A 126477-nucleotide genomic window follows, 5' to 3' on the forward strand; every position below is an offset into this window, starting at 1 on the left:
CCTGGTGCAAGTCCACAGCTGAGAAGCAAGCTCACCTCCTTCACATTTCTCTGCAAGGGAATCAGCTCTCCAGTCTCCTCCAGCTTCCCTCCCTGCTCAGCTTCCTCTCCACTCTGTGAGGCAGGGGACCGCCCCCTTTATGGAGATTCCTCTCTGTGATAGTACCTCTGGGTGCCACTAGCACTGTGGTATTTCTAACATCCCAGATGTGACACCTCTTCCGTCGCATAATCACTCTGCTGTCTTCACTCCGTGTAGGAGTTGTTTCCAGCCCAGACGACAGCAGATTTGCAGAAAACTCCGCACAATGGCTTGTGCGCCTCTTATCTACTTACCTCCCTTTTCATTTTCCTCTGCTGTTCTGGCATCAATTTCTTCTCTTCCTTTACAGATCCCAGCACTTTCAGTATCTTAAACTAGACCAGCAGCTCCCCAATGGCAAGGACCACATACTTTAGCAATAATAATGCCTCACTTTCACAGAGGGCTGGGGCTGGTCCTACGCAACACCTGTCTCACTCCGTCTTCCTAATTTCTGGTCACACTCTTCCACCCCAGGGTCCCTGCTGGTGTGGGTCCTCCAGAGAGGGTGCTCAGGAGATACTTCCTACCTGGTAGGGGTGGAAGTTCAGAGCACTTTCTCCACTACCCCCCAACTCCCAGGCACCAAGCTTAGCCCGTTCCCAGCAGACCAGGCCTCTCACTGTTAGTGAAACCTGTCAGATGAGCATTCCAGAGCCTCCCCACCCTCGAGGACTAAATGGCTCTCACTTATCAGGAAATGAGTCTTCTTCTCCCCACCCCTCTCTTTTCAACTCTTAATTTCATTTTCTAGTTCTATGATTAAGTCTTCAATTTCTTTTTCATTAGTAATCCCTTGTTTAACTTCAATAGGGGACTCCGCACCTGGAAGTCTAACAGAGACTATTTTAATGAACATGATTAATAGAGTTGAAATGTTGTCATGAATCACACAGCCTTTCCCCGCCACACTGCTGAAGTAGTGTGGGGTCATCTGGAGTCTTCTCTGTGTGTGTGTGTGTGTGTGTGTTGGTGGAGGTGACAGGGTCAATACACCAAGTCTGGGTGGCTCTTAAAACACTCAGAAAATTCACTTATGGGAACCTTTTAACATTTCCATTCTTAACTTTAAATAATAAGATGATTTGGTGATCTCAGCAGTGTCTGGGAAGAAAGTGAGGACCCTCCTGGTGTTTTCTGGGGTGGTGCCTAGAGCCAGACAAAATGACTGGCCACTGTGACCAGAGTCAGAGGGACTGTGATCTGGGGAAGGAAAGCACGCAGGGTGTGGGGCAGAGCCGCTGAGAGTGAGTCTTCCTGCCCCAGGCCAGCAGGTAGACTAACCCATGTGAGAACAATGGATTGGGGCAAAGCCATACCTGGACGGGTTAGTCACTCTGACAAATAAATAGCTTTCTGAATAAAAGCATCATCAGAGTCCAAAGTCCTGAATGGACAGATTGTGCTGTCGGCTGCAGGTGCTGTTTCTTTAGTTAGAAATGTATTTTATCCTTTGGTAGTCAGGGGCCAGCGGCTGTGGAGGTGATGAACATGAGGGGTGGAGGTGATGACCACCTGGACTTATTAACTGACCCTCATTTTCCGCTACAAAAACGCCCGACTTTCACGACAGAGTCACCGGACCCCCCCAACAGGCTGCCCACTTTTGCCCTATTCCACATGCGCTGCCTGGCCTGTCTCATTTATTTTTTCCATTTCTATTACTAACCACTGTTCTTTCCATGATTATAACATGTACTATTAATTTAATAACACCTGGGGCAGGGAGGGCAGGGAGAAGAATCTGTCAAATACACAACATTCACTGTAAGTGCGGCCTACCTCACGACTAAAGACCTGCCGATCCTCCAAGATTCTTTCCGCAGTCACCCCCTCTGGCTTTTTTCTGATAACCTCACCCAAGCCTGAGCACTCCCTGTGTCCACACTGCACCTTGTCCCTGGCCCTACCCTGCTCAGCCATGACGCCCAGGTTGGAAGTGCCTCAAAGGCAGGACCTGCCTCACCTATCACTGGACTTGCCGGGTCTGGCCCCACTTCCTGGCCTTCATTCATTCTGTGAATGTTTATTGAAGACCTACTGTGTGCCAGACACACCTTTGGACTTGTACTTACTTGTTAAAGGACTTTTAGGAAACATGGACTTGCAGTGACTGGAGAACACAAAATGAGAAGGGGACAGAATCTCTGGGCCTTTTATTACTCGAGATGGAGCGACACGTCCGCTGTGCTATCTCAGTTGGCTCTGCGATGAACACCGTAGATTAACCATTTATTTCAGAGAGTTTGGAGGCGGGGAAAATCCAGGACCAAGGTGCTGGCCTTCTCAGTCCCTGCCCACCCCTGGCGGGAGTTCTCTTTCAGGTTTGTAGACAGCTGCTTTCTTGTTGGATCCTCATTGGGCAGAGAGAGCTACCTGCTGTCTCTTCTTACAAGGACACTGTAGGGTAAGGAAAATGTCAGGCTTTTCTGCCCTTCCGCCATCAGGATAGATGATGGATCCTTGTCCTGAATGCATGCCTGATGGCGGGCACCTGGAATAGGGTGTGGGCATAGGTAGATGGGATTCAGCTGAGCTAAGACTGTGCTTTTTAAGGGCGGCGTCATGGGGGGACGCCAGCAGCAGCAGCAGCAGAAGCAGCAGTAGAAGCCGAAGCAGAGGCCGAAAGAGAGGCCGAGAAGCAGCAGAACGAATGCTAGAGAGCCCAGATAGAGTGAAGACTTGCTGGGGGCTGGGAGGCTGGTAGGCCCCCCAGCCAGCCCCCCAGCCAGCACCCCTGCCTGCCATATGCCTGGTGAACCCCAAATAAAAAACCTGCAAACTACTGAGGACTCTGACTCCTCCTTTACCCGGTCTGCATGGGATCAGAAAACCTGCACTGTGCCCGTTCCTGCCCTTACAGATACTAATTCCATTCGGGGAGGGTCCCATCCTCAGGATCTAATTATCACTCCCCAAAGTCCCACCTCCAGGTACCATTGGGAGGTAAGGTTTCAACATGTGAATTGGAGGTGATGGGACACAAACAGTCAGTCCAGTGCCAAAATGTATGGGTCAGGCGTTAGGTGCTGAGGGTAAAGAAAGAGAAAAATCTGGATGTGCTGCAATCTGAGGTGCAATCGGGAGAAATCAGATCTTACTCTTCTCTAGTCCCAGCATCTTCCAAGGCCTAACATCCAACTTGCATTCAAGGTTAATGGAATTAAATAGAAAAAATTCCCGGAGAAATTCTAGGGAAGAGGTGGAATGAGAAGCAGAAACGAATTCCAGGGTAGATGAACAGCACGGAGAAATGCTTGGTGGCGACGTTGAATTAAAAAATAGTTTCCCATAATCTTACACTATCATCACACCATTCTGATGTGTACAATTCCGTGGCATTAACTACATTCACGTGATTGCACCACCACTGACAAGTTTTTAAGTCTCTTCCAGAAAGATTCCAACCTGGCTGCTCCCACTTTTGTTAGTGGAAATAACAAAAGATGCAACAGAACTAAGGCCGTGTTCCTGCACACCCGCTCCCCGACTTGTGCAGTCTCCCCATTAACACCCGTGATTTATTTTGCACATATCAATGACAGGCCCTAGTGATGGGGTGGGGGGAGCCTCCAGCCGGTGCCTGTACGTTTGAATCATCCTTGTGAAGTTTTATACAATGAACACAGCCCCCGCCCCCATAAGGGTCTTTTGTATTCCACTCAAAAACACAAAAAACCAACTGTGGGGAAAGGGAGTCTTTATTAGCAACCAGTTGTGTCCACTTAAAGCAAGAAATATAAGTCTTAAGAGCACATTCCATAGGAAGGGCTGTAGCTATAAATACCCTCTCCCCACGGGCGCTCGAATCGGTGCCACCGCCAGCCCTGGGAGGGTCGGAGCCGGCCAGGGAAGGCCGGGCCGGCCCAGGGTGAGCAGAACCTGGACACCAGGTTCGGATCCTGCCACCTCGCCACGCATTCTCGAGCAAGTCACCTAAACACTCCAGGCCTCTGCTCCACCCGGAGCTTGGACTCCGGCCTTTAAAGCCCCTTCCTTTCCTCCAGCCCTGTCCGCCTGGTGTCCAGCAAGGCCCGGCGGCGGGCAGGCGGGGTCCCCAGGTGGGCACGAGTGGATGGACCAGGGCCCAGCGGACACACGTGGGCGAAGCCGCGCGGGGGCCGGCGGGGTGTCCGGGGACGCGGCTGCACCCGGGGGGGCTCTCCAGACCCGCCTTGCCAAGCCCAACTTTTAAAGGTCGGCGGAAAGTTTGCCACGGGGTGGGGGCCCGCGGGGGCGCAGGGGGGGCTCGGCCGCCGCCTCCCCTTTAAGCGGGTGGCCCCGGCGCGTCCTCCGTTACCTGGAGCGGGGAGGGGCTTGGGAAAGTTTGTGTTTGTTGCTGGCAGAGCGCCGGATGGGAGGCGCGGGCGGGCGGGCGGGCGCTGCGGCTCTTCCCTTTTGCTTTCGGGAGGCGGCCGGGCTGCGCGCTCGGCTCGGCGGGGCGGCTCCGCGCCCGGCTCCCGGGGCCTGGCTGGCGGCGGCGGGGCGCGCGGGGGCGGCGGCGGGCGCCGGCTGGCGAGGGGCGCACGCACGCCCGGGCGCGGGGACCTCTCGGCTCGCGCGGAGAGCGGGGCGGGCGCGCGGCCCAGGCGGGGGAGCGCCGACTCTGGAGCAGCCGGAGCTGGAGGAGGAGGAGCGGGAGGCGCTCCCGCCCGGCGAGCATGGGGCGCCTGGCGCCGAGGCCGCTGCTGCTGGCGCTGCTATCGCTGGGTGAGTGCGCGCGGGGCCGGCCGGGCGCGGGGGGCCGGCGCCCCCGGGAGATCGCGGGGCGCGGCTGCGGCGCGCGGCCTGGGGCGCCGAGGGTGCCGCGGGGACACCCGGCCCGGGCGGCTGGGCACGGCGGGGCACGGCTGGGCACGGCCGCGGGGTCGCCCGGCGGCGGGCGCGGACCCGGCCCGGGCGCGCGCGGGGTCCGGGGGCCGCTCCTCCTCCAGGCCGAGCCTCGCCCCCCACATGTGCGGGGGGAGTGGCCCCGGGCGGCTCGCCCCAGCCCGCCCTACCTGTTGGCCGTCGCGAACCCGGCTCACCTTGAACTCGCGGCCCGGAAGGTGCCCGCGGTCCCGGCCGGCGGCCCCAGCCGGGGGCGGAACGCGCGCCTGGATGCGCCCCGCCATGGCAGCCGCGGGCCGGGGCGCTCCAAGCCGGGCCCACGCCGAGTTGCCTTTCCAGGGAGGCGAGGAAACCCACCAACTTCCTTCCACGAAGGTCACCTGGCGGCCCGGAGCGCAGCGGTCAGGACCCGTGTGCCAGCCCTTCTCCGTGGCGATCGTGGCCACGGCATCTGCCCCTTTCTCCTTGCTGGAGACCGTCTGCAAGCGCCCGCCCTGCGTGTTTATACACAAAGACCTGGAGCCTTGGCTGCTTCAACTTTTCCTACCTGTTACTTTCCTCCCTGCCTGGCCCCTGCCCTTTGCCCTGCTGAAACCCTTGGCGCCTGTTGACAGTTTGGCCCCAGGGCCCTCCTCCACCCCAAGGAGTCGTTGGATCCTGGGTGGTTTATTTCCTCTCCATTTTCCATGCACCCCAGGCACGCAGACACCATCTTCGGGGTTATCTTAACGTGGTTACCAGCCATGGAGATACCTCTGTTTATTAAGTGCCCACCGAGGCCCCCCGGGGCAAACCTTTAAATCTTTCATCTTCTTGGATTTCTTTGGTTAGTGTCAACCAGGACAGAATAAATCCTGCAGCCTGACTGTGGGTTCCCGTCCAAGCCCCTAGGGAAAGGCCTTCTGAGCTCTCGCAGTGCGGGTGGATGTGGTGTCTGTCCCAGACAGGCCGCAGCTGCACACGGGGTAAATGACTGCCCTGCACTTACAGGCAGAGGGTCCCAGAGGGAGCCTGTCACCACCTCCGTGACCTGCTGGCACCAGGGCTCAACTGTCCCGGCCCCCTGGACGGCTGCTGCTCATCCCCCAGCCCTCCGGCTGCCTCTGTGTTTTCTTCCTTCACCTCTGAGGGGCTTTCTGGAACTCACTTCCTAAGAGAGCTTCCCCTACTCACATGGCTTTTAGCTGAAACCATGTGCAGGAGGCTTCCTGCCTTTCTCTGAGCATCTCTCCTAGGCCTCTGATCTGCTGCTTTTGTTCTTTCCCTCCACCCAGGGACCCTTGCCACGGCTCTGTCCTTGCACACTGCCCGTGGGAGTTCCCACCGGTGAACTGGCTAACGTGTCTGGGTCAGTTAGGGCCAGGGCCTCTGGCTGCACAGACTGTGCGCTGTGTAACTCTAGGAGCTGCTGTTCACTTTGTAGTCAGTGTCAACGGCTCCCCCTAGAGTTGTGCACTTCACAACCCTGCTTGCTTGTAAGGGGGTGGGGGAGTGAGGCAGAAGTTTGAAAAGAATTACCTTGAGTAATTATGGTTAGGAAGAAATGGAGGGGGCAAAGAGAGACCTGCAAAAGCAAAATAGAAGCCGGTAAAGCTTGGGCCTCTTGATACACTCTATCAGCGTGTCCTACCTGGGCTGGGCAGCTCATGTCCACTCCACTGGAATTTCTCTTGTGTCAATAGCCAAGACCTTTTCCCCTAACAGTTCCATGAACTTGGTGTTGACCTGGTTGCTCGCGCCCGCAGAATCTGGAGTGGCTTCCCTCTACTGTACTGATTCCTGAAACTTAAGATGCTGATCGGCAAGGTGATCTTTCCTCTTGTGTTGCAGTCTGGCATCATCTCGCTGCCACTGCTGTCTTGACCTCCACATTTGCACTGACCCTCCATTTGGTGGCTCCCCGCCCCACCCAACACACACACACTCGACCTTCTTCCTGCCCTTCCTGGTTGTATGACTTCTACCTTGGATCATTCCCCATGCAAGTAACCTCTGACATCTTCCTGGCTGGCCTTTTCTCCCAGCCTTGCTTCTTAGTTCATCCTTTTCCTAAAGGATCATTCTTGGGAGTTCCACCTTTGTTGGTTCTTTGTGATTTTCTTCCAGAAATAGTCTGGCCCTTAAGTGCTCTCTACTCTGGATGTCTCTGATTCAGACACTCCATTCCCAGGACCTTGTTTCTGTCCTTTACTTAGAAACTATATCAACCTTTGACTTCCCATTTTCCATCGCCTTGGGATGCCCCTCCTGTTTCTCTCCCCTTGCCTGTGTATTTCCTTTCCCCCCAAAACTCACTTTGTCCATGAAGCTTTCCTAGCTATGTCAACCTGTCACCATCGCGTCAGAACCCACTCAGCTTCATACTCAGTGTTCACTTCTGCCTACGTCTGACCAGTCTTGTCCGCTCAAAACATTATTCCTTAAATTCCCATGAGAGTCCACGAAGTCTCCCAGATCGGTGCTTCACTGAGTGGTTGGTGGGGGTGGATGGACAGATGATAAAACAACTAACCACGCGACAGAATGAAATACCTGACATAGAAACCAAGTGTTGTTAGGAAGCAAAAAGAGAATGATTCATTTTGACTTGGGATTGGGGTTGATTTTGCTGAAGATGTGACATTTGAGCTGAGCCTTGAGGATAATTATAATATTGAGAGAAAGAATGGAAAGCGTTTCAGGCTCTGGGGAAGGCAGCAAGTGTGGATGAGTTGAAAGGACATGGCTCATTCAGAAATGGCGTGTGAGTGCCGTGTGACTGGAGGTGGGAGGAGGAGGATCTAACCGGAGAGCAAGCTAGAAAGGTAGGCCTGGGGTGGTCCTGAAGGTTTTTCCCATTGTGCTGAGGGGTCTGGACTGTAGGTTTGTTGGTCTGTGGGTTGCCACTAGGCAGCCTGTGCTTCTCCATCACCACCAGTATTTATCTCATTGTATCTTTTTTTTTTTTTTTAAATCTCATTGTATCTTACTGTCTGTTCCTGGTCTAAATCCTACCCCTGATTATGGGACCGTGTTGGCCTTACCTGCAAACATGTTCCTATTACTAAGAGAGTGCCTGGCAAGAGTAGGTATGTGATAAATATTGAGGAAATATATGTTTATACCTTTTATCTCTGGATAGCGGGTAGTCATCAGAAATTCAGAGGGAGGATTAACACAGCACAGCCGTGTGCTTGAGAAGGTGAGCCCCATGGGTGTGAATCATGCATTAGAGACTGGAAGGTAGAGGACCATGGTGATGGTGATATTCTCTTAATTTCAGTCTTTTTAGAAAAAAAATAGGAAGAGTTCTAAAGCAACAAAAGCATTTCAATCTGTATCTTACAATGTATTAATCGGAAGGAAAGGTGAAACGACACTACAAATAGCCCGAAGCAAAGCAGTTTGAACAGTGGAAGTGTCTTTCCTAATAGTCCCGAGAGGATGAAAAGTTTGGGTGGGGTCTCTCCACACAGCTGCTCTGGCCCCCAGGCTGCCGTCTCCTCGCTGTCCTCAACACACAGTTTCTCAGATCACTTTGTTGGCATCTTCATCTTTCTGGTCCTATAAGAGGAGAGAGAGGGTGGAGGATGCAAGGTTGCTTCTCAGCCGAGCTTGGAAGCAGCTCGAGGCATCTCTGCACAAGCACCATTGGCTGGAAAGTCATCTGCTAGCTGCAAGGGATGCTGGGAGTGGAGGGTGTCCTGGCAGCCATGTGCCCACTTCATGGGGGCAAGGAAGACCGAGCTGGCAGTCTCTGTGCCAGTCAGAGACTACAAGGTAAAAAGAAGCACGTGCCCTCGACACCCCCCACCACTGCCGGAGCACAGCCACTCGTGTAATGTACGCGTATCCGTGTGCGGAATATTTTCTTCTTTTATAGCCACTCGCAGCCCCTTGCACCTAAACAGGCACAGAGTGATAGTAGCTATTCATAGTGTGCACACCAGGCATTGGGTGCTTCTGTGTGTTCTCTTACTTAATACTCACAAGGGCACTTTGAGAGAGGCACCGTTGTTCCATACTACAATTGGGGAGACTGTGCCCCACATCACAGGGGCATGGGGCGCAGGCTCATCCTGGCACTGCTGAGAAGTGGGCCACAGAAGCCAGCCTCGCCGGGCCCTGCTTGAGAGCATGTTCTGAAAAGGATGATCCCAGTTTGAAAGCTCCAACGTGGTTAAAAGTAGGAGGGCCTGGTGCAGCTCAGGCCCAAGTCCTGGCAGGTCACCTGGGCTGCTCTGGGGAAGCGACCTGGGAAACTGGCTTCTTCCAGAAAACAGGGCGGGCGGGGGCGGGCTGCAGGAGGAAGCCTGCGAATCCATCCAGCTTAACGGGCTTTGAAGTGCCCTGGCCTTCAGAGATTCCTTGGCACTCATTTTAGCCTTGTTAACAGAATTCCTGTATCTGCCAAGCTGATTAATGCCTGCCCTGGCTATAATTATTCTTATTAGCCTGCTGAATAGGAACTGGAGTTGTCAGTGATCGTCCTTACAAGGCAGCCGGGCTAGTCGGCATTTATATGGCTGTTTTGTTTCTGTGTGGAGCTGCGGAGCTCGATTTTGACCCCTTAGATTGAATGTGCATTTTCCTCTGGGAGCTGGGCCTGGCAGGTAAATCAGGTGTGTGCTTGTCAGGTGTGTGCTTATCTGCAGTGCCGGGCCGGGTCTCACCTGATCACATGAAGTTGGGGGAAGCTGTCCTGGGGGTCCATCCCGTTGGATTCATTCATTGTCCTGGTGTCTTAAAGGCCATGCGACTCTCTGCTTTGTGGAAAATAACTTGGACTGGCAAAAAATTCTAAGTAATTTATCTTGTGGAAAAGGCGAAGTGCTGCAGTTGGCACGGTCGGTGGCTTTTGAGATCCTGGAATATTTTTCCCCGCGCCAACTGTATTCTTTGCGAAGCATCAGAATTAGACCCGCGAGTTACCCCGTGGCGATCCGGCGGTGTGATTTCCAGGAGAGGAGCGATAATGGCCCCGTGTACACGTTTGTGTTCTTCGAATGCTGATTTCTCCACAATATGCCCGAAGTGTTTGTGCTAGATTACGGAGTCGCTAAGCAGCATGATTCAAGTTTAAGTATGATGTTCGGGGACCTTAATTGCATCCTGCTTCGCACCTTTATAAGCAGCTGGAACCTGAAAGCATTTACATCACTCAGGATATTTCAGGGGGATGGAGAAACGCTGCTTGGCTGTGTTGCTCTGTCTAGGATGAATTTGGTTGAGACTCCTGAGCTACAGAATCGTGCTCACAGGTTCGGAGAGGGTCCACCTTGAATTCCTAATGAAATAGAGCAGTCTGCACACAGATGGGTCACTTCCAAGACCTTAAAAATGACACAATGTCCTGCTCATGGCTCCTCCTGGTTCTTATTTAGAGCTGGACTGGACCAGAACTTCCCAGCTCATGGCCCTGGCAAGGGACTCACCTGGGTTTCAGGTGTGTCGCATTGATGCCCTCAGTCCCCAGAGCTTGCAGTGGGAGCCCCCTGCAATCTAGGATCCCCTGTGAGCCACATAAATGTTCAAACTGCATGTGCTGTGATTTGACCTGGGGAAACCCAGCTCTTTAGGAAATGCATGCAGCGAGGAGGCAGCAGCAGGAGGGAGAGCTCTAGCAGTATCAAGGGCATGACACAAGAATGGGGGTAGGATGGGGGGACTTGTTGGAAACCAAGCAGAGATGCAGGTGAATAGACTTGTTAAAATGGGACTGGCCGGATGCTCCCCGAAAGTCGGAGAGGTGAATACAAAGAGAAGCCTTAGGTTTGGAAACTGAGGTTGCATCCATGAGTAGGGAAAGAGGAGGGGGAATTGCAGGCATTAAGGAGGGAGGCAGAGACTATAACCCACCTGTTTAAGTGGTCCAGAGTGGAAGAGCAGGTGAAGGGAGGAGGTGGGGCCCAGCTGACTCAACTTGGCCAGGGGACTCCAACTTGGCCATCTGGGAGACTCCCGGAAAGAAGTAGGCAGGGTTGATCGCTGGCCAGCGACCCCAGACAAGGTGGGACAGTGGGGCGGATAGCGCTCTGGCCCTGGAGATGGGTGTGAAGCCTTCTCCTGGAAGGAGGGAGAGAAGGTAGCTGGGGGCAGGGGAACGTGGAGGGGCAGTGTGGTGTGGGGAGCAGGGTATCTGCAGCACTGTCAGCCGTCCCGGACACGCCAGTGAGAGGTTATCATGTTCCCTCTCTCTGTCTGCACACATTTCCCATGTCCTCTGGAAGCACCTGCTGTTGGTTGGTGGGATCAGCCTCCATCTCTGAGAGCTGCTGTCACATAGACTCTCCAGCACGGGGACCTTACAGCCACAGTATAACCCTGCTTCCCCCATCTTCATCAGCGCAGAAGATTTCAGTAATTTGCATTCTACATAAACTCTTCCAGGTGTGTTTCCACTAGTGGAGGCGACTGGCCTGATCTCATGATTTTATCCAGTTCAGCAGCCTGGGAGGAAGGGAGGACATGGTGTGGCGCTCCGTGGATGAGGGTGGAGGGGTGAAGGACTCTTCCGGGAGCTGTGTTCGCATCACAGAGAAGATGCCAACAGTGCAGGCCAGACAGGTGGGTGAGCGAGGCTGGAAGGCTGGTGAATTGCAGAAGGTTTGAGGGACAGAGGCTGTGATGAGAGTGGAGAAGCAGATTCAGAGACACAGGGAGTGGGTGAGCCAGGCAGGCAGGAGGTGAGGATCAAGAGCACTAACTTTTGAGTCCAGGGTCTGGTAAGTGGAAATCCGGAGGGGATTAGGCAGGGCAAGCAGTAATTAATAAACACTTGTCCAGAGTTTTCGCCTCTCATGTCATTTCATCCACTTCCTGCCTAGTTTCTGACTGGGTTGAACCTGAATGAAATAGGGGATGATGATGTGACTGTAGAAGCATTAGCCCCAGATGGTGTAGGGGACAGGTGGTACCTGTGACTGGGATGGGTTAGGGTTTAGGGAGCAGCGGTGCTGGAGAGAAGCCAATGTGAGAATTATATCCTCCCAAAGAAATCCCTCCTGCTCTTTTTTTAAAAAACAAAGATTTATTTATGTATGCATACAAGAACTGGGGTACAGGCTGGAGGTGTGGGGGTGAGAAGATTCACCAGAATAGAGTGGGGAACAGAACAGGCAGATCTACTGAAATACACTGCTGAGGGGGGCAGCGGGGAGACAGGAGAGGTCTGCTGAGCCATGAGGATCAGCTCCCTGGCTGGGGCTCGAACTTGTGCTGCAGTGGCTGCAGATACCTTCACAGTGTTTTGACTTAACCCCTTGAGCCACCAGGGAGGCCCTTCTGTTTTTTTAATAGCACTTACTGTGCTGGGCACTGCCCTGCCCATGCAGTAACTCACTTGATAGACTCATGACCTGATGAGGCAGCTGCTGCCATTACCCTCCTGCCATAGATGAAGAAACTGAGTCACAGAGGGGTGTAATGACTTGCTCAAGGTCACACAGTAAATGCAGAGCTAGCTGCAGGGTTTGGGCTCTGCCTCCTTCAGTCCAGATGTTCAGAGGCAAACATGTTTGAAAAACATAGAAAGGAATAAGTACAATTAACCAAATATGGTAACATTTGTTTCCTTGTCTTTGAATGTGGGTGGCTTTGATTCTGGCCCTTGATCCTAGCTTTGCGACCTTGGACAAGTTGCTGAATAGCACTTAGCGAGTCTGTGAGTAGGGGAAGGCACAAGCTGATCCCGAAGGCCCCCCTTTATCTCCAGGATTCTTTGAGTCCACGCTGACCCCTGCTGTTGGCCATATGGCACTTGGTTGGCCCGGCTGCCCTGGCTCCATGCCCATCTTCCCTGCACACCTCCCATCTGCAGCCTGAGATCTTATCTCCCACCTGCCTGGCCCCTCTCCAGGATGGCCAATGGTGCCTTGGAGAGCTCAGAAAATTGTTTGCTGTTCTCGCACTGTTTCAACAACTACTTCTTCCTTCTAGCCCCTGTCCTGTGCTGTGGCACTGGGTGTCTTTTCCTGAGGTCCACTAGGTAACAGCAGTGTCCTGTCTCCAGGCTGTGTTTTTAGGTGGACTTTGGAAAACAGTCACAAAACAGTAAAACCAAGAAGGTGTTTCTAGGTGGCTGCCTCTTTGTTATGACTGATTTTGTTTTCACAAATTTTGTTAAGGAATCAGCCAGGAGTGAGTTGGGACTAAGTGACCAAGTCCTGGCCCCAGGACTGGTGTTTTCTTCTGCCTTCAGTGGTCCAGGGAAGAGCTGGGTAGTCGGTGCTGATGCCCAGACTTTCCTTCTGCTACTACCCCGCAGGCCGCAGTGAGGAGGACACAGACATCTTTACCCGTTTCCAAGGTGTAGGCACTAAGGCTCTCCCACCATCCTAAGGGGTAGGAGGGTTGAAATTCAGACATCTCTGACTATGAGCCTTGGCGGAGACATGGGATCTAGTTTGGGGTGGCTCTTTGTTTTCATCTTCCTAGTCTAAAAGAGGGAAAAGTTCACAGTGATGATCAATGTGGTGCCCACTGAAAGGACACAACCTGCAAAACCTCCACATTGTTGGGGGGCCGGGGCCTCTCCGACCAACATCCTTGCTGCCTGCTGGCTGCTGCTGACCTCACAGTTTTCTCTGCTTGTCTTGGAGACAAAAGTGTTTGAGGCTTATGAAGAACCCTCTAGCAGGGAAGTCTCGTCTGTATTCGAATGGCTTGCTGTCCTGTGCTGTTCTGGAGGTGAAGGGCTGGGGAGCGCTTTGTAAATGCTCTGCCCTCTCGGGGGGCCTGAGAACAGAGGATTAGCTGCTGTGGGGTCTGTCCAGTTTGCTGCTGCTTTGCTTTCATATTGCAGAGAGGACTTAACACAACCAAACCAAACCACTTTTGGCACGGCTATTCATTTCTCCATTTTCTGAACGCTGGCACATCCAAATGTTTTCTCATTTATTAGAAGACATTATAGTCCATCATTTTGATGGAGAAATCCATACAGTAAACTTCAAGTTCAGACCCCAATGCTTAGCTCTGAGCCTGGCTCCTGGTCTCGTTGTTCAGGCTGTACCTGGTTGCGAGGACACCTCTTGTGTCCAAGTCTTACTCTCCTCTGCACTACAAGACACCCCTCCCTTTCCTTGTTGTTTAGCACTTCAGCAGCAATTAGGGAAAATTTACCAGGTTTCTGACACTGTGGAATAGTACAAAGGAATTGCGAAGTGGCTTCTGAAATGGAAACTGAGCCAGTTGTAATTGAACAGCAGAAGGGATCTTAGGTGCTTTTAAAACACCTGAGTGGATGTGTTACTAGGAAGCTGTATGTGTGGGGGGCGGGGGGGTGCTGTGGAGTTATGGGGTTAAAACTGAAACCAGGAGCTGTGAGTGTGAGCAGACTCTGCATGGCAGGTGGAACTGGAAAGTGGTCTGAGCCAGGAGCAGGAAAAGCATTTCAGGTATGAAAATGATCTGAGTGCTTTTACAAAGGTGGGCGGACATCAGTGTGCAGGTGAATGTCTCCTGCGGGGATTAGCTGACACCCTGGAACAGTCAGCGAGACCTTTGGGGATGTGGCTTGCGAACTGTGGGGAGGGGAGGCTGGCAGAGTGGAGGAATGTGAGCAAAGTCACCCTGGAAGGTGTTGGCAGCATCTTCAGTGCCCACAGAGCAGCTAAGAGCCCACATGCTGGAGGCTGGTGAGGTCTGCTGGGGCTTGCAGGAAGCCGGCCTGCTAAATTAAGGTGATATGTCAGGCCATAATCCTATTTTGAGTTGCTTCTTACAAGGAAAATGGCTCACAAAACAATTACTGATGTTCCCCTTAGGTAGTTTATCAGAACATTTCTTCAAAGGACTATCACCTGATAAGGGACTCAGATATGTCTTAGAGGAAGGATGGTGCATTTTAGGTGGTTTTCTATGGAAACGAGGTTTGTGCAATCACAAGGCCTATTCATCAGAGTTCCATTTTAATAGCAATTTATCCCACAAACAAGTTTCATCGGAAACTTCAGTATGAGTCCCAGAAACCTTAGTGTCGTGCCTGACTTGGGCATAACTAGGGAAGCTACCTCTGTTACCCCAGGACTGTGGGGTCCCCTCTGGGATCACCTGTAGGCCTGTTGGGAGTTCTCATCCAGCTGGGTGTGAGTTTGAGCCTCAGAAAAAAGCTACAATAATGGAAGCTCTGTGTTCTGTTTGGTCCAGTGAGTTCATTGAAGGTATTTGGGCCTCAAAACAAAGAAGTAGGAAAACAGCACATGCCAAAGTTTTGTGTTTTTTTTTAAAGATTTATTTATTTATGCATGCAAGAGCTGGGGTGCAGGCCAGAGGTGTGGAAGGATGAGAGGATTCACCAGAGACAGAGTGGGGAGCAGAACGGGGGGATCTACTGAAAGACACTGCTGAGGGGAGCAGCAGGGAGACAGGAGAGGTCCGCTGTGCCATGTGGGTAGCTCCCTGGCTGGGGATTGAACTAGTGTTGCAGTGGCTGCAGATAGCTTCACAGTGCTGTGCTTAAGCCCTTGCACGGCCAGGGAGGCCCATGCTGAAGTTTTGATGGCTCCTTGAAGATTGCCCCTCCCTCCACGCTTCAAGAAACATCTATATGGCCTGGTACCATGCCCCGCATGTGTGTGCTTACTGTTCTGGAGTTTTTGCCTTGGTTTGATGCCTTGGAGCGCAAGTCAAGTCTCCCTTCCCTGGAGAGAGGAGGACATGTTCTGACCCGGCCAGGCGGACTGCGGCAGAGCCTGTGTCCTGGGCTCTCGTCCAGCTGTGTTACTCTGGAGTCAGCCATCGATTTATAATCATCTGTATTAGGGCGAGAGTCTCTCTGCCCCAGTCCGGACTAGAAGCTCCATGAAGGCGGGGCCAGGCCTGTTTTTGTTTAAATCAGTGTGTAAAGAGTCAGGTCTTTGAATCATTATCTTATGCATTTAGAAGACACCTCATGTAGATCTCATAAATACATACATATGTAATACACAGCACGTATGATGTGTGCAGTGTGTATGTAAAATACCCTTATAAATCTGTGCTGTGGATCTGAAGTCATCAAGGGGGCCAGATTGGCCTCTGTGTCCCTACCACCTTTTGAATTTTTATGTATTTATTTTTTAAAGATTTATTTATTTATGCATACAAGAGCTGGGGTACAGGCCAGAGGCACGGGTGGTGGGGGGGTGAGATGATTCATCAGAGATAGAGCAGGGAGCAGAACAGGCAGACTGACTGAAATGCACTGCTGAGGGGAGCAGCGGGCGGCAGGAGAGGTCTGCTGTGCCATGTGGGTTTCCCCCGGCCGGCTGGGGATGGAACTCATGCTGCAGAGGCTGCGGCTTGCTTCATAGTGCGGTGCTTAACCTCTCGCATCACCAGGGAGGCCCCTTACCACCTTTTGTAGGTGGCCCTCCTGTGTGTTTTGGCCACTACCACAGTTTCTGAAAGAACTGCACGGTGGGTTTTATTTCTAAAAGAGGAGCATGTGGGGCTAGGGGGTAGAAGAAAGTGGAGCCTGCACATGCAAGAGAAGGGGCAGAACGTCTCCTTTCTTCTTCCTCTTGTGATTTTCTCTGTCTTTCTTCTGGCAGCGGGTGTGGACGGCCATTGAATCATGGGTTCTCACTATTGTGTCCCCGCTCCCTCCACCCCTTCCTCCCTTTGTGAGGTTGACACACCCGCTCCCATCCCAAGCTGGCATCCGCGCCTTCCTGCTCTTCGTCTTGGTGGCCCACAGCGTGGAGACGCGGACGTCCTCAGCTCCAGTGCGTGCTCCGAGCGCCCGAGGCTTTGTGAGTCCAAACCACAGAGTGTCTCCTTGGCGTCGCCGTCCTAGCAAGGGCCCCGCTCTGGCCTCGCCCGAGAACACGTGCCCCGTCTCCCTGCCTGCCCGCTTCGCAACCACCAGTTAGCTCTGCCTCATGCCAGGCGTTCCTCTAGTTCTGGGCACACAAGGACGTAGGCGCAGCTTGATGCTCACAGCTGCCAGTCTGCACGTGGAGGTGTGACCACGCACAGGAAGAGGGTGGCCCGGGATTCAGAGACAAAGAAATGCAGAAAGTCTAGAGGAAAGGGGAAAGCATTCTGGGCAAAAATGCTCTTGCGGGGAAGGGAAGACTCCAGACACAATCCTCTGTCCCTGCCTGGACCCCTGGCTGTGCCTCGTCTCCCCACACGTGCATGTTTTAGGTTTAGGGTGGAGAGACCACGTGGGGACCCTGGGGCTTTTGTAAGGATTCAAACCTTCCACGGAATGGGTTTGTCCTGCCCCAAAGAAGAATGATGACTGAACTGATGTGGCAAAAGTCAGGCTTTGGAATAGGCCGTGTCACTTCCTGGGTGCTGAGAACGGCCCCCTCCACTGCGGCTGTGCATGAAGGGGTCTCCAGGCACGTGCGTAGCATGCTCCATGATGGCTTAGTAAAGCACGCAGATGAGAATTCACTGGTGAGCAACCACTTCTGAGATCCAGGAGATGAAGTAACACCTCGGTGATGACCTGAAGATCAATTCCAGCTGTAGAGTCCCAGCCTGCAGACACCCTTGGAGGGGGGTGCGGGGAGGAGATGGGGTCATTACTCACCAGGTGTGTTGCTAGGCTGGGTGGGGGGAGCTGGGAGCTGCCCATCAAGGGCTCACAGCCCAGTGACGGCAGCAGACAGCCAAATAAACTTGGGGTACATACGGTGGTCAAGCCAGTTGGCCCCTCAGCAGAGACATCCTAAACTGCCTAGGAGGGGCTGGACTGATCGGGGGGAGGATCAGAAAAGACCTCGCCCAGGTAGGCTTGTCTGAGCTCATTGAATCCTGATGACCAGTTGGTTTTTGTCTGGCAGAGAAGGGGTGGGTTGCTTCCAGCAGAAGGATAAGTATGGGTAAAAAGTGTACCTGTTTATAAGTGTGCACTGGCCTTAATGAAGAAAGGTTTGCGCGTGTGTGGCTGCTGGAGAGGGACGCTAAGGTGAAGGGTCTTTGGAGGGCAGGGGTTGGGGCTGGAGGCAAAGGCATAATTGGGAAGAGCCATGAATGTCACCTGGAGGGGTTAGTGAGCCTGATGCTATAGATGAATTTGTCTGTTTTTCTGGTTCTGCCTTCCCTAGAATGTTCCACGTCCCTGGTGTCCTGTGTTTACTTGACATCTTGAAAGATGCTCATAATGGGGAGAGCTCATCTCTTAGCATTTCTACGAAGGTCACAGTGTCTCAGCCTCCTGCACTCTGACTCAGGCAAGGTATTGGCTCCTCAGCTTGGCTGATGACGTGTTTTGCACACAGTAGGTGTGCAGTGACGATCTCCCAGTGGAGCAATGAAGCATCACACTGATGGAGCATAAAGCATTTTTCTTAAAGGGCCCATGAATCTAGAATCTGTCAATTCCTTGCAGGCCAAACTACCACACTGTACTCAGCGTGGCAGCTCTGGAGGCTGGGCCTGGGTCTTCGGTGTTGAGGGCTTGCTTGCATAAGCCCTATTTGGGCAGGGAGTGAACAAGGCAAGGGAAGAACAGAAAATGGGCATGAGAAAAAGGACAACAGAGAGAGACAGGAGAGAGCCGCCCCGGGGTGAGGAGTCGGCAATTATCTCAGGTGCCACTGTGCCCACAGAGTTTAAACCGAATATAAATCCCCATCTCGTTACACTGGAGGCTAAAAGGAGGGCCAGGTGTTCATGCAGAACTTGGCAGGCTACGTCGGCCAGTTTGAACATGGAGAGGGTTGAAGATGGCTGAGCAGCGAGAGATACTGGGCACCGCTTGGTGCTCGAGCAGCTGTTAAATTTATAGAGCGCTCTAAAATAATCCTTGTGCATAGATTTTTGCTTCAACCGTTTCTATCTCTGGCCCTTGGACAGAGAATTGTTTGCCTCATTTCTGGTTTACTGAGTTATTTTGGTTACTGATCAGTGCACACCGCCTTGGAGCGGGGGTTGCATTTTGTTATTTTCGTCGGGTTCGCCTCACTTCTTGGAACCCCAGTTTCCTTAGTGAATCCTCTCAAGGTCACGTGAGCGGGGTTTGCAAACCATGCAGCGGTGCTATAAATGTGAGGCACTTTCGGTCAATTACTGGGTCCTTGTGGGCAAAGCCATCGCTCGGGGTTTGGTGACGTGTCTCAGAGAGGCTTCCACAGGAAGCAGCGCCACTATAAATATTATGGAGCCGGACATTTATTAGAAGAATTAGACTTTACACAGTTGTGGGAGGAGCTGGCAAGTGAAGGCCTGAGAAGGGCACTTGGAGCGTTGGGAGAACCACCCGCCAGGGGTGATGATTTGGACTCTGGGTGCCAGACTGCGTGGTACTGGAGGGGGGCGGCAGACGTGGTGCCTGTGGAGATTCATGTCTTTTCTTAGCTGCCACCTCTGAGTTTGCAGCCAAGTGTCTAGTGGTCTCTGGCCAGGAAGGCCTGCAGCCCGGAAGAAACCGGGGGCAGAAGAGTGAGTGTGAACTGGGTCCGCTGACACCTGTGCTTCTGCGCTCACTGTCGTCATGACCCCCAGGCTTAGTGACCGCTGCTTCCCTTCACCACCCAAATCCCCGCCACTCCTACTTCTCTAATCCCTGGAACAGCCCAGGGAAGAGGATTCTGTACTATCATCAGGTGGACACAGTACAAATCCCCACAACTTAATAATGTAGAATTAAAGTTTGGGCCTGGCCCTGGCCCCCAGAGTCCCAAAGCCTGCAGAACTGGCAGCAGTGGTGTGGCTGTGTCTCCCCGTACCTCACGGTGGGCGCTTCTGCTGGGCATTGGTCCGGGTCTGGTGGTGCCTTGCAGTGTGTCCCCGGCTGCTGGTGGGCTGCACGGCCCCCGCCTTCCTTGCACTCCTGTCTGTAGTGCCGGAGGTGATGATTATCTCCGCAGCAAAAGCTAAGTCAAGTCGCACTGTCCCCAAAGGGCCTGTCATTTCCTGTGGAGTACAGTCTCCTTTCTGTCACCATGTTCGTGTTTGATCAGGGAGCATCGATTCTTATTCCTCCTCACTCCTCCGGGAAGGCTTCCAGAAGGTTTCCAGAAATGCATGAGTACAGACTGGAGTGAGAAACTGTCATGTTTGTGTTGAGAATGAGCTTAGATGCTGCACCTCTCCTGTTCACACCCTGCTCTGTAGACACACCCCACTTTCCTGGAGTTTCTGCCACCAGCCGGGCCTGCAGGACTTGGGGAGTACTGTCGATGGTCATCTGAACCCCTGGAAAATAACAGCTTTATGAGATTTAAGGGCCATACCTGGGCCTGGTCATCACTCAGAACTGGTTTTTTTTTTGTTTTTTTTTAAAGATTTATTTATTTATATACAACAATTGGGGTATAGGCCAGAGATGTGGGGGGTGAGAGGATTCACCAGAGACAGAGTAGGGAGCAGAACAGGCAGACTGACTGAAATACACTGCTGAGGGGAGCAGTGGGCGAGACAGGAGAGGTCTGCTGTGCCCTGTGGGTTTCTCCCTGGCTGGCCGGGAATCGAACTCGTGCTGCAGAGGCTGCGGATTACTTCATAGGTTGCGTCTTAACCCCTGCGCCACCAGGAGACCCTCTGTCACTGTTTTGAGGTCAATTCAGGTATTTCCCTCTGTGACCACGACCTCTCCCCTTTACGCCCTTCTGATTTCCTCGTGCCTGCTGCTCATCCTCACTGTGGTGGGTCCCCATCCTGAGACTTTTATTTTCCAGCCCACCAAGCCATGAGGTGAGGACCTCATGGGCTCCCACCAGGTCGGGTTTTCCCAGTGAGCATGTTCCGTCCTAGGACCTTCTGTCCTGTGTCTTTGCCAGGCCTCAGCTTGTATTTCAGTCATCTCCACCAAGCCCTCCCTGTCTCAGGGCCGGAGGCTCCCAGCTTGCTGGGGAGAATCTCCAGCAGCCCCCCAGCCCCCAGTGCTTAACCTCTGAAAAAAGGGCTCTTTGCCTCTGTTGAGATTCTTTGCCCCTGTCCGCGCGCTCCCTTCCCCACGTGCCCCGGGCCTGAGTGTCTGTGCTGATGACTCGCCAGTGAGACTCTCGGCTTGGGCCTCCTCTAGGCTCCAGCCTTGACTCTCCGGTGCTGGCTGCCTGCACCCCACCCGCACGCCTGGCAGCGTCTTACCTTACAGGGAGTAGAGGAGAAAGCTCGCTCAGCTAGACACGCGTTTGGGCCCCTCAGGTTCCCCCTCATCTCCGGAAATGTCTCTACCCTGCGCCCGGATGGCCACGTCACAGCCCGATCCCTCCCTCCTCCCTCGCTCTCCATTTCATTCCATGTTCAAGACCTGCCCCCCATCCGCCTGCTCCCGAGGCAGCCCCACGTCCCCCAGGGGGGTGTCCATCCCCTTTCACTTGATCTGCTGCAACTACCTCTTCATTCTGAGGTCCTGGCTTCCAAATTGGCCACAATCCATGTTTCACACAAAAAGCCTGGCTCAACCTCCCCCCCCCCCCCCCGCCCAGTTTATGGGCTCCCATTTCACCCAGAACCGACGCCCCCGCCCCCTCATCCATCACAGTCCGGGCGCGCTGATCTCTTTTCCATCCTTTGCACAGAGGAGCCTGCTCCACCTCGGCGTTCTCGCGTTTGCTGCTCTCTGCCCCAGCAGCTGGTCCCAGAGCTTCTGCGCCGCCGCCTCCTGCCTCTGGGCTGACCTCAGACGCACCCTTCTCAGAGGGCCCTCGCCTGACCCTGGGCTGAGAGCAGCTCGGCCGCCCGGGGCCATCACATCGGACACCTCCTCTCCATGCACCCACCCTCAGTCTCTCCTGCCGGGAACACGAGCTCCCCGCCAGCAGGGACCCCCGGCCATGTGGCCTCCGCGCCTAGAGGTGCCGAGAGGGCGGCTGCTGCTCCAGAGCGAGCTGCTGCGTGTCCTGTGTCTCCCCTTGCTGCTTCGGCCTCTCTCTGCTTGCACCTTTGATCATCCGCTCCTCCTGTCTGCCCCCCTGCAAGCCCCACAGCAGCGCCCCTCTGTCTCCCTGGGAGGCTGGGGTCGTGGGTTCAGCCCACCTGGACTTTTCTGAGGGTTTGAAGTTGTGCTTTTCCACCCTAAACCGAAACCAACATCAGGAGTCTGCTCTAGCTATTCCACAGGCTGCAGATGTGGGTCCCACCCAGGAGCTTGCTGCCTGCCAGGCACAAGCAGAGGAGTCTGTCCCTAGGAAAGGCTGTACCCCAACCCTTCCGTCTTTGCATTCTTGCATTTCAAGCATTTGGGCTGCTGGGATAGGACTCTTTTCTGGACTTTTTCCTGACCCCTCTCTCTCTCCCCGCTTCTCCCTCTTACATCTGCTGGTGTCTTAAATAAAAGAGTTTGTTATGACTTTGCTTTCCCCTCCCCTGCTTCTCCTACCCCTAGGCTGCCCTGTGGACTCCCACATCTCACCCTGGGTGGGCCTCTCTTCACCCCCCTACCCCACCCTCTGCATGTGGCACCACATTCATTTTGGGCTCAGGAATCTTGTGGGAGTTTCCTTTCCCACCACCTGCTGAACCTTTGAACTTGTCTAAAGCTCACGGTCTCGGCTGTGATGCCTCTCACCCCACAGGCCTATCCGTGGATCCTTCTAGCAGGAGTCTCAGAGTGCCTCTCTTTCTGGTCCAGCATTGCTCTTAGTGTTTCTCCCCTGTCATCTTTGCTCTTATTTTAATTCTTAGTGTTTCTCCCCCGTTTCTCCCCGGTCACCTTGTAGAAGGCGCTGGACTGGCTCCCAGGTGTCTGCTCAGCCTGCTCTTCGTACACTGCTCTACCTGCTCTTCAGCACACCTGGGCTGTGCCTAGCCCCTCCCTTGAACTGCGCTCACCTTGCTTCTCAGTGCCCCCGGTCTGCCCCACCCCCACCATTGTTCAGAGGCCCAGCTCAGATGTTGACACTGCAGAAAGCTTTTCACTAATCCCTTGGGTAGGCACACCCTCACTTTTGAACCCCTGGGCATTTGTTAATACCTCTCTTTGGTTACTTATGTCCTTTCTTATGTTACAATTTTCATACACACCTCATGCCTCTTAACGTGCCACGCGTCCCTTCGAGATCCAGGGACTGATTTCCTTTCTCTTTTGAATATCATCTAGCACAGGGGCTTCTTGCTCAGGTGTTGCTTGTTGAACGAGTAATAGTATCTTTTGTCTAGTGCATCTCAGGGAGGTCTTAGCTGAACCCCTTCTTTTCTTAATGATTATAAGGCCTGCTCTAGTAGAACCTTGTTTGTGTCTGGCTGGGATCTTGAAGTGCTGCCATATGTGACTTCATTATACAGTCTCCGATGGCTGTAACTTGTTTAATGTGTGCATTGCTGCATTTTCATCACTTAGGGACTGTCTGCACTAAAGCTGGCACCATCCCTTCCTGCCAGATCACTCAGCGGCAGACATGAAGAGACAAAGGTTTTTCATGTGTGAGTCAAGTGCTCCAATAAAGGCACAATGAGAATTTACAGATTCGACCTTCTGCATGTTCATTTGCAGCTCACATGTGAACCGGGAAGGTCGTGGGGAGAGGCAGAGACCCCCAGTCTCTAAAGGTCTTGTAAGGATATGGGAGGAAGGGTGAGGTGCCCTTTTGCAAACTGAAATAGCATCAGCGCTTTAGTTTCTGTGGGTCAGCTCTACCTGTATTGCTGGAATCAATAACTGCCAATACTTATCTTACAAATGGCTCAGGTTGGCAAGCAGATTGCTTCTAGGCAGCTCGGGGAGATGATAACATTTGAGCAATAATAGACACAATTGCAAAAGTCCTATGCAGATATACCGTACTCTGCAGGTCTTGATTTAGAATAATGTTGCTGATAAACCGGTGAAATAAAATCTATTTCCCATGGATATCTCAAGGGGGAGGAAAAGGGTAGGTAAATACAGTTTAGTCTTCATTAGCTTGACTCTTTCAGTGATTCCTGGTGGTTGCCAGTAGCACTTACTGAAAGAAACATTGCAGCAATAGTTTACCTTTGAGAACTTGTCTGACTTTTCCTGCTAGGCCATCCATCCATTCTACAAGGTAGAAGAAAGTTGAAGGCACTTAATTATTTTCTTGAGTACATCAAAGACAGGGAGATGGTGATCTGGAAACTGTTACCTCTTGGTTGTTAATTACCTCTACTGCTGAAAAGAGCAGCCGGGCTTCCTAAAGTCTTGTCTATATGATTTTGGGATACATTTCCCTCCACCTTTTTTATTTTATTTTTTATTTTTTTTCCCTCCACCTTTTTTAAATATGAATGGTGAGATGTTACCCTTAGTATCATTTACAGCAATGAAAGCAGTGTGTCAGAAAAAAAACAAATAAACTAGAAGTTACTTTTCACAGTCCTATTATTTTGTTTCCCCCATCTATCTAATCACACTGAGAAGATACAGTATTTCTTAGTGACTCATTTGTTACTGTGCTGCCTATCTGATAGCTGTTACCCTTCTAGGATATACAATATTTTATAGGGAATTTCAAGCTGTTTCTTCTTCCTACTCAGAGCAAAAAGATGAAATCAACAGAAGGTGGTATGTTACCTGGCAAACTGAGGGGCTACCCAGGACCCCCAACTCTGCCTGCTATAAATGGGTTCTGCCATCTGCCACATGAAGACAAAACAAACTCTAGTGCATAAGACCTTCAAGAGAAAAGAACTTTAACAGAATTAGTGTGCAATAGAGAGGAGAGAGATTAACCTTTTAGCCTCTTAGTATTTACTTCTTGCTTAGCTCTCAGCCGCTTAGCTCCCACCACTGGCCTCTAAGCAGCTTTGCTCTGGGCAGCTGCCTTGAGGGGGAAAGTCGTGGTGCTTGATGGGTTGTTTCTCTGCTGTTGTCTTTCTTTCCTAGCATCTTGGCTCCTCAATCTATGACTTTCTTAGAGGCGCTGGACTTCAATTCTTGTATTCTTGGCCTCTGACATGCTGGAAGTTCTGAGCTACTCACTTCTGCTTGGACTTTGGCCTACACCACTTAAAAATAGGCAAATATCTTAAGAGAAGAGACAGTGGATCCCTGTGCTTTGTCTCTGATCTTGGCCCTTTGATCATGGATACCTTGATTGCTCACCAGGGCATTCAGTTAGCTGTACCTTCTATTTTATCCATCTTTTGTAATAATGGGGAAGGTGGTGCTGATCTGATACAACTGTTTATAGCTGAAAACTGTTAAGTGGAAATCTCAGTTATTGGTTGTTTGAAATAGGTCTCCACCCCCCCCCCCCAAAAACTATGGAGGCAGTTTACACTGAAATACACATTCATGGGGTAAAAATCTTAAAACAAGGGTAAAATAAATCAAAAGCACGGGGCAGTGGGGAAGGCAGAGCAAGATATGAAGATGGAGGAAGGAGATAATCATTAGGCCTTTAAATCATGGATGGCTTCCCTAGTTGACCATCAGATTTAATACTGGACTTCCATGAAGCTAAGGCATAAAACATAAAAGGACACTGCCTTTTTTTATGTGTTGGGGAAACAGGAAGTTTGAGATGCAGAAAGGAGAGATGAAGTTAGCAGAGCAGTAGTGACTGTATTAGGGCTGTTGGCTGGTCGGCACAGGGAGTTAGGAGGCAGGAAGGGCTCTGGGGCTTGGCTAAGAGGAGCTGATCTGATCAGGGCATCGACAGTGGGGTGCGGGGCCACTTAGTAATAGGGGTTGGGAATGGTTTGGCATAGAAGTCTGGCCCCACCTCACCAATGTGGCCGTAAAGTGCCCTTATTTTGTCTTATGTATCAGAGATACTCCCAGACTGTGATAACTGACTTATGCATACAAGAACTGGGGTATAGGCTAGAGGTATGGAGGTGAGAGGATTCACCAGAGAGAGAGTGGGGAGCAGAATAGGTGGATCTACTGAAATACACGGCTGAGGGGAGCAGCAGGCGAGACAGGAGAGGTCTGCTGCACCAGGTGGGTCAGCTCCCTAGCTGGGGATTGAACTCATGCCCAGTAGCTCACAATAGCTTGATATCACTGAGACTTTAACCCCTGTGCCACCAGGGAGGCCCTCCTTGTACTGAGTGAATGTTCAGGGAATTTTATCAGATGGATTCTTGTGTCATTGAACTACGCAATGGTGTCCTCAATAGTGCTTTTAAGGTTGATAAAGAAATACTTTTCAAATGAAGACGTCTTGTATTGCCCATGAAAGCAAATGAAACCACTTTAAATGGAGACAAAACCAACACAGTTTAGGTACCAAGTGTTTTGAATGCTGGTACAATTTGGAAAACCAGAGGAAAATCTTGTTCTTTTCCCCTCAGTTATCAACTGTTACAAGAGGTTTTGACAAAAATTGGCAATGTGTGGGTATGTAAATAATCTTTTTTTGATTTGAAAAGAGCCATATGCTTTACTTTTTTATATTCTATTTATTTAAAAATAATATTGTTATATCATAATATTAGAGGAAATCTGTGCTAAATACCAGATTGCTGGTAAGCAAGTTAAAATTCTGTTCCCAAAATTTAAAATTTTGTTTTGCATGGAAGAGGGACCATCCAACTCTGCATGCAAGACACTGCTTGGGTCTATAACTTTTTAGATTAGAATTTGATCTGTCAAGCATCTGTTCTTATCTACTTTACTTTCCCCAGAGGCACTATAGCATAGCTGCCATGGAAGGTTCTTTGCAGGATGGGTTGGATCGTGGAAGCAGTGATGCCCAAGCTAGGGAAGGCTTCACAGAGGAGGTGGTGCTGGGACTGTTGCTTGCAAAAGGATGAGGAGGTTGCTGGGAGGGCTTTCCAGGTGACAGGTGCACAGAGACAGAGGCTTTGGAGGCTTTGGAATTTCCAGAAAATGAAGAGTCATTTGCCTGGTGGAGTATGACATTATGGGGGGACAATGGCAGGCGACAAAGCTGGAATGGTAACTGCGAGCCAGATCATGAAGTCTTTTGTATGTCTTCTATTCATTCACTCATTTAGCCAAATATATTGAACAACTACTGTATACCAGACCCTGTTTTAGGCCCTGGTGTTCAGCAGTGAGGAAAAAAACCATCACTGCTCTTATAGAATATTCCAGTGGAAAGAGACAGACAATAAATAGTAAAAACATAGACGTGCACATGAAATATATTAGGTATTAGTGATAAGGAAATTTAGCAGGTGCAAGCCTGGGGGTGGGCTGCAATTTTAAGGTGGTCTGGAAAGGCCTCACTAAGGTGGCATTGGGACGAAGATCTGAAGCTGGCAGAGAATGACAGAGTGCTGCAGACTGAGGAGCTGTGCAAAGGCCCTGAGGTTGAAGGCCAGCTGATATTTTCAGGAAAGCATGAAATGTAGTAGAGGGAGCAAGGGGTGAGGGGGGGCATCAAGGAATATGGTTGGAGAAACAAGAGGACCAGATCTGTACAGTCTTGCTGGCCTCTGAGAGCATGTTGGGTTTTCTGAGTAGGATGGGAAGTACGCACAAAGTTCTGAGCAGAGGGATGACTAATACAGTGGAAGATTTAAAAAGATCACTTTGCCTGCTGTGTTGAGAGCAGAGGGCGAGAACAGAAGCTAGGGGCCAGTCGGGAGACCATTGTAGTAATGCAGGGAGCAGGATGGTGGCCTGAAGCAGAGGGACAGCGTGGGGGGTGTGGAGGTAAATCGTGACATGTAGGTGATGAGGATCTACTGAAGACTTTTGACCGCTGAAGTGACATACGGTGTGTGTGTTATAAAGACGATCTTGGCAACCACATGGAAGGACTGGAGAGCCGAGAGAGGTGCTGGATCAGCTTCCCATCCTCCGGCCACTACAAATGACGAGAGACCTCGCAGGGAAGGTAGTTTTATGCCTGGGCCTGCTGGACACGTTGCTAATGCTGTCCACTTCTCCACAAGGAAATTCCTTTGTGAATTTTGCCAATGGAGCAAAGTGAGAGATTGTGACCAGTTTATTCTAGAGGCAGCCTGCAAAGCAGGGGGCAGCAGACCCCTCCCACATGAGGGCCTTGGTTGCCTCCTGGCTCTGTTAACCTTACACGGCCCCGTAAGTCAGAGAGGGGCTTGGTGACTCGTGTCCTTTTTGTAGGTGAGGACACTCAGGCACAAGAGGGCTCAGCACGAGACTGTGTTCCCTCCTAAGGGTCTCCACCAGGACCCTCCCTCTGAAAGGTCTCTTTGGTGGACACAGAATTGTCTGCCCATCTCTAAAATTAAATGTAAAAAAGAGCTCACTGCTTCCCTGGTAGGCGGTTTGTGTTATTCAGTGCCCTGAGAGGCCAGTGACAGAAATTAGCTGAAGGAACTTGAGTGGGATGAGTAGAATTGCAAGAAACTAAAGTGTTCAGGGGAAAGTGTGTGTGGGGATGTGGGGGTCCAGGTGAGTGTGGAATGATATAGAAAGTGTGGCTGATCCGGTGGCCCAGGTGATGGCATCAGGCCACCTGGCTGCCTTCTCCCCGCCCTGTGGCCCAGCGTGGGCACGCGGGTCTCTTCTACTCGATGGTTTCCTCGCCAAGTCAGGAGGGCACCTTCCAGCAAATCATCTTTGTGCTAAGTGCCTCCACCAGAGTCAGTGTCTTCCTGAGATGCTAACACAAAAACGAGCCAGGAGGATTGTGATGACTGGGTTCCATCCCAGAGTCTCTCTCTGGGACCAGGTGTGTGAGGTCAGCCCCATCTGAGGGGTGTTGGGCTGCACCCACAGATACTCTGATGACTTTTCTGGAAGTGCCAGGTGAGAGGTCATGGAGCACCAGTCCCTAGATTAGGGACGCTCACTAGTTACAGAACTTACTCTAGTTTAATGACATCTGCAGTGATGCTGACCCCAGACAAGGCCCCTTTTGGGGTAGATTTTGAGGGGAAGGGAGACATACTTCAACCTGTAGCAAATGACAAAGACACAAAATTAAACGTTAGTGGTAGAAGCTCCTGTCTCCTGTGGTGCTTGTTGCACGCGGACTCAGCTGGGCATTCCACCTCAGGCTCTCAGTGGATCCTTGACCCACTTCATAGTTGAGGAAACCAGAGGTAAGAGAGGGTGGGCGCCCAGATTTGAATGTCTTCTTGAGTTTAGACCCACGCCTTCTCCTGCATCCTTCGTGCTACACCTGTTGATAGGACATCAGAAAGGAGCTGGGCTCAGACGGGTCGCCCTGAAATCATCCACACAGGAAGTGAACATGCTGCAAAGTCACAAAGGTCACTGCCATGAAGACCTCCTAAAGCTTGTTAAGGAGTCGCTGGGATGGGAAAAAGAGTTGCCCTCTTTTTCCTGAGGCAAATAATTGCCTCTGGGATGGTGTCTGTCACCTCACACCTCACCTGTGTTGCAGACACAGGTGATGACCCCTCAGGCCCAGAGGTCTGTGAGGCATGTGCTCATGGGGCAGAAAATGCCAGTGAGTTCTCGGCTTTGTCCATCGGCTCATCCCAACGAGCCGCTGCATTCCTCGTGACTCCCAGCAACCAGCCAGAGGCCTCTCTCCTCCTGTGCTTCCCTCTCCTCATCCTGAATTTAGATCGGAGTGAAGAGTAGAGAGAAGGAAATGAGCCAGAAAATAGAAAATTAATACTTGGTAGAGTCATCATATTTTTAAATTAATTTATAGGCAATGTCAGATTACTGGAGTTAAATCATTTTATCAGCAGGTTGCTCTAGGATTTAAAAGTTGGCATCCATCATTGTAAACCCAGTCTTGGGGGGGCCCCCCGGGAACGGTCTCTAGGGATGAGGGTTGATAAAGGGTGGGCAGAAGTGTAAATACTTGATTAGCTGTGTCCTTCTCTTTCACACAAAACCTCAAATATTTCTCCATCACATCGAGTGATAATGGCATGTTAAATAGCAGCAGGAGGGAAGGAGCTATTCAGGGTTATGGTTAGCCTCCTTTCTAGACTTGACTTCCCTCCTGTCCATCCTGGAAATGTATTGTCTGAGAGGGGTGCTTATTTCAGGGTGTGCTCCTGGTTCTAGGCATGGGCTGAACTCCCTTCCGCCAGACACAGGCGGCCACTGCCCCCTGGTCTGAAGGCCACACCCCGTGCACATGCACGGGAGCACCCTCAGGCCCCCCAGAAGACCCAGGTGATGAAGGCCTCCATCTCTGTTGTTGCAGCTCTTTCTCGAGGGCGCGTGGTGAGAGTCCCCCGGGGGAGCCTGGTCCGCGTGGTGGGCACTGAGCTGGTCATCCCCTGCAACGTCAGCGACTATGACGGCCCCAGTGAGCAGAACTTCGACTGGAGCTTCTCGCCCTCGGGGAGCAGCTACGTGGAGCTGGCCAGCACCTGGGAGGTGGGCTTCCCGGCGCAGCAGTACCGGGAGCGCCTGCACCGGGGCGAGATCCTCCTGCGGAGGACGGCCAACGACGCCGTGGAGCTCCTCATCAAGAACGTGCAGCCCTCTGACCAGGGACACTACAAGTGTTCAACCCCCAGCACCGACGCCACCGTGCAGGGCAACTACGAGGACACGGTGCAGGTTAAAGGTAGGGACGCCCTCTCGGGGGTCACGCAGGGGTCAGACTTCTCACCGCCACTCAGCTCGGGGGTGACTTTGTCCAGACACTTAACCCCGCCTGGCTCTGCTCCGTCCTCTGTCTCATGGCTCCTGTTTCCTGAGTCAAATCAAAGGATGGGCTGGGGCCTCCGAGGCCCTTTCACCTCCCTCCGCCAGGATTCCCCACCAGCCGTTACTGGGGAGTTGGAGGCAGCATGTAGAGGGCTGCCTGCATTCAGTGAGTCCAGCTGCCGGTTCTACCTCCTCCTTAGAGGTTGTGCAGGCACGGTGGGTCAGCTCGTGTAAAGCCTCCGAGAGCAGGGCATGGTAAGCCTTCGGTGAAGGTGAGTGACGGTTTATGGGAATGTCAGAGCCATCAGAGCTCACGTCTCTCTGTGGCCATCATGACATCAAGGCCTGTTCCAGAACCTATAGGTAGAGGAACAGTGATGTGTTCGCTGCTGGCTCACTGTCCTGGCTGTTGAAGTAATCACACCATGAATATTTGGAATATTTTGGGTTTGGTTTCATTTTCTATTTCCCAAGTCCCTTTATAGTTATTTACACATCTGATTCTCGGAATCCAGTAAAGAAGGTGGTGCAGGATATTTCCCTAATTTAAACATGAAGAAATGAAAGAGCATAGGTTAATTACTCGCCTAAAACCACACAACTAATTGGTAGATGAGCAAGAACAAACAATTTTAATTTGGAGCTAGCAAAATAGAAATATTATTGTTGTTGTTTTATTATTATTACTTAATTATGCATTTATTTGTCCCCTGCCTTATTTCAAAAAGAATTTATGTCAGAGCAGGAATGTATTTAAACCATCAGGAAAATAGAAGATATGTGATAGAAAAAGACAGCTTGATCCAGGCATTTGTTTCCCCTGGAAGGGTTTGCAGGCCCTCCATATTTCAGGCACTGCTCCCCCTTTCAACTCACAAGGGGATAAAACAGCCATGCCTGTTATGGAGGTGACAAAACATCAAACTACCTTTTCCATGACCTCTGTCTTACTCTTACAGAACAATCCAAACATGTTTTAGCAGGAGGTCCTATAAGATGTTCTTGCATTGGAGTTAAATAATGTGAGTTAAATAATGGAGTTAAATAATTGGAGTTAAATTGGAGTTAAATAATGTGCTACCTGGACAGTCATCACACACATGTTCCACCTGCCAGCATCAGGTGCACCCTGGTCTTCCCTGGAGGAGGGAGAATAGAGTTCGTCCCCCTAGGCCCCGGTGTCTTTCTGTTTCTTCTCCTATCTTGGGAAGGCAGGAGCAGGGCGAGGCTCTTGTAGGGTCAGGAAAACAGCGGAGTGGCCATGAAGGAGATGGCTGACTGCCCAGGGGGAGCCTCTGGCGGCTGCCAGGCCTGCCCCAGGGTCTCTCTGACCCTCAGCTTCTTGGGTCTTGAAACTGTTCATTCGTGACCTGAGAGAACCAGCCTTGAGAACCGAGTCATGTGGTGGACCCATAGGCTGATGAACATGCCAGAAGGCCGTTACGTCCATTCTGCAGTGGAGCTGGGCCTTGGGAGTAACCTACTGAAGATGCTGTAGTTTCTTCTGTCATCTGGAGTAGGCCCTTCTCGAGGACACTGAATTAGCTTCTGAGAGTGGGCTTGTGGGAACTTCCAGAGAGGACGGGCAGTGCTTGAGGGCCTTTGTCCCATTTCTCATCGAGTCTGTGAGCTGGCCCCTGCCTCTTGGGAAGGCCTCCTCTCTGCTTACTGCTTCCCTTCCTGAACAGCAATCACGCCACTTCCTCAGCCCCCTCCTCGATAGTGGGAGCCCAGCTTTCTTCCAGGTGACCCTCACAGAAGAGCTGGCCGAGGCAGTGGACTTGCTTGACCAGGTCCTGCCCCCAGAGGCCCTCTGCTCTCCGGGCCTCTCCCGGACCTCTGCCCGGCCTCAGGGCGCAGGCATCTCATGTCACGCTTTTGCTCTTTGTGGACCAAGCTGCTTTAACTCTCCCAGATCCTTCCAGCTCTGTGTCCTAATGAAGGCGCGTGTGACAGCGGCAGCTGGTGATGATTGTGATTGCTAAGAGCCTGCACTGGCGCGGGCACGTTCCCTTATTAAGAGCACCTTGAATCCTCAGCCCCCCTCCCTGAGCAGGGCCGGCTGCCATCTCTTTACAGATGAGAAACTGAGGCCAAAGGGGTGAAGTCAGTTGCTTAAAGGCATCCCCAGGCACCACGCTGCAAGGGGAGTGTTCAACCACCCATTTCTAGCAGAGGGTCTTATCAAGGCCTCTTAAGTGGGAAAACGTGTCCACCTGGGCATTATTATTTTTTTTTTAAAGATTTATTTGTGTATACAAGAGCTGGGGTGTTGGCCGGAGATGTGGGGGGTCGGCCAGGGATTGGGGGGCTAAGAGGATTCACCAGAGACAGAGTGGGGAACAGAAGAGGCAGATCTGCCGAATACACTGCTGAAGGGAGCAGCGTGCAAGACAGGAGAGGTCTGCCGCACCATGTGGGTAGCTCCCTGTGTGTGTGTGTGTGGGGGGGATTGAACACGTGTTGCAGAGGCTGCAGATAGCCTCACAGTGCTGTGCTTAACCCTTGCACAACCAGGGAGACCCTGGACTGGACAGGAAGGCCCTGCAGGAGGCAGGAGCCTGCTTGCTGATGGGGTGCGTGGGCTGCTGTCTGTCTGCTGACTCGGTGTTCCCCCCTCCAGTGCTGGCCGATGCCCTGCGCCTGGGCGCGCCCCCGCAGTCGCCCCGAGGCCTGAGCCTGCGCGAGGGCGAGCCCTTCGAGCTGCGCTGCTCGGCGTCCACCGCGTCCCCCCTGCACACGCACCTGGCGCTGCTGTGGGAGCAGCGGCGCGGCCCGGACCGGCGGAGCGTGCTGGCCCTGACGCACGAGGGCAGGTTCCGGCCCGGCCCCGGCTACGAGCAGCGCTACCACGCGGGCGACCTGCGCCTGGACACGGTGGGCAGCGACGGCTACCGCCTCGCCGTGTCCCGCGCGCTGTCCGCCGACCAGGGCTCCTACCGGTGCGTCGTCAGCGAGTGGATCGCGGAGCAGGGCAGCTGGCAGGAGATCCAAGAGAAGGCCGTGGAGGTGGGCAGCGTGGTGATCCAGCCAACAGGTGAGCTGGATGTTCCCTCTGTTTCCCTGGGAGGGCCCGCCTGGGTGTGGGGCTGGGGCGCAGGCGGTCTTGGTGGTTTGGTTGGGGGCGTGTTTGTTTTGTGGTGCGGGCTTGGAAGTTCACCCTGCAGCTGCTTGTCACCTGAACGCACAACCATGGAAGCTGCTGTTACCTACCCCTGCAGGATAGGTTTTTTTTTTCCTCCAGAAGATGAAGTCCTCCTGCCAGAATGAGGTCCCACCTGGGGTCCAGGGGGCTTTGCGGGTGCAGCTGCCCCATCCTCCTGCTCCCTTTGCTTTATCTTGTCTGGTGTTCCTTGAATCCATCTGCTTTTCCCCACAGCTGTTGGAGGGGTGGGTCTGGCTCACCCCAAGACCTCTCCCCTCACTGGGATGCTCTGGGCGTGCCTCAGGGCCCCTCAGATGCACCTGCCAGACGGGGCCTTCTCTGGCTGGGCCTCTTCTTATTTCCTGTGTGTCACATGCTGCACCCCGGGCAGCCCGCCTGCCCTGGGGCCTCTGTGCAGGAGGCCTTTGTCCTGTCACCTTTGAACCAGCCTTTTTAAACAATAAGCATCCTTGCCCTCCTACTACAGAATTAAAATACAAAATGCATTTTAGAAAATCCATAAAAATAAAAGAAAAATATGCAAGAACAACCAGCCATTATTGACTCTGTCCAGCAAGCATCGATGGAGACCCTGCTGGCTCCCCGTCTGTGCGGGGCTTTGGGCTCAGGGGTGCCTGTGATGGCTCCCCAGCCCTGTGCTCCTCTGGCTTCGGCAGGAACCAAGCACAAAGTGACGATCTCAGGGTGATGTCACTGCACAGCAGGGCATACGCGCTTGTTTTTCTGGGAGTCAGATATCTTTGGATCACAAAGTACTTTGTTTGCCCCGTTGCTGCTGTCTGTTTTGTAAACTGGGAACACCTGGCCTGGACTCACTTTCTGAGGGTAAATACGTGTGGCCGCTCTGTTGGTCAGTTGGGAAGGGAAGCAGGAAACCGTGCACATGGAAGGAACTGTCCTGTGTCATCTGTGCTGTGCGGGCACTTGACCCTACAGTTCCCCTGCCATGAGGAACCAGCTCTGGAGAAGGTGAACAGCAGGACTTGGGCTTCTTGGCCATGGAGCCCCTCAGTGAGGTGGGGGTGTTCCTGCTGTGGAGAGGGGCTGCCTGCCACAGTTACCATGACGCCCTGGCTGCTTTCCACGTGGACTCGAGTCACCTTCCTTTTCGAAGTGATCTACCTGGCCTCTGTCCCGAGAAACCTCCAGCGATGAGTTTGCATCAAACAACCATTTTCATGGGGCAGAAGGATTAAGAGTTTTGGATTTGCAGCATGTTAACCTTTTATGCAGGGATGACCTGCCTCTTCACAGGTGTTTTTTATTCAAATAAGTCACAAAACCCATCAGGTACAGTTGTGAGACCTGCACACTCTGAACCTGTTGGCATCTGACTCCCACCTGGGCCCAGGGGACTCATCATGTTTTTGTGCTGTGGATTTTGTTGACCACCGCAGACCCTTTCTCAGAATTCCCATGTTTCAATTCATAACATTCATACGCAGAATGACAAAGGAATGAAACTGTTGTCAAGCTATTTTTAAAACAAATTTATTCCCTAATATTTTGCCTTATTAACACATTCAATAATAAGGTAATGGCAGGCCTAACTACTGTAATTTCTAAGTGGCAGTGAATGAAAACCGTATTTCAGGATATCTACAACCATACGGAAATAGCTATCATTAGACATGAACTGTCATTTCCGTTGGGGTCTTCATCCCAGGGGCAGATGCTACTGCTGTGCTGTTTGGTTTCATTATAAGAAGGAGATTTTCTATTTTGGGTAGGGGTTAGTAAAAATAAGCATGTTCTCCCCCCGACTCCCACCCCGTCCTAGTGCGTTACGGTAGACGGCATCGTGACTGACCGGGAGCTGTGACCCCTGTGTGGCCGCACTCCCTGTGTGAGGACTGGACTGTTTGGTGCAGGTTTGGTACCTATGCTATGGATTCCGTTATGTCCAGCAGGACAAGGCCTGCACCACCTCTGGCTACAGCTGAGGCCCCTTGTTGCTTAGGGACCCCTTAGAACTGGTTCTTCGCTTTCTCCCCCCTTCAGCCTGCTCCATCCTGCTTCCCAGAAGTGAAACCCATTACAAAGCAACCGAGACAGTGGAAGAGACATTTCCACCAATATTTCCAAGTCTGAGAATCGGTTTTCCATAACCACATATTGCCTGCCTCTGCACGCACCTGACTCCCTCCCGAGCTTTCTTTATTTTTGGTGGCCAGTACCAAGGGGCTGGAATGGCATCCAGGCCTCCCAACCACGAGCATCCTACAGGGAAACCACAGCTCAGGCTCAGCCAGCAGTGTCCGCACTGACTCCTCCCCAAAGATGTCCTCAAATTAACTGTTATTTCTAAGTGGCCATGAATGAAAATGAAAATCTCTCTAAAGGGATGAAGGAGGAGAAAGAATTTGGGGAGGGAAGTAAAGGTGAGAAATTAGACTTTTAAATTCCTTTTTCTAATACCAGGCCTACCTCATATCCTGTCGTCTTCAAGGTGGATCTTGAACTCAGCCTAATCACTTGTTTGAAATGTTGTCAGACCTGGAAATATTCATGTGAAAATAATTAGCTGCAGAGGCCTGGGCTTTGGGCTCAGGCCTGTTCTGAGCGACTCGCTAGAGACGCCTCGTGTCTCCATGTGAACCCCTGGGAGGCGTTCGCCATTTATCATCCAAGCACTGGTTCCCGAGTGTTCCCATGAGCTAAATGTTTTTCTACTTTGATTACAGATGTTCAATTTCTTTTTAAAATTCCTCTGAATAAAATAAAATGTTTCCATGTAAAAAGCTTTGACAGGAGAATGCCCGAACCCCCGGGACGGAGACACCAGATACCCGAGTGCTTTGTCTAAGCTAAGCTACTTCTCATCTTTCCACTAACAAGACAGGGCAGTGGCATGGGTAACCCCGAAATTCTCACGTCTTGCTTTAGAATAGAGGCCTTCTGCTTGACTTCAAGGCAGGTCTGTCTAGCGGGGCCGGTGATAATCCGAGGACATGGTCTTGAAGACCTGGCTGGGAGCTACACTGTCTGGTTTTACTTTTCTGGTCCTTCTGCTTAGGACCCTCTTTTATCCACAAGATGACTTCACCCACCCCTCCTCCGCTCGGTCCCTAACTGACGGTTGGTACCAGTCAGAATTGAGTTAACCTGTCTCAGTAAAATCACCCAAGAGCATGCACTTGGGGAAAAGTGTAATTTCCTTCTGTGATGTGCAGCTGACTTCTTGCCAGGGGAGGGTGTAACAGTTATAAGCAGCAGCGTTCCTACAGGCAGACTGCCTGGATGGGAATCCCAGCCCTGCCACATATTAGCTGTGTGTTCTTGGGCAAGTTACTTAACTTCTCTGTGTTCAGTTTCCTTGTCAATAAAATGGAGCTATTAGTACCTCATGATAGGTTATTTTTGGAATTTTTTTTTTAATTTTAATTTTATTTTTATATTCTACATACAATTGCAAACCCCTTACTTTGACCCCAATCCCTCCTGTCCCCACCCCCCACCCCCCATAGAGTGTCTCTGGTTCATAGTTGTTTGTTGATTTTCCCTTTCCTGTAGTTATTCTTTTTCCTGGTCCCTTATTTAAGTTTTCTAGATTCCTGCTATGAGTGAGACCATCCAGTATTTTTCTTTTTCTTTCTGGCTTATTTCGCTGAGCATGATCCCTTCCAGCTCCATCCATGTTGCTGCAAATTGCATGTGTTTATCTTTTTTGAATGCTGAGTAATATTCCATGGTGTATATGGACCACATCTTCTTGATCCAGTCATCTATTTTTGGGCATTTGGGCTGTTTCCAAAGCTTAGCTATTGTAAACAGTGCTGCTATAAACATAGGGGTGCAGGTGCTCTTTGGAATGGATGTTTCTGTGTCCTTTGGGTAAATACCTAGGAGTGGAATTGCTGGATCATATGGAAGCTCTATCTTTAGCAGGTTGAGGAATCTCCACACAGCTTTCCATCGTGGTTGGACCAATTTGCACTCCCACCAACAGTGCTATTCTTTCTGAGTAGTTAATAGTCTGTTGTTGTTGTTTTATTTATTTTTTGCATAGAAGAACTGGGGTGCAGGCCAGAGGTGCAGGATAGGGGGTGCGAGGATTCACCGGAGACAGAGTGGGGAGAAGAACAGGCAGATCCACTGAAATCCACTGCCGAGGGGAGCAGCGGGCGACACAGGAGAGGTCTGCTGTGCCAGAGATCCCTGGTCGGGGATCGAACTCAGGCCATAGCATTGAGATAACAGCACTGAGACTTAACCCCAAGGCCACTAGGGAGGCCCGATAAGTTTGTTTTGCAGGTTAGTAGTTAAACAAGCACTTAGAACGGTCCCTCGTATGTGTATGTCAGTGTTCACTGCTGTGTTTTCTTGAACTAAAGAGAAATGTGGTGTGTTTTATTCATTTAGTCAATAAAATTTTCAAGCACTTACAGTCAATAGGAACATGAAAGGAAAGGCCCTGGAGGGAGAGGAGGGACAAAGGGGCAAATGTAATCCAGATTATGTGCATGTATTTGCTTTTAATTTTCAAGCTCTGCAGGCAACCGTGCCCAGGAACGTGTCTGTGGCGGAAGGGAAGGAGCTAGACCTGACCTGCAACATCACAACAGACCGTGCGGATGAGGTCCGGCCCGAGGTGACCTGGTACTTCAGAAGGACGCCCGACAGCACCCTGCCAGGGCCCCACATGCTGGCGCGGCTCGACCGAGACTCCCTGGTGCACAGCTCTCCTCACGTGGCTTTGAGTCACACGGACGCGCGCTCCTACCATTTACTGGTGCGAGATGTTAGCAAAGAAAACTCTGGCTACTATTTCTGCCACGTGGCACTCTGGGCCCCGGGGCACAACAGGAGCTGGCACAAGGTGGCAGAGGCCATGTCTGCCCCGGCAGGGGTGGATGTGACCTGGCTAGGTGAGTGGCTTGGGGGAAGCCTCTCTGGCTTCCTCCCTCCTGGGGGCCTTCGGTAGGGGGGAGTCTGTGCTCTGTGCTTTGCGTTATCTTGGGTTTCTTTCTAGGAGGGCAAGTGTACTTTAGCCTGGATTGATCCCAAGCTGGGGGGTTGGGGGGGGGAGCAAGACTGGCTGCAATAGAATCTGGCAGGCAAGGGAAATGTTTAGATAATGTGGCTTCAGTTGTCTTGATACCCTCATTTGAGAGGATATAATTTCCTTTGGTTGTCGAGATTGGCGAGGTCAGGGACCCTTTGAAATGGATCTTAGTTGGAGGGAGACGCTGTCCTCCTTTCCTGCCCCAGACCCCTGGGTACTCTGACCCAGCCACAGCTTCTCCAAAGCCCGGTGCAGGACGAGAATCTCTCAATTAACGGAGCACACTTTTATTTGCCGATTGCACTGGGATCCGAGAATAATTTCATTTGCAGGGGCCTGTCCAGTGCCTCTGGCTGCCCAGGCTCTCAGGCCAGCTCCCTCCCTCCACCTGGACAGTGGCTCTGACCTCTGCCCACCTCGCCCCCTGTTTTATATGTCCGGGAAGACCACCGTCACGGCTTTGTCTTTACCATTCTTTGCTCTGCTATATCTTAGTTTCCTACACACTTGCCCTCCAGGGCTGGCTGCTCCTAATTCTAGCTACTGTCTTATAATTAGATACAAGTACACTTAGGCAGGACGGGGTGGGGAGTGTGTCCCCTCCTCCATTATTATAAAGAAGGGCGGGCCTCCCGGCAGACTCTCCCATTTTGAGCCTGGTCATCTCCTGTCCCACAGCTTTCCTGACCCTCGATGGGGACATTTGGCGATAGTTTTGATTATTAGGAGGGTAATTACCTCTACAGAGGCCAGGCCATTATTTCCTCCTTGGTCTGATGCCCCTGCCGTGGTGACACCCGACTCATACTTAGCTCTCATTTGTCTCCGCATGGCAGTCTTGTCTTGGGATGGTGACACAGTCTCTCTTTGCTCTTAACAAGCCTTTCTTTGGCAAAGAATGGGAGTTGGCAAGTCGGGGTGGGGGCAGGGAGAAGGTCACCAGCAAGGAAGCAGAGGCAGAAGGTGCATCCGACTCAGAGTGCGATAAGGCAGCGTGTCCGTCATCCCTGGGAGCAAAGTGACTCTTTGATATCTGAAAAGTAGCAGGAGCAGGGATGATCTGGCAAGCTTTTATTCCTGCTCTTGAGCCTGTGCGAGGGACTCGCTGTGAAGTGCTGAACTGGAACAATGTTGGCCCAGCTAGAACTCTCCTTAGCAACCTTCAAAATAAAACAGATGTTGTCAGCACCAAAAGAAGATTTTTCATCTCTGGAGCTGCATTTGTCTCTCCACTCTGATCCTTGGAACACTGTGTGGCGCTGTCAAGCCTTCCCCTCCCCCCTCCAGCGGGGAATCACAGAGCAAGTGAATTTTTTTTAAGAAAGTGCTGTCTGCACTCCAGTTTGAGTGCCCCTTTGAAGTGCTCCCGCATCGATCCCTGCGTGCCCAGGGGGAGATGCAGGCACTGGCAGGAGGCAGGAGGGGAGCTCTGGGGGGAAATGAGCACTTTTAGCTGGAAGGGATTGGTGGGGGCTGTGTTCTCCAGAGAATGGGAAGAAGAAGAGATGAATTGCAGGCAGAAGTTCAGTTATGAGCCCAGGGACCCCGTCCTTTGTTCCCTGCGGAGGGTTGGCACCGGTCACCAAGTCCCATGTGCTTTGCTCAACAGAGGCCAGTGACACCCGGAACAGCGCTTTGTATGCAGTGGTGCTCAATAAACGCTGTGCACCACAGCATGGCTAGTGTCACAATACATGTACGGGAAAATGAGAATTGCAAAAATAATAATAATGATAATCTTCAGCTCGTAGACTCTTCAAGGATATTTGCACACAGGCTGTGAGTGGTACATTAACCAGCTGCATCCTTCTCTCGCTTCCTCGTAAATCTCCCTGTCCTGCCCCGTGCTGATGACTCATGCCATTGCAGCTGCTTGGACACTTGTCCTGAGGCCAGCCGGCATGAGTACAGCGGAGACCTTTCTCCAGCTCCTCCCAGAAACCCGGGGGCCCACGTGATTTCGTAGAACGTGGTAGGCGTGTTTCTCTATGGGCCGTGCACACGTGGATACCGTGTCACGTGCCATGGGGGCTGTTGCAGGTAATTGGCAGGCAGCCAGGAGAGACAGGAAGACAGGTGACTTCCCAGCGAGCTCCTTAGACTGGCCGGCTCAGGGTGCGCTGCGTGGAATGCTGTCAAGAACAAGAGTTCTTGAGAAAACTGGTTTCCTCTGCAGGTGCCACACTGAACTCTCAGCTTTGCCACTTGACACATTAAAAGTAATAATTAGCATTTATTGAATACTTACTGTGTGCTAAGCACATGCGCTAAATAGGCAACCCCTCAACAACCCTGGGAATCAGGTTCTACCTTCTAGCCCTATCTGAGAACCACTGCTGTTTTGGAATTTTTATTATGGTTTTGAGGGTTAAGAATGAGGGAGGAGCTGCTGGGATTCATCTCTGAGGACATGTGATTACTGGGAATGCTCAGGCTGGGATCCCCTCCTGGGAAGCTTTCTCATGCATGTGTCCCCTGCACCCGGACCTCTCTCTGTCCCCCGTGGGGGCTTATGCTCCAGGCCCTCTTTGTGGGGTTTGGGCCTTCACTGCACCGTCTCCTCAAGGCAGCCACACCACTCCAAGGTGGCTGGCTTCCAAGAGGTAGGAAGTGGAGGTGCCCAGCCAGTGAGCAGCGGCCCCTGCACCTGGCACAGGGTCACCTCTGTTGTGTTCTAACCGTGGACGCCATCACCTGGTCCACCCGAGTTGGAGGGTTCGAGAAGGAGACCCGGTTCTTAGCGGGAGAGAAGCAAGGTCACACTGCAAATGGGCCTGTGGGCAGGGAATGTTACTGTCATCATCTTTGGAAAATAGACTATCACAGTGATTAATACTTGTTTCTTTGATTAAAAAAAATGTTTAGGATGACTGAAAGTGAATGCTGGCCCAGGGTCAGGTCTGTCTCAAGGGTTGTGAGCTGACAAGCAAACGGTTTTGCCTTTGGAATCAGCTTCTCTCCTGAAGCTCTCGGGCATCCAGTCTGCAAGGCTGGGCAGTCCTTGTCTTTATTTGTTTGGAATTGGTGCACTGTAGAGCCAAGGGGTTGATGTTGAATTGGGGTCTTCCTGTGTTCCATTGTGTTACCCAGAGACCAGGGCAATGATGTAAATTCTATGTGGACTTGTTCTTGGCAAGTCCAAGAACACGTGTACCAGCTGGGAGGGCCATGATGATTTTTCAGAGTGTAAGAAAAAGTCTCTTTTGTTTGGAATTTATGTCCTATTTTTAAAGGGGAAAAAAAGATTAAGTTGGCTTCGAAAAGGAAGCACATTTTAAAGCAGCAGACAAAAATAAAATTAAGATCAAAAAGGGTAAAAATGAAAAATCAAAGAATAGATATTGCAAGGTGGTTGGGATGAATTAGTTACTGCCTTTGAGCACTGAATTTGCCCCTGGAGTTTTGAAGCGCGGAGGCCAAAAGATGTGATTATACAGTTCTTCTCTTCTGAAGGAAAACAAATTCTTTCAAAGACACAAACTTTGTCTTGGCCCTGAATATATCATGTGCTTTTTATTTAAGGGACCCGGATGCATAATGGACAGTGCTTTCAACTGTTCTTTTACAAAAGGCTCTACGTGATTGTTTAAATGGATCTTTCTTACATCCACTCTCTATAAAAGCTGAGAGCATAAATCTTCAGTGTGTGAAGGAGTTTCTATAAGAAGCTGTGTGACTATGGGGGACAAATGTTGCTTTGTGTTGATCCAATTTAGTATATGGTTGAAACGAGGGAGAATCTGGAGGCATGGCTAGCTAATCTGCATATTAAGCCATCTTTCCCTGCTATCAGATGTCTTAAATGAGCCTTTGGCAAGAGCTGGATACTAATCAGTTCATGGTTGAGTTCTCTGCTCAAAGTCCCAGACTTGTGTGGTGTTAATTGGAGAGGGTTCCACGGCTTCGGGTGAGGAGCAAGAGGAGGCAGAGCTGAGTTCTCCTTCAGGCTTCTGAGCCTGATTTGCATTCCTCTCCACCAGAGACCCATCCCCTGTCCTCTCTTCTAGCAGAGTGCCAGCTAAGAAGGTAATTATTTTTCTTTAAAAGGAGCTGTTAATCTGCTAAGTACTTGGTGGAGACTTCAGAGTTCTGTGCCATCTATAGAAGTTAAGATTTAGATCTGCAGGATTTTATGGGCAGCTGTTATCACTGTCTGTCCAGGATTGTGTGAAGGCGGGAGAGCCCTTGGGTGGGCATTGTGTCCGGCCCCTCTTTGCCCCCCACCTTCTAGGTATGTTATCTCAGGTGTGTTGCTTAAGGTTTCTGAGCTTTGACTTTCTTGGTTCCGTGGATTAATGTACATAAAGGGTTCAGCAAAGTTTTGGATGCCTTCAGGGACCAATACACTGTCACAGCAGTGATGATGATAATGAATTATGGGTGTGTGGGAGGGGTATCAATATAGAACAGCCTCTTCCCCATTTAGTTCTATTTTAAATTTTTGTTGCAGTCACCTTGGTTTATAACAGAAGTTTCAGGTGTGCAGCATTAAAATTCGATGTCCCCACCCAGTTCTTACCTGAGTAAGACACAGGAGTGTGTGCGTCCTGATAACAGCTGCTCCCCAGGAGAAGGTGCTGGCCTGTACCTTCTGTGCCTTCCCTGTCCTGGCCTCCCATTCTGGGAATTCACCCTTCTCTGGTGGGAGGAGTGAGAGCGATTGAAGAGGAAAAGACATGTGAGTGTTCCATTCAAGTGATGTCATCTTCCCTGCTCTCAATGGCCACTGCTGTTTACGACCTCATAACAACAGTTCTGCTAAGGTGGGGCAAAGCGTATCCCAAACAACAGCTCCTTCTCTATTTAAATGTTAGAGAATATCATTACACAAATCTGGATTGTGAAACTCTGACAATCGGTCCACTCGCTCAGCTGCCTCCAAAGTATTTGCCCAATTCAAGAAAGCACAACCTCCATCAGCAGAGGCAGCGCTCCCTCTCCTGCTTCCATAACTTATGTGTGCAGCCTGTTCTTTTAATTAGCTCTGTACCGAGTAACTAAGCGTAGAGGGGGGTTAGAACTTGGCCCTCTGGTACACAGTTCAGTATTAGCACCTCACTCTTATCCTCGCCCTGGGACGTGAAAGACTCTGAGAAAGCTTTAATAGCTGGGTGTGGAACAAGATGGTGCTCTTTGCTGCCGGTGGAAGCCAGGTCAGAGAGTTAAAGCCTCGCCTATCATCCCGCTCACACAGTCTGTGCAAGCCCTTCGTCTTTGAACTGAGCTCCTCTGGGCTCTGTTTTTATTTAGGAATCGTGGATGAGAATAGCACCTTATCGCATAAGGTTACAAAGATTAAGCAACAACGCAAGGGAAGTGTATATAGCACAGTATCTGGCTTCTAGAAAGCCCTTGATAAATGCCAGTTGTTATCCCTGTAAAATGGGGGGTAATGATACCTTGCTTATAGAAGTGCTGTGAGAATAAAAGGAACTAATCTAGGAAAACTTCCAGTTCAGGTCCCTGCACTCAGTAGGCACAAAATATCTGTTTTTACAAGTTAACCATTGATTCTGGAAGCTTTTCATTATTTTGAAAGTTGTAAGAAAGGCGTTAAATAACCCGTATTCAAATAGCAGTCTTTCCTTGGTGGCAGGTCACTGTTGCAGGCTGTAGCTTTAGGCAGGAGATGGGTCCCTGGGAGGACGCGTCCCGGGAGCCAGATTAGGGAGAGATCCTTGCTGCTCAGAACCCGGGCAGCTGCATGCTCGGACCGACTGGCTTCAGCATTCAGTGAAGGTGCTTATGGTGTGGGTGGGCTGTTTGTTTTTAATTTTGGGAATAGAAATTTACACAGAAATAGAAAGAGCCACCAGCTTCAACAGTCATCAGTATTTTCCTAATCCGATAGCAGCTTTCTCCTCCCCAGACACACACACACACACACACACACACACACACACACACACTTTCTCTCCCCCTCTCTCCTTGCTCCCTCTCTCTGCCTCTCTCCCTCCCTCTCCTGGAAAAAATTAAAGCACATCCTAGACATCATGTCATTTTGCTATTAAATACTTTCATATGCATTCAACTGATAAGCATCTTTTAAACAACGCCATTGCATTCTTAGCTGATTTCTTGATGAGAGCCAGCAGAACATAGCGGTAATCAGTAGTGGAACGCTTATTCCAAAAATGAGCATTTTTATGCAAAATATTAAATTTAGTCCAATTCAGCAAGTATGTTAATGCAGTTTATGCACAAGGCACTGCATGCGAGCACAGACAAATGCATGAGGAGGTAGTTCTGACCCTGGGAAGAGTCCTATAGAAGGTTCATAATTCATACATTCAAATAACCAGAGTTCAAAGCAGTGTTCAAATAAAATCCTGACAGAGCAGGGAGCCCAGCAGGTGGTAGGGTCCCTGTGAACGTCACTGGAATAAGAAGCAGAAGTGCCATGTCCCAGGTGAGTGCAAATTGTCTGGGAAGCAGGAGAGCTCTCACCAAAGGGCTGCGAGCAGATGGCCCTCGAGGGAGGGCCCGGCCTCCCTGAACGTCTCTACAATCATAAAATAGCTTTAAGGGAAGATGTCTACACTTGCGCCAAAGCAAACGCGCACTAAGAACCCACCATACTGCTGCCTGCCAGGCTGGTGGGTATTTCGCGTGGCCTTTGAACAGCCTGTAAGTCACTGCAGCCGACAGCTTGTAAGACCAGAATCCACTTGTTTTGTTTGTGTTTACATTGAGGCCCTCCTTGGGGGCCCAAGATTGCGTTTTAATAGTGAGCAGGAGGCCAGCCAGTGCAGAGATGGGGCGCTGCGGCTACGCTGGAAATCCTGCAGCTATGCTCGTGCTGAAATGGCTCCGCACTTTTCTCTGCATTTGATATAAGCATTTAATCTGATCCATTTGGGGTAGGGTATGGAGAGGGATGGGGGTCTGCTCAGTCTTTCACGCGACACCTTCCTGAGCAGATGTCCAGGTGTGAGGCCGGGGGATGTCAGGAGGGGGTGCAGAAAGCCTGGAAGCAGAGAAGGTGAGCAGGGAACTGGGGCTTTGGGGGTGTCGTGGTGGGTGGTAGGGCTGCTCGAGGCTGAGCCTCCGCTGTGGGGCCTGCGGGCCCAGCTGGGAGTGTGTTCTTCACTCTGTGGGCCAGAGAAGCCGTGGGAGGTCTGTGGAGCAGCTGGGGCAGCCTGGAGGCGGCATGGAGGCTCCCTTTGTCTTGAGTGGAGGCAAAGAGGGCCAGGGTGAAGGGGGTAATCAAGAGCTTTTCGCTTCTGTTCACAAACACTTGTGGCGCACCTACTGTGTGTCGGGCCTCGGTGGCGAGAAATGGGAGACTCACGAAGGAGGTAGGAGGTGTGAGCGCTAGGTACCCTCAGAGTGGGGATGTGGAGGTGGGGCGACCAAGTGGGTGAGTGGGCGGGGGCAGAGAGCAGACGGGGCCGCGACTGGGAAGCCGGGAGGAGGCGCTGGCTGTGCTGGCTTAGAGTCGGGTTCTCCTGTGTGTGCGTGTCTGTCTGTCTGTCTCCACTGATGTGAAGAATCTTGAAAAACAACTTAGAAATCTGTATGTGTTTATGTGTATACTTGTGTGTACGCTCACACTCACACACACACTCACACACACACACACACACCAGGCACTCCTGTATATTTTAACTCTTCGTCCTTGGCAGCGCACCACTTACTGTGACTATATCCTATTTTATAAGGGAGTCATCAGAGAGGCCCACTGGGCAGCCCAAGGCCACACCGACCACAAACCCACACCCAGTGGGGCCATGCTCTGACTTCTGGCCCTGCTGTCCACCCGTCTGGCTGGCTCCCGGGGGCTTTGTGCGGTTAGTCCATCTAACTGCATGGAGTGGAATCAGGCCTAGACAAGGGGCAGGGCCGCCCCCGCTGCTGGAGGTCTCACGAGGCCACACATCCCGGGGGTCCTGACAGGCTGGCATGAGTGGGGCCCTGTGCGCAGAACTGGTTCACGCCGCATGGACTTGGTCGGCCTTGTCTGCCCCCAGCTGCTCTGCCCCAGCCCAGCAGGAGAACAGGGTCTGACACTTCGCACGTGGGTTAGTTTGGGGCCCACGTCTTCTGCAGCTCCTGGTAGACGTACGTTTCGGGGACTTTGCTTCCTTACTCAGTGTGTTAGTGCTGTGCCCGGCAGCAGGAAGCCCTCGGCTGCGTGGCTTCAGCACATTCACCAGTGAAATGGAGGCAGGGTGGCTTCTTACGTCCTTGCCAGGACTGACACTCCGGCAGCCTGTGGCATTTCTCTGCGGCCTGCACGTCACGGCGGGGCGTGCCCCCCACGGGCAGGCAGGGCGGACAGCGCTGGCTTAACTTGATCCTGTGCAGGGTCCGATCTCATTGCAATGAAATGCTTGATTTTTGAGAATGGCATTTGAGGGAATGAGGATTTTCCATTTCCTAGCCCCCTGAATCATTCCTGGAGAAGTCATGATGTTGGACTTTTCATTAGGAGTGTAAATCACAACAGAACAGTTCCTTGACCTCAGCAGTTTATAATCTGCATGAGTCATAAATAAAAGCAACACTAAGTAAAACGAAGCTCTTTGATCCGAGGGGGTGTGAATAAAGATAGGATTGGCGCATGGAAAGCTCTGCTGAGATGGAATTATTTTTCTCCTAGCAGGCAAAGTGTTAAAAGAAAAATGTAGCTTTTTCTGAAAGCCTTTTCTCTGAGGCAGACAACATTTATTGAGTGCCTGCTGCATGCGAGGCTGTGTGTTTGGAGCTTGGGGATGAGATCTTCAAATGAGAAGGGGATGTGTGCACAAGAGTGGGTCACTGCCATGTAACAGTGCATGCAGGACTCAGGGAGCGCAGAGAGGGGGTCACTCTCTGGGGACTCAGGAAGGGGCTCAGAGGAGGGGGCACTGAAGAGTGAGTGGGAGTTGGCAGGGCAATCAGAAGGGGATCATTGTGGACAGACCACCACAGTGGGGAGAGCCTGGTACTGGACCCCTTCTTATCTCTAGGGGTGATGCGGAGGGAGCAGGGGTGGAGAAAGGAGGCAACACAGGGCTTCCAGTCCTTGGCAGGTGTGCATTCAGAAGCCTCTGGACCCCTGAAGACAGAAATGTGGGCTTTTTGAAATGGGTATGAAGTCAATGCAGAGGCCCTCAGAGGATGGGGGAGTTTTTACACAAGTGAAAAATAGCAGGATTCTGACAGTGGTAGGGAGCATGGCCAGGGGATGCCAGGAGAGGCCTGGCTTTCCTCCTGCCCCATGAGAGTTTGCCAGGTGGGGAAGTGGGCGATCGTGAGTGAACAGGCTTCCAAGAGCCAAGTTCACAAAAGCTGGTGGTATGGCTAGTAGATCTCCCCAGCAGAGTTGCGTGCGTGGGAGAAGGGGGTGTCGTCTCTGCCATGTGAGGATGGGGCAGGGGTGTTTATGACCGCCGAACCCAGATTCAGTGGAAAAAGTTAAAGGAGCAGTAACGTGAGGATAAGAGTGTGTGGGGGGAACATGACCTGAGGGCCTTGCATTTGGGGCTCGGCCAAGGATGGCAGGAACCCAAGCCGTGATGGGTTGATTGGCCTGGAGTGCTGGAATGTTCTCTGGGAGGGGGTTTTCCAGTGCTGCTCCAGTGGGGGCTCTGGAAGTCTGTGGGCTCTTGGCATTCCAGAGAAAGTCTTGATAGTGCATGGGCACTGAGCTTCTAAGAGATCGTGGGGGAGACCAACAGCAAACCCCAGCCCTATGGGGAGATCAGGACTGATCAGAGGCATCTGGCTTCTGGCCTTGGGAGGGTTCTTGGGGACCCAGGGAGGGCATGTTTTACAAGTTTTGCAATAACATACTCTTGCCAGATCCTTCACGGGCAATGCAAAAACTTTCATTTCCATCCGTGGGGTTGGCAGGAAAGGCACGTAGTTGTCAGGACGAGAACTACTTGGGACATTGCTGTCTGATTCTTTTTTTTTTTTTTTTTTTTAAATAATCTCACCCTCTCCCTTTTGTGCAGAACCAGAATACCAGGTATATCTGAACGCTTCGAAGGTGCCTGAGTTTTCCGACGACCTCACCGAGCTGGAGTGCCGGCTGGTGGACCCGAGGGGCACCGAGGCCAGCGTCCGCTTCACGGTGTCCTGGTACTACCGGGTGAGCCGGCGCAGCGACGACGTGGTGGCCAGCGAGCTGCTGGCGGTCATGAACGGGGACTGGACGCTGAAGTACGGGGAGAGGAGCAAGCAGCGGGCCCAGGAGGGTGACTTCATTTTCTCGAAGGAGCAGATGAACACGTTCAGTTTCCGGATCCAAAGGACTACGGAGGAGGACAGAGGCAATTATTACTGTGTTGTGTCTGCTTGGACCAAGCAGCGTAACAACAGCTGGGTCAAGAGCAAGGACGTCATCTCCAAACCCGTCAACATATTTTGGGCGTCAGAAGGTAGATGCTGGTTTTGGTTCATTGGATTTGTGGCTTCCGTCGTCCCGCGTGCATTTTCCGCGGCGGGGTCACCCCACGCGTTCCCATTTCTGCTGGGAATCCAAGAAATGTTTGCTCGAATGACTGTTGCTCTTGTCTCGGGCGTGAGCCCTTGACGTTGACGGTGCTGAGAAGGATACGTCTAGGCAAGAGCTGCCGCTTGGTCGGGAGAACGGGCGCCTCGAAGCCGTGTGGGGTGAGGCCTTGACACATGCTCTGCAGGTGGCTGTGGGCCCCACCTTGCCTGTGTGTTCCTGTCCCTGAGTTCCCACGGGAGGCAGGACATGTGAGGTGCCCCAGATTAAGTGGGCAGCCAGAGGCCTTTGTGCCTGTCCCCCCAGAATAGTCATCCATTCAAAGAGATTGCTTCTAGGGAGAGGCAACAAGAACACTTTTCTTCTGCTCCCGAGTGCTCAGGGCACTTTCTGTCCAGGACATCCGATTTGAGGCTCAGTCCCTGTCCTGTTTGTCGCCACAGGAAGCCCCAGCCTCCTGGACCTGCGGCCTCTGCAGCTGCTATTGACTCATTGTCCCCTGCTGCATCTCCAAGTCCCAAACAGGGGCCCCGAGACCCAGCCAGATATCCTGGCCTGGACATTCCTTTCTCTTTCTCGCATTAGGAAGACCCCATTCCCTTGGCGCCCTCCTGAGGGGGCTGGTGATCCCTGTCCTGTGCACCTGGGCCTGGTGGGGCTGGTGCCCACACTGCAGCTTCTGGATCCTTCTCCCTCCCTTAGGAGCAGCCAGCTTGGACTCTCTTGTCATCAGGTCTTCCCACCTCCACCCCTGGCCACCCCCAGCGAGGCCCAGGCCCTCTTCGTTCTTCAAGGACATTAGCTTTGGGTCACAGCCCTCTCCCAGGACTGCCCCTGACTCTGACTTCCCTGTCGGCAGGGAACACTGGGCCACAGCTCACCTGCCCTGCTCTCACCTGGGCGCTCTCACCTGTCCTGACACTCCAGTCCCACCGGCATGTCTGGCCTGATAGGGCAGGTGCAGTCTAGTCACTGGGGACTTAATGCTCGCAGATGGTTGTCACGTCCGCCAAGGCTGGGAACTTGGGTGCTGTCATTTCCATCACTCTCAGGCCCTGCCCTGCTGGCTGCTCAGTCCGGCCTCTAGTTTTGGTTTTCCCCACCAAGCTCACGCCTGCACGATGCTGTCTCTTTCTCCCCAGGAGCCCTTCAGCCTCTCCCACCCCCAACTGGCAGCAGCCTGCAGCCTGCAGTGTCCTTCACTCATTGTGTCTCCACTTCTCACATCAGAGCGTGACCACTGTCACCCACACCTGTCCTGTGTCATTACTGATCTCACCCTCTCGTTCCTAAAGTGTCCGGAATGGGAGGCCTGATGAATTACGCAGCCACCCGTGCTGATTCCCAGTCCATCACAGTCCCGCCCTGGCATACACCCTTAGCTCCCTCACTTTCCTTTTGCCCTCTGTTCTGGCTAAACCACACCCCAGTTCCAAGCCAGGGCTCTGCCGCCTCCCTGTCGCCTCTGCAGAGCTGATGTAGTGGAGAAATAATCCCAGCGTGTCGGCTCTCGTCGCTTTAAATCTGATCACTCATGTTAAGTGGACTCTGCCGGGACTCACTGCGTTTCCTTAATCTGTTTACTTCCTTACTCTCCAAGATGATTATTGCAAGCACCTTATCTCTTCACCACCACCACCCCCCGCCCCCCCTACTCCCAGCTGTTGGTCCTGCTTTCTGTTTCCCTAAAACACCAGAAACAGAGAATTTCACCCACATTCTCTGGCTCAGTGACCAGTCCTTGTCATTCGGCCTCCTGTCCTCGCAGGGACCTGCCCCCTTCACTGCCCAGGCCCGCGGGCACACAGCCCCACTCTCTACAGCTCAGTATTTCTCTCTTCCCAGCCTTTTCCACTGGGCGCTGAACATGCACTAAGCCTCTTAGTTTTGTTGTTTTACAGCTAAGTCTCGATCTTGCCTTCCCTTCATCGTTCTGTTCTCACACCCTTGGCCACCGTCACGCTGACTTTCCTTGCATGGCCAAGCTGTCCCCAGTCGCCTCCCGTTCTCCGTGGTACCCACTGTCCTCAGGCTCTTGCCCCCACTGCTGTTCAGATCACCAGCCCGATTGGTCTTACCTTTCCGAAGCAGGATGTGACGAGGTAACTGTTCCCTCCGCCTGGAATTACTGTGACTTTTCCTTGACTCTGGGGTTCCAGCCCCTGTGGGCTTTCCTCAGCCTCGTAGGCCTTCCTTCTCAGCCTGCCCTGCTGGCCCCTCATCGTCTCTCTGGCCCTCAAACATTAGACCGCCTCGGGACACAGTCCTGGGCCTGTGCGTCTCTTCACTGCCTTGATGGCCTCTGCTAATTGTGTGGATTTAAAGACCACCTCGACACCGTCACTCCCACATTTTGTTTCTAGCCTTGATGTCTTTCCTGGACTCCAGACTCAGTATTGTTTTGCCCTCCTGACATGTCCACTCGTCCAGTGGACGTCTCCAGCTGTCCTCTGGTCCTCCTTGGCCTTCTCTAGCACTGTGGTCCCCGTTATGCAGACCAAACCTTCATCCTTAATTCCCCACTCTTCGAGCTTGATCTTAGAGTCTCGCCACTGCCCACACTCCACTGTCCCCAGGCCCCCGCCACCTCTTGCCCGCCACCTCTTGCCCATAATGTGTCCCCAGCCGCCTGACCTGACTGGTCTCCCTGCTTCTGCCCTTGCGCCAGGCAGCTGGAGCCTTCCTGTTAAAATATGAGTCTGATCATGAAACTTCTCCGCTCTGAACTTTCAAAGTCTCCTGCTCTCAAAGCAAAACCCAAAGTTCTCTCCTTGACCAGGGACACCCTGTGCCAACTGGTCCTGAGTAGCTGTGACCTGACCTGCAGCTGACATCACGGCACCTGCTCTGCCTCTGCCTTCCCCACGCTTCCTCAATAGGACAGCCTGGAATGCTGTCCCCGGGTGGACACAGGGGCTTGCTCCCTTTCCCGGGGGCCAACCCTGGCCACGTCCTGACCCTCCACCTCTCGCTTTTCCTCTTCTTCCCCTGCCTTGATTCTCTTAAACATTTATCACCATCTCACCTCGTCGTGCATTTTATTCATTAATTTTGTTGGTCTTTCTCCACTAGATTAGAGGGGGGGATGTCTGTGTGTTTTGTTTGCTGTGGTATCCCCAGTGCCTGGAGTCTGGGACACTCTCAATAAGTGCCTCCGGGATGAATGAGTAGATTATGAAATTCAGTGGAGAGTCAGGAAGGAAGGCAGGTGACTCTGGGACCGCAGGAGCCTGGGCTCTGGGGACTGAAACATGACGTCCCTGTGCTGCTGGTGGGCGCCGTGGAGCTGCTGATCCAAAGAGTCCAATGTAAAAGTTTCATTTTATAACTGAACAAATTATAGATTTATCTTATTAGAGGATTAAAAAGGATGATTTAATGCATGTGTTCATCCCTTCAACAAATTTTCGAGCACCTTCCCGGTGCTTGACTCGGAATCTTTATGTGCCCTGGTTCCCCCATACCGATGGGTTTCGTTACCCAGGACAGCCGTGGCCTGAAAATATGGGGCACAAGAGGGTATTCTGAGAAAGAGCACAGACTCGTGATGTTCACTGTAGTGGGTGGTTGTGATTATTCTACTTTATGTTGCTGTGGTTAACCTCTTACTGTAATTTATAAATCAAGCCCTATCATGGGGGGGGGTGTGTCTCACGGGTGTGTATGTGTGTATCAGGTGTGTATGTATTCATAGGTGTGTGTGTGTGTATCATGGGCAGGTATGTATGTATCACATATGTGTGTATCATGGGTGTGTATGTATCATAAGTGTGTATATGTGTATCTGGGGTGTATGTGTTCATAGGTGTGTGTGTACCATGGGTGTGTATGTGTGTATCACGTGTGTGTGTGTATCACAGGTGTGCATGTATGGAACAAGCTATATATGGTCATGAATCGCTTAATAATGGAGAAATAGGAGTAGTGCATCATTTGGTGATTCTGTCATTGTGCAGACGCCACAGGATGCGAGTGACATCCCTTGGTGGGATAACTCAGCACACCTAGGCTGACCCCCGCCGTGTATGTGCTCAGCCCCTGACGGGATGTTGTTTTTTTGCTAAGTCATGCACGAGATTGTGTGGAGTCTGGTGTTCATGGTTCAGGTATCCCCTGGGGTCTTGGAACATACCCTGAAGATAAAGGGTGGGGGGACTATTGTATATGGGGGGTATTGTTTTCAATGGAGAAGCTGGGAGTAAGGCTCCGAAGCCTAAAGTTAATGCAGCCACGGACACTTGCTCAGCATATCCAGGCAGCTTCTGAGTGGGCATGACCAGGTGCTCAAGCATGTGCACTCCAGCTGCTTTTGTAATAATCCAGGCTAAGGTGGCATCATGGTGAAATAGAGAGCAGGTCCCCCACTCTCAGGCCTTTCCCTGCCTCTGCGGGACCTGAAGGCAGGGTGGGGGCAGGTGGCACCGCTTGGGGACTGACTGGGTGCTGTGTTTCACCTTGTATTCTGTGTCCCTAAAAGTAAGACCCCCACATCCTCGTGGGCACTGGTGGCCTCCCAAGTTCTCAATGTAGGTGAAAATTCTCAAGGACTTGAAAACCCTTTAAACCAAATTCTCCCCGTGGGCCACCTCTTCCCTCACACCCACTACAGCTCCTTAAATGACTCTGCTTTATTCAGGGGGGTGGATTTCAGCCAGATTAGAGATATAGCTGGTTTTTCTTTTAGAGTTTCCAGAATTCCCTAAGTACTAGTGCGTGTCAGTTTGCAAATAGATTCCTCTGTCCTGACATCGGGCTTTCCAATGCACCTGCATTTCGACTACTGCTGTTGCAAATCACCTCTTTCTGGTGCTCATTCCAGATTCCGTGCTTGTGGTGAAGGCCAGGCAGCCAAAACCATTCTTTGCTGCAGGAAATACATTTGAGATGACTTGCAAAGTGTCTTCCAAGAATATTAAGTCTCCACGCTACTCTGTTCTCATCACGGCCGAGAAGCCTGTTGGGGATCTCTCCAGTCCCAATGAAACCAAGTACATCATCTCCCTGGACCAGGATTCTGTGGTCAAGCTGGAGAACTGGACAGATGCGTCACGTGTGGATGGCGTGGTGTTAGAGAAAGTGCAGGAAGATGAATTTCGCTATCGAATGTACCAGACTCAGGTCTCAGATGCGGGACTGTACCGCTGCGTGGTGACAGCCTGGTCCCCTGTCCGGGGCAGCCTGTGGCGCGAAGCAGCGACCAGCCTCTCCAATCCTATCGAGATTGACTTCCAAACCTCAGGTGAGCAGAGAATGCGACTAAATCACAGACTAAGCTAAAAGAGACCCTAGGGTTTTGATCCAAACTCTTTTTTTAAAAAAAGATTTATTTATTTGTGCATACAAGAACTGGGGTACAGGCTAGAGGTGTAGGGATGAGAGCAAGGGGTTAAGATGCAACCTATGAAGCTGTTGGCAGCTACTGCAGCACAAGTTCGATCCCCGGCCAGGGAGCTACCCACATGGTGCAGTAGACCTCTCCTGACTCTCCTGCTGCTCCCCTCAGCAGTGTAATTCAGTCATTCTGCTGCTTCTTTTTTTTTAACAGCTTAATGCAGATGTAATTCTCATGCCGTACAATTTGCCCATGAAAGTATATATTCTGTGACTTGCACTGTATTCAGAATTGTGCACCTATCACCATAATCAATTGTAGGACATTTTCATCACACCTAGTAGAAAGCTGTGCCCTAACTTAACTGACCCCTTCACCATCCCCCTGTCCTGCAAGCCGTCACTGCTGTACTTTCTGTCTCTATGAATTCCTATTCTGGAAATGTCAAATAAATGGAATATAACATGTGACCTTCATGCCTGGCTTCACTAACTTTAACATAGTGTTTCTGAGGGTCGTGTGTCTAGCATGTGTCAAAACTTCCTTTTTAGGACTGAATAATATTCCATTGCATGAATACACCATGTTTTGTTTATCCGTTTATCAGCTAATAGACATTTGGGTGTTTGTAGTTCTTGGCTATTATGAACAACGTTGCAATGAACTTGTGTGTGAACATAATTACCCTCATTTTCACTCTTTTTAAAATAGATAAATCAAAACTCAGCTGTTTCAGATCTTTTAGGAAACATGGTAGGGTATAAATAGAGGAAGGCACTGAGCCGGGAGTTTTAAATGACTTGCTATGTTTGAGGGATTCAGTGAAGACCCCAGTTTTATCTAGGTGATGGCCTTCACCTTAGGGGTTCCCAAGGGCTGAAGATAATGGGCTCTGTCTGGCCCCAGCTTCTAAGAGTGCTATTTCCATCCAGGGGATGTGTATCCCAGCCTCCTGCTTCGCCTGGCTTTTGAATTGGGAAGAAAATTCCTTGTCAATTAGCTGGGTCGCCAGAGCTGCTGTGCCGTGGATGAATATGTCTGTTCTCCCTATTTGTTAAGGTTGGGAAGGTTAATTGAAACAAGGGCATTTTTGTGTCTATCCTGAATTGATTTTATTGTTAGTAAGTAAAATGTTTTTATACCGTAAGGTAGGAAGGTTGGCTTTTTTCATGCTACAGGTACTACCTATTCTCAAGTAGAAATATTCTTCCTCTGTGGAATTCGTTAACTTCCTCTGACACGTGTGTGTGTTTCAGCAGGTTGATGACTGAGAAATTTTTGATCCTCAACTTTATTTAGAATAGTAATGTGAAGTGAAGATTGTCACTCGGTCTCTCCTGCATTCCAATCAGAAATTTCTGAATGTGTAAATCCATGTGGACCTATAAAACTTAAGGCTGAATTGAATCAATATAGTGCATGCAAGATATTTGTTGAATTAAATGAATACTATATATCCTAAAAGTAAACTAGATCCTTGAATGTTTCTATTAATATTATTTTGTTTACAAATAATTTTCAGGCACGTTTACTCTGAGCATTAGCATAATGAAGAATAAATATAGACTTAAACCCTTAGATTTATTTTTTTTTATTTTTTTTTTATAGAGGCATGTTTTTATTTATTTATTTATTTGTTTGTTTTGTTTATACATGCACTGGGTACAGTCAGAAGCGCGGGAGGGTGAGAGAATTCACCAGAGCCAGAGCGGGGAGCAGAACAGGCAGAAGGACCGAAGTACACTGCTGAGGGGAGCAGCGGGTGGCAGGAGAGGTCTGCACGCCATGTGGGACCCTCCTCTGGTGGCCGGGGAGCAGCCGGGGATCGAACCGGTGCCTCAGAGGCCGCGGGCAGCTTCGCAACCCAGCGCTCAACCGCTGCGCCACCGGGGAGGCCCAAAACCCTTAGATTTAGAAAGAGCCAAGAAACACTGGCTTCTTTTATTGTCTGTCTGCTTGTTTTTTTAATAATAGCTTTATTGAGATACAATTAACTCACCATAAAATTCACCATTTGAAGTGAACAATTCAGTGATTTTTAATCTATTCACAATTGCGCGACCAAAACCGTTATCTAATTCCAGACTTTTTAACCACTCAGGAAAGAAACTCCGTATCCATGCAGAGTCCCCCATCCTCCTGCTCCCAGCCCCTGACAACTGCTGACCTCTTCCTCTCCCTAGAGATTTGCCTCTTCCACATGCTTCATATGAATTGGGTCCGCTTCATACGAGCGGACTTCTGTACTTGGCTTCTTTCACTTAGCATGGTGCTTTCAAGGTTCATCTGTGCTAGGGCAGGTGTGAGTGCAGTCACCCCTTAACTTTAGGGCCATGCTCTGAAAAATGCAACAGGTGATTGCACACTTATGCTAATGTCAGAGAGTGTATTTACACACACCTGGATGGTGTAGCTGACTACACACCTGTATGCACACCTATCCTGTAGGTGCCTACTGCTGTCCACCATGGACTGAAACATCCATGGACGGTTCCTGGCAGGACCTCGTTTTTTTTAAGGTTTATTTATTTATTTATGCATTAAGAACTGGGGTACAGGCCAGAGGTGTGGGGTGTGAAAGGATTCACCAGAGACAGAGTGGGAAACAGAACAGGCAGACTGACTGAAATACACTGCCAAGGGGAGCAGCGGGTGGGGCAGGAGAGGTCTGCTGTGCCATGTGGGTAGCTCCCTGGCCAGGAATGGAACTCGTGCTGCAGTGGCTGCGGACAGCTTCATAGATTACTTTCCAACCCCTTGTGCCACAGGACCTCATGTTTTTTTATGCCTGAATAATTTTCCATTCTGCACTCTTATCTGTTTGCCCAGTGATGTATTCATCATTTGCCTATTAGGACTCATGCTGATATTAACATTAGTTTACAAGTTTTTGTGCGCATAAAACTTTTATTTCTCATAGGAGCAATACAATATTGGGTATGTGTGGTCACTCTGATTAACTCTTTTTTTTTTTTTTTTCACAAGCACTGGGTACAGTGAGGAGCATGGGAGGGTGAGAGGATTCACCAGAAACAGAGCGGGGAACAGAACAGGCAGACTGACAAAATACACTGCTGTGGGGAGCAGTGGGCGTGGCAGGAGAGGTCTGCGCGCCATGTGGGACCCTCGCCGGTGGCCAGGGATAGAACCGGTGCTGCAGAGGCTGCGGGCAGCTTCTCAGCCCAGCACTCCACCAATGCACCACCAGGGGAGGCCCCCACTCTGATTAACTCTTCAAGGAACTGCCAAAATGTTTGCCAAAGCAGCTGCACTAGCAGGGTATTAGGATTCTAATTTCTCCACATCCTCACTGGCCTGGGTATATCACCATTTCCCCAGCCTAGTGGATTGAAGTAATGTTTTATTATGGATTTTTAAACTTGCATTTCCCTAATGGTAATTATTTTGAGTATCTTTTCATATGGTTGCTGGCAATATGCACATCTTTGGAGAAATGTCTTTTCAGATCATTTTCCCATTTTCAAATTTCTCTTTTTTTTGTTCTATTGTTGTTCATAGAGTCTGGAAACAAGTCCCTTAACAGATATGGGATTTGAAAATATATTCTCCCACTCTGGGGAGGCTTTTCACTTTTTTAATGGTGAGAACCTGGAAACACCCAAGTTTTTAATTTTGATCATCCTTTTTTTTTTTTTTTTTTTTTTACTTTTTGTTGCTTATTCTTCTGGTGTTACATCTACAAAACTCCATTGCCTAATCCAAGTTTGTGGCGCGTTATGCTTCTGTCTTCTAAGAGTCTTATAGTTTGAACTCTTAGGTTTTGTTATATGCTCCATTTTGAGTTAATTTTTGTGTGTGAGATAAGGAAATAATATGATTTTTTCCTTTTGCATGTGAATACAATGGTACCCCCTTAGTGCCATTTGTTGAAAAGTACTTCTTCCCCACTGACTTGTCTTGCACATTTACAAAGTCACTTACCCAAAATTGTCAGGGTTGACATGTGGTCTCCCAGTTCTGTCCGATTCACCTAGATGTCTGTCTCTTTCTATACCAGTACCATATTGTTTGGTCACTATAGCTTGCAGTAGGTTTTGAAATCAAGGAGTTTGCTTCTTATACCTTTGTTCTTTTTTCAAGATCGTTTTGGCTACTCTGGGCCCCATGCTTTTCCATACCAATTTTTTTAAGATCAGCCCATTACTTTCTGCAAAAAAAAAAAAAAAAGACAGCTGGGTCTTTGATAGGGAATATGTTGGATCTATAGTTCAATTTGGGAATATAGCTGGCACTTACCTTGCAAGCTGTGACTATGAGGAATATTTCCATTTATTTAGGTCTTTAATTTCTGGCAATGGTGTTTTATAGTTGTCAGCATATAAATCGTGACTATGCACCCTTCAGTTAAGTCTTATATTTTATTCTTTTGGGAACTGTTGTAAAAAGAATTGCTTTCTTAATTTCCTTTCTGATTTGTTCATGGCAAGTGTATACAAACACAGCTCATTTCTATATTGATCTTGTGTCCTGTAACCTGGCTGAGATAGTTTTATTTTCTCCTTGCTGGATGAATACCTTCTATTTCTTTTTCTTATCTTGTCACCTTCGCTACAACCTTCAACACAGAGCCGAGGAGCAGTGAGGCACAAGTGAATACCTTTGTCTTGTTCCTGATCTTAGTGGGAAAGTCTTCAATCTTTTACCACTAAGTATCATGGCAGCAGGGGGTTTTCACTGATACCATTTTTGGAGAAGTTTCCTTTCATTCCTACTTTTTTGAATACTTTTACCTTGAGGAGGCGTTGGGTGTTTCCAAATGTTTTTTTCTGTGCCTGCTGAGATCAGAAGATTATGGGGTTTTTTTGTCCTATATTTGTATACCTGTCTCGCTGTCTGTAAGAGTTTATTTCTCCTTTATAGCTTTATTTCTTTATGTCTTGTTTTACATTTGTCACTTGTTACTGTTACGAGGAAGAGGGGAGAGAAAATCTTTTGTATGTATTTCTGTGTGAGGAATGGGCATCAAACCTCTCAATTCTTTAAATCTCAGCCAAACAGATAAAATCACTGTAGCTTCCAGATTGAATGGATGCCTAAGGTTTTTATGTAATTTAATCCATGGAGTTGTCATGGCCAGTTCTCGGTCTCATTAAGAGATGCTGCCGACAAATTCAGCACCCAATACAGCCCCCTAACTCTGAATAGCTCCCAGCAAATATTGGCTTGGTGCTCAAGAGTCTTCACTCTTACCAACCCACTGAGCACTCTGAGGCCTGTGCAACAGAGAGGACCTTCCTCGTGTCTATCTCCCTGGCCCCGGGTTCCGGGACACCGTCCAATTGTATAGGGATAGTGTTTTCCCCTCACCCTACTGAGTCGTGACCTTTTCTGACTCAGTGTCAGGAGCAAAGACATTTAAATGTGATGATGTTAAAGTTTTTTTCCTTAAGAGAAAGAAAGTTTGAAAATAAAATAAAGCAGAAAGAAGGAAAAACCAATCACCCATATAACCCTACCAGCCAAAGACAGCTCATTTGTGTTGCTCATTCCCCTACAGTTTCTCCCTTGAGTGTTTTCTTCATGACCTTGAGATGAGACTATATGTGCAATTATATGGTGTCCCCTCCTGCACCTCCTTTGAATATTTTAAGATCAGCATTTTCCACGTTATCACAAATCCCAGGTAAACACTGACTTTAATGAGTACTAGGCTGGGTCAGTGCCCACCCCCTTGGTGCACCAGCAGAGAGGATGCCATTTTGACTTTCAAAAAAACATTACGGCGGATAAGAGCTTTTTCAGGGGTTGGAGTTCAAAGTCTGTTGTCTTGCATCAATGTTTGTATTTAAAAGCTAAGTGGACTAAATTGTATGTAAAAGCTCTAACTCCTCTCGAGAAAGAATTGGGGGTCTGTGACTGACTCTGGTGGTTCACTTAAATTCCCCATGCCTTCGCCTGTCATCTGTGAAGTTGGCCAGACAAATCTCCTCACAAAAACAGCATTACTACAGAAATTGACCATAATAAAAATATTTCTAAGCCTGGGATAATGACCCACATTAACAGTGAGTTGTTGATTTCATTAGAAGGAAATCCACTGCTGTGAATAGCTCACAATGAAGGCCTTTTCCCCGGACCTTATCTGCATGGTGAGCCGCAGCACAAATGCCCTGTTGTTCCCACAGCCGGGACCAGTCAGGGAAGTGAGAACTGTAACTTGTGACCTAGAAGGCATTTGGGGTTTTCTTTGGGAATATAAAGGGAAAAAAGTGAACTCTGTCCAAATGAAGTAAGTCTAGCTTTGTTGTTTCAGATTAATAGAAACTCAAACCTATGATGAGGATTTCTTTGTTAGATCGTTCTGAGTTCTCTTAGAAAGGAATCTGAGCCCTTTAATATAACTCTCTCGGAGCTCTAGTACCGTGAAATTTCTAGTCAGAGAAAAAGTTACACACCTCACTCATCCTGGTTTACTGACCTGTACTCACAGGTAGACGGGCAAAGTCCCGGTCGGTTACTACTAAGCCAGCTCGGAGCAGCTGGCTTTGCTACCTCATTGCTCTAAGCAGAGCAAGTCCAAGGCTAAGGTACTCAGGGAATCACGGTTGAAAGTTGAGTTGCTTGGAGGACATCACGCCCAGAAGTAGATCAAGTTGTCTGTTCCACTAAGCCTGCCTCAGTTTCCCCTTTCTTGGGGCCAGCTTTCTGTGAGGTTCGTGGTGCCCTGGAGTCAGGCCTCCTGCTGCTGTGATCTGGCTAGTTGGACTTCTCAGAGGACCCTTTGAGGGCTGTGTCCTCACCCTGGCAGCTCTTTCTCACAGTGCCCTTCACCTGTCTCCCTACAAAACACAGATAACTTGGGCACTTGGTGGTAGGAAAGCTGTCTGATGAATTCACCTACTGCTCTGTTAAAATGAAAATACAGATTTTTCTATCTTCATCCCTTTAGTTTGTGTGACCTTTTAGTAAACTCTTTCTATGGTAATTTCTTTTAGATGTTAGAACAGTTCTTGTTCCTTTTTGATAATCTGATTTAAAAGGTAGTCCCACCTGTATTCTTAGGGCCTGATGAGTTTCAGAATCATTGTTCGAAACCACCTATCTTTGTTTCCTAGGAACAAGGAAAATCCCATAGGATTAATATTCTGGAAACTTCTTCAGCTTTACCTGTTCCTAGATACTAGGAATTGGGATGAGATAAATATCGGGCTCTTAGGATTAGGTTGACTTAAAGCTATGTGATGTGATGCTTAAAGCTATGCGATGCTTTCACTTAAAAGTGAGTCCAAAAGGGGTTTAAAAAAAGGAAAGCAGTTCCCAGCCCCTCTGCATGCTAAGGGGCAGGTGGGTGCCCCTGGTGCTTCCAGACAAGGCTTACTTAAAAAAAAAAAAAAAAAAGGAAAATATCAGATGGTTCCGCTTATAGAAGGAATGCAGGGGGACCAAATAAGGGACCAGGAAAAAAAGTTACATTAATTAAAAACCAAAATTAACAGGCAACTATTAATCAGAGACACTGCAGGGGAGAAGGAGGGAGGGGAATCAAAACAGGGGAGGGAATTGTTCTCACACAAGGGACTATGGTGCTGGTGTGCGGGTAAATTGGTGGTGGGAATTTTGTGGGGATTACATCGGAGAGCAGAAAGCATGCATTGTACAAAAAGGAAGAACAATGTAAAATATATATATATATATAATTAAATTTAATTTATAGTAACTTAGTAGAAACAAACAAACAAGCAAACCCAAGTAAGCCACTTACTCGCCTGCTAATCAAAGAACACAGTAATAACTATGTCTATAGCCCGCTGCATCCAACCCACGATGGCAAACATTACTAAATCCTACCATTAAATTCTCTTATTGTGTTGCCTGGAAGTATATTCAGTACCTTATAGCTCAAATACTTGGAGCCTCCGTGCCTTGCAGTAAGGAGATGGTGCTGAGAGGCACTACCTAACCAGGAGATAGGTAGAAGCATCTTCTGGCCTTTGGAAGAAAGAAGGGTCTTTCATGATGATAAACTGGAATGTTCTCAGGAAGATCTGGGTAGTTCTTGAAAAGAATATTGACCCCTCAGGTCCGCCCGGCAGATAAGCTCCATGCCATCTTCAGTTCGCCCACCATCCCCAATCGAGATGTCACCTTGTCAACACTTCTGTCTCCTCATTGGCTTTCTACCTCTTAAAAAAGCAGGGTCTTGTGCTCAGCACCCAGCATGAAGGGGCCTCTCACTGCACCAGGACTGAAGCGGCCTCTTCTGTCCTGAGCCCTCCCTCCTCCACCCTCCCCAGGCCAGAAGGGAACCAGGGGAAGCAAGACAACCCAGACTGCACCAGGGAGGGAGCCGGGGCTGGCCTTCACATGAGACTGTTAGTTGCCATCAGAGAAGAGGTCTAGAAAAAGCCAGAAGCAAAATTAACTCTTTAGGAATGTTTTCTTGGTTGTAATCTTCAGATGAAGCCCATTCAGATGTGCCCAATGCACATGTCTTGAGTAGAAGAGAAGCAGCTTAGAACACCTTTTCGGTCGGTTTTTAGCTCAGTTCCAAGGAAAGGCGGCCACATGTAGACGCCCGTTAGAAAGGGACCAAGAGGGCCTCCCTGGTGGCCTAGGGGTTAAGTCACAGCACTATCACCATGACGGCCTGAGTTGCAATGGCCTGAGTTCGATCCCTGGCCAGGGAGCTGACCCATATGGTGCAGCAGACCTCGCCTGTCTCCCCACTGCTCCCCTCAACAGTGTATTTTAGTAGATCTGCTTGTTCTGCTCCCCACTCTGTCTCTGGTGAATCCCCTTAACCCCCCACACTTCTGGCCTACACCCCAGTTCTATTATGCGTAAATAAATCTTAAAAAAAAAAAGGAACCAAGAACAGAATCTAAACAAAAGTGAAAAGGAGACTCACGGACACTCGCTGTTTTCCAGGCCCCGTGTTCAATGCCTCCGTGCACTCAGACACGCCGTCCGTCGTGCGGGGGGAGCTCATCAAGTTGTTCTGCATCATCTCTGTCGAAGGAGCAGCGCTGGACCCAGGTACCTCTCTCCATCCTTCCTCCTTCCCCACGTTGCTTCTGGGAGTGTTTCTCCCCCACTGCTTGACACGAGCTTGACACGAGTGGAGATCAGGGGTCCGGGTGCCTGCCTGTCCCCCACCTGCCCGGTGTAGTGATTTGCACTTAGTAGGTGTTTAATAAACACTTGTGGCATGGGTGCAGCTGCCTGTAGGTGATGTGGAAACACAGCCAGACTTTGGAGTCTGAGTTGTCGAGGTGAGCTGGGGGACCCTTCTGGGAGTGATTCAAGCTGTTTTGAAATGCACTGGCTGAGCCTCCCTCCTTCTGCCTTTCATTCATGGGTTCATCGGCACTTCATTGAGCTCCTCCTATGTGCAGATGCTGCTGTAGATGCTGGAACTAGAGGAGGGAGCAGAGTGCACAAATCTGCCCTCACAGTCTGCAACCTAGTTAAGAAGACAGAAGAAACGCCACGTAACGTGCTGGCAGAGAACAGTTAGCCGCTCTGTGCAGGATGGAGCAGACCGAGTGAGATGCAAGCGGCCAGGTGCTTGGCGTATGTTAAGTTGCTAGGAAACCTTTGTAAATCTTTCTGTGCCGAAAATATAAGCGGCCCCCGCGAGACACCTGAAGTCGTGGGGCATCAGCCTTGAGCATCCTCTGCTGGGCCCCTCGGTGACCTGTTCTACCTGTGGTGCTCTTAGGCCCTCAGGGTTTGGAGGAACATTCAGGGCGCCCAGGGGCCTCTGTTGCTGAGCCGCATTGTGCCCACCTCCTCCTTCCCCCAGGGGCCCTTGGGGAGCTGGACGCGCTGTCTGTGGCGTCTTCTCTCTGCGCTTGACCTTGTGTCTCTGTCCTGCTCCGCACCCCCACCCCTGTCACAAATGGAGCCAGAATCTCACACATTTGTACGTTTTAAAAAAGCGGAATTGTACAGGATTCACAGAATTCTGTGACTCTGGGACCTGGGGTGGACACTGGGGGCGGCAATTAAAGGGCAGATGATAAGCCACGGCAGGGCAGCTGCAGCGAAGCTAGCGTGAGGCCCTGAGCTGGGCCTGTGTCTGGCGGAGTGGAGGAGCCGAGGCCCGGGCAGCCTGCCTGGGGCTGGCTTCTGCAGGCCCTCCAGGGGGTGCATCAGGGGACCCTAGCTCAAGTCCAGCAAACATTTTGCATCAAGGATCAGGTGGGATGATGTTTCGCTCTGTGGTCACTGCAGCAGCTGTCTAAGGGGCTCCGCGGAGTTGCCGGGAAGCTGGTGGCCGGAGCTGGCCTGCGGGCTGGTGTAGTGACCTGTGGACTAGTGGCTCCAGCCAGGAATTGGGCTCCTCAGAACCTGAACATACTTGAGCTTAGGTGGGAAAAGGAGAAGAGTCTGTTGACAGAGGAAAGGAGATTGAAGAAGCTGAACCGAACCAGTGGCGTGGTTAGCTCTGTTCTCTGGGGGTAGGGGAGGATTCAGGCGAGCTGCCGCTGCTGTTCCTGAGGTGCAGGAAAACAGGGAGCCCAGGGCAGGCTTCAGGAGTGACGTGAAGGTAAAAGTAGAAGAGACTCCCAGGGAAAGGGAGGGAAAGGCTTGCAAATGTATGAAATCACTGATACCAGTTTTACCCTCATTTATGATCCATCAGAGTAAAGCGTTGCAATGCTCTGACAGAGAGTTAATGGATCACCAGTTGTGCCCTTCACCTACAGGTCCTTTCCTCCAGGGTAACTGCTGAAGCTCTAGGCAGCTGTTATCCTGCAGATCACAATTTTCCAGAACTTTGCACTCTTGGACTGTGTGGGTGGAAGATTCTGAATAATTAAACACAAGTTATAATTTAGTTTTTCCTTATGCAGGCTAGGGGCAGTGGAGGGGTTCTGTTCTGGAAGGGGCCATGTTGGCGAGGTGGAGGAGGTGCTGGGCCCAGGGCGCAGAGGGCTGGGCCTGATCACGGCCCTGGAGAGGCAGAAGTCGGGTTCTCTGCAGCCGAGCCTGAGGCGAGCATGCACGTGATTAGTTGAGGATGTGCTCTCGGGAGAAAACTGAGGGAGCGAGGACTCGAGGTGGAGTAGGGAAAGAAGGCAGGCAGAGATGTGAATTAAATTCAAGTCGTAACTCCCCTCAGGGAGCTCTGCAGCTCAATGGTACCCCAGAGTGTGGCTGCCTGAAGGTAAAGGTCTGGGCCCTTACATCCCCCCAACTAGTCAATCTCCAGCTGTTTCTTAACATCCGAATGCATCTCCAGGAGGTGGCTGCTTGCAGCTGAGACCAGTCTCCTGGGGAAGGTGCAGGTGGGGGTCTCTGCAGCCAGCAACTGCACAGCGACCGGTCTGTGTGGGACACCGGTGTGTATACTACAGGCATTGACTCCCATCCCGTTAGCCACATCTACCTCGGCCCTTGAGCGACCTGGGTTTGAACTGTGCTGGTCCATTTATATGCAGATGTTTCCCTATCCACAGACTCTGTGTTCACAGATTCAACCAACTCTGATGTTGGCTGAGGAATCTGCAGATAGAGTTGCTGAGCGCCCAGGATTTTGGCATCCAGGCAGGGTCCTAAAAACAGTTTTGAAATGACAACAGCGTGACAATGGCACCCATGGTGGAATTAGTTATCTTACAAAGTGCCGAGAACAGCACCTGGAATATAGTATATGCTCAATAAAAGCCGGCTACCGGCAGTACCCCCACATAGAGATCCGAGTGTAACTTCTGACTCTCCAAAAACATAGCCATAGTCATCTCCTCGATTGTTTTTAGGACCCTGCCTAGTAATGACATCCCCACCCATAAACTTAAGTCATGCGATTAGCAAGTGCTGGCTTCAGGGCTCTAGCCCGGGCAGCCTGGCCACCACCCTGTATGGCTTGGCGGGATAGGTTTGCATCTGGGCACAGGTAACTGGGACACTTGTGACTTTGTCCTCAGTTTACTACCCGGCACCTGCAGGCAACAGCACCACAGTGAGGGAGCGAGGATGCCAGCGGCACTCCCTCTGCCCCCAGGGGGCTGGTGTACTTGGTGAGAGTTGACCTGCATGCTGGGAACAAGCAGATTTTACGCTCAAGTGCCTCAGTGGGTCATTGGGGAGGAAAGAAGATATTTTGAGCGTCAGATTAGAGTCCTGTCATCACGTGGGGCAGGGTGAGATTCGCCTGTGGCCACTGGTAATTTTAGAGTGAGTTGAAAAGGAATTACCAATTGGATCATTTTACAGAAATCCTTGCTTTAGTTTTGCGTGCATCTTTCTTTGATAGGAAGCATCTGAATGCATTTACCTTATCCAGTGCTTTCTGAGGTTCAGTATCTTTTTATTGAATGAGCAAGTGTTACATCTAGAAGGCCTCGCCAGGCGACTTCAAGGTGACGCCCTGCGGGTGACCCCATGTGCTCTCTGGCCTGCCGGCAGGGTCTCAGACCAGACACAGCCGGTGTCAGTGGGCAGCGCCAGTGATGTGCACCCTGTGTCCACATTCTGGGGACCCCACCCCTGTGTCTTCTTCTTTTGTGCCCTTATTCGTTTATTGGACCTGGGTTTTGCAGAGTCCCTCTCGAGGCAGCCGCCTCACTCTCTGGGACTGTTAACTGCATCCAGTTTTCTCAGCTTGACGTTTTTTCCCTCTTGTTCTGAACGGAAACCTTTCTGCAGGGGGCAGAAATAACAGCCGCAAACAATATGTTTATGACTCCCAGTTGTGTGCATTTCGCTGTTTGGCTTCCCAGGTCTGTCTACTGAGATGACCAAGGACCTGCTTTCTTTGGGAGACAGAAGGTGCTGTGTCCCCAACGCACCAGTGTCAAGTCCTGTGTCCTGGGGGAGATGTTTTGGCTCTGACACATCTGCCTGTGTGCTATAGCTGGGGGTGCGGCATGGTTAAGAATCCAGCCCCAGAATCCTCTCTGCCCTTGGACTCCCAGTGTTAAGCCACCACACTCTGCTCCCTCCTGGCCATGTGACCTCGAACAAGGTGTTTCGTGCTGCTGTAAAGAGGGGGGTGTGATGGCACCTCTTGTAGGGTGGTTGTGGGGAGCCCATGGGACCCAGGGTACCTGTGCCGTGCGGTCGGAGTGAAGTTCCATGCATTCCGGCCGCGTGTGCCTGTCTTGTGTGCGCTGACCCGGCTTCTGGTTGCTCGCCCGCAGACGACATGGCCTTTGACGTGTCCTGGTTTGCGGTGCACTCCTTCGGCCTGGACAAGGCGCCTGTGCTCCTGTCTTCCCTGGATCAGAAGGGCATCGTGAGCACCGCCCAGAGGGACTGGAAGAGCGACCTTAGCCTGGAGCGCGTGAGCGTCCTCGAGTTCCTGCTGCGTGTGCACAGCTCCGAGGACCAGGACTTTGGCAACTACTACTGTTCCGTGACTCCGTGGGTGAAGTCCCCAACAGGTTCCTGGCAGAAGGAGGCCGAGATCCACTCCAGGCCCATCTTTATTACTGTGAAGATGGATGGTAAGCATTTCTCCCGGTGTCTGGGGAGCCTCTCCCTCGGTGCCCTCATTTGGAACGCGCCACGGCAAACCCTGCTTGCTCTCTGCCCTGGCAGGCCTGTGCCGGGAAGGGCATCGGCCACCCTCGCTGTGTGCCCAGCTCTGGTGTCACGTGCTGGAGGCTCCATCAGGAAAGGATCCTTTAAGGCTCATGGCAGGATTTGCAATGATTTACCTCTCTGGAAATTCTGGACCAGCCCACTCTGTGTGCCCTGGCGTGGTTGTGCCCAGCCGAGGCCGAGAGGACATTGCATGGGGTCTGGTCCCTGACAGGCTGGGGTGGGGGGGCAGGAGGGGTCCTGCTGATCTTGTCTTCCTGTTGGCTTTGCTTCTTAGAAAAGGCAGGGGGCTCCCCATGAGCCTAGCACAGAGGGGTTCTACACAGAACTCTGACATGGAGAGGGAGCTCCTGGCCTTGCTAGCCCATGCTGACCACCAGGGTCAGCCTAACTCGGTGGTCAGAGGGCCCCCTCCCACCCCTTTGTTCCCTGAGCACCCCAGGAACGGGGATGTTCCTCCTAGTTGAGGAGAAACGTGTCTTCTCCACAAAAAGCTTCAGTGTAAACATTAATCAAAAAACTGCATGGAGAGAAGGGAAGTCCAGGTGCCTCTGAGGTTAGTCAGAGCCTTTGAGGGTGTTTCCCTAGTGATATGTCAGCTTGGGGGAGACTGGAATTGACACCCCAACTTCCTTACTTGACTTAGTTGTTCTGATCCTTTACTTCCTCCCTGGGAAGATGGGGCAATACTCTCGTGCGTGTTAGGAAATTAAAGCCTGGGACGTGTCCGGCACCCACCACTGGACCAGCGTTCACCCCAGGGTGTCGGTGCTTGTGGGGAAGCAACGTGGGCTTTGGCTTGTGGGGTAGGGACACGTTTGTGCATTCCTGAAACTTAGTCACCTAGACCATATTTGCATCTTAGAAATTCCTTGCGTGAAGTGATTCCATATGAACACCCAGATTTAACAAACAAGTTAAGGGAGTGATTATTCACTTTGCTAGATAATTTACTATAGTGTTGCTTAAAATAGCTCCCCAGTACACTTCAGCTATTTGATGCATAGAATTGATTTATGCACAGTTTTGGTTTTTTTTTTTTTTTTTTTTTAAGGCTGCATCTGCCACTGAATGTGTGGTGCCCTTATACTGACTTTTAAAAATCAATCTCCTGCCAAAACCCTAAAAAGCAAGTTGACATTCAAGGACATGGAATGAGAGCTTTTTTCTGTTCCCCGCCACCACCACAGAGCTGGGTGCGGAGACATTTGCTCATTTTTGGACAGATATGACAGAGCTGCTATTATGTTTTCAGCACACTGTGCTAGGTGCTGCATCCTAGACGTGCTAGGTGCTACGTACGAGGCGGTGCTAGGTGCTATGTATGAGGCGGTGCTAGGTGCTGCATCCTAGATGGTGCTAGGTGCTATGTATGAGGCGGTGCTAGGTGCTGCATCCGAGACAGTGCTAGGTGCTACATACAAGTCCAAGGGGATGGGGATTGTGGTCTTCTCTTTATCACTAACCAGCTTCCCTTTGACCTCTGCCTCCCAGTGCTGAACGCTTTCAAGTACCCCCTGCTGATCGGCGTGGGCCTGTCTACCATCATCGGGCTCCTGTCCTGCCTCATCGGGTACTGCAGCTCCCACTGGTGCTGCAAGAAGGAAGTCCAGGAGACTCGGCGTGAGCGCCGCCGCCTCATGTCCATGGAGATGGACTAGCCGGACCCAGAGCTGGGATCGCGATGGAGGGCCGGTCCGGGAGCAGCGTGGGCGAGGAGAGGACAGTGACCTTGAACGCAACGTGTGTTGCGCCTGACCCCGTCCTCTCTAATCTCAGGTGGGACGTGGCCGCGCCCCCCTCTGCATGTCAAGTTCTGAGCGCGGGGGCGCTGCCTGGCACACGGCTCTTCTCCCCACGGCACTTTCTGATCGAACAATCGAGTGTGTGTTCTCCCAACTGCGGCTTTTTAATGGTTAACCTTTGTCTAATTTTTTTCTCCTACTGGTTTATAGATCCTCTGGCGTGTGTGTGTTTCTATCTTTCGTTTCGAGGGGTTGCAGTGAGGAGGGGGCGATGGCATTCGGAGTTCTTGGTCTAGGGTGAGGATGGACCAGCCGCCCCAGAGCCGGCTTCCGAGCGGGAGGCTCATGGAGGGCAGCGGCTGGCGTGGCCTCCGCCCCGGCGTGAGATGACCCAGGCCTGGATGAGAGCTGACTGTGGCTTCCACGGCCCTACCCTACCCCCTATTTTCAGGGGTTTAGACGACATTTGAGATCTAAACTTGCAGTATGTAACTTCTTCTTGAGCCCAAATGCTTTTCTTTTTTTTGCTTCTCTGCCCCCTTCCATTTCTTTCGTACTTGCTTTATGTGAGAGTGCTGAAATGGCAGCCCTGGAATCTAGAACTTGCTCTCCACCGAGCACCTTATCTTGCCACCTTAGCCTTAAGAATGAATATGAAGAAAAATACACAGCCACCTCTGTCCAGGGCGGCCAGTGGCCTGCAGGAAGAGGAGGTTGGGGACAGGAAAGGGATGAAGCTCAGTCCAGGGCTTGTGTGCCCGGCTGCCTCGGGGGTCCCGTGCGTCCCCGTCCCCAGCCCGTGCCGAACCGGTCAGTGGTGCCCCGTGTGTCAGGTGAACGAGGCTGCCTCCATCCCTCCTGCCTGCCCTTTGCAGGAGAAAAGGCCTTGGCTACCACAGGGCCACCAAGGGGCCCACAGATACCCCACGTCCCTCATGGGCTTCTTGGGTTCCTTAACGTGAAGGCAGATTGCTGCTTGCAAGACTGACTTCACAGAATCAGAAATTGCCTAGAAGAACCATGCATTTTCCATGACCTTTTCAGTCCTTCAAGTCTTTTTAAGATCCCCTCCAGGGGGCTGGTGAGAGAGGGTGTACTTTGTGGTGCGTTCGCTTTCCTGTTAGGAACATGAAGGAAACCCAGCAATTTATAGCCACGTGAACAGCCTACAAAGTAGATCAGGGAGCAGGCTGTCTGCTCAATGGCTCCCACCGGGACCAGGACAGAGACCCAAAGAACTCTTCACCCTCCCTGGAGCCTCCCCCAGGGCTGAGCACCGGCCTTTGGGCGGCTTCCCAGGGCTTCCAAGGCTCACTCCTGTCTCGTGACAACCCCCCCAGCCCCCGCATCCCCGGTGCTTCTATCCCGGCCCTGAAGGATCTGACACTGCTCAGTCTTCCAGAAAGGAGAAAAGATTCAGATTCACTTGTTTTGAGCAATAAAGTAATACAAAGCGATGGCCATCCACGTGCAGCTCTTTGTCACGAGCAGAGCCACGTCCGGCCTGCTCGCCGCCCCCTCCCTCCCTGTCCCGTTCAGCTCTGCACGCCTCAGCCCGGGGGCTCATCGCTGTGACTCTCCCCTGTGGTTTCTGTCTCCTGGAGAGAAGACAGATTCTAGGCTGCTGGCGCTGGCTCCCATGTCCCAGCCCCCCAGTGTGGGTGGGGGGCAGGCAGCCGGTCACCACCTTGAGAGCACTGGATTTGGGTGTTTTCTGCAGGTGATTTCCTGTGCTGTTTCAGAGCAGGTGGGTCATGGCTGCTGGTACAAACAGGAATGAAAGAGACTGTACAAAAAGGAACCCTTTTCCAAACATGGGAAAATGTGCTGTGTTAGTAACAGCCAGTGCCCTTGAACACTTGCAGTTTCACACCCCGAAAAGATGGAGGCTGTCCTCGGCCCTTTCTTAGTTGGAGGATAGGAGAGTTAGCTTCGGACATGACCCTGAGGCCCAGGGGTGTGTAAAACCACGATGGGTCACACCACATGCTCAGTGGTGGCCAGTGCTGCGTGCTCACACACCACCTTGTCCTGCAGGCTGCTGTTGCAGGTCAAGGCTGGAGTTGTGGCTTTGACCCCAACCCTATCCTCTGTCTGTGGAGCTGGCCGCACGGCAAGTCCGCCCACGGCTGTAGGAAGGGGGCGGACATCCCAGGGCAGTGGACCTACAACCTCCCTCCATGACGTACACCTGCCTGGCCCGTGTGTCTTTGGAAAGTGTGAGACACTTTTGTTGTACCAAATAGGGCTCCCACAAAGTGCTCTTTGGAAGAGGTTCCTGCCAGGATCACTGGTGTGAATGAGAGAAAGACCAGCTACGATTCTCAGATGAAATTGCACTTCTGAACTAAAAGAAACTTTATAAAAAAAATTTGGGTTTTATTTCTAATCATAAAAGCATCCCCAGAAAAGAGCCTCAGCTTCGTTCAGATAGAAGCCTCGAAATTCAATTGTTTACTTTACAATGTTTACATACACTTTTCACTTTTTTTTTCTAATAAAAAAAATGCAAACTCTTGACTTTTGGACAACTTTTCAGATTTTTTCATGGGACGGTGGAACTCTGACTCACCAACTGGATTTCAATCCTAACTTGGAAATTTATTTATTTGTATGCCCACCCCTCCCACCACCCCATGACTTTCCCTGTGACCCCAGTAAAGGAGGCCCCTCCAGACCCTCCTCTCTTTTCCCCAGTGGCTCTTGCTTCTTGCTTTACAACTGCCTGCAGCCTTGATTTTGTCACTGACATCTGTGAGCCAAAGACTGAGCCTTTTTGGCAGGAATAATAAGCAATACTACACAACTTGCTACTTTCAGAAAACTTTTTTAATTTAGCTTCACTGATGACAACAGAGGAAGAAGGGAACTGGGATTTGGGTAAGTTCTCCTCCACTGTTCGACCAAATTCTCAGTGAGAAGTATTGTGTGCAGATCATTAGGAGAAAAAAGTTGACTTTGTTTCTTTTTTAGCGTGGCGCATAAGGATCTGCCGAATTTTACGTAGACAAAGAAAGGGTCTTGTGTATTTTTGTCCATATCCAATGTTATATGAACTAATTGTATTGTTTTATACTGTGACCACAAGTATTATGCAATGCACCATTTGTTTTTTATTTCATTAAAGGAAGTTTAATTTAAATTGAAGTTGTGTGAGGAACTTGGTGTTGGCCTCTGTTCTCCTTCTGTCTTGACTGCACGAGAGCTGGTGGCTGGATTCCACTTGCGATGAAAGCACCTTCTGATCTCTGACTTCTAGGAAAGTGTTATAGATTTTCATTAAAGATAAATGAGACGGATTTATCAGCATCGATATTGAGATTCCCACCAAGCTACAGGGTAAGGGCGAGGATCCTGTTGCTGATGGAAGGTCCTCTGGTCTTTTGGTGAATTCTCATGACCTTCTAGGTCTCCTGTCAGGAAACAGAGAAGTCCAGGGTGGTTCCTCTCTGCGGATGAGGAAACACACACCAAAGTCCTGTGACCATGTTGCGACTGGAACAGAATGGCCTTTCTGACTCATGACCCAGTGCGAGCCAAACTCAAGGACCAGCCCCCATAGTAGGAGCCACCCTTCTTTCCCGGACCGCTGGTGAGGGCCCCCCAGCTCCCTGCTGGCCCCTGCAGCACCTGTGTCCTTGGCTGGCTCTCCTGAGTCCTGGGCAGGGACCCCTTACAGCTGTGGATCTTCAGGGCCTGGGGCTGGGTCCCAAGATTGGGGCCACAGAGGGCACCAAAAATGCCTGCTGTTTATAGATGCACAGTTGCTGCTCTTCCTTGGGAGCTGGCCCGTCCTTGCAGCTTCCCAATGAACCAGGAGGGTTCTGCACGCACCCAAATGCTGACCCCATCAAAGCTGACCTTTAGCAACCCTCTGCCTATCATGGAACCTGGTCATGCCTCAGTTTAAATGAAAAACATAACAGAAACTGGCTGGCACTCTTGCTGTGTGCCCAGGCATTGTGCTATGCAGAGAACCTGCCACTAACTTGCACATGTTTGCTTGCCTAGAAACTTCTTTCTACCTGCTAACTCTTACTTCTCCCTCAGGTCCCAGGGAGCCTTTTCTGCCCCTCCAGGCTTGGTTGGGCTCCCCCGACAGGCTCTGAAAGTGCACGAAGTGGAGGCCACTCACTGTGTGGCCCCATGCCTGACTGTGACCACAGCTCACGCTGGACTCTTACAATGCATAGGACAATTGCCTCAGGTCACCCCGAGGTGATGACAGCAGAAGCTCCCTTCCCATATTCCCTTTAACTAGATCTTCCAAATAATAACTACCCGTTTCCTTGACACACAGACCATGTGGTTGGCGCACCTTTAAAACGGAAATTTTGATTATTTAGCTGTGGCTGGCCAGCTGGTCAGAAGATGACTGTTACACAGATCCCTGGGGTGGGGGGCACCCACACCCTGGGAAGGGGCCATGCAGGAGAGTCCCTGTGTCCATCAGGAGGCAGAGGGAATGCAGTAGAAACATGGGCAACAAACTTTATTCTGGTTTTCACAAGAAGCACTGAGCAGGTCAGGGCAAACACATTCGGATTGACTGGTTTGGATAATTTCAACAGGCTTTTGGACATAGAAGTTGTCCCCAGTGATCTAACAGGTCATCCTGGGCTGATTAGAGCATGGGATGGGGATCCTGAGTGCGTGAGTCCGATGGAGGAGCTGGTGGGCTCAGGGTGGGTGAGGATCGGTGGGCTTGTCACATGTCCTGTTTGTAGAAACCAGCCAGCCCTTAAAGGGGCATCATCTCCAGGATCTGCAAGACCCTAGATGTCAACTTATCAGAAACCAGAAAATAAAATGACAAGATTTTGACACTTGCCACTTGAGACTTATAGACTGCTCAGGTGCACCAGGATGCCCCAGCTCCATCTGGGCAAGTGATCACCCAAGTATGTAATCTCCTACCTATTGGTGCTATCAGTCCTGGCCACCATGATTACATAAGGTCATGGAATAGAATGTAAAGCAATGAACTATGAATGCTAAAGAAAGATAAAAGTGAGATGGATTCTCTGGAAAAAGTCAACAGAGGCAAATTGCTATTTAAAAAAAAAAATTACCAATTTTGGTCTGGGCAAAGCAGTTGTAAAAGATTAAAAAGGTTAAATCACAAAAATGTGGATAGAGGTTATCCTCTGTTGGCTTCACAAATGTTTTAAAATTTTTTACTCCATTTTAAAGATTTATTTATTTACGCGTACAGTAACTGAGGTACAGGCCAGAGGTATGGGGGGGTGAGAGGATTCACCAGAGATAGAGTGGTGAACAGAACAGGTGGATATACTGAAATACACTGCTAAGGGGAGCAGCAAGTGAGACAGGAGAGGTCTGCTGCGCCTTGTGAGTCAGCTCCCTGGCCGGGGATCGAACTCATGTCACAGTGGCTGCCGATAGCTTCATAGCGCTGTGTTTTGAATTCCTGCACCACCAGGGAGACTCCTACTCCATTTTAAAGAAATCAAACTGGGAAGTTGTAGAAAAGACATTGTCATTTTGGTTTACGCAAGAAAATGATACAAACTCCAGGCACTAGATCCAAACGCAGTGAGGAAGAACTGGGTCTGTGTCAGGAGGTTGATGAATCATCATATGTATGCGTGGTCGTCAAAAGTAAACTCTCTAAGACACATAGGTGTACTTTCATGATTCTCAAATTTACCTGACACTGTTAACTGATTAGCTAATAGCTGAAATTGTGTCCTATAATCAAGTTTCCACTGTTCTTTGTCCCCATTCTTACAGATGAGAAATTTGGGACTTAAAGAAATGAAGTTAATTTCCTCACCATTTGAACCAGATTTTTCTCTCTCCAAAGTCTATACATGTCCTAAATCTAAACACCAGCCATATGCCTGAATATTTCAGGCATTCAGTAAATGTTTGTTAAATAAATAGAAAGATGGGTAAGAACTGGACCCTGCTTTGTGAAATTTGTGGTGTTGTAGGAGGAGCTACATCAAGAATTCAGTTTATTACCAGGTAATAAATTAAATTATAGGGCTTCACTGACATAGCACAGAGGTAAACTCTGAGATGTAAGAAGTTTCACACAGAAGGTACAAACCTGGCCTTACACATTTATAAATGAATAGACATTTACCAGGTAGGGGTGAGGCAGCTTCTGGCAGAAGGATAGATCGCATTTGCAAAGGAAGAAGGAATGTGTGGAGAAAAAGACAAGCAGTTTTGTGTCTGAGGGGTGACAATGATCCCAAGGGCCAGAAAGGTCAAGTGGAGTTTGGCCTTGAATCTCCAGAAATATTTGGGGAGTCACTGAGAAATGTTCATCTGGAGATATATTTGTATTTTAGATGGCTCAGGCAGTAGGGGTTGTGGGGGCACGGCTGGGGGAGATGGCAGCAGATAGAAGGAACTCATGAAAGATTCCAGGAAAACTGACAGGACTTTGGAAGGGGATATGGAATATGGTGTGTCTGGGTGGCTATTGGGCCTTTCAACCACAATGGGCAATAGCAGTGAAAGAGAAAGCAATTATTTCAGCTTCAACTCAAGTTTGTGCTTCTTGTGGGATCTTCAAGTGGAAATTTTCAACTCCAACTAGATGGTCTGGAGCTTTGGGGGAAGTTGGGGTTGGAGCTACATTAGTGATTGTCAGTAACCAGACAGGGGATGAGAGTGTCCAGTCTTGCTTGTGGTGAAGACCACAATAGGACTAGGGTGGGGGAGGCTGGGTAGAGAAAAGGATCTTGGGAGAAGAAACTTCCCAAGGGCTGAGGGAATTGCGGGCAAAGAGTGGCGTCAGAGAAGAAAGGAAAGAATTCCAAGCTAGTTTGTCAATGGCCGGTCATACCTGGTGCCTCAGAAAGACCAAGTCGGGGGGGAACTGGGTAGTGTCCACTGTTGTGACCTGGACATTCAGGAGAAGCTCAGTCAGACAGCAGTGGGCTGACGGGTAGCCAATTACAGCTATCACAGAATATAGTTACAGCATCACAGAATACAGAACACAGGGAAACAAGAAGTCTGAAGAGAAGAGGAAGTTGAAGTGGTTTGAAAGGAGCGTAAAAAGGTGACCAGCTCGGGGAAGGAGCCCCCCGAGCTCAGTGGACCGCGTGAGCAGTGCCTGTACCCCGATCTAAGTGGGTGGTAGGACCAAAGCCCAGTCGAGAGCATCCTGCCCCCTCCTGGCCATGCTCCCTCTTTTTGGGATCTAGTCAGCCCTTTTCCTTTCTTTGTCCATCATCAGAGCTTATTGTCATTTAATCCCTGATAGGAAATTTAAGGACTAACCTTTCCCAAAGGAGGATTTGGAAATAGATGGAGTCGCAACTGTGGCCCCTTCTGCTACCATCTCCTCTTCCCCATCTCCCGCCTGACCCAGCCCACCCCAGGCCCTGGCCTTTGCTCTGCCCGTGAATATCTAGGTCAGGGTTTTCCCACAAGTGGAGGGAGTCATCACCCACTTGGAAGAGATCTTCAGCCTTGGTCAGCTCATTGTCGGCCCTGGAGAGGTGGGCCAGTGGGAAGTTAGAGCCAAAGGAGTTGGGAACTGACACCTGGGCATCACCCTCCAACTGGGCCAGGCATAGGGTTCACTCAGGACCTGGGGGTCCACACACATAGGCGTGAGGCTCAGCTGCAGGGCTTCCTACACCTGGACGAGGCCCACACCTGTGGAGTGACCCTCAATTTGACTAAAATTGTAAGAACTCAAGTAGGGAGGGGAAGGGGCACGAGAATCAATTTTCTGCTGACCCCTGGGGGTCTTTCTTGTCCGGCCCCCAGTCACTCATTAGCTCACACAATCTACCTTCTGACAATCAGAAGCAGTGAGCCAGAATGTGTCCGAAAGAGTCCACTGGACCCGCAACGGACAGCCTAGGTGGGCTGCCACATCCTGATCAGACAATTCAGTCTTGGATGGGTCGGTTGATTTCTCTGAACCTCTGCTCTTTCTCATCTGTAAAAGTGGGGTTGGTAATAGCGATCTCATACTGACGTGATTCCATACAGATGCATATATGGAAATGCCCCACACCGCCTGTTAAATAGAAGGTCCCTGTTTAAATATTTCTTGGCCTGAATGCTTAGGAGAAGAGACCACAACAGCTGTCATTTCCAGGATTCTGTGGAATTGATATTTGAGCATGTCAAACCTCAAAAAAAAAATATTTGTTTTCATTAATCTTCCAAGAACTGGAACAGAACTGTCTCTTTAGTATATTCCTGTGTGCTTTGTCCAGCACTGGCACTCTGCACCAGAATCAGGAACTACTCTTCCACATTCCTTTCAACCAACACAACTGCAAGGCAGCGATTCCCAAGGTAGTAGGATAATTCTTTCTCCCTGGCTCCATTTTTTTCATCTTTTTTTTTTTCCCTTGACAACAAAAAGCTTTTTTCCCTCCAGAAAAGAAGTGACATCAACCTGTCAATGCTAAATTCTGGCAGAAAAGGAGCCACTAAAATGGAAAAAGCAAAAAAAAAAAAAAAATTGGCAACAGCTGGGAATGAGAAGTTGCACAGCAATTATTTGGTTGTGTGTATTTCATAAATACAGGGGACTCGTCCTGCCAGCAGTGATCGTTTTTTCTCTGCAGTCAGTGCTTAATTCTAAATAATTCTGTTTTCACTGCACATGACAAATTGATGGCATCAGTGTCCTGACTGCTCTTTTTGCCACACACTTTGCAATTGCCCTCCCCAAAGAGGTGGGGGTCTGTTAACCCGTCTCTCGCATTAGGAGTTGGCCATGGATTTGCTTGGGCCTTTGGGATGTTGGCAGTCATGATGCAAATAGAAGCTTTAAAAAGTGCTGTGTGTTTCGATGGGTTCTTTGGAAGCCCTGATGTCACCATGGCAACGTGTGGGGGTTAGCCTGCTAGGGGATGGGAGAGACACATGGAGGACAGCAGAGGCATTCAAAGCAAGGCCCTCCTAGCCCAGCTGACCCCAGCTGAGCCAGCAAACCCACCCATTTCACCAGACTCACCTAATGGGTCATAGACATAGAAACAAAAACAAATGCTAAAAGCTGCCACGTTTTGTGGTTGCTGGCTACACACTCATAACTAATGGATACAGTGCATTGGCCTAAAATGTTGGCACCTGGGGGTGACATGTGACTTCTCCAATTGAAATGGTGAGCAAGGACCTGTGTTTGAAGTCTCACAGGTGTCAGAGTCATCCTTCTGGAGAGGTGGTTTTGAAATGTCCGTTCTAGGCAAACCGCCCCTTAATTGCCCCCTAAATGCAGCCTGCACATCCTTGTCTCTGTCCCTTCGTACCTGTCATCCCTCCCTGCTCGGAGTGTCCTTCGCTCTCTTCTCTGCTTGTTGGAATCATTCCAGATCTGCAAGGACATATTTAAAACCGGTCTTTTCGGAATGACTGATGGCTGCCCTATGCCCACGGTGGCCGCTCCAGTCTATTAACTCGTAGGTTATTTCTTGCCTGAGCCATAAATCGGATCCCTAACATGTGCTGCCTAACGGGGCTCCTGCTTCTTATCTATAGTTGTTTATTAAACTAGAACCCAAATTCCTGGTGGGGGCGGGCCTGTGGCCTTTTTATCCCCTCCCAGTCTTGCCCAGTTCCTTGAAAAGGGAAGTGCAGGGCCTTTCACTCATTAATCTTTGGAGGTTGACTGACATTGGGGGCGAGTGATTAGATGTCATTGATAATCAATAAAACAAAGAAAGAAAAATATATAAATAAATAAAAATAAAATGATTAAAAGGGTCAGAGTTAGAGGCTCCAGACCTGAGTTTGTCAAATGTTACCCTGTACTACTTTCATTCCGGTTAAGAAATTAGTATTATTTAAAATGCCTCCTTGTTCCTAAAGAATCGACTGATTTCCCATTCTCAAATTAGACCTTCTGCCCCCCTCCTCCAAGTGTCTCTTTACTTGCATTTCTCCAGGAGAGCTCCCCTAATTTACCTCGTGTGTCGGCTCGTCTGTCCTACTCGCCGCCACCTCTTCACCATCGCAAACAGAATGTCCTAAGGTCAGAGGCGACGCTTGTAGCCCAACTGCATCCCTAACACCTGGTAGGTGCTTCCCAGATGGGGGCTCTCTGAGTCCTCGGTGACCCCTTCCTCTGTCTTTCCTTGTCTGAGTTAACGCCCTAAAGCAGGCCCTCCTTGTTGCTCATACAGAAAACTGCCAAAGTCTTGTCACTGGCCTTCCTGCTTCTACCCTTGTCTCTCTCCCTCAACTTGCAAGCGGTTAGCCATCCACACATGGAATTTCTTTAAAAAGAAAATCCAATCTAAAAAGCCCATCCTGGGCCTCCCCGATGGCGCAGCGGTTGAGCGCTGGGTTGCAAAGCTGCCCGCAGCCTCTGCAGCGCCGGTTCGATCCCCGGCTGCTCCCCGGCCACCGGAGGAGGGTCCCACATGGCGCGCAGACCTCTCCTGCCGCCCGCTGCTCCCCTCAGCAGTGTCCTTCGGTCCTTCTGCCTGCTCTGCTCCCCGCTCTGGCTCTGGTGAATTCTCTCACCCTCCCGCACTTCTGACTGTACCCAGTGTTTGTATAAATAAATAAAAATAAATCTAAAAATAAATAAATAAATAAATAAATAAATAAAAAGCCCATCCTCCTGCTTAAAAAACAAAACACCCCTCCCCTGCTCCTCTTTCCCATGGAGTCAAAGACCAGCCTTTGGGTCTGGGGTGTCGGATGGCCACTAGGATCCACCCCCAGGCCGCCTTTATTTACAGCAACCTTCTCCACTTCCCTTGCTCTGACTGGAGAAGGTGGCTGACGCACCATTGCACACGCCAGACTCCTCCTCCCCAGCTACCTGGTGCTCTTCCTCCCAGTCTCATCTGACCTCCCTGCCCCCACCCCCCTCCGCCAACTTCCCCCAAGGCCTCTTGGGGCCACATCAATTGCTGTGCACGGTATTGCACCGTGATGATCTGAACAAGTGATGTTTTCTGAGAACGAAGACTTGGCTTTGGCATCGCATGCATGCTGAGCCTGCCACGCGCCCCGAGCAGTCCTGCCGCAGGGGGCCTGACAAGGGCACCTGGGTCTGCTGTCACTGTAGCCTGAGGCTCACGGGGTGCTACCGTCCTACCTAGATCTGGGCTTGAGCTAGGGCGCTGATGTCCTCGGTCCCCATCCCCTGTGTGGTCCTGCAGCTACAGTAGCATTCAGGTGAGCTGGGTTTCATGTCAGCTGTCACATGTAGGCACGCCCTGCCATCCTGGGTGTCCAGGCCCCCACTGGGCCAAGGAACATCCACTTCATTGACGGTGATGACAGCAGCTGATAGTCATTGAATCCTACCATGTATCAGACGTTGTCCTAAGTGCTTAAGTGAATGAGTTCATTCAACTCCCATGGCAATGTCAGGCGGGGCAAGCTATTAGTATCTCCATTTTACAGATAGGGGTTACAATAGGTTAATTAACTTTCCTATGATCACACAGATCTATTGAATCTGTTAAAAATAGAATCCGCATGCCAGCCCGGGCAGCTGACTCCCGAAGCCATCCTCACCACCTCATGTGCCCCCAGCCCCGCATCCCCGGGGGTCCGCTCCCTCCTTGTTCGGTCTGTTCTCTCGCAAGACGGAAGGAGAGGCAAGGGTGAAGAGAACATTTTGCACTGATTTTTAAATTCAGGTTACTTAAAAATCCCCTCATGATGACCCATTGATGCACACTTAACTCAGCTTTTCTTAGTTCTCTTTGCATATATTGACCCATGAAGGTAGATCTTTTACACCCAAATGTGAGTGATTAGCAAATAAGTACATAATGCAACCGGTTTTGCTTTTTGCAAGCCACCTCTGTTTTTCAGTGGGCTGCAAACCACACGTTTGCTTCCTCTTAACCTTCCTAGCGAAGGCACCGCGTTCATTACTCAGCGCCTGCCGAGAGTCAGCGACACCAGCAGGAGAGGTCCGTTCTGGCCCACATGGCACTCATCCCACGAGTGGCATCTTTTTTCCTTTTTCTGAGTAAGTGTCTCATTCTGCATGTTCCTCTTGGCGCGGGGCTAGTCACCCCAAGCTGCTGGGTGATGGGTTTTACAGCAAGACCAGGCCACACATCGCGGAGGGTGATGATAATTACTTCTTGATGACGGCTCTGGCTTAGCAAGACACCCTTGGCCCCAGGAGGTGCTCTGCTGCTCTCGCTGGCTTTCACATTTGTCTGTGTGCCAGACCTGCCCATGTTGCTGGCCCTGTCCTTATCATCTTGGGCTCGCCCATTCCTGGAGAAAGAAATTCAGCTTCCCCAACTCAGGTTTGTGTGATATTAGAGCTTGGTGAGTCAGGGATGCTTTGGGTGTGGCTCTATGCAAGGAAAATTTATGCAAGCACTTAGTAGTTTTAGCTAAGCTCAGAGAAGATTCTGGACTTCACCTGTGAGCTGAAGTGGTGGCTGATTACTGAGAAGGGAGAAGGGGGCAGGAAGGTTCACTTAGCTCTACTGAGGAGCCTATGGGGGAACTTAGCAGGGCCAGGGACATTTAAACATGCTAGAACCAAGTGGAAAGATGAAGGAAGATGAGAGAACAGATGAACCGGCAGTAAATGAACTAACTGGTTCCAGAGTTCCAGAGCAGGTAGCAGGTACTTTTTTATACTATGGCTTCCATCTCAGAATAATTTTTTCAATGCATAAAATAAGAGGCCTGGAATTCTAGGGGAGCGCAATCATTTTGAAATGCAGTTATCAAAACTTTTTAAATGAATAAATTGCTGCTTTATTTACATATTCTATAGCAAAATTGAGAGGTGGACAATTAACCACCAGACTTCAAAGAAGTGATGAGTAGGAACAATATTTCAAGATACCTCCAAGTGTAATGTGATAAGGAAACGGCTGTGGTTTGTTGGCTACCTTCATAACTGAAGGAAATGCTAAATTCCCTTGAAGATCAGTGAGAATAAAAATGAAGTTTTGTTCTTGCTCCCAAGTTCATGGAATCTTTAATCCTCTCTGCGGGTCCAGGTTAAGAACCGCTGCTTTGGAGAGAAGAGACTGAGCTGGTGCAGGGCCTGTGACGACAGGGGTAACTAAGTGAACTCGCAATCACTGTGACCAGGGCTGTGGTTCATGCATGAAAAGGGTGCAGTGTTCACACAGAGCAGGATAAAATTGAGTTGAGTTGATCCGGGCTCCTGTCTCAAGGGACATGGACTAGTGTGAGGTAAGGAGCAGCTCTGGAGCCCCATGGGTAAGAGGTGGTCAGCATGGAAGGCGCTAGGCTACTGCAGGGAGGGCTTGGCTGCCACATGGGCTCTGTCGGCGCCGATGAGTAGGCAGGCGGGGGAGCCGTGTGGGGCCCCGTGGCTGGCCTGTTCCGTTGACCCTGTTTAGTTTTCTGAGTGTGATTCTCAAGTGTCTGAGCGGTGTTTGAACTGTATTTGGCTTGTGTATAGGGGAAACTGGGCTTGCATTGTGCAATGAGTCAGGTGATTACCAATTCTCTCTCTTGTTCTTTTTTTTTCTTTTTCCATGAGCAGGCTGGAAGGCCCAGGGGGGAAAGAAAGTAGTAACTAGCAGTAACCAAGGCCCAAAAAAGGGAAGTTAGATGCTTCTCTCTAACCCATTCCAATAGTTACTAAACTAAGCTGTCTATTAATTCTAAATTCTGGCTCATCCATAGTACTCCTTTTGAATAGAACCACGGTTTTTATGTGAAGGGCACCCAAATCAGGAAGCAACTTGAAAAAGCTTTGGAAGCCTGGTATTGGCCATTGCAAATAGAGTGGGGGGCAGGGGGAGAAAGAAATTAATGAAACAATGAGCAATTGATCCATTCCTTTGTTTGTAGTCTTTGTCCTAATTACTTTTTAAAAAATAAATGTAAAACCTGATTCATCCTGTTAGGATGTGGTGCTGGAAGAGGTTAAAGGTCAGGTGTAAACATGTGGGTTAAACAGTTCCTTAGCTTTGCCTGCTTGACCTTTCACCCCTCACCCCGATGAGCTGTCCTACAAATAAGCCATTCACCTGAGAGGATCCTGGGGAGGGTCGTGATCTTCCTGAGACTGTTTTCATGGGAAAAAAAAAAAGATTCCACTGAATTTTGGGTGGAAGTTCTCTTGGCCTCCAAGCATGTAGGGGTCTGGTAGGTGGAAAGAAAGAGAAGTTGCTTGTTGTATTTGATGCCCCCAGGTAGGGTTCGTACAGGTGCCATCATTTGAAACTGCTGTTTTCGTGTACCAAATGGTGGGATAATAGTGATAGGTGGCAATCCTGGAGAGCTTATTTAAAGCCGGCCCCATCGGGGAATTCTTCGTGTGTCAAAGGTGTGAGTCCCTTGCAATATGTCAAGGGTGGACTCTGGGCCCAGCTGTCCACAAGAACCTGCACTGCTATGCAGAGGAGCTGACCCCTCCTTCCATCAAGAGAGAAGACCATAGGGGTCTTCAGCTCCTCAGCTGTCCTAACATACCCACAGCGGCTGCATTGAAAACAAGGCTTGAGTGTGACCCTCAGAGCCCTGGAACTGACCTCGACCCTACAGAAGCTCCAAATACTATTTTTTTTTACTTTTCTGAGAAAGCTGCCCCGTGGTCCTGTTCTTGCCTTCATGCCTCTGCTGCGACCTCACTCCACACGTCATCCTCTCTTGCTTCATCCATTTCTACCCTCTGGTGTTCTTCTGCCATAAACAGGCACCAACACCCAGGCCCTCCCGACCCTGCTTGCTACTCCCCACACATGTGTGCTTTCTAGCTGTCATTTTATTTTCTCTTCTTTCTCAGGAAACTTCTCGAAGTTTATACTTTCAGCAGTCACTTCTTGCCCTTGAGATCTGCGGCTTCCGCTCCACTGAAATCTCTTTCACAGAGGCCTCCACTGACCTCCTCTTTCAGACTGAAAGGGCTTTCCTGTAGAGTCTGCCTCTCGGCAGCATTTGGCAGTGCTGGGGAGTCCTCTCCTCTGGAAACATTTTGCCTCCTTTGGTTGCTAAGCTGATGTGTCCTGCCTGCCCTCCCACCTCGATGACTCTTCCTTCTTTTATTTTCTTTTTAAAGATTTGTTTATTTATGCATACAAGAGCTGGGGTGCAGGCTAGAGATGGGAGGGGTGAGGGGATTCACCAGAGACAGAGTGGGGAGCAGAACAGGAGGATCTACTGAAATACCCTGCTGAGGGGAGCAGCAGGCGAGACAGGAGAGGTCTGCTGCGCCATGTGGGTAGCTCCCTGGCCAGGGTTTGAACTTGTGCTGCAGTGGCTGCAGATAGCTTCATAGTGCTGAAACTTAACCACTTGTGCCACCAGGGAGGCCCTGACTCTTCCTTCTGTGGGTTTTGTTTGTCCCCCTACTCCCTAGTTCAGACAGGCATTCATAGGAGGCAGTGAGAACAATGGGACTAGACTTTGGGATGCGACATTCAAGTCTCACTCAACATTTACAAGATCTGACATTGCTAAATGCAGGAATATTAGAGTTCCAAAAAGGATGAGATTACACATATTTTATGATTTCCAAATATTTGCTGGAGATCCTTCTAATTTATTCCATGATGCTCAAATTTAGTATTCCCAATCTATATGCCGTTCATTATCTTTCCCCTCACCCCTTAACTTGCAACTGTTAATCTTCCTGGTAGCCTTATTTCGGCCACCCAGTTGCAATAAATCTCCTATCACCCTCTTTGATCTTCCCGCCTTCCATTCGCCCCGTCCACTCGTCCTCACTGCAAGCAGCCAGCACTGAAGCACTTCACAGATTTTATCTCTACGGCGACTCTTAAATTATCATCCCTCTTTCCCTCTCCTGTAGTCTTCATCATGCTACCCTGGACTTGGTAATCACTGAATGTCAATTTCTAGCTTCCATCATCTGACACACAGCTGTCAAGATAATTTTCATGCGATCTTTCAAATATTTTCAGTGGGTTCCCGTTGTCTGATTATCAAGTCCAAACTTCCAAACATGATAGTCAGGTCCTTTGTGTTCCGGATCAAAATTTCTACCCAGTCTTGTCTCCTTCTTCTAATCTTCATGAACCCTCCCCCAATCCAGCTGACTTCTCCTGTTTCCCAAGCCTTTTGATCCCCATTTACACAATTGTTTTATGAAGTTTCCTTTACCTGAAAGGTCTTGTTTCCCCACGTCAGTTGTCATAATCTTTCCAATTCTCCAAAGTCCATTTTTAATATGATCTTTCCCACCAGCCTTACTTATCTCCCTTCTCCCAAAATGTAATCTCTCCTTCCTACAAATTCCTCGAAGCACTTTTCTCATAGAGAGATGACTACTATCCTACTTGACTAAATTGCAACATCTAGAAGTTAGAGACTATTCCAACTCATCTTTATATCTGAAGCATCAGAAATATACTGAAAGTATATCTTTATACCCCTGAAGCATCAGAAATATACTGTAAGTGGTCAAATAAATATTTACTGAATTGACAAATAAAGCAGTAGAAAAAGAAGTGTCAGTTTTCAAAATAATATGTTTCCAATGTGAAGCCATGTCTCTGAAAATTCATAGAAAATGTTCAAGAAGTGTTGCCTAGCCACAAAAATAATATTGTGGAACAGGTTCTTATACCTCAGACACCCTATTTTTTTAAAAAAATTACTGCAAAATGTAACACATAGAAATTACTTAACACGCAGGTACAAAGTAAAAATCATGTAATCACTACCCAAGTCAAGACTGAATCTTGTTAAGCTCCTAAAAGCACCCACCCACCACCCACCCTGCAAGTGCGCATCCAGATCACAATCTACACACACAATCACTTTCATTACTGCCACTTTTCTGCTTTTCTTTTTTTAATGGCTTTACCGCTAAACAATACAGTGTGATTCGATGTTTTTATCCTTGAATAGAATCATTCTGTAGATGATAAAAGAGATTCCAAAGTGGTTTTGCATCTTTCCTTAAACACCATCATCTACATTATTGCAACCAGTTGCAATTCATCCACTTTCATTTCTGTAGAATTTTCCATTTTATGAATGAATCTCAGTTTATCTATCCTACTGATGAAGGTTGTAAGGTGGGATGTGGGTGAACAGTGAGGCTGTGGATATTCTTTCTCTAACCTAGAGAAACAGACACTCCTCTGAGATGTGTGTCTAAGACTGGCTGGCATTGCTGAAAATGCTTTAAATTGTCTCTGTAGTATAATTTTTTTCAAGTAATAATTTAAAGTTTTCTCAGATGTTCTAACCTCTAGGTATCTATTACAAAGAGAACATAATATAAATATGTCACATAAACTGGGATTTATGAATAAATTAGTGTATTTTAAATCAGCACTGGAGTGTGTGTGTGTGTTGGTAGATTGGTTGAAAGTTTATTTTCCAGTTTTGCATCGAGTATACACAGATACTCAAAATTTTAATTTATTCATATTTTTAGGTTACACTTATTTTTTCTGCTCATTTTCTGTAGTTCCCTCCCATCAGAATTATTTTAATTTCCTTTACTCTTTGTCCTGTGGATTCACAAAATGTAGCAGGTGTCCTGCTCCCCCACATCTCCTGTACACCCCCATTGTGTCCATTCCATGGTTGCCCCCTTCACCGGCCCCTGGTCCCACTGAATGACCCAGCTCACCTTGGAGGCATATTTGCCATTTGCCCTTTGTTCCTTCCGTGACAAAATAAACTCGCCTTTATTAAAATGATACGTAAGCACATACTCTTTTTTTCTTTTTACATTTTAAAAATGTAGAAAAAGGAGAAACGAGAGGCAGCTGCATAGTCACAGGTGGGCAGGAGAGCTGCCCACATACATTTTGCTTCTGCAAATGCTTGATTTTGAAAATGTGTGAGAGTCATTATCATTGAATAATGTTTTCTCCTTTAAACGCAATATTTGAGATTTGTCCAATGGGAAACATGCCCTAGTGGTCTCACTGAAAACTCAGTAAGTGAAGAACTAAATAAATTCTCATCCCAGATCCTACTGGACTTGAAGGTCTTTTTTATGAAGCTTTCCTATAAAGATGAGGGGGCTCTGTAAAAAATCACAAAGCAGTGACTGCCCTGTTTTGTGGTGCAAGGGAGTAAGACACGGCACCATGAAGCTGTCCACAGCCACTGCAACACGAGTTTGAGCCCTGGCCAGGGAGCTACCCACATGGCGCAGCAGACCTCTCCTGTCTCGCCCGCTGCTCCCCTCAGCAGTGTCTTTCAGTGTCTTCTGCCTGTTCTGCTCCCCACTCTGTCTCTGGTGAATCCTTTCAACCCCACACCTCTGGCCTGTGCCTCAGTTCTTGTATGCATAAATAAATAAATCTTTTAAAAAAAAATCACAAAACAAACAAACAAAAAAAACCTTTCGTGATAAAAAACGGAAATGCTGCCGCCTCTTCAAATGTTAATTTTAGCTGGTCTTGCTTGAGACCTGGCCAGCTGCTACAGATAGTTCCAACCCACCAGAAAGAATGAGTGGCACTGGGGGCGGTGGCTCAGACTTTGCTCTGCAACACTCAGGTTGCAGCTACCCAGGCAGCTGAGGCTTGAGGATGTAGATGCTGGATCTTCCTAGAAAATAATGCAAAAGGTAAATTACCATACATTGGATTTACTTTAAAATAAATACATTGAAATGTCTTATGGAAGTGGCTGTGTTACACTGATGAAGCAACACTTTTTTTTAAGAGTCTAGAGATTACTATGGAAGTTAAAGTTATAAAAGAACAATTAACTCATCAAGTCATTTCACTACTCAGCCTGAAGAAGGTGTTGAGTATTTGAGTTGATTATAGCTAATAACCTACGATCTCATTTACCAGAATTGGAATACAGGGAGCTACATCCTGTGGTACATTGGGCACTGGAGCACTAATCTATTTTTATTCCCCTGTCTTTCTCCTACTTGCAAGCTAAGCTCAGCATTGGCCAGAGACAAGTAACAGTTCAGAAAGGACCGCTGTATCGAGCTGAAGGTTACCCCATCAGCATTGGCTGCCAGGTAACAGGCTACAAGGGACCTTCAGAGCAGCAATTCCAGTGGTCTGTTTACCTGCCCGAATCCCCCCACCAGGAAATTCAGATCATTAGCACCTCGGATGAAACCTTCACTTATGCAAAGTATGGGCAAAGGGTTCGAAATAAGGAAATCTACGTGGAGAGGCTTCTGGGCAACTCAGTCTTGTTACATATCTCAAGGCCGCTGTTGACGGATTCTGGCGAGTATGAGTGTCACACACCGAACACTGATGGCAAGTTCTTCGGGAATTATCATGCGAAGACCACTCTGATCGGTAAGCAGTCTGCCCTCCTCTGCCAGCCAGCACCTCCCCACCACTGAGGCCTGCATCCCCGCCACCCGGGTTCCTGGCCATGCCACTTGGCTTTATACTGTTCTGGTTGCTTTGGCAAAAAAGCCCAAATATGCTTCTGGATATTTTGGAGATTTGTCACAAACACAGTATCTCATATTCTCTAAAATTCTCAGTTCATGTTTCCAACCAACTTTGCCATGAAGATTTAGGTAGTGTGTGGTCTTTCCAGGCCGGATCCACTGCTATCCATCAGCTGATTATAGCAACAGCATTAGGCAAAGCTTTGAGGCCTCTCCCCATGCAACGTCCCTCCTTGGAGGCAGAAAATTTACTTAAGAGAACTGGTGATGTATATACAATAAACGATAATCACAAAACTTGGACATGATTGTTCTCAAACTATGATTCTTTAGCCTGTTTACCTGTGGGGAGAGGGTCATAGTCATAGCAACTATAATTTTGTCCCATTTCCTAGGATATCCATCCCCCTTTATTCAGCCTAGCAAGCTCCTACATATACTTCAAGACCCCGTTTAAAAAGCACCTCTTGGGTGAGACCTGTGCTGATGGTCTGGGCAGCATTCCCATCTTTGTTCTTTCTCAATGCTCTATTCACACCATTATTACGAGCATTCACCCAGTATATGCGGCAATTGGCTGCTTAGATGGCTCTCTCATCCATGAGAGTACAACATTTATCTCAGCCTCTAACACAATGGCTAGCACTAAGTAGATGCTCAGTAGACAACCAGTGATTAAATCTAAATGTAGGAGAGTGGGATCTAAGCGTAAGACAGAGTGATAGTGTAGGATAATGGGTATTAGAACTTTGGTAAGAGTTTTGGCTCCTAATGATGGATTATAGCAGATTATTATAGAACTATGTTTTATAAAGGAGCAGGTGAAGTTCCAGGGAAATGAAGTGAGATGTTCCAGGTCACTGAATCAAGTAGGGACAGATTTAGTATCAGAATGTAGGTCCCCTAAGCCCCAGGGACTTTTCCCCTTTAAATACTCTGTAGCTGAGAAGCTAAATTGGTTTCAGCCTATACTACAAAAAGCAACATCAGGGTGGATATATCCTGATATAACTGATATATCCATGAGCTTTCCAAGCTCCATAGACTGTATGTATGTTTGTATGCATTTGACGATGTTACCCTTGGCAATAGGGCAAGCAAATGGGTAGGAAAGGTGACAGCTAGTGGAAAACCATCTCAAAGGACACGCTTTACAGATCAAGGGGCTGGCACCATCTGCCCTTAGGAGACTGGCCTGACAGGTCCATGACTACTCAAATACATCTTTCCTTTGCTTCCAGTGATTCCAGATACCCTCTCTGCTACCATGGGACCCCAGACTCTCAGTAAAAAGGAAGGTGAACCATTAGAACTCACCTGCGAGGCATCCAAAGCCACAACTCAGCATACTCACCTCTCTGTCACCTGGTACCTGGTGCAGGACGAAGAACAAAGCCAAGCCACCAAGATTATTTCTCTCTCCAGAGAGTTCACATTGGAGCCCGGGCCTTTGTATGCAAACAGGTTTGCAGCTGGCCATGTGGGGCTTGACAAACTTGGGGAAACCACCTTTAGGTTGTCCATAGAGAGGCTCCTGCCCTCCGATCAGGGCCAGCTGTTCTGTGAGGCAAGTGAATGGATTCAGGACCCGGATAAGAACTGGACTCCCATCACGAGAATGCAGACAAATCAAGTGACCCTGGGAATCCAGCCCACAGGTAATTCTCGTCTCTGCAAATTCCCTCATTCGCTGGTGGCAGGCATTAAGAGGTATCTCTTTTAAAACATGGAAATTTTATTAATGACTGTATTCCCAAGGCAAAAAAAAAAATCAATAGAAATATAAACAAAGGATATGAACATGCAATTCGCAGAAAAGGAAGCCTGCTAAGACAATAAATTTTTGAAAATATGAATGGTATGAAAAATGTTAAATTTCATCCTGATGAGAAAGTTAAAATCCATAAGAATGTAAAAAAAAAAAAAAAAAAAAGGAAAGTTAGAGAACAGGAAGTTGGCAAGGTTGTGGGTTTTTTTTTTTTTTTTAAGATTTATTTATTCATGCATACAAGAACCGGGATACAGGCCAGAGATGCGGGGGGTGAGAGGATTCGCAAGAGACAGAGTGGGGAGCAGAACAGACAGATTGACTGAAGTACACTGCTGAGGGGAGCAGCGGGTGAGAGAGGAAAGGTCTGCCATGCCATGTGGGTATCTCGCCAGCAGACTGGGATCAAACCCGCACTACAGAGGCTGCAGACAGCTTCACTGCATGGCGCTCAACTGCCTGCACCACCAGGGGAGGCCCCGGTTGTGGGATTTTGATAGTCTCGTCCTCTGGTACAAACATAACCACCTCGGTCATTTTGGAAAATAAGCTGATAGGATTTAGTGCTCTTATGGCTCTTATGTATTCTCACGCTCAGTGACTCAGAATATCTGTAATTTCTTTCTCTTTTTTTTTTACGTAGATTACATTTATTATTTTTTGATGTATTTTATTTTTAGTTCTAGATTTTATTTAGATTGTAAGTAAACTTTTTTCTAATTTCTTTTTTTATTGAGATAACATTAAATGGGATATCTTTTTTTCCTGATATTTCATTGGCTGCAAAAAATGGCTTAGGAAATTTGAAAAATTTGGGTTTTGCAATGTGGGAGTATCACTGAGAAGAACATTCAGTTGACTCCAAGAATAAGATGTGTTGATGGTTGGCCAGATTACACAAGCTATGTGCGCACATAGTTTCATGACCATTCTTGCCAAGCTCTGTGTAAACACCTTATCTGTGCTACCTAATTTAGTCCTAACCCTCTGAAGCAAGGAATTGACGCCCCATTTTTAATGCAACCACCAGCCCTTAGACTTGCTGGACTGGCCCAGCTGGCGGGGGAGGTGGGGGACGGGGGTGCATGTGAAGACAGGTGTACCTCTCTGAGGTCCACGCAGCACAGGCACCCAGGCCCCAGAGCAGCTCCAGTTTCCATTGTGAGGTTTTGTCTTTGTCGGTGCTGGCATTTCCTTCCACCTGAGCCCTTTCCTGATTTGGAATGGTGTCATTCTTCATGAGGCCCTGGAATGCTCATCAAAGCAAACGGAAAGGCTCAGCTGTGATTCTCGGTCTTTCTACAAAGGCTTTGGTCCAATAGGAAGATGTCACTAAAATCATACATAACCAGTGATCATGAAGGAGAGCGACATTCTCTTCCACCATAACTGTCCTGCTGGCATCGTGACCAAATTTCACTGAGTCCTGAGGGAGGGAACACATGACCTGTGCTTTTTTTAACCTGTGCTTTATTATTTTGTCTTTAAATTTTTTTGGGGGGGGGCATGTGAAGCAGACTTTTTATTTTTTTTACAAAAAAATTGTGTATATTTAAGTGTATGGCATATTTTATGCTGTACATATTATATGATTACTACAATCAAGACAATCAGCATACCCATCACCTTGCTTGGTTACTATGTGTGTGTGCATGTGTGTGCGTGTGTGTGTGTGTGTGTGTGTATGTTGAGAACACTTACAATCTACCTCAGCAAATTTCAAGTAGTATTAACAATGCTATAACTGTGCTTTATATTTCATTTCTAGAACTTACTCCTGCATAATTGAAATGTAGAACACTTTGATCAATATCATTTCCCCCCAGTCCCTAGTAACAAGCATTCTACTCATGTTTCTATGAGCTCAACATTTTTAGATTCCACAAGTGAGTGAAATCCTCCAGTACTTGTCTTTCTATGTCTGGTTTATTTCACTTAGCATAATGTCCTGCAAGTTCATTCATATTATTGAAAATGGAAGGATTTCCTTCCTTTTCATTGCTGAATAATATTCCTCAGCGTGCATATGTGCGTGTGTGTGTGTGTGTGTGTGTGTGTGTGTGTAAGAGAGAGAGAGAGAGAGAGAGAGAGATTTTTTATCTGTTCATCAATCATGGGACACTTAGGTTATTTTCATATCTTAACTATTATAAATAATGCTACAGTGAACTCAGGATATATTCGTCAAGATACTGATGCATTTCCATTGGGAACATACCCAGTGGAATTGCTGGAACATATGGTGGTAGTTCTACTTCTGATTTTTTAGGGAGTCTCCCTACTATTTACCACAATTCAAGAGTATAAAATATTTTTATTTTAAAAAGAGATACACTGTATACTTTGTATATCTATGCACAGTTAGCAGGATTGCACTCAGAAAGCTATGCGTTGATACACAGTCTTTTTTGGATGATACAAAGAACAGTCAAGGGCATTTTTGATTCTGGGCACTTCTTTGGCTTACCCACTTCTTTTTTTCAAAAGATTTATTCATTTATACATACAAGAACTGGGGTACAGGCCAGAGGTGTGGGGGGTGAGAGGATTCACCAGAGAGGAGTCGGGAACAGAACAGGCGGATCTACTGAAACACACTGCTGAGGCGAGCAGCGGGCGAGGCAGGAGAGGTCTGCTGCACCATGTGGGTTGCTCCCTGGCGTGGGATCGAACACATGCTGTAGTGGCTGGCGGTTGCTTAATAGCGCTGTCTTTAACCCCTGCACAACCAGGGAGGCCCCTGGCTTACCCACTTTCTCAGAACTGAATTTCCACATGAATTCAGTCCCTATGCTGTCCTTGCCAGAGGTAGCATCTGTCTCTAATATTGAAAGGACAGATGCAGTGACTCTCTAAACACCTGCCTTGCTTTTGTTTCCTAGAGAGAGATTTTCAAGTGCGCATTAAGGCCGAGAGCACCTTTACTGAAGGCAAATCCTTAGAACTGGTTTGCCTGGTAGAGGGCAGTGGCTGGAACCCACAGCTTCAGGGCATTTGGTTCTTCAATAGTGATGAAATTGCCCGCATCGATGCCAGTGGAGTTCAGCGCTTGAACAAAGACTACAACAAGAGAGCAAGCCAAGGACTACTACAGGTTTCAAAGTTAGGCCCCATGAATTTCTCACTCAACATCTTCTGTGCGGGTCCGGAGGATGAAGGTACCTACAGATGTGAAGTGTCAGAGATGGAGAGAGCTCAGGTGGGTTCCTGGCAAGTGCTCCAGCAAAAGAAGTCACAGGACCATCGAGTGCACCTGAGGAAACCAACAGGTATGTGACATGGAGACCAGAAGCAATTGGGTGGCTGTAGGATGCCCTTCTTTGTTAGCACAGGTGCCTTCTTGGACAGTGGAGGCCTACAGAAGAGTTGGGTGTCAATCAGCACCCTGGAGGTGAAGAGAAGCAAACCCAGAACTAACTGAACACCTGAATCTTTCTTGAGCCATTGAAGGGATTGTGACAATGAACACAGCACTTTACTTCTCTAAATCTCAGCTTCCTCAACTGTCAAATAATGACATAAAATTAGATTGATCTCAACAAATGTATTACTGTCTTAGAGTATCTATTTGTTGTTGGTCTTAATTTTTTTTTAAGATTTCTTTTTTTTTTTGGCATAGAAGAACTGGGGTATAGACCAGAGGTACAGGAGGTAAGAGGATTCACCCGAGACAGAATGGGGAGCAAACCAGCAGCTCTACTGAAATACACTGCTGAGGGGAGCAGCAGGCAAGACAGGAGAGATCTGCTGCGCCATATGCGGGTCAGCTCCCTGGCCGGGGATGGGACTCAGACCATAGAAGTGATAGTGCTGAGACTTAATCCCTAGGCACCAGGGAGGCCCAGTCCTAATTTCTATACATTGGGTTTTTCTTCAAGCAGAGAATGCCTTCCTTTGTTGTGTGTATGATGTGAACACATTAAGAGGCAGGAGCTACACTTTGCCCCTTTTCTGGGGAATAAACACCCACATGAGTACTCCCACACCTCTAACATCTTTCAATTGCTTTTTGTCAATCCTCTATCGTCTTAACCTGCTATCGGAATGAAACTCATTCTTAGTTCTTCATCAAAGTATGAGTCAGAGGAAGAAATGACAAGGTAAATGACAGTGGGCACCCCATTTCCTGCAGCCTGCTACGGTGTGGTGAGATGTCTGCGCAAACCAGCCTGAGGTTTCGTAGGTGTCAAAGGAGGAAGGCCTTCCAGCTCTTGCTTGGTTTATGCAAGCCGGTGGGTTCCTGCAAGCATGTTTGAATAATCCCTGCTTTTGTGTGCAGAGAAAACAAACAAATCTGCAACTAATATCAGGATTCTCTGGGCTAGGTGTTAAATTCAAAACACAGAAAGATTAATTTCCCAAAAGCAAACACAAAATAAACAAAAACTACAGCTATTCGGTTGCACTTGTTCATCTGAGGCCTCCCCAAAGGGTGATACATTTCACTTTCTTGTTCTTCTCCACTGCCGCATTTGCTAAGAATGAAGATGATCAAGCTTTGGCCTATGTGGCAAGCCAGGAAGTGTGTTGTGTTAGTTTTCACACTAAACATTTGCTCTAACTTTCTAGGATTCAGGAAAAACTATGTAGGCGGGTTTACATATTTACATAGAGCTAAATCTCTGCTCCACGCATCTCAATCTCCCTGGCATCTATCCGCATCCTTGCTTAAGTCCATATGTGGGCACCTGTACTAAAAAGACCTAAAAGTGTGCTTTCTGGCATGCAGTTCATGAACCTATCAATCGGGTGGGCTTCCACAATTAAAAGTAGTTCTTCATGTGGGCTGGAGACCCCGCTGGGCCTAAGATGTAGAAACATAAAACACTTTTAGTAAATTTAAGGATCCTGCTGGGTCTTTGGTTTTGAAACCAATGCTTGAAGGATGAACAGGGGCCTATCATTCCATGGCTATTTTAAACAGGAGAGGTACTCACTGTCACTGTGAAGGCGTAACTTCCACACGCTTAGTAAGTTTATCATTTCTTATTTATTTATTTATACAAGAGCTGGGCTACAGGCCAGATGCGCGGGAGGGTGAGAGGATTCACCAGAGACAGAGTGGGGAACAGAACAGGCAGACTGACAAAATACACTGCTGAGGGGAGCAGCGGGCAAGACAGGAGAGGTCTGCTCGCCATGTGGGATTCTTGCCGGCCAGCAGGGAACAAACCCGCACTGAAGAGGCTGTGGACAGCTTCACAGCACTGCGCTCAACCCACTGCGCCACCAGGGAGGCCCAAGTTTATCATTTCTTATCAAGAGGAAATAACCACAATGATGTAAAAAGTAAATTTACAAAAAGGAAAAAAAAAAGGCAGTAACCACCACAAATGAACTCGGGGGGAAAGAAGCTGATGTTTATGGAAACTAATCATAATGGTTATATTGGAGTAGTGAGATTATGAGTAATAATTTCCCCTCTGATTTCTGAACTTCAGTTATGAGCTTATTTTGAATGTAAAAAACATATGTATAATCATGCCTCAACTGCCCCAAATTTGGAAGCAGTCCTGTATGTGTGTGTGTGTGTATCTTTTTATCTATTTGTGGACATTAACGTTCATTATACCTTTGTACCTTACATACCTGTACAAATAGAACAGTAGAAGACTAAGCTCCTTCCTCAGCAGGGAAGAACAATTTGCAAGCTCATTTAGATCCTATTTGGATTTCCTGTTCTGTTTTGTTTTTCTCTTTTGGCTCTGCCTTCCCTCTGCTTTCACTAAGTGCCTGTCAATAGCTCCCCTTTGCTGGACACTTACCCTTACCAGCCATGTTAAACCTTTTGTATTTTATCCTTTCAACAATGCTTTAATGGGGATGCTGTCATTATCCTCATATTTACAAGAAAGAAAATTGAAGCTCAGAGAGGTCATCTGTGTCCCCTAGTTAATTCTGCTTCCAGGGCCCTTGACTTTAAGTATGATGCTGGGTTGTGCAGAATATACATACTCCTGAGATATCTTTGCATTTCCTGCAAAGCATTACCTGCAAAGTCCTCACACAGGGGATGTTTGTTGAATGAATGTCTGCATTGCTATACATCTTGAATTTCCCATCTGGGAGCCAGACTTACATTTATAGTTTTACATTGTAGTTCAGACATAAAAAGGCTCTTCCTTCAACCAACAACATACATATATATATTTATATTTATATATATTTATACGTATTTATTTATATGTATCCATATATGTGTATATACCAATGTATTTCCTCCCGAGTAATTATTTTTAATAGTACTGTTGTACCATAAAGAGATCTAATTAACAATGCTCCTTCCTGGTTCAAAATGCATACTAATTAGGGGAAAATAAGTAGAGAGAAGAAGGTCATTTTGAACTGTGAAAGTCTGAATTGCAGAAAACTAAAAATTTAAATAAATATAGCTTCATTGCTTCCAGGCTCATACACCCACCTAATTAATCTAGCAAAATATTACCAGATGTTTTCCCAAATAGATGTTCTTAAGAAAGGGCCAATTTAACAAATTGCTAAAAATAAGGATAAATTATAAATTAAGTGTAAATAGGTTCTCCTGCTATTCTTTCTGCTGTCTTATTTTCACTATTTAAGTGTTCAGCAAATCATTTTTCGGGGGATGGTGCAGGAGTAAACAGCCAGATCTGATTTGTCAAACACTAGTCAAGTCCTAATTATGAGCTTTCACGGTATTTTAGAAAAGGTCTTATTTACTGGAAATACTCTCTTCTACAATCTGCAGCTAGAAGTGTGGTGGTGTCTACTAAGAACAAGCGGCAAGCAGTGTGGGAAGGAGAGCCACTTGCCCTTCTCTGCCAGGTGGAGGGACCTGAGAGTGTCCTGTCTGTGAGCTGGCTGCATGCCCCGCAGGGCCAGGCACATTCAGACTTAGTGGCCCACATGGGACAGGACGGGACCGTGAAGCTGGGACCCAACAACCGTGCTAACACGAGGCTGGAGAAAAGGGACTGGGCCACCTTCCAGCTGGACATCAGCTCCACCACTGTCTCAGATGGTGGCCTGTACGAGTGCAGGGTGTCTGAGAGAACCCGGACACAGGCCCAAGATCTGGGCTGGTCTGGGATGATGTCAGTCACTGTCATCTCTCTGGGTAAGTATCAAAGCCCCTTTCCTGCACTTGCACCTTCCTTTGCTATGGAATAGAGTGGGATTTCATCGTGTGTCCTCCTGAATAGCCAGGACACAGGGCACGTAGTCTCTGGCTTTCAAGTCTGTCAGTTAATCTGTAAAGTTTACTCATCTTTATAAAGCTTCAGAGATGTAAGTTGTTCAAGGTTAAAATCAAAGTCCTATGAGTCAGAGTCGACTTACAGAAGAGAGAGGCTGAGTGTAGCTGGGCCTTGTACTTGGGCTTTGACAGCTGCAGCCCGGAACTGCAAGCCTTGTCTAGTGTGTACAGAAGAGCCATGGTGAGCTCAGAGTGGGGTATGGAAGGAGGCCTCACTGGGGCTGGGGAGCGCCCCACCCACTCAATCGCAGCTGTCTAAACAGCTGACTGAGAAACATCGGTTATTGTCGCTGCTGAGAGCAGTCTTAGAAGAGGGTCAGCTTTGGAAAATTGAGGTCAGATTCAATAGACTACTGTGAATCAACTTTACCCCCAAATATAAGCTACCCTCAATGGATGGAGCCATAGCTCAGTGTGAAGAGGGGGGTGACTGGGGAAATTTACAAGTACTGTCCTTTGATTTGGTAAACATATCAAAAGTTCTGTTTTGCATTTCTGCCTGCAGGCTCAAGTTTGCAAGTTAACCTGATTAGCCGTCAACCGCAAGTGCAGCTAGCCAATACCTTTGACCTGTCCTGCTTGGTGAAAGCCGACTACTCTGACCTCCAGGTACTACTAACCGTGATCTGGGAGTTCCGGCCAACTGGAGCTCAAGTCTCTCACCAGTTTCTTCGAATTACCCACGATGGCATTATTGAATGGGGCGATTCCCTACCCCAGTTCCAAAGGAAGACAAAGGTTTCACAGTCTCCATTTCGTTCTCAACTCCTGATCCATTATGCCACCGAGAAAGAGGCAGGACTGTATCAGTGCAAGGTCCAAGTTTATGACAAAAATTCCCTGCACACAAAGGGCCCAGAGAGGGCCTCTGCCACCTCCCACCCCTTGAAAATAGCCGTCACATTGCCAGGTAAGCTTGAAATTAACCCCTGCCTTTTATTTCTTTTAAATATTCCTCCTGTTTGGGGTGAGTTATAGAGTGAAAGCCTAAAATACCTCTTCCTATGCCTATACTACACAAGCATCACATATAAGTGACATCCAGGCTGACATGACAGGAGGATGCTCTATGGCGGCTGCTCAGTCATTGAAATAGTTCCCTGCTGTTGCTCCCTGTCTCCCGCTTCTTCCCAAAGTCCCCACCACCCAGCAGCCATAGGGCCCCAGGCGCACAGCAGACAACCCTAAGACCAGCCCCAGGGCTCACTCTGATAGTGAACACACAAACAAAACATAATTAGGGCACATTTTCTACCACTGATTTATGAAATGCTAACAGAAAAGATGTCTGTGCTTAAACCCTGAAGCACCATCATGTGGAGGAGAGTGGGGGTTCCTATAACATGGTTCTCAACTTGCTCTCCCCCGCCCACCCCCACCTCCAGGCAAGAATAGAACTGGAGTGGTGGAAGGAAGCCACGGAGAGATGATATCTGACTTAATACCACAGAGAATTCTCCGGTGGCAGAGCCGCCCGAGGTGGAACAGGCTACTTAGTCAGAGAGTGAGCAGTTCCAAGGCTGAATGAGTGACGGGCACTGCCGGGGAGGGCGTTGACATCTGGGGGTGTGGGCGGCATTGGCCTCCTTGACCTAATGACCTCTCCACCGTAAAATTCCATTGTCTAGCAAAGAAAGAGAAGTAACTTTCTGTTCTTTTCATTTAGAGAGCAAACTCAAAGTAAACTCAAGCAGTCAAGTTCAAGAGCTCTTCATCAACTCCAACACCGTCATAGAATGCGGCATCTTGTCCCAGTCCACTGGAAACCTTCATTTAGCCATTACTTGGTATTTTTCTCCTGTTTCCACTAATGCAACCTGGCTGAGGCTCCTGGAAATGGACCAGACCAATGTTGTCAAAGATGAGGATGAATTTCACAATCCGCGGAGAAAACAAAAATTCCACACCAAGAAAGTTTCCCAAGACCTGTTTCAGCTACACATTCTGAGCGTGGAAGATGGCGACCAGGGCAAATACCGCTGTGCCGTGGGGGAGTGGCTCTTATCTACAGATGGCACTTGGCATAAGCTTGGAGAAAAAATGTCAGGCCTAACAGAATTGAGACTCAGGCCCACAGGTAAACCCCGTGAATGTGTTCTCACTAGTCTTTCTGTGGGATTTCCATATGCTCTTGGGCAGCCGTTCCACAGAGTGATTATGGGAAGGTACAGATGTGAGCTAGAGTCCCGGGGATGGTGTCCACCTACTCCATGGCTGCAGGGCCTGAAGGCTCCCCAGAAGAGGCGGGGTCACTTCAGGTGAAGCAATGGAGGTTTTGCAGAGCTCGGTGGGAACAAGATCCCTCAGACTGGCTTGCTCACCAGCCCGGCCGCCTGGCCTGTGCAGGGCACCATCTCCCCGCCTCTGTAATAACACGCTGTGTCATTCCGGCGGGACTCTGCTGTAATTTGGCAGGGAAAGAGTAATACGAAGCATATTTCTCCCACTGTGAACAGAAACTGTACAACTCTATAGGGATGTGTGGAGAAATTGCTTTCCAACATTTGACTGCCTAAACATAAGGCAAATAAGAGTAGTTAACTGTTGGAATGGCTTGCTGAGGGAATCTCTCTTCCTCAGGAGATCTGTAAAAAGGCAATAGAAGTCCCATCCATTTGCTTTGGTCTGAGCGAGCTGCGTGCTGAATGTGGGCAGGGTTGATTAGATCCCTTAGCATTCCTTCGGTCACCGCCAGTGTTGATTAAAATTAAATGAATGTCACAGTGAAGGTCTGGGAACTGGCTAAGACCCAAACGCCCAATGCGAAGAACTAAATCGAGTTTGGCGCTTAAAATCCTATTTTCAATGGAACATCAAAAAAGATTATAATGATCATTACTATGGGTTGGGCAATTAGAAAAACAAAGGTTTAAGTCGCAGCTCTTGCCTGAAGGAGCTCACAGTTTGCTGGGGGCAGCAGAGACTGAATAGCAGCTTGGTGCTGGTGGCCTGTCTCTGAGTTCCTCGCCCTGCTAACGGTGGGTGCTCCTAAGGGTAGATCCTAGCCCCCTTTTCCTGGTGTTCTGGGTGCCCTTCAGGACTTGTTAAACACTGCCTTGCTTTCAGCTGCCACCTTCAAGATAAGAATGCTAAGCTCCAAGCTGTTCTACCATTTCTGCCTGTTGTCATTTCTGCTTGGACACCCAGGAGACCCTCAGACTCAGCATGTCCCGACTCATTCCTCATCTCTGCTGTCCCACAAGCCTTGTGCTCCCGCCTTCCCCATCTGTGGGACTGGCATCTTTCTCTCCCAGCCGTGCAAGCCAAGAAATGTGTTGTCTAATCTTCCAGTGTATCAAGAGATGCCTAGAATCTTTCAATTCCAGAACATCTCTGCACTTGAGAATGTTCCCAATTTAACTCAAATTCTTTCCAAATAAATAATGAGGATGACAGACAAAACATCAGGGGCTGAGTGTGGATAGTTGGTGGGCGGGGGGTGGGAGTACATGGTTGAACACCCTAGCTTGGGGGTGAGTTAAGGAAGAAGCCTCAGGGGAAGTTCTAGAAGGACTGATCAGAACTGCAAGAGGGAAATTTCTCTAAACTCAAAAAAGGAGAGGATTTCAAGAAGAAAATGGACTTTAATGACAAAACCACAGAAAGGGCGAAAAAGACTGACGGGTCTTTGGAGATAAGAAATGGGCCCTTCCTGCAAACTGATATTATTATGCTTCTCCATGAGGGGACAGGAGAGTAAAGGTGGTACAAAGAGTCCAGAATCAGACAAAGTTGCTCTTTTAAATACAGGTGAATAAATGTGTTGTAGTAGCGCTCAACACTTACACTCTGTGTTTTCTTAGTTTCTGCTCTGGTCTTGGTTCCATGTCCTCACCTGCTGGTTAGCAGGGAATATTTTTAAAAAGATCAAGTTGAAATCCGTTTAAAACCTGGTCTAATCCATGCGTTTAAATAGTCCCTTTGGGTGGGATGCTAACACTTGTATAAAAACATTGAGTCTCTCATAGTCTCCTCTTTCTCTGTGACGCCACCTGAATGGAGTGAACAAAAAGAGGGTAATCTGCTGAAGGGAGAGTAGCAGTGGGATCTACACCTTCAGGGGAGAGCTAGAAGTTCCCAAGGGTCCCTCCGGGGGAAGTTGACCAGAGAGAAGTGAAAACCTCAGGCAGAGGGCCTGCGGTGGCTGGTGGTTTTCAGTGCAGGGTCCTATAGTCAGAAGCAGGCTGGAGAAGGGATGTACTTGGGGTGATTCATAGCAGAGAATGTGCTAGCAAATATGGAAGATGCACAGGGGTCTAACAAGAGTAATATGGGTAAAGGAGCTAATGTCTAAAGAATATTCTCAAGAAGAGCTAGATTTTTTGCAGGAGGGCTTTCAATCTAAAACAGAGAAGGAGAGGAAAGGGCGCTGACACAAGGGGGTAGAAAGAGCTGCCCCTGAAAGGCACAGGTTAGAAGAGACACCTGCAGAGTCCCAGGCGGGCAGCCATGGGAGCAGAGCGGCTGCTGCTGCTTTGCAAAGGGAGAAGGTGGGTGACGAGAAATACCTGCATAGTCAGAGGTGGGCAGGGGAGCTGCTGCCAGGTTTCCAATCTGAAAGTCCAGCCTCGTCTCTTACTCACGCCCTGTTGGTTTTTAGGAAATAATGTACGTGTTTCCAAGGAGCACTGGATGGAGAATGTCACCGAGCACAGTGAGGTGACCCTGCGCTGCAGCCTGGAGAGTTCTGGCAGCTCAGCCTCCCTGTTCTCTGTGATGTGGTTCTGGGGCCCAGACCCTTCTGGAAGTAAAACGCTGGCGCACCTGCAGCATGATGGCCTGCTGGAGTACAGCGGGAACGAGCTGCGGAGCCGCCTGCACTGCTACCGCGCCTCTGCCCGCGACTTCGTGCTGACGCTGCACCGGGTGGAGGCGGCAGACGCCGGCTGGTACTGGTGCCGTGTGACAGAGTGGCGGCTGCATGGAGACCCCAGCAAGTGGGTCAGCCAAGCGTCGGATGAGTCGCTGCGCATGGCCCTCACCGTGCTGCCTTCAGGTATGGCGGGCTCCAGCTTCATGGGCTCAGGTCAAGAGAACCTTGTATCCTCCCTCTGCTTTCCCTGCCAGCTCTGATCTGCCCCTTCTCAGGCTGAAGACAACTTGCAGGCTCCCAGAAGACAGTGGCTGCCAGTCTCCCTCCTAGTAACATCTGCCATAGCAACATAGAACATGACAGGGTCTTGTTTTAGCATAGACGTTGAAATGTCAGGAGCATCTGACCTGTGCCTGCCTTCCACTCGCAAATAACAGAGTCAAACCTGTACCCCTTCAAAGAGCCAAGGGGCACCCCTTCAAGCAGCTACATGGCAGCTTTACATTTTGATTCAGATGAACCCAAATCAGCTACCTCTAAATGCTTCCTGAGGTCATAACACAATGAAACAAAAACCTTTCATGGTAAATACGAGCCGGGCTTCTTATCTCTGTGCTCTGAATAAGCTCCCAGGGCTGACCTTGGCAGTCATTTGGGGTACCGCTCCTCATTGCCCCCAAAAGCCACCAGCCAGGAAGCGCGTGCATAGGATGTGCTGATGCGCCCCAGCCAGGAGGACCAAGGCCAGAAGCAGCCCTTCTCCATGTGGGGGGGCCCTATGCGGCGAGTGTGGGTGTCACTGGGGATGTGTAATGGGGCGAGGGCTGCTGGACTGTCCTTCCAGCCTAGGACAGTGCCAGCCCCATCCCAGGCGCTTATCAAGATTTTATACATGAAAGCAAGAATTTCTCCAGCCAGACCAGTGCTTCCCTGGGGATCCCTGAGCTGGCTGATGCTGGGGTAGCTGCTTTCTGGTGGGATTTAAGGAGAAGGCTAGAGAGATCTAAGTGAAGCTGACAGTGGGCAGGAGTCAATGGAGAGGCAGAGGTATGTTGGTGCCCACATCCGGGATGCTGGATGGAATGTTACCAGAAGTTGACATTCCTAAAACACCGCCAGCTTTGGTGCCTCCTTCTCCCGCCTCCTCTCTCCTCCTCCCTCATCCATTCTTCAGCAGAACTTTCCTCCCACGTCTCCTCACAGACTGTCTCTTCCTATCAGCTTTTCTTCCATTCCAGCAGCTATGGGAGCAGCCCTGCGCCCCTGAGCACGCCCCGCGCCCCTGAGCACACTCTGTGCCCTGGGATTCGTGGTTACACTGGAATCCATGGTTTGGTCCAATCAGCAGGGTTCATTGTTTGTTTGTTTTTTTCCCTCAGTAGGATAAATAGAAAATTACTGTAAAATTCTGTGACCTTAGAAACTCACCTTCTCTAGGACAATGGGAATCTTCACAGGTAAATATGTTACTAGTCTTTGTGGAATGCTTGTAAAACAGGTGTATGCATTTAAAAAAGAAATCTGGAAAGAAAATGTTAAAAAAAATGAGTTGTCTTTGTGTCTTTGACAATCGAAGAAGCCTGGATGCCTGGGCGTGGCAAACTGAGGGCTTTCATTCTTGGTACAGGGAGTTCCCACGTCAATTCTCATAATCCAGCATGTGGCTCCGTCTACCTGACTGACCCTTCTGCTAGCTGGGGAGGTGGTGCAGGCTGAGGAGAATGTTCAGGGTTTGGGAGCTACAGTCCTAGGCCTAAATCACCAGCTCTGCCAGTCCCCTGCCAGCTGAAGTCCCGCCCGGAGACTTTACCCTGTGACTTCAGCCTCCTCACAAAACGACAATCAGTACAAAGGCACGTGAAGCAGTGAGCATGGTCCCTGGTGTGTTGGGAGTGCTCAGGAAATGCTAAGTCCTTTCTCCCTGTGCCTGCAAACATGCCACAGACACATACATGCCACACACATGCCACACACATACTACACATCACACACACCACACTACACACACAGCACACCACACACATACACCACACAGCACACCATACACATACACTACACACCACACATACACCACACACATACACCACACATACAACATACCCCACACCACACTCATATATCACACACACCACACACATATACCATACACATATACCCCACACATACCATACACACACCACATACCACACACGTGCATATCCACCCATGTAACAAAATATTTTAATTTGTGCAGTAAACACCTATGTGAGGTTCCAAGGACACGAAAGTGTATGTGACAGAGTCTATTCGCCCAGAGCTGAGTTGGGTGGAAGGGCAGAGCTACAAGATAGGGCTTGTCAAGAGTAGCTCCAGGGTGCCACAAGGGGAGCAGAGGCAGACTGGGGAGAAGGTCTGCAAGGTTCCCCAGCATGTGGGGTCTATGAGAAGGAAGAAACATATCTAAGGAGGGGCTAAGTCCTTTCCCACTGTGCCTGCAAACATGCCACAGACACACATATGCACACAACACACACAACACATACACCACACACACATACCACGCACACATCACACCACACACACACAGCACACCACACACAGAGCACACCACACACCACACACATACCACACACATACACCACACACACAACACACACCCCACAGGTCTGAAGCTGAGGAAGGCAAACTTTATCATGAAAGTAACTAGCTCCACAGGAAGAGACAGCATCAGATTTACATTTTATTTATTTTTTTTTTTTTTTTTTTTTATAGAGGCATGTTTTCTTTCTTTCTTTCTTTGTTTGCTTGTTTTTTGTTTATACATGCACTGGGTACAGTCAGAAGCGCGGGAGGGTGAGAGAATTCACCAGAGCGGGGAGCAGAACAGGCAGAAGGACCGAAGTACGCTGCTGAGGGGAGCAGCGGGCGGCAGGAGAGGTCTGCGCGCCGTGCGGGACCCTCCTCCGGTGGCCGGGAAGCAGCCGGGGATCGAACCGGCGCCGCAGAGGCCGCGGGCAGCTTCGCAACCCAGCGCTCAACCGCTGCGCCACCGGGGAGGCCCCAGATTTACATTTTAAAAGTGGGGCCTCGGAGCAAAGCTAGATGGATTGGATGGGACACGGAGCAGGGAGGGTAATTTGAAAATGATTGTGGGAGCCCAGGTAAGACACGATGAAGGCCTGAATCAGGCAGTGCCCATGAGGTCTTACAGACAGCAGTCAGTATTGGGTGCTGTGATGTGAAGGACTCAGAGAATAATTAGACATACGTGGAGGGTGAAAGAGCAGACGGGAAGATTCAAGAACAATATCAGGTTTCTGGTACAGGCAAGCAGTGAGGACATCACCCACTGAGGCAATACAGGAGGAGGGCCTGAAGGGGAAGATCAGTTCAATTTTACAAAAGTCAGGTTGGAACTGACTTGGGAGTACGTGTGAGTTGTCCAGGGAGACTTATTGACTAGACACTGGAAGTTCCAAGTGAGACAGTTGCCGGAGTCGTCAATTAGAAGTCATCAACTTTTAGCCACTAGTGATGCCCAAAGTCAGACCCCTGAGACATGCCCTGCTTCCTTATCGGGGTGCAGAAGAGGAGCATATGAAGGGCAATGGAAGCCATGGAAGGAAGAGGGAGGAGAGCCAGGGTTGGGGTATCAGAAGAATCATGGAGGGGGCGGGAGTTAGGAGCCCAGGAGGGAGGAAGACCCAGTGAACTGAACTCCTGCAAAAGGTCAATTAAGGTAAGAACAGGACCGTGTGTCTCTTGGATTTAACAAGACAGAGCAATTACAGAAAAGTAATGAGAGAAAGCAGACTGCAGTGAGAAAATGGACTCATCAAATAACGACTCTCTTCTCAACAGTTTGATGGAAAGAGAAAGAAAGCACAATCACACGTGGCTCGAGGTGTCACTGAAGTTTTGCTTTCTTCTGTTTTGTCTGAAGTTGGTAGGGACTTGAGCACATTTAAATTCTACAGGGGAAAGAGTGGAGAGGAAGCAGATGATGAATAGAAGAAAGGAGACATGACTGACAGTACAACCTCTTACATGAGCATCCACCACCTCCAGGCTGGAACGCACCTGCGTGCATCTTTCCCTGATCAGCACTCACTGATCCTTCACCTCCCAACTTAACTGACACTTCCTCAGTGGCTCACCTTAGTCCCTTAATCGTCACACCTACCCTACATCCATCCTCCCTGCCTGCCTGTCGGTGAGTAGGCAAATTCTGAGTGTCTCCTTCCCGGCACTGACACCCTGCCTGGCACAGAGCGTCACAGAGGATGCTCAAATACTTGCTGGATCACAGCTAATTGCGCTCCTGGTGAGACCAGCTCTCTGTAGCCAGAAAGTCCAAATCCAGGCCTCGCTTCTCAAATGGTTTTCCAGCCTCTCCATTGACTGTTTTAGGTTGGGTGAGTGGAGGACCTGGCTTTCGAAGAGACAGAAGAGTTAAGAGGCATTTCCCTAGGTGGGGGGTAGGGGGTGGACCTTGCATTTTCTTCTCCATCCCACGTCTTTGCTTGTGAGCAACTCGAGGCAGGATGCACCTTCTCTGTGATTAGTTAATAAGCCAGGCTCTTTGGCTTTCTGGGGATAGTGGCATTTGTAGTAGTGTCGTATTTATTAGTATATGCTAGTTTTTTTGGGGGGGTTAAAGATCCATTTAGAAGGTGGATCTACAAAAGATATTTGTACCCCCAGCACAGAGAAGTTTCTGGAGAGACTATCTATACTTCCTATGAGTGCCTCCAACAAGCACATTCTACTCACAAATGCTTAATGAAAGCAGGAGCCAAAAAGGCAATCGGGTTGAGGCAGGTTGCTGTCAGGGAGCCCCTATTCTGGGCTCACCTGCCTGTGTTCCTGTACCCTCTTTTCTTGGCATGAGCCTCTCCCACGTGGCTGCACGTGGCACGGTCGGTCACTGACATATGGGTTGAGGTCAGGGAGGAGTTGCTAGTCCTCTGGTTATCCGGTATCTCTTTTCTTCTGAAGTCAACTTTTCTGAGGTTCTGTCCAAAAGGCGAGCCCTGGTGACGTGTTTGGCTGTGGGTAGAATTGGATCCTAAATGCCGTGTGATGAAGCAGCTCCATACATCTTCCGCTCTGTCTTGGCAGGCCCTGTCCTTTCAGCAGTGGGCTCCTACTCGGACGGATTCGAAACGCCAAAGCTTAATAGTTTAGAATGTCACTAATTCTGATTCAGAGCTGGGCGAGAGGCAGATGGCAGGAACTGGGCATGGTGGGATCCAGAACAAGCCTGTCCTCCCTGGAGAGCAGGGGTGGGAGCACCGTTGCGGACAGTCACGAGCTGTTGGCAAGTCAGCTCTGCCAAGAGCACGCTGTGCTGTCCTGGGCGGCAGCAAGCTCGGAACCGGTAGCCTCCGCCCATCAAGATCGTCAACACCCCCCCCCCCCACTCCCGGGCTATCCCTTCATGCTGAGACTTGGTCTCTGTGGCAGAAAAGTCAAATGCCATGTTTCTTTCCATCTTCTATGTTCTGTGCTAGTCCCATCTCCCGCATCACGTAACCCCATTCCAGCAAGGGTGATACACGGTGCCAGTGTCTCTAATTCTCTCTTTCTCATCTCTGGGAAAGGAAACCAGAGTTTCCTCAGCAACCACTTGACTCTTGGTTGAATGTCACCCAGTTCTGGGGACAGAGGGGTCAGAGAGAGAGCGCGAGAGCAAGAGGGAGAGAGAGTTGTCTTTCTCAGGAACATTCTAGCTAAAATGAATTCTTTGCTGAGCCAACAGTCTCGTAGGCGCCATGCTCTACTGTGCACTGGCTCACCACAACCTGAGAAATAGCCATCCCCAGATGACTGAGGACACTAATGATTAGAGAAGATAACTCCCTTGCCCGTGGCAGTAATGGCAAGGTGAAGAGGCAGGATTCGAACTCGGCTCTCTGAGCTGTAGGCGCTCAGCCACTCCTCCCAGCAGCGGCCAGGCAAGGGGCTGGGGCTCTGTTCTCCTGCAGCACTGGGGTCCTGTTCCTCCTCCCCGGCCACACGCTCTCTGTGGTCACGCTACAGAGGGGTGGGTGGGATGTGGACAACAGTGAAGAGAATTAAAATCGAGCTTTGTCATGGCCCACCCTTTCCAAAACACACACCAAATTTCAGCTGGTGACTGTAAGTGAAGCCAGAGAAAATCCAGGTGACCAGCAGCTGCTGGCTGGCCCCGTTCAGAGCTGCCGAGCTGATGTTCAGAGACGCGCTTTACTCCATGTCACGTGACAGCAGCACCCCTGCCCCCCTCCATGCTCTGTGTGCAGGATTTGCACCCGCAATTTCTCCATCCTCCTTTGCTGAGCCCGCAGACAAGGTGCTGCACAAAATAAAAAGCTTCATAAGACACAGGCCTCGTCCTCCAGGAACTCATAATGGAGGAGGTGAAAAATGTGGAGATTCCTCCTTGGCTCTATCAAAGAGACGTACTTCAAGGTGCAGAAATCATCCACGATGTGGAAAAGGGAGTTCTAGCGGTACGCGGTTAGCAAGACGTGACCTCTCAACCTGTTTCATCTCTAAGAGTCTATAATCCCATGAATCCTCTAGCTTAACCTTTGAAGAAGAAATTGCTTCTATCGCTAAATTTTCCAATAACAGTACAGCTACTATTAGCATCAGCTTTTTCAGAATAACCCTCCCATATCCTGACATAGAGAAATGTCACTGGAAGGCTCCCTCTGGGCGTCTCTTTCGGCAGGTGTCTGTCACAGCCTGCGTCTGTAACCTGCTCCTCTGACCCGGGGCGTGGAGAATCCCTCCTGGCTCCTGTGCTGTTTGCAGTCTGCGGTCTCAGCTTCCCGGGCTGTGGGGCCAGGCCCACGTCGGGCTGCTTGTGCGTGCTTCCCACTCCATGTGCTTCCCCATGGACTGCGGCTGCAGGGGCGGACGTACCGTCAGCCTGTCTTGATGGAGACTCTCCTGCCTTGGTGGAGATGCCTTGATGAGAATCTTCTGCTTGATGGAGAATCTCCTGCCTTGGTGGAGAATCTCCTGCCTTGATGGAGAATCTCCTGCCATGGTGGAGAATCTCCTGTCTGGTGGAGAATCTCCTGCCTTGGTGGAGAATCTCCTGCTTTGATAAGAGTCTCCTGCCTTGATGAGCTTCTCCTGCCCATGCAGTTGTGGTTGATCCAGTTTCACTCAGATCAGCAAGAGTCTCCCAGCCCCCGTGCTAGGCACTGTGGGAAAGGGAAACCTCAGGACACCTGCAGACAGATTCCAGTAACTGTGATGAAAAAAAGCAAATGCTTAAAAGGAAAAGGGAAGTGTCCAGAGCCGCATGAGGAGAAATTAGAAGCGCAAGGCAGGAGGGCCTTGGGGAGTCAGCGACTCCCTCTGGGCCAGGCCACAAGGACCCGGAGCCTCAGGGGAGCAGAGCCTGCAGCTGGAGGACAGCAGCGCAGCCGAGGAGCGGGAGGACGGGAAGGTGCTCCTGGCTGCAGGTGCTCGTGTGATGAGGCCTGGGGGGCACGTGAGCACAGTGCTCAAGGCGTCTTCTGTGGGGCCCCGCGTCTGTGTGCGCCCGCACACCCGTGTTTAAGAAGCAGCGGTGGGAATTACTCTGTTAAAAATTCAGGCCCAGCAACAGAGTTGAGAACGAGGGTTGAATTATAGATATCTTTTCTGAGGAAAGAAGATTAAAGGAGAGGCTTTCTTTTTGTGTTTTGTTTTTCTTTCTGGCTGTTAGTTTTAAGTAGGTCACTGGATCCTCCGGTGGTTGGAAACGGCGGGGGGGGGGGGGGGGGGGGGAGGTGGGCCGGGAGGGGGCGTGAGTGGCAGGAGCACAGTTCTGGAGTTTTCCTTTGCTCCTGACATAGGCTACCAGGAGCCAACAACTATTTGGCCCTGTTATTTTCACATACATTTGCCTGGAACAATCACATCGCAGGAGAGTTTGTCATGGAGCGATGCAAATAGCCTGGGGCCGATGGCTCTATTTTTCTTTTTCGTTGCAGAATCCACGATTCCTTCCAGGATCTGCTCCTCGGAACCTTTGCTCTACTTCCTGCTCATCTTCCCCTTCATTATATTCATCCTTCTGCTCATTTCCCTCCTCTCCTTGTACCGGATGGCCAGAAAGCTGTCAACACTGAACATCAATGCCCGGAAGGAGAAGGCTCTGTGGGTGGACATGAAGGCGACGGCAGACAAGGCCCCGAGCATGGGGGAAGAGGACTTAGAGGACTGAGTCCCTGGGGGTGCCTGCAGCCCGAGGACAAGAGTCTGGACTTTGGACTTGGACTGACCTAGGTCGCTCCTTCTCTGTGCCTGAGGTCAAGCTCCCTGGGAACCAGAGGGGACATTTACGGAACAGCCAGAGGGAGCATATACTGAGCCCCTACATGATGCCAATCCTGTTAAGAGTTTCTTTGTGTGTGAACCTCCTCTGTGCCTTGCACGCCCCAGGAGCTAGGAGGCATCATTACCCCGCTTGCCACACCCCTCCAGAGGCTGAGGTTCTCGATTGCAAGGAGAGAAGCCCCTCCCTCACACAGCCTCTTGGGGAGTAACTGAGATTCTAAGGCAAGTCCAGCAGGAGGTGTCCCCCGCCTGCCTCCTCTGCTGCCTTGCTGGGGCGCGGGCACTCTGGTGCGAGGTGGCCTTTGTCCGCAGATGAGAGGCTCCTGGTGGGCCTGATGTCAGCCAGGCAGAGGGACTTGGGCATATGCCCTTCACCGATGTCACCTCTGAGTGAAACTGCCTTCCCGAAAGCCTGTCTTCTTCCTGTGCCCCATCAGAAAGGCCACTCCAGAGCAAGCTCTGCAGAGTAGGTGCTTGGTCAACACTGGTTGAAAAATGCAAAAACATTTTATAGCCTGCCGCTCTCTCTTTCTCTCTCTCTTCCTCTCTCTTCTCTTTAAGTCATTGCTAAAGAAAACCTTTTTCTTTTAATTTCAGGCTACAGTGTTCTTGCCAGCACCCCCGGGCCATGTGTCTGCCTTTCTTTCCACCCCAGAGCTCCATGTGGCTCCTGCTTCTCAGCCGGTGCCTTATTCCCCTGAACCTGACAAACACTGGGTGTCGGAGAGGGTGCTGCGTGATTATCTGAGAAGCAGGGGCTAGGAGTTCAGGGGGAGTAGAGGCCACATGTGGTTCCACAGGACCCCCTATTCTCAGCCAGGACTAAAGCCAAGGGGCTGGGGCTGGGGGTGTCAGCACTTCAAGCATCCATCACTTGTTCCTCAGGAGATAACAGCTGCCCCCACTGGGCATGAGGTCCCTCATGTTTGTTTCAAAAGCTGTTCAGAGCCTGCCATAGCCAGAAATGGAAATCAATCAGCGCCACCTAACAGACTCGCGGAAACGCATCTATACTACGTGGCCGACAGTGTTGCTTTAACAGTGAGTAATTTGCATTTCCAAGGAGAGCAATTTATTTTTAATTATTTTATCAGACGCACAGTCCTCTCCAAACATAATTAGCTCCCCTGCAAGAGGATCATTGGTGGCTCGGATCTCCCACTGTAGACCTGTTGCCTCCTTAAATCCTCTCCCTTTATGGCCTAACTTGAAGTACTCCAAGTGTTGCCTTTAACATGTCAACCCATTTGCTTCTCGCTCAGCTAAAGGAGCATATTTTTTAGTAAATGAAAGTCAAGACTGCTTAGAAAACATGATCCCCTCCATCATTATAGAAGCCTGTGTTTGGAAGATTCTGGAAGGAATGCCTGTTTTCTTTTCAGCCATTTCCAAATAAATAAATAAGACATGGTTTTTTATTTAATATTAATATTCAGTGTGGGAGGTTTCCTTGAAGTGTAATTTAGTAGATTCTGGGGCTGCCCCTGCCTGGGGTGCTCCCAACCCCAACCCCACACCAACTTTGAGCTCGTGGCTCAAGTACCCGCACAGAAATCTCACGCAGCAGGCCGTCGAGTGCCCAGCCACTTCCATCAGAGCCAAGCACAGAACTATTCCTCCCCGTGGAGATGGGGGTCCGGTGTGGGCCAGGCCCAACCGGGCACAGTCCCGCACTAGGGACAGTTTGTCCTGGATCTTCAGCTTCCATCAGCAGGACCTAGAGCCCAGTGGACTTTCTAGGCATCCTCACCAGACTCTGGCCCACAGTGAGTTCCGGACCCCTGGACACTCAAGCCATCTTGTGTTCCTTTTGGAACTTCTAGAGTAAAATGTATTTTCATCCAATTCAGCAAACTTTTTATATGAGCCCTTTTCTCCAATTACGTCCTTGTTCATTTTGTTTTTTAAAAGTTTGCTTTCACTCATTGCTTTCAACTTGATGTCATGAGCTGCCTTTGCTTTCAACTTCTTGTTTGTAAATCCTCCTTGGTAACAGCACAAACCTCTATCTCAAGAGCTGGCCAACTGCTGTCCATCGGCCAAATGCAGTCAGCCACCTGTCTTTTAAAGTACAATTTGTTGGAATGGAGCCACTTGCATCTGTCTACATATTATCTGTGGCTGATGTCACAATGAAATGGCAATGTTGAGTCATAGCCACAAGGGCAACTTGACAGGCAAAGTCTAGAATGTTTGCTACCTAACCCTTTATAGAAAAAAGCTGCCATTTCCTGCTCTCTTTTAGTGGTTAATGTTCTATCTGCCACATCATGTATGGTGTTCCTGGGAAATTTCATTTGACCCTTTAAAACTGTATTTATATATCTGATTAATAAATACTCTTAGGATCACAGGAGTGGTGTCTAGTCCAAGCAATTCTGGAGTTTGGATCCTCTCAGTCACACTCCCACTAGAGGTGAGAAACGCCCTGAGTCCCTGCTTTGCAGGATGAGATGACACAGATGTATAAACACAAGTAAAGCTCTTTATTTCTCGTCTATTGAGACACACGCAGCAACAACTGATTTATGGCCAATGGTGAATGCACTGGTAGAAATTCATGTGCCATAAAAATTTCTTAAATTGCATAGGAGTTGTTCATCATCTCAGAGTTTCATGGCATCCTCATGCAGAAGGGATTGTTATTCCTGTCCTGCACGCAAGAAATTAAAGCATAGAGAGACTGGGATTTATCCAGGATCATCCAGTCCTATGTAGAAGAGTAAGAGCTCAAACTTGGTTCGCTGACAGCAAGTCTGGAGTCTTTCCACAATAAACACTGTGCTCAAATCCATTGCTATGGGGGAAATCTGGCAATAATAATATCCACCTCACATGATTGTTACGGTGACCAAATCAGATACTTATATGGTCTTGCCATCTATAAAGTGTTCATCACAGATTTCTGGGGATTAACCAGGATTCTGGGAATTCATATGAGCTCACAAATGGTTCTATTCCCAAGTGGTTTCCAGCTGCTTCACTCAGTTCTAGGGGGTCCCACTGCAGCTGGGATGCTGGGGAGCATGAGATGCCAAGCTGGGTGGTGTTCAGTGGTAAATAAGCAAGAAAAAGTTCCTGATTCTCATTCTGCTCTTGCTTTACACTCTGGATTGCAAACGAATCAAAGATTGCTTGTACCCCATGTCTTTTTTTTGTTTCACTTCTTCCCCTGTCTTATAGGTTCATTTGTGAAAACAGTCCTATGTCTATATATATATATATATATATATATATATATATGATTATATATATTGATGATATGTAATGGTTATATGTATTATATACATATAATCTCCTTTCTCCTCAGGGTCTAGACCCCAGTCAGTCTGGGATGAGCCTGGGAGACAGACTTCATGCTCCGCTTCCTGTTTCCCACCCTCGACTCCCAGGAACCACTGAGTTAGCCTCTTCATCACAGACCTCTTTTCCTTCCTGCAGGTGGGTCATGCAAATTGTGCTTCTGGGAGAGTCCTCCCTCATCAGGAAGGTCCGGAGGAGTTTGCATTCCCTGTAGGCTTATCTGGGATGTCTGCTATCCTGGTTATAATGTCCACCCCTCATGTAGTAAAGTACTTTGGAAATTGAGACAACCTCACAAAGGACATATTTGAACTGGGCTTGAAGAGTCAGGAAATATTTGACAGGCTCATTTGGGGTGAGTAGTAGTCTGGGGGCAGAGGTAATCCCATGAATAGTATAAAAGAGCTTGATTTGACTTAAATATCAGATTTATGGAGGGGAGCAATGGGAGATAATAGGGAAAGGTAGTTAAAGTGAAATTCTGGAATGAGGAGGGACTGGGGAATAGATCTGGAGCATGCATAAGAATTTGGACCTTATTAGGCAGACAATGGTGAGCTGTTGAATGAAGGCGCAGCTGCTGTGTTTTAGGAGAATTAAAAAGTAGCAGCATAGAGAATGGATGGGGTTTGGGTGAGCACTTGCTTATTTACCAAGGCAAAGCAGGGCAGCCAACCTCAAGAAACCCTTCTCTACTTGTCTGATTTGGGTAAGAGATGATACCAATTTTGGGACAGTTTTTAGGAATAATAAAATTATCAGAAAGTTTCAAGTAACCTATCAAATGCATAGAGGTAGCTAGTATATACTTCTTAAATACAAATTCAGTAAGTGTAGTATAAGAGCTATTCATATCAGTTTACTATCTCAACTGGCTTTCTGTTTACTTTCTCTTTTTTGTTACTTGCTTCTCTGTTTAATTTGCTTATTGGAAATTTGAAGTTTCTACCATGTTGTCTCTGAATCCAAGATTCCTGCTAAAGCAGCTCTGACTGCCAAGAAGAGCTGTTTTGACTGGAAGCATAATTATCACATTAAGCCATTTGCTGAGATAGAAGACCACATTGGATAAGAACAGTTATTAATAAGTTCATGTGTTGTAAATAATCAGTTCATGAAAACCCAAACTTATTATGTCTTCAGGGTTACAATAGAGAGGGTGCTTCAGTTTTAAAGTGTCTGTTCAATAATAGAATCATTGGGTGGACTCATCTTACCCTTGTCCATTTCTGGTGCCCACATCAAATTACTCACTCATTCTAGTTGTGTTCCTGGCTTTGTACCTTCCATTTTGGAAAAGTTTTTCTTTTTAGGATTCCACCCATCCCCCATTGAATTGTTTTTAATGCTTGCCTATTGCTGAGGGTGTCCACTTAAGCTGCTTACTAGGGGCAACAATGCTGTTTGATCTTTTTTCTTCTCTTTATTTTTATTTATGTATACTTATAAGAACTGAGGTGTGGGGGGATTGATAGTGGGGAGCAGAACAGACAGATCATACTGAAATACACTGCTGAGGAGAGCAGCGGATGAGACAGGAGAGGTCTGCTGCTCCATATGGGTCAACTCCCTGGCAGGGGATTGAACTCATGCCACGGTGGCTGGTGATAGTTTGATAGCACCAAGATTTAATCTCTGTGCCACCAGGGAGGTCCCCAATGCTGTTTGATCCTCAATTAGCATTTTCTGGATTGTGCTCAGGTGGAGAGTGATGATGCAAGTCCAAATCTCAGAGAAACCTCTCCCCTTCTTGGTTCCTGTAATATTTATAATATATAAACTTAAATATATATAAAAACATAGTAAAATAACTATATATAATACATACTATAATAATAATTGATAGTCCCAGGACAGTAGAACAGAGACACACCAGGATAATAACAATAAATATTCTTTGATAACATGCATATGTATATGCTGTATATATATGCTGTATATCCCTAACAAGAACATGTATGTAATAGTTCTTTGGATACATTAATACCACAGACCAGGAGTCATAAGTCTAGATGTCTTAGGGTCCAGGCAGGTAAATTTAAAAAAAAAAATAAACTATTCTGGGAAAGCCCTTAGGGAGTGATGAAAATTGGAGCAATTGGAACTTGTGTTATCTATTTAAAGGCACTCAAATTCAGTATATAAGCTATTGTTCAAAGTAATTTAAACATGTTGGGTGTAGAGTTCTATTCTTTGTAATCTTGTATTACATTCTAAAACCACCAACCAATGTTAAAACTTTTCCATCAAAATAGCATCTCCAGGTTTTGCATCTAACTCAAGGTAAGGAATGACTTTGCCTAAGTTTTCTTTCAGAATCTCCGGATTTTGCCATTGAAAATTTTAATTTTTGTTTAACATGTGTGGCAAAGGTTCCAATTCATTTTTGTCTCTATGCAATTGTCCAATTGCTTCAGCACCATTTATTAAAAAGACCATCCTTCCCCACTGCAGCAGCACCTCTAACATAAATTAGATGAATGTGAGTTTTCATGCACCGTATGAGCACTCTGCACATGTTCTCAAAAGATTTCTATAATAATATTGATTCACAATCAGTCATGACTTAACCACAATTTATTATTGACCATGATTTTTTACAGGAGTGCAGGGTTGGCTTAACATTTGTAATTCAATCTATGTAATTCACTAAGAGAAGAAAGAAGAAAAATACTTGATCAACACAATAAATACAGAAAAGCATTTTTTAAATATTTAACACTTACTCATGATAATATTTCTCAGTTAACTAGCAATAGAGGGAAACTTTCCAAATTTGATAAAGAATATAGTACGCATTGGTGAAATAGTGAATATTTCTCCCCTGAAGTTAGAACTAAGATGAAAATGACAATCATCTCTACATCTACTGACCATTATAGAAAAGGTTCCAGCATATGCAATAAGACACAAAAAAGAAATGAAGGTAAAAAGATTGGAACAGAAGTTAAATGGCCTTTACTTGAAGATGATATGACTATATTTGTAGAAAATTCAAAAGTATTTATAAACAAGATTTCTAGAACAAGATCAGTACAAAAATGAACTCTTTATATATTCAAATAACAAAAAAAACTAATTTGAAAATTACTGTTTATAATAGCATGAAAAATCAAATGCCTTGGAATAATTTTTTTAAGATTTATTTATTTATTTATACAAGAACTGGGGTACAGGCCAGATGCACGGGAGGGTAAGAGGATTCACCAGAGACAAAGCGGGGAACAGAACAGGCAGACTGACAAAATTCACTGCTGAGGGGAGCAGTGGGCAAGACAGGAGAGGTCTGCCGCGCCATGCAGGACCCTCACTGGCTGGCCAGGATCAAACTGGCGCTGCAGAGGCTGTGGACAGCTTCACAGCGCTGTGCTCAACCACCTGCACCACCAGGGGAAGCCCTGCCATGGAATAAATTTAGCAAAAAATGTGCAAGAATTCTACACTGAAAATTATGAGACATTGCTGAGATAAATTAACAATGAACTATCTAAATGGAAAGAGATTTCATTTTTATGGATTAAAAATCTCAGTACTATTAAAATAACAAGTTTTTCTAAATTGATCTATAGAGCTGATATGGTGGTGATCAAAAGAATAGAGAGAGAGTGGCAATTTAGCTCCCCAGGAGAATTTGGCATTTCATGGAGACATTCTTTGATTTGTAACCTGAAGTAAGGAGTTGCTGCTGGCATCAGTGGGGAGAGGCTAGGATGCTGATACACATCCTACCATGTGCGTGATATCCCCCACCCCCATAATACAGAATTATCTGGCCCAAAACCTCAATAGCCTTGAGGTTGAAAAACTCTGATTTAATGAAATCCTAATCCAAATCCCAGATAATACTAGAAATTAACAAACTCATTCTAATAAATGAAAGTACAGGGCCTCCCCGGTAGCACAAGGGGTTAAGTCTCAGCACTGTGAAGCTATCAGCAGCCACTGCAGCATGAGTTCGATCCCCGGCCAGGGAGCTGACCCACATGGCATAGCAGACCTCTCCTGTCTCATCCCCTGCTCCTCTCAGCAGTGCATTTCAGTCAGTCTGCCTGTTCTGTTCCCACTCTGTCACTGCTGAATCCTCTCACCTCCCATATCTCTGGCCTCCACCCCAGCTCTTGTATGCATAAATAAATAAAATAAATGAAAATACAAATTATCCAGAATAGACAAATCAATATTTAAGAAGAAAATATTGGATTAATAGCACTCTCAAGTTCCAGGACATTCTATAAAGCTATAATAATTAAAACAATGCAGACAGGTGCAAGAATAAACAGAGAACCAGCGGAGCATAAGAGTCCAGAAATACATCTGCACATTTATATACATTTGCCTAATTTTCATTGCTGCTGCTACTGCACTGGGGAAATAATGTTCTCTCTAATAAAGGGTGCTGAAGCAAATAGAAAATCACATGGAAAAAAGATGAATCTTGGCATCTACCTCACATTTTACTGTAGAAAAGAAAAAAATGAATAAATTGGACATCATTAAAAATTTCTGCTCATCAAAGACATTATTAAGAAAGTAATTATACAAGTCATGGACAGTGGGGGGAATATTCACAAAACATATCTAACAAAGAGCCAGAAGTCACAATCTTTCTATCATAGTATACTTCTTCTAGTTGTCAAATTCTACCACTGTGAGCAAAGATCTGTATGCACAAGGTGAGGACCGTGGGAGAGAAAATGACGGTAGGTGTTTGCTGTGTCACACGGCCCCTAACAGCAGTTTGCTCTAAAAAGGGGAGGTGAGTTTGGACTGAACCCCTTTGCTTTCTTTGCCCCGGTTCCCACAGATCACCATCCAGCCAAGGCTTGCTGATTGAAGGGCTACTCTGTTGCCTTATGATGCTATTCAAATAGACACAGGAGAGCATGTTCTTGTTATGGTCTCTCATGACTGCAAACAGATGCTGCAAGCGGTTTGTCTTCAGGACATCTTTGTACTGTTTAATAGTCTGTCTGACAGCAGCTATTCGTCCCACCTTGCTGGCAGCAGAAAATATTTGAGGATTCTTCTGTTTTCAATACCCAAGACATGACCGGCCCAATGAAAAAGTGGTGATGTCAGCATGACCTTTATTTCTTAAGTGTAGGCCAAATACCTTCTAGGCCCCATGCTGACAAATGGGGCTGTTGTGTCGTAAAAAGTATCAGTATCGAAGCAATATGCAAAGCAGTGTTTCAGGAGTCTGAAGAGTCTGGGCTTGGCTTCAGTGCTAAGTCAGGGCTACTGGCTCTGCTCAGCATCAGCTCCTGCGTAAGGGGCTCCTGTGTTACATGCAGAAATACTTCCCTTGAAACTGTCTTGATTGAGGGAAAGTTTTCAGTGTAATATTCAATTGCAGTAAGCCAGATTTCCCACCTGGCCACAGTAGGCTAAATGGCAACTAAGACAGTTAGTTATCCTTTTACACAAAAGAAATAGTCAACTCTGAGTCCCTATAAGAAGTGAACTGAATTCAGCACGATAGAACTGAGGCAGCCAGCTACTATCTCGTAGGCTCCTCCACTTGGATTTCTTGCTCCCTTTACATGATGTGCCCAGTGGCTCCATCTTGATTATCAGGATGTGAGTCTGGATTTAAACTGCCTAGATTCAAATCCTGACAATGTCGCTCACTGAGTGTGTGATCTCTGGCAGTTAATCTCTCTTTGCCTAACTTTCCTCAATCGCAAATGAGGATTATATCCATTATTCATGGGGTTTGTTGTAAGGATTAAATGAAATATACGTGTGGAGGAGACAGAAATCATATATGTGGGTCTCCATCATCATGATGCACAGACCAGATTCATCCTTTCTCCTCCTGAAAAGAAAACCAGATGCCTGCATTTTACTATTTCTTTTTTTTTAATTTTTTAATTTTATATATTTTTACATCATTTTTCATTTTTGCACAATGTATGCATTTTCATGTTGGTTATAGTCCCCATACAATTCCCACCCCCCTTGTTTTGATCCTACTCTCTCCCCGCTGCCCCATAGTGTGTCTCTGGTTTATAGTTGCTTGTTGGTTTTGATTTTTACTTTATTATAACTAAGTTTTTACCCTGCTACCTTCTTTAGGTTTTCTAAATTCCTGCTATGAGTGAGACCATCTGGTATTTTTCTTTTTCTTTTTGGCTTATTCCACTGAGCTTGATCCCTTCCAGCTCCATCCATGTTGCTGAAAATTGCATGTGTTTATCTTTTTTGATTGCTGAGTAATATTCCATGGTGTATATGCATCACATCTTCGTGATCCAGTTATCTATTTGGGGGCACTTGGGTTGTTTCCATAGCTTGCCTACACTCTGGTTTCTCTTCAGGTCACATAAATCTTTCGACTTTTATTCCTGATTCTTAACGCCATAGTGGAGAGAACAGGATCTGGGAATGAGAAGCAGGCATGGGTTTTTTCCTCAAAATGGAATCATTGCCTGGGTCCTCAGGCCAAGAGGCTAATTTAGAGAAAGCTACATGTCAAGTTTCAGGAGGAGTCAGGTTATCAAGGCAATGTGGAAGAAATGTTTGGATAAAATTGTCTGAGTGCTCTGCATTAAATGAGAAGTCAGGATTGTATCATCCAGGAGTTCCAAGTGAAGATATATAAATATATGGGAATAAATGGGAAATGGAGTTGCCAAGGACTCTTATCCTACTACTTTCTACTTGTATTAATGAACCAATTCAATTTGCATGTAGATGTGAGTGCCAATGGCACATTTGAAAAGCAAATATTATGGCAGGTAGCAAATAATTAGCTTGGGCATTTGTATTAGTCTGCTTGACTGCCATAACAGAATGCTGTAGACCAGGTAACTTCAAGAGCAGAAATTTATTTTCTCATTGTTTTGGAGGCTGGGAAGTCCCAGGTCATGGTACCTGCTGACTGGCAAGGGGAGGGTTCTTTTCCCAATCTGTAGACTATCAGCTGCTTGCTGTGTCCTCATACAACAAAGAAACAGAGAGAGTTCTCTGCTGTCTCTTCTTAGAAGGGCACTAACACCATCATGAGGGCCCCACCCTCATGACCTCATGTCACCCTCATCACCCTCCAAGATCCCATTTCTAGATACCATCACACGGCAGGGGGAAGAGGGTAGACTTCAGCATACGAGTTTGGGGGACCATAATTCAGTCTGCCGCAGAACTGACAGCATGATTAACCAATTCGAACTGTGCTTTGCCCTGTACCAATTCCCTTCATGCCCATTCATGTGGTTCAGGTGGAGTAAGTGATTTGAGTGCCTGTTTGGTATTTTGTGATGCACGTGCACACATTGGGTAGGGTGTGCAACTTAAAAGCAAAACCATTCAACTGAGCCGAGCAGCTTCCCCACCTACTGCTTAGCCACGGTCCAGTTCTTCCATCAGAAACAGGTAATTACGGAAGGAGCAGGAACGGCCACCATGAATAAAGCCTAAAGATGAAAGGGGTGGCTTAAACACGCATGTCGAGCTCTGGCGGGAATACCAAGAACCAGGGCGTCTCCTCCTCCACAGATCATCATTAATGCTGGGTTTGTCTCCGCTGGAGTGAAGGAGCAGTGTTGAGGGCCTGAGGAAAGGGTAGTGAGGAAAGTAAGAGCAAAAGGAGTGATACGAGAGAAGAAACAGAAGACACACTTCTCACAAAAGAGCGAGAGAGCAACCATGGAAAGAAGAACCCCACATTCCTGCCTCCGCCAGGCCTTTCTCCTGCACCAGGGGCAGCAGGCTCCTCGGTGGGGAGCAGGCCCTGTGTCCTCTGGTCCAAGAGAAGAGTAAGTGCTGTCTGTGTGCATGAGGGCAGGTCTGTCTGCTTCTGCTCAGAGTGAGGTGGGAGTTCAGTCCTGGGAAGGGGGTGAGAAAGCACACAGGAGGAGCTGAAGAGCAAGGGATTGCAAGATCCTTTGAAGGAGGTGCCCTGGCCCAAACAGAAAGGCAGCCTCAGATCTTCATCAAAGGAGTTACAAGCGCTTCCCTTCTCACTGTTGGGCCACACGGAAACCCTCGCTTAGAATGCCCTAGTCTTCACCCAAGTGCAAGTCAACTTCGAGAAAGGGCCACGGAGGAGAGAAAAGAGGTGTCAAACAGCAGAAGCAAGAAGTGACAGGTGCTTGTGGCAGGGGATGGTGTGACTGCGTCATCACTAGCCAAGTGCCAGGCAAGTGTGTCCTGGAGAACCACATCCCCTTCAGCTTCTGGGCTACTTCCTGTGCTGATCACCAAAAGCCACCCAGATTAGCTCCACTTCCTTTTCTGCTATGCTTTGCCTTCTGGTAAATCAAAGGACAGCTATAGTTAGAGCATGCATGGGCTGTAGGGAGGCCTCTGAGCCGGAAGGAGCAACATGACATTTATGTGGCTCCAAGCATGATGGAATGACTGTCCCCGGGGTGTGGTGACAGGGCCAGCAATCCGGGCCAGGCTAAGATGCTTAGCCTTGTTTGCTGGCAACCTGGACGAAGTCAAAAATGAAGCTTTGCCAAGTTTTAAGTTGGTACAGAGTCAGGATATAGCCCTGATAACTCATATCAGGATAAAACAGGAACAAGACTCACAGAGGCCTAGACAGGTCAGGATGAGGAATCACAACTAACAAGAAGAAATATAAAATCCAAGCAATTAGATGCACCAGGTAAGGGAAACTTGAGTTCATGCGTGAAAAATGAAAGCATCAGTCTTGGTTGATTGCACACTCAATATAAATGACTAGCATGACATATTTGTTAAAGAAGAGAAAGAATTTTGGGGGGGTTTATATTGCATTTATAAAGCGGTCATATCCAAAATAAAGGAGGCAATTATCCAACAGTATTGCTCATATTGAATTCTATTCAAGATGCCTCAAATTAAGCAAACGTTCATTCAAAAGTACTGGTAAGGGCTTCTGAAGGGAACAGACATAACTGAAAGGCTTGGAGCAGTTTTGCTGAGAAATGAGGTTACATGTGGTATGTGGAGAGGATGAAATAATCATATTCAAACATGTGAAAGTGACACTGAAAAAAATTAGGTATTTTATGTGTCACTCCACAAGACAAGTACAAGTTTCAGATAGGAAGACAGACTTCTAGTCAATATACATTAGAATTAATTGACATTTTGAGAGGCCCAAATAGACAATACACTGTGACCAGATGTTTCCATGCTGAATCAATTAGGGATGAGGTAGATGGGATTGGGGCGGGGGGTGGGGGGGAACCACCAGATGACATTCGTGTACCTTCCACTCTGTGTTTTAATTTATTTCAGTTAACAGATATGCATGGAATTCTATGTGCCATGTATATCATGAGCAGTGAGCAAAGCAGAAGGAAGTCCCTACTGGATGTATTATCCAGGGGAGTCTATTCCATCAACCAGTGAGCAGACAACTTGCTCCAGATTAAATGTTACATATAAAGCACCCAGGATGCCAAGAAAGAGGCACGAGAAAGGGTCTCTGCAGGTAAAGTGATCAAGGAAAGTCTCCCGGCGGTTGATTCTGAGGCCCAAAGGATAAGAGCCTAGACTTTAAAAGAACACGGAAAAACATCCCAGGCAGACAGTACAGCCTGGACAAAAATCTTCAGGTAAGACAAAGCTGGGCACGGTTAGGAATGGCGAGCAGGTGGGGCGGGGAGAGGTGAACATAGGGTGGCAGGTGAGAGGGAGAAGTAGGCAGATCCAGGTCAGGTGAGGCCCCATCTGAACCAAGATGAGGATTTAAAAACTTTTTTTCTAAGTTCAATAGAAAGTCATTGAAGAGTTTTACAAGAGGAGCGACAGAATCTGACTCATGTTTGAAAGGGTGGGTGAGTTCTGTAAGACCAGGAGTTCTGAAGTCCCCCTTTACCTCATCCATGGGTTCTTAGAAAGTTTGGCTTTAAGCAAAATGATGTAAAAGGAAACAGGTCTTCGAATCATGTCATTTCATTCAGCACTGGTGGAGATTCTTTTTTCCCAAGTTCATGACAGCACTGAAATGTTAGTTGAGGCTCTGCTATACCCAGAAAACAGAGCGGATCCAGCGTCTAGGTTAACTCAGAAAGGAGATGTTGGGAACTAGCCAACCATTTCCTCAGCTCCTAAGACCCTGGTATTTAGGGAGGTTCCAAACAGCAGAGCAAATCTTTGGTGCCCTGGGCAGAGTATTTGTTCTCACTTTGAGAACCTGGAATCCACCCTAGTGCCATAATGCACCTTCCAGAAGAAATGCACCTGGGGGTGGCTCCCAGAGAGCAAATGCATAGCCACAGGAGGGCTGGAAACCCAAGATTGCCTGTGATTTGTAAAGAGGCAAGGGTCTCTGAAAACACGGGGCACGTGTTCTTCATTTCTGTGATGTGGAATTACGGTTGAGGATTAGGTTAGAATCAAGCAGATTGAGGGGAAGAGGGAAAAGATCTGGCTATAAATTTTAGAATTAGACACCAAAAATGTGGGAGGAATAAAGAAATACAAGAAAGGATTAATTACAGGAAGGTCAGGCTTTACTGGCTGACCTGAGAGTGAGGTGATTTAAGAGGTGCTGCCGTGGATGTGGAGACGCGGGCCCAGAACAGCCTCATGGCAAACAGTGCAAGAAGGTGGCGTCCTGCATAGAAAATGCGAGAAAGAAAAAGCCCCAATAATCCTACCGTCTTAAAAAGCATTAGTGTTATTTGGTGCATTTTTTTCCTGGAATGTTTTTCTACCTATCTGCTTTTAGTGTCTTTATTGGATTCTTTAAATCGTAAGAGTAACACATGCGAGTTGTGGAAAATAAAACCTGCCTCTGTCTCCCAACCCAACCTCTCAGAGGTATAGAAATGGAACCACAGAGTCTTAAAAGCTAGTAGTTTGTTGTGGTTAAAATATTTTTCACATGACTATAATCATAGTATAGATGCATTTTTATTACTTAAAAGTATACAAACTGTTACTATTTCTTTGATCTCCTTGGATTAATAACAATTTTTATTTAAGTTTTAGTTTAAGTTCCATATAAACCTTTAAAGGAAAAAGCCTTTCAAGATCATTTAAGTGGACAAAGATGAAGGCTAATAAGTACTTGAAACGTTGCTGACATCAGTAGTCATTATGAAATACAAATTAAAACCAAAATGAGATACACTTCACAATTACAGGGAGGACTATAATAATAATTTTTTAAAAAGGCAGAAAACAGCAAGTGTTGGTAAGGCTGTGGGGACCTGAGACCCTTCATACATTGCTGTGGGAATGTGAAATAGTACAGTTGCTTTAGAAAACAATTTTGCATTTTCTTCAAAAGTTAAGCATAATTCAATCAACACCATCAGCAATTCCATCCATCGGCATCTACCTAAGAGGAATGGAAACAAATATCCACAAAGAGACTTATATTCCTAAAAGAGACTTTATTCCTAATAACCCCAATGGGAAAACAATCCAATATCTGTCAACCGTTGCATGAACACAATGGAATCCTATTTAGCAGTAAAAAGGAGTGAATTCCTGGTGTAATGCTGGAGGAACCTGCAAAGTCTAGGTGAAAGGAGACAAGGCAGCAGACTATATATTGTGGGACTTCATTTATATGAAGTGTCTCCAAAGGCAAATTTAGAAAGACAGAAAGCAGATCATGGTTGCCTCGGTACTGGGAGGATAGTCAGGGATAGATTACCTAGGAGGCCTTGATGCCCCAGCCAGATAAGACACTGGCAAACAGCAAAGGTAAAGGGCCTCACACCGTGGGGCCGAAGCTAAAGAGCCTCACACCGTGGGGCTGAAGATTCCTTGTGCCTCACACTGTGGGGCTGAAGATCTAACATTCCTTCATTTTTTGTTCTTGGTCATAAAAAGAAAAAAATTTATCAGAAAACTACATTAGACAATAAATTATATGTATCAGTAGACTGCAAGCAATTGGCATGGAAAATTACCTGTTTAAATATTAGTTTTTAAACAATTTGGCCCACTTGACAATGGAAGGTGATTTATTGTACATATCTGACAAGCAAACCAGCACAACTATTATAGTAAGTCCTTCTTTTGCTTTTTTAGAAGTTCCTTTTATTTAGAAGTTTCTTAGGAAAGTTTTTAAATGAAGTTGACTGTATTAAGAAGTTTGTAGGTAAAAAAAGTTCTGATAGCTGAGCAGCAGCTGGTCTCCGGCTGAAGGCCATGTGAATAAAATAGTCTTTTGATGCTGAGGCTTTAGCTGATAGGGATGCACTGGCGGCTCTCCACTGTCTTAGATAATTGTCTAGCTAAAAAAATAAGTTTTAGTGTTAGGTCTGATTTTTTATCTATTAACCTTGAAGGCTACCGTCTAGCTGGGACCCGTAGGAGCCAGTAGTCCATGGGAATAAAA

The 126477-nt window shown here is 48.6% G+C and overlaps 2 protein-coding genes across 2 annotated transcripts; both read left to right on the forward strand.

The window, feature by feature from the left end:
* Positions 1-4742: 4742 nt before the first annotated feature.
* PTGFRN (prostaglandin F2 receptor inhibitor) lies at positions 4743-69582 on the forward strand (the record flags this gene model as incomplete). The annotated part of the gene is made up of 9 exons (XM_084242977.1): positions 4743-4791; positions 29826-30194; positions 32901-33314; positions 37931-38311; positions 48390-48815; positions 53709-54128; positions 63111-63218; positions 67331-67636; positions 69228-69582. The coding sequence occupies 9 exons, from the start codon at positions 4743-4745 to the stop codon at positions 69392-69394; spliced, it is 2640 nt and encodes an 879-aa protein (XP_084099103.1). The 3' UTR covers positions 69395-69582.
* Positions 69583-81382: 11800 nt separating this feature from the next.
* CD101 (CD101 molecule) lies at positions 81383-110766 on the forward strand (the record flags this gene model as incomplete). Its single annotated transcript, XM_084242467.1, has 9 exons — positions 81383-81425; positions 88282-88662; positions 90005-90421; positions 93414-93800; positions 97259-97627; positions 98271-98675; positions 99432-99842; positions 102366-102761; positions 110534-110766. The coding sequence occupies 9 exons, from the start codon at positions 81383-81385 to the stop codon at positions 110764-110766; spliced, it is 3042 nt and encodes a 1013-aa protein (XP_084098593.1).
* Between the last annotated feature and the right edge of the window lie 15711 nt (positions 110767-126477).

This window comes from Talpa europaea (assembly GCF_964194135.1).
Source record: "Talpa europaea genome assembly, chromosome: 9".
NCBI lineage: Eukaryota > Metazoa > Chordata > Mammalia > Eulipotyphla > Talpidae > Talpa > Talpa europaea.